The sequence below is a fragment of the Festucalex cinctus genome, chromosome 12, assembly GCF_051991245.1.
Source record: "Festucalex cinctus isolate MCC-2025b chromosome 12, RoL_Fcin_1.0, whole genome shotgun sequence".
Classification (NCBI taxonomy): Eukaryota; Metazoa; Chordata; class Actinopteri; order Syngnathiformes; family Syngnathidae; genus Festucalex; species Festucalex cinctus.
The window spans coordinates 4489336-4633514 of NC_135422.1; the positions used below are offsets into that span (position 1 = coordinate 4489336).

General features: G+C 40.3%; 2 protein-coding genes and 1 long non-coding RNA gene across 8 annotated transcripts in view; 2 read left to right on the plus strand and 1 right to left on the minus strand.

The window, feature by feature from the left end:
• Positions 1–1536: 1536 nt before the first annotated feature.
• Positions 1537–45179, plus strand: bmf1 (BCL2 modifying factor 1). 6 transcript variants are annotated; one of them, XM_077539160.1, is made up of 8 exons: positions 1537–1674; positions 11439–11494; positions 26519–26932; positions 27440–27504; positions 27982–28109; positions 30692–30888; positions 32306–32505; positions 39753–45179. In XM_077539160.1, exons 6-8 carry the CDS (start codon positions 30717–30719, stop codon positions 39870–39872), a joined length of 492 nt encoding a protein of 163 aa, XP_077395286.1. In that variant the 5' UTR covers positions 1537–1674; positions 11439–11494; positions 26519–26932; positions 27440–27504; positions 27982–28109; positions 30692–30716; the 3' UTR covers positions 39873–45179. The 6 variants fall into 6 exon arrangements, with proteins under 6 accessions (XP_077395286.1, XP_077395284.1, XP_077395285.1 ...); XM_077539158.1 differs by having other exon boundaries at positions 26519–27504; XM_077539159.1 differs by having other exon boundaries at positions 26519–26940; positions 27440–28109.
• Positions 45180–74643: 29464 nt separating this feature from the next.
• On the minus strand, positions 74644–80873 carry LOC144032172 (uncharacterized). The gene is made up of 3 exons (XR_013287706.1): positions 80698–80873; positions 78634–78782; positions 74644–75521 (listed from the first exon to the last, which is right to left on the minus strand). It is a non-coding gene; the product is annotated as an uncharacterized LOC144032172 (long non-coding RNA).
• A 34331-nt stretch (positions 80874–115204) lies between these two features.
• LOC144031242 (cysteine-rich motor neuron 1 protein) overlaps positions 115205–144179 on the plus strand; it is a 41623-nt gene continuing 12648 nt past the window's right edge. Inside the window, exons 1-10 of the mRNA XM_077538150.1 lie at positions 115205–115332; positions 115439–115736; positions 122312–122470; positions 122675–122845; positions 131151–131393; positions 134175–134354; positions 137220–137423; positions 138734–138862; positions 139270–139423; positions 142087–142208. Coding sequence (XP_077394276.1) covers positions 115273–115332; positions 115439–115736; positions 122312–122470; positions 122675–122845; positions 131151–131393; positions 134175–134354; positions 137220–137423; positions 138734–138862; positions 139270–139423; positions 142087–142208 — 1720 coding nt within the window. The 5' untranslated portion in view covers positions 115205–115272. The remainder of the gene's footprint in view (positions 115333–115438; positions 115737–122311; positions 122471–122674; positions 122846–131150; positions 131394–134174; positions 134355–137219; positions 137424–138733; positions 138863–139269; positions 139424–142086; positions 142209–144179) is intronic.

Consider the following 144179-nt stretch of genomic DNA (forward strand, 5'->3'; position numbering starts at 1 on the left):
CTAAATGTGCAGTGGCACAGTGCTTGGAAGTCACCGAGACATGTTAATTCAATTTCCCTTGAGGGATCAATTTAAAATAAAACGGCGCACCTGAGTCTGTCTAAATGTTGTTAGCTCAACTCAACTGAAAGTCAACTGAGGACGAAGGAAGATGGTTCTGGTTCTGCTGTGCATCACTCTGTTTTTGTTGCAAAGCCCCCTCTGACTTTTAGGACGCCGGCTGGTCATCTTCTCGTCTCCTCCTCGTCTTTTTTCACCTACGTCGGCCCTAATGTGGCATCGTGGGGCGGCCGCTGCATGACAACAAGACATGTCTGGGCCCCTGCGTGAGAAGGCCGGCTCGTTGTTGCCGGGCTTGTTTTCTTTGCGTGACCATGTCCCTCAGCTCTGTGTCCCTCAGCACCTCCCTGCAGGACCCCCCTCTGACCCTGTTCGTGCCCTCGTTAGCTGGCACGGTGCTGGTTTATTTGCTTTGGCCGCCCGCCCGTGTGAAAGGCACTTTCTGTGACAATGCTCCCAGAGGGGTCATCTCATAGAGACGGAGGTGTCGCGGAGGTAGCCGTGTGTGGAACGGAAAGAACGTTGTGCGCCGCAGCGTATTTGAGTGTGTGACCTTAGTGTCTGGTCAAAAGGAAACAAGGTCCACTCCATCTACTTTCGAGGCGTGACATGCACAAGCGGGTCACTCAGAGTTTACTGTCCCACTTGTCCCGTCTACCGATGAGGGGAAAAAAAGGGAACATGATGATCATTGGGAGGAACTTTCGCTTGTTCCCACTGATGTAATCCGCACAACGCTCACGCTAACATTCATGTCTGCTGCCAAATGTCCTGTATTGTATTCTGAGTGAAGATAGCGAAGGATAACGCGACCCAAGAGCTCACACGATCATTTCATGTCAATTGACACTTTGGTAAACGTACAAAAATACACTAATTGCATATTGGATGTTTTTCCATAGCATTATTATCAAAGCAAAATGGGGGGAAAAAAACTTACATGTTCTAATTTTTTGTTGTTGTTGTTTGTTTTTTGTAATGAGTCGCTCATGACTACTGCAAGATCACTACTTGGACAATTTAGGGTGGCCAGATGTCCAGACAGTCCTAATTTTGTTAATTCAGTGATGTGTCCTGCATCTTGCGCCTAAGCCGGCTGCTGGTTTGTCCTCCTTTTAAAGAAAATGAACCGCGGTTGTTTTTATGTGACCCAACGTCAGCCCCCACCCCACGTTTGTCACAACTGGTCTGTATTGCCAATAGTGCTGGGTGATAAGGCGAAAGGTGCCCTTTCTTACCTATCGTCTCTATCGTAATTTACCCTCTTTTTACACAAAGATATCCATACTATATGCAGTATTAGAACGCTACAGTATTGTTTTTGTCATTATGCATGCACTTGATGCATTTAAGTGCCAAACAAGTGGAAGAAATAACTTTTGCAGAACAATTTACGTCGCCGTAACATTTGCGTCATTTAGTTTTACTTTGCGGCATCATTGATAACAGCAGCTTGCCTGGATTTGCGACATCGCGCTGCTTTACATTAACACATGCGCAGTTACGCGCACAATCTCACACACACGGAAGTCAGACGATGGAGGAGGAAGACGACGAAAGAGAGCGGCCGCTGAAATGGGAGAAGTTGCATCTTCAACAACTCCACAGAAAGAGGTACTTTTTTTCTGGGAAAAATAAGCGATACATCTCGTTTGGTTGCATTTTGTTTTCACGAAGTCCGACGTAGAGCAGAAAACAGTACTGTAATATACAAGTTGTGTCACAGGAACATTCCAGCACCCGACGCAAACACAACAAACGTACTTTATCACCTTGAGAAGAAGCACGAAAAAGAGCTCATGACTATCCTACAGATGCGTGTCAACAAAGATAATAAGTGAATCCGGAACATAACGCAAGAAGAAAAACCAAAGTCAACCATCACATGCGCGTGTCACCCTGTATGACGGAAACACTTTACTGGGTAAAAAAAAAATAACAGAGGCGATAGCGCATTTGATTGCAGATTCTGTAAAACAGAATGCTTGTGTTTATTTTGATATAATTGCATTTGCCACGTACAAATAACGTTAGGTACTGTTGGTCTACTATTCTAGCTGCACTACAAAGCTACAGACAAAGTTGAAACTTTGCACTTTGAAAAATATTTTTTGTTGTTGTATTTCATTTATGACCGAAAATGTCTGAACTTTCTTTTTTATGCCTTATAAAAATGTGTTTATATTTATTATTTTATATTGCAGCACTACTGGATTCATTTGTGACATTCTGTTTAATGTTACTTACAAACAAAGTGTGAAAATGTAAGCAAAGTATGTTGTATAATATTTCATGGAAGAACTGCAAATATATCTATATCGTTATCGTGATATAAAATAGCCCATATCATGCTAGAATTTTTTTTCCCATATCGCCCAGCACTAATTGCCAAGAGTGGCTTCAGTTAAAAATCTCGTATATCATTGGCTCAATAAATGTAAACAAAGCTGACTACATGAAGGTCCACCCATCCATTTTCTGTACTGTTTGTCCTCATTAGGGTCACTAAAGCCTGCCCCTGCTGTCTTTGGGCGAAATTCGGGGTAGGCATGGCACTTAGAGACAAATTCACACTGACTGACATTCATTCACAATGACAAAGGGATAAAGAACTCCAATGCATCATACCGAGAGCCATTTCCAATATTTTGGTGACATCCTTTAGCAACTTAAAAATGGCAAAACAGAATTTAACCACAAGTTACTAATAAACATACCACAAAGCAAAATTCCCATAAGAGACAAAGAGAATCGCAAAGTATTCCTCACTTTTTGTCCATGCAAAAGCTTTGTGATTGTGATTAAAGATGTTCAAATGACTGCATGTGCACATGTGGTATTCATTCCCTGCTCGGAGACTTTAAACTGGCTGTGTTGATCAAACTCACCACAGTGTTTAATGTATGATCATTAGACTCAACACAACAACAATATGGACCTCCTACTAGCGAAGGTTTTGCGTGTATTATTATAACGGGGTATTGACACATGCAGTCATACAACCTTGATATAGTACGTTGACTCCTGGAGAAGCCAAGTTTATCCGCTAATCCTTTAAATCGGGGAAGGCAAGAGGCAATTACAGTATTTTGGGACAGCAGGATATGTTCCTGATTAACCTCTGCCACCGTTTCAGTCAAGGAACCTCAACTGGCTTTCCGCATTTCTCTCCTGGTTGATTGATGTTATTATTGATATAGTGTTGCAATATGTTCCGTTATTGCATGCTTGTAACAGAACCCCTCAATGTAAATCATTAGCATTTATTTGCTTCAAATTGGGAGCTCATCAAGCTCTAACTGTGCGGCTTACCATTGACCTGGCTGGCCACATATTTGGACGACGCGCGAATAGAAGAGCCGCAACTTTACGTGCCGACATGGCCGTAAATGACAAACAAGACATTAAAAATGAGCCACGGGAGAAGATGAAAAAAGCGAGCGTTGTCTTGCTGTTCCAGGAAACCAACTTCCTGGTGGTCTCCGCACGTTACAATGCCACTAACCCAAACACAAACAGATACAAACACAATTTGATTAGGACTGGCTCCAGCATGGAGGCTTTTTCAGTGCGTCTTCCCTGACTTCATTTGTTTACACGCAATATTAGTTTGTCACTGTTGGATGTGCATTAGGGTGATGGAGAGCTCCCTTGAGAGGTGTGGCTACAGCTGAGCAGCTTTGTTCATCCTTGCACACAATTTAGAGCAGTGCTTCCCAACCAGGGTGCCGTGACACATTAATATGAGGTAATGCGGATAAATATTAAATATCACGTACTTGTCCAAAATTATAGCTTTGTTTATCTATCTATGCCAGCGATGTATCATGCTGAACAAGTAAATGCTTGAAGGTACAATAAACTTCTGTATCCACCTGTTGCCATTCAGATGAATCAGATTACAGAATAAGTTATGACTTCCTTCCTGTATATCAGATTTGTGAGGCATGCATTGCAATCCATGCAGATTATTGGAGGTTTGCAAAGTGTGTTTATAAGGAACTACAAACAGACCTCCACTTGCTTATGATGGGCGTCGAGGGCCGAACTCCTGCAGGTTTTGGAGGTTTCCCTCTTCCAACACAAGCTGATTCCAATCAACAGGATCATTATCAGGCGTATGCAGAGCTTGCTTATAAGATGGTCAGATATCAGCTGTGTTGGAGAAGGGAAACACGCAAAACCTGTAGGACTCGGGCCCTCGAGGACCGAGATTGGCCCTGCTGTAGGTCAATCGGGTAACAACCAGTCACGGCACAGCTTCAAAAAACAGGTGAGCCGTGATTGATCATTAACTGAGCCCTGAGCAACTGTGATGTCATTTTCAGTCGACAGCAACTGGCAAAATGGCCGCCCTCTGAGATGGATAAAGACAGGTGGATTTCGCTGTTTAACTCATATTCCAGAAATGCGATATTAATCAGAATACCGCGTTTAGGCTACAGTGGGGTTGCATAGAACATATTGTAAAGAATTTATTTATTTATTTATTTTTTTGGGGGGGGGGGGGGGTGACTTCCCATTTAACTAAATATTTTTAACTCAGTCACTCCCTGCCATTTTCACTGAAGCAACCCCATTCGTTCCCGGTTGTTTGACTGCATTTTCACTGATTTTTCAAGGCCCACAGGATATTGTGTTCTATTGCTATGAAAACATGGAACCTACCAAAAGAAAGATTAGAGTCTGTTCTTCCATCAGGGAAAAAAAGGTATTTGTTTCTGTTTCCGTTTTGCAGCAATTAGAATTAGAAGAGAGCTTTGTTGCGACTGTTCTCTTATGCACTGCTGCCACCTGCTGGCCGTTTTTTTTTTTTTAATAACTACAATTGCTTTAAGCCACCTCTCATGTCAGAAGCTGCATCAAAGCCTTCTGTATGCTCTTGCATAAAGAAATCAAAAACGTGTAAACACGTTATTGGGCAAGAAGAGACAAAGTATTTAAAAACGTTTTTACACGTTATTGGGATTAAATGAGGTAAAAACAAAATATGAACTAGCTACAGACAATAAGGCTGAACTGACCTGGATTTGGCACGTTTCACTTTAAAATCCCAGCAAAGTGGAAATAAATGTTTTGTAAGTTTGAGACTGTTGGCTGATTTTAATGATTTAAAAGAAAAGAAAAAGTCAAGTATATAGAAAGAGACTTCAAAATAATATATATAATAACTATACTCACAAATGCAGCGGCTAAAGTACTGATCAAATGTCAAGTATCACCATGAAAATGTATCCCTCTGAAAAGTTATTGCAACTTAAAAACCGTATGGGGAGTCCGGATAAAAAATAATAAAATAAAAATGGGGGGGGGGGGGGGAGGACATTTTTACTGTTAAAAACATCCTTCCTACTACTGCCAGTTGTGTTTTTATTGTGGTTCTGTTGAATAAGAATACGATGGCAGGAAATCGTAAATCCCGTCATCTTTTTTCAATTAATATTTATCTTCTTTGCAAGATTCCTCCAGGATTGTATGTGACACCTCGCGTGCGGGAGACCTTCTCTGTGAACGTGACATGCCACGGTTGGAATAGAATTTATAGTCTCCTGCCTTATCCGCTTTTATCGGACCCTGGGCTCCACGCGGCGGGGAGTCTGTATTGAAGAGGGCGCTAAAGATGAGCCCATAACGTGACATAAGAGAGAATGAGCCTTCCTGCTGCTGCACATAACGTGCGAAGGGCAGACATGCAACTGCGGTGGAGGAGAAGCTTGAAATCCATAGGTCATGTTTTCCATGTGAGGGTTTAAGAAAGGTCGTAACCTCGGTCACCTCAACCCTCCCCTCTGTGAACCCTCCTCCATCTTTTTGCCACCTGATGAAAGATACCGATGAGCCGCAAAGATTTAACTGATCTGCAGCCATCTGGATCCAAATGTGAGCAAGTTGTTGTGATTTTGGGCTCCCAAAGTCAAGGTGAATAACATGAAAACACCTTTTTCAACATTCCTGGGTCACTCATTTCAGATTTGGAAATTGTAATTGATTATAGTTACCCTGTGACAAAACATAACGAGCTGTAGTTAGTATTATTTACTGTCCCTCCTTTCTGATGTCTAATTAGGATATCAAATACTTCATAGCAGATAACATATATTTTATATCTACATTTTGTTTTATAGTCCTTTTTAACTAGAGGAAGACAAAAACGTGAGCTAAATGACTCAGCAAAATGACATCATCAAGCTAATTGCACAGGCAATTCTTTTACAATTTCTTTTAATTCTTTCCACTGTAATGGAGTGTGTCACATAAACCAAAGCAGCTCACATTATTATTAGGGAATTAACGACGAACAGCAATATTGCGATTTTTACGATATCAAAAACTGCCACAATATCGTAGCCTTCATGTCACGATATTAAAAGCAGCACGTCGGTTAAAAAGGCTACATTGATTTCATTTTGTGCGGTTCCAAAGCTCCCTCTGGTGGTTAGTTTAATTTTAATTAGGCATGTTTTGGCCACCTACGTTCAAGACCCAGGCTAATGTGTTAGTGAATGTTTATGTGCATTAAGGTTGTTAATGCTCCCTGTATTATTTGAACTATGGTTTGACCTTAGCTTATTAGCATAGTATAGACAAGACATTTAAAATAAAATAACTGGGCACGACTATTCATTTGCCACTGCTGTTATGTACAAAAACACAATATTGTATTTTTTTGCCCATCTGAGCCTTTTTTTAAAAAAAATAAAACAAAACAAAACATCATCGTAAGTTTTCTTTTATAACATCGAATCGTGAGCTTTATTTTTTTTATATCTCCCACAATGCCGTGATAATTATCATATTGTGAGGTTCATATCGTGATAATATTGTTTTGTGACCTTTGCATAGCGTTACATCCCTAGTTATAATTAAAGTCGCTAAATTTGTTACTGACCAGTTAACCGAGAAGCACGAACTCGTAATATTAGCAGTGATTAGCAACTTGCTACTGTAATTAGCATAATACTAAAATTAAATGAGTATTCAAATAAAATGTAGCTTTCTGTGTTTAATTGTAAAGGATTCATTCAGAAATAGTTCAGAAATATGGTTTTCTTTTGCCTGAGTATCAGTAAGAGTTGGGCCAAAAACAGCAGAATATATGATGTGACAAAAAATATCTCATAAAAAGTGTGACTACCGTTGATGGTCGAGCTGAAGAAATTATGATGGTTTTAGGTTTATCACCTGGTTTTTTCTTGAAATCAATTTTTTAAAGATCTGCTTTTCCAAAAATGTTCATGCCTACATTGTCCTCGTGAAATGACCATCCTACTTGAATTTAGCGCTCCTGCAAAAGCATCAACGTTTGCCTGACACGCTTTGTCATAAATTTGCGCTTTAATTCCATCAGCTGCTGTGCTTCGAGTCCTTGCCCACGTGATCCCGTGCGAGGATTCGCGTTCTCACAGGTGCCCCCGTGCCGAAACTTACTGCGGGCCCCGCCGCCTCCCGCCCCCGACGCTCTGCAGTCACGCAAGCGCTGCCCCACGCCAGGACCTCAGACTGATTTTATTGCAGCCAGCAGGGAAACCAGACGCTCGAAAGGCCTCACGCTACATCACTTTCATGAGCAGAGTTACTAGGAAATAAATCATTTGGAGGATTTATGACATACGGAGACAGAGAGGAGGATGTGTGCTGCCTTGACGGGCAGATTTTTTCTTTAGATATTGTATAGTTGATTATTCACTGTTTAGTTGTGCTGTTTTTTTTTGGAGGGATGGGGCGGGGGGGGTCAATCACCAATGTTTACATTTGATAAGCCATTCAAAACAAAATATAAGAACTTTGTTTTTAATTTTTGCCATAATATGTAGTTTGTCTAATCTTTGAGTATTTCTTCCCTCCAGTTGTCGACAAACTAGTACAACTGACTCAAAATTTTAAAAAGCTTATTAAGGTTAAAAAGCTATTATTAATTGTTGATTGTGATCTTGAGAAACCAAAATTTAACAATAGCTACTGTCTTGAAAAAAAAGTCAGGTTGAACAGGAAGTGCCCCAAAATCAACAAGAAGTGCCCCCAAATTGAACAGGAAGTGACCCGGAATTGCCACTAAATCAATAGAAAGTGCCCCAAATTGAACAGGAAGTGACTTGGAAATGCCCCAATATCAACAGGAAGTGCCCCAAATTGAACAGGAAGTGACCCGGAAGTGCCCCTAAATGAATAGAAAGTGCCCCAGATTGAACAGGAAGTGACCTGAAAATGTCCCAAAATCAACAGGAAGTGCCCCAAATTGAACAGGAAGTGACCCTGAATAAGTAGAAAGTGCCCCAAATTCAAGAGGAAGTAACATGGAAATGCCTCAAAATCAACAGGAAGTGCCCCAAATTGAATAGGAAGTGACCCGGAATTCCCCCAAAATCAACAGGAAGTGCGCCAAATTGTTCAGGAAGTGACCCGGAAGTGCCCCAAAATCAACAGGACGTGCCGATTACCCTAATATTTCAGAGACATTCAACAATTGGGGCTTTGCTTGCTTTTCTTGGATAGGCTCGAATTTAAGTGAAAAAGCCAAAGAGGTTTTGTGCGACTTTAAGGGTAAAAATTTCTTGTTTGAACCTCAAGGGCATTTATTTGCTTTTTGAGGTTCCGTCGCTATTTTATTTGCCTAATCATATTTGGTGCCGACATGCGAGATTCCAGGAACAAGACCTCAAGCCTTTATAGGTCGCTTGAGATCAGCACTCTGGATTTTATAGGGCAGGCCTCCATCCAGACTGCGATTCATAAAACACATTCAAAGCCAACGTCTCTTCCTGCACCTGAAATACGCCACGCATAAAACTGAAGCCATTCACACGTTGGCTGTGATTAGAGACACCAATTATTCTTCATCCTGTCCCACTAAAACTAAGCAAACAAACCCTAAAGAAGCAGCTGACGGGGAATAATTCACTGAGCTCGATTAGATGACACACAATCCAACGACACTACGAAGATTTTGGTGGCGTTTTTAAAACGTTGGGAGATGCGCGCTGGTGCAGACCCAAGCCGCCGCTCCATCTGGTTTAAGGCTGAGAACCATTCAAAAGTGTTTTCTCCGTTCCCCTCCACTGACGGAAACACAACTTTGCATGTTTGGCTTTTTAATCAGTCGGCCGCATTTGACACTTTTACGAGATGGCGTGAAAGTTGAACATTCTTCATCCGTCTCATTATGAAATGATTTGATTGACACCGTGATTAAAATGTTCCCAGAGGCCTCGACACAAGAGCTTCCTTTTACGCATTCCTCCCAAAAGTCTGCTGCGTCTATACCCCCTCCCCCTGCACCCCAAACTGCTTTTCAGAGAAGTTATAAAACGACACGTTAAATCATTTATGTCTCGCGTGAGGATCTTTACAGACTTTTAAGTGTATTAATCAGATTAGCACATAAAAACGGTTGTGGTTTGTGAAGAAATCCCCGCAGGGCCGTTCAAGTATGTAGCGCTTTCATTTTTTTTTACATATCATATCAATGTGCTCATTTCAACAGAGCTGCACGGAATAGCACTCACACGCACACTCGCGTTTAAGCACACTCACCGGTACGCCGTGGAAACCTGCTGTGTGCGGCATGAAAGGTCTTTTTTGGGGAAACACAAATGAGATGTGTATGGCTGTAATTGCACCACTTTTCGCCTGGCAAAAAAATGCTCATTTAGAAGATTAATCAGTCATAGATAAATAAACGGCCGTCTTGTCACAGTCTTATGTCTGTCCACACGAGAGGTGGACTCCCCCCACAACCCCCCTAAATTCCCTCAGCAAACAGCTTCTTTCACAAAACTTGCAAGGTCATATAGCTGGAGGATTAAAGCTCGGGTCAGGAATTTTAAATAGCACCAAGAAAACTTTTCAATAAATGGAAAAGGTGTTCTTTTATCACTTTCTGATGCAATTTATTGAGCATATCCCACTTTGACTTCATTAAGTTGAGAGCAAAAATGGTATTGAAGAATATCTGAGACAGTCTTAATAACTCCTAGCTTCAAAGCTTTTTTTTTTTTTTTTTTTTTTTTTTTTTTTTAATGTTTGTTATATGTAGGTGCTAGGTTTAGTTTTGTGTATTTCATAATACTTTAGTTAATTTTTGTTTTGTTTTGACTTGTGTGTTTTTTTTTTTTAGTTTTAATTCATTTTCAAAGTGGGTGTGCTAATTTTCATTACTTTGTATTTTTTTCGGAAAATACTTCATTTTAGTTTTTTTTTTTTTTTGTATTAATTTTATTATTATTATTATTAGTAACCATAAAAAAAATGACAGACCTAAAAAATGAGAGAAAATGGTCTTGTTACTGCTGTTATAACGTGTGCTGTACTCCAAATGACCAAACCAGCACACTACTCATAAACATACAGTGGATATAAAAAGTCTACACACCCCTTCAAATGTGAGGTTTTCTTGCTGTAAAAAAATAAATAAATAAAAAAACGAGACCAAGAGAAATAATTTCAAAACTTTTCATACCATTATTGTGACCCTTTACGTTTGTATTTTATCATAATTTGAGTAGGTGTCTGTCAGTGAGGCATGAGATTCCTTAGAGATGGTGTGAAATAAAAAAAATAAAATAATAAATAAATAAATGAATAAAATACATGTAAAAAAAAAAGAAAAAAAATATTTTATAGTCTCCCCGGTCATATAGGTGACTTTGATCTGAACTTCTAAAGTGAGGCAAAATGCTCAATTTGGCCCATTGTTGGTACATGTGTACTACGCTTAACTTTTCAACATCCTACAGAACGTGACATTCAAGATTTCACAACATTTTCATGTTAAAAGTATTCATTGCATTCCTATGCATGACTAGAAGAAATAAAATGCCTAATCTCAGTGAGTCACTACATTTTTTGCACGTTTTTAAATGAGTAAGATAAGACTTATGTCGGAAACTGACTCATCAGTATAAATAAAGGTTCACAAATGTTCTCTTGGGCCTCAGTTGGATGTTTCCTTTGATGAAAACATCTGAATTATTCATTTCCAACCAATGCAGTCAGTCTTTAGTCATGAAAAGGAAATACCATTAATGTGTAAAATAAATAAATAAATACAAATTTTAAAAAAATGAGGATGATCCATGTTTTAGAACATCTGGTGGTTCTTAACTGTGTGCAATTAAATGTCGCCCTCTGGTGGCGCATCATCTTCTGGATTTTTTTTTAATTTTTTATCCCCCCTCAAAAGTCACAATACAATATCAAAAGGCCACTTGCCGTTTAGATAGTATTAATTGGGCTATTTAAAAAGGATGATGTTTTCATTGTAACTGTAATAAATCAGTATGTAATCTAATGCCTTTCCATGCACACATTTCCATTCTTTCATAGCTTGTGAGATGATTTACATGTTTCATCATATTTCAATTATCTTGCTGTAATTTCAGAACCAGATAATCAAGAAGAAGCTCTACAGGAAACATGAACATCGACTGAATGAAAGGTACTGTAAATCAACCCTTGGGTAAGTTAAACATGATGGGTCATTGTGAAGTCAATCTTGAAAAGTTTTCATGCATCATAGCAGGCCACTGTTGTCATGAGAAATGCATGTGAATATATACTTATTCTGCATATGTCAACACATGAAATGACACTGTTGAAAAAGTGATCAATTTGTTTTGTTTTGTTTTTGTTTTTTTTTTGGTGGCAACGGCGAAAGCAATGGACGCAAAGAACTGTTTCTAATGTGCACGTGTAATCGTGTTCATCCTTTAATCCAGAACGAGAGAGACAGAGACAGATTGGTAAATCGTTTTAACCAATAGATGGCAGTCTCTGCGTGTGATTGCATCATGGTTGTACGGGTTTCACTTCAATCAATTCCAACTTTTCACAGGTCTTAAATTTAAGGTTCTTGTCTCTTTTGGTAATTGGGGAGGCCTATTATGTTTGAAAATAATAATAGGAGGCAATAAAAACGGGGGCAAGAAACGTTTAAGGACTTGATTTTCAATTTAAAATGGAAGCACCAAATTTGAAATTCAGCCTGATTTTGTTGATTTTTATCACGACCGATTTATGGAAAGTCTAAAATCAGTTTCCTTTACAATTTGTATTTCTGAAACGAAAACAGAATATAGCATAATACACAAATGGACGGTCCCTAATTGCCCATTTGTTTTCAATTACCGGAAGTCGCTCCCGATACTGACCAGAAGATGGCGATAGCGTGACGCATACAGATACCATTACGCCACTGACATTTTTTTTTCGTCATACACACGCCAACCTGAACCGTCTGAAATGAAAACACGTAGAAGTGGCGAAATTTATTATGAGGCTTTATACAACCTTTAAGAAAATTAACTAATGTGAGTCAGTAGTTGCATTTGAATGGTGCTTTTTTTTTAATTTTATTTATACAACAGTTATTTTAAAAAACAAATTCATGAAACAGTCCTGAAAAAAATGATGCTAGCCTTACTTAACTTAATATTTTGGTGCACAACCTCTTGAGGCATTTACTGCAATCATAATAAATAATAATTACATGATAACAATTAGCAGTTAGGCTAACACACCCAACAAATACAGGTAGAGCTTAAAAAAGAAGCTCAAAATGGCTCCACATTTTCCAATGTAGTAAATAAAATGTTTTTTTATTATTATTATTATTATTATTATTATTATTATTATTATCATGCTCAGTATTGTATTAATAATAATAATGAATTTGTTCTTTCCTTATTTCCATCATATGTAAGTAGTTATGACTTGAACTAAAAGGCTTCCACAGAATTAGAAAGCTCTCATTTGATAAAAAGACGTTTCTAAACAAGACTCATGAAGACAAATGTGGCCTGAAAGCATGAGTGATTGAAACAAATAGCGGTGATAAGCAGAGTACGTTGATGGATGGTTGCGCCTTTGGAGACGCAAGTTGTGCTCGTCTTTTAACAGGTTGCTAACATCATTACAGGCAGCCTGCTAGCCCACTGAGGCAATTAGCGCTCCGGCAGCAGCAACGCTAAACGCGTTTAAGACTCAATCGCGGTCGCGCTAGACCCGGTTGGCTTCAATAATGCAGTTTTTATCGACAGTACGGGCTTAACTTAAAGGACTAAGATGTGGTCAGTCAGCTGAGGTCATTCTTATGTGCATTAATGTGGCTATACAGCATGTATGTTGCTAAAGAAGCAGTGAGGAGTACAGTGCAGCTCCATCAGTGGTGAGCGGTCAAGGCCAGCAAGATTGTCTAAAATAACTAACACATGAATTGCTTTGTATTGATTGTAGCCTTGCCAGCTTTTGCAAATGAATAAATCAGCATTGCTGGGTGGAGGTGAAGTCTCATTAAAGCTGCGTCTTGGCGCTTCACTGCGGGCGTCCTCACTTTGTTGTTGTTTTCACCATCACTTTTCTTGCTGGGTTTTCTTTTTTTAATGCCGCAGTGGGGGGACAGGCAAGCCTCAGCGCCGTATGGCAGATGAATATTTGATGGCCCTTAATGGACCCTTCGCCCTCGTGCCGCCGCTCTGTTTTTCCCACCCCCGCGCAGCCCAGCGCCACGTTTTGGCATCCGTTTTTGGTGCTTCCCCCCCGTGAATTCGGTTGTGTGGCTCAACAGCTGCGCAGATTTCATCATACCAGTTGGCGGCCTGGCTACAAAGTTGACAGACAACTGGTAGTGATGTGGAAGTCAATGGCGGAGCACAAAGTCCACCACAAAGTCACCCGTAGCACACAGCTGGTTGTTTTGTCCTGTGGATGAACTTGTCATCGCCGAAGCCACTGGAGGATCAACCGCCGTCTATAAAACGCAGGGACTGCGTCGCATTATAAGTCATTCCGCATACATCTGGACACACGTCAATATTTATGTCCACTGAGTATGAAACATTGTCCGCACCAATCTGGCTGAGGCGATTAAGATCTTCACTGAAGAGAGATATGACCCAGTCTGTCTTTCCAATTAAGAAAGTGACAGTGAGACAAAGCAACTATGCTTGGTGACCTCATCCTCCGCGCAACACACTCCGTAATCATGACAGAGGGGTCACCTCCAACAAAAGTGTCATTGTTGTATTGCTGGTGTAATGGAATTACTCGGCATTTAGGAGCCGCGCGGGTCTGAGATGAAGAGGAGCCTGCTTGGCCTGGTGCTGGAATGTGGCATATCTGTGGTTGCGTGCGCATGTGTGCGTGTGTGTTTTTGTGTGATGTGCACCTGTTTTATACTGTCCCTGCATGTTTAAGCCTGTTTATTATGCACAATCACAGCTGCCCCTCACATCACATTGCTATTTCGGAGCCACCCAGCAAGTGTGAGGAAAGGAAGGACAAAAGAGTCACTAAGTTGCACTTTCTCTTGAAAACACAACAACACAATTGGAATATTACTTCTTGATTTGGAGTGATACCAAACAAGAAGGTAAATATAAACAGTTATTTGTTGTGTATCCTTAAATAGAAAGTCAAAACTTTTCTTTGAAAGCCCCACTAGTCTAAAGATGCTTCTGATTAATATTGCGTTTGTGAAATATGATCTTGAAATATGAGCTTCAAAATCCACCTGTTTTTTATCCATTTAAGAGTGCGGCCATTTTGCCACTTGCTGTCGACTGAAAATTACATCACAGTTGCCCCAGGCTCAGGCAACGAGCAATCACAGCTCAGCTTGCGGACGTCACTTGACTGAAGTCAGAATACAGGTGAGCCGTGATTGGTCAAACCCTGAGTAACTGTGATGTCATCATCAGTCGACAGCAAGAGGCAAAATGGCCGTCCCCCAGATGGATGGATTTTTACTGCTTAATTCATATTCCACAAATGCAATATTAATCAGAATACCATGTTTAGAGTTGGGCTGTATAGAACATTTTATTGTAAAGAAAATGTTTGTGTTGACTTCCTTTTTATGTGCAATTTAAAGTCATGAAATGATGTGCCAGGAGCAGGAGAAACAATTTGAGAAAAAAATAAAAGTAAAAAAATGATTTGAAATGAATGAATGAAATGAATGAAAACTAATTAATTAAATGAAAGACAATAAGGTGAGCTGTTAGAAGAAAATAGTGACATATGGTTTTGCCTTTATGAGCATGATAGTTCATGTAAAGTAGCACTTGCCATAATCCATGTTTTCATTTAGATTTGCATTTGGTTCTATTTCGTTTATGACTGTCGTTATGATTCATGTTATGTCATGTTTTCTCGTGGTTCACGCCTTGTCCCGTTCGTTCGTTCATTCTTTTGTTTCCACCTGTGCTTATCTACCCGGTCCGTTTGTGTCTTCGTGTTGTGTCCAGGTGTTTCTCAATGTCTCATTAGTTTGCTTATTAGTTCCCTGCGTCTGTTGAGTTTCGCTTGGACCATTTGCTTTTGCTCTTTATTCTTTGTCAGTTGTCTTGTCTGGTGGGGTTAATGCGTTTGTTTGTTTCTTTGTATCTGCTTGTAGTTTTTTTTGCTTGAGGCTTTTTATGCATAAATTATTTTGAACATAAGTATGTGAAACTTTTAAAAACACCAGGGAAAAAGTTTATTGTTAATGTACACATGACTGGAAAAAGGTTTTATAGTGCAACACGTAAAAAAAAATAGAGTTTGGGGCAGCGTGGAAGGGAGGGGAGGTTTTAGTAATTAACCGACGCAACTCATGTTGGTGGGACCACCACACCGAGGTGTGAAGGGCTCAGGAGGGGGCCTGAAGGACTGAAGATCACAAACTTTGGACCCCCTTCACAATAGAGGTGTGAGTTAACAGAAGAGTGTGAAGACATTGGGAATAAAAGCAAAGGAATGTGGATGTGCAGGTGATGGCTGGGTGATGACGGCTCATCGGGGGGAGGTCAGGACATCTTTGGGGTAGCTTATGACCTTTTATTTAGATAATGACAGAGGTCACGAAGTGAACAGTGCTTCACATATACATGAAAATGTTGACTTCAGCTTTGGGATTTAGGTGCTAAAAACAGGTTTGGTCACAGCTCTACCTTCACCACAAATGCTAATTTTGTCACCAATTGCATCTCATGCAGACTCCTTGTCATTAGGAAGACTTTTGTTTTGTTTTTTTAAGGCACAAGATCACTATCTGAGACATTTACAGATCCGCTTATGTTGCAAAGTAATGATTTCATCACCCGGGTAGAGTTTCGTATATGCCAGACAGAATTGTTCAAGATATTTTGACTGAAATGATATATGTGACGCAAGACTTCTTTACTTCCTTTATTAGCGCCAGCAGTCTGTGGTTAGCCGTCGCTTCAGAAAAAAAGAAGGACCCCTTTTCAGACTGTTCCTTTGATTGGCGTAATATTGTTATGGAAGTGCCACTTGCTGCCAGGCATCAGACAGCATGACGTCATTCTCTTTGTGCTGCAGCATTGTGTTGGTAACTGTCTGCAATTTGTCTGAAGAGCTGCCAGCAACTTGATTTGTCTGTCTGCCCGGTGTCTGCCAGGAATCCCTGCCGGGCACTGTGCCCAAGGACATAATTTGTCTTTAAAGGATGAATGCAACTAAAACTGAAAGATGTTGTATTACAGTATATTATTGCTCATAAGTTATATGATCCCTGCAGATTCAGCGATACCTTAGCAAGGCCTATTGTAATACTTTTTGCACTATATTTAATACGCATGACTGAGGGGGAAATCATTTGGGAAAAGGCTGCAGTAAAAAAGTGATACAAAAACTTGGGTATTGGAGCACTTGGCCATCCACTCGACATTTCTTAAGATTTTTGATCTGGCTAGCTAGCTAACAAGATATCCAGCTAGATAGATAGCTAGTAGCTAGATTAGCTAGTAGCTAGATTAGCTAGATAGCTAGTAGCTAGATTAGCTAGTAGCTAGATTAGCTAGATAGCTAGTAGCTAGATTAGCTAGTAGCTAGATTAGCTAGATAGCTAATAGCTAATAGCTAATAGCTAGCTAGCTAGATGGATGTATATTAATGCTATAGGCTACAAACAAATCATAAAATACACAGCCTGAATGAAGCATTCAATTAACAGGATGTGTCTCAATAGTTTTGGTCAGCTAGTGTCTGGTGGTCACATCATAACTCGAGGCATTCTTGGAGAAGTAAACAATATGCTCCTACACTGTTGCAATGGAAGTCTTGTTAGTCTTGAGATTTGCTCACGTGATCGTCTTGTTTACAGTCGTCTGATTTTTTGTTTTTTTTTGCTTGCCGCCGCAGGGTTTATTGTAAACACGAGACACAACAGCTGTCCCTTTCTGGAGGTAATAGAGAGTGGGATGATGGATCCACTTTCCCGCCTGTTACTACTTTTCAGCTCGGTGGTGCAGATTTGAAAGCCCATTTATTCATTAGCTTCAATGTGACAACTGCCCCTGCTGTTGTTGGGATGTATTGATTGAAAGCAATCCCTCACCCCTCCTGACTTCTCGAAGGGAAACCTAAACAGCCGTCCTGCATGACCTCAAAGGCATCCCATTGTTGAGGACAATAGCGTGATCAGTCCTCTGTTGCAGGTGGCCAGGAGCCTCCTGCTGAGGCAGGGAGAATCCCAGAGTCAGCACATTAGCTTGTCAAAAGGGGCAGATTAGGCAACCGGGGATGGCTGGAGGGAAAGAAGCCCTACTGAGCCCCCCCCCCCCCCCCCCCCCCAGTGACTGCTTTCCAGTTGTAAATTTTGATAATTAACTAATATCAACTTGAATGTGAATGGTAATAAGATAACTCGCATGTCAAATTGTCCATCAGTTTCAATTTGGGTATGAGCAAGTATAGATGTTCTTTTCTACCTAACATTCACATAAACTGTCAATGAACCCTCAAATGAAAAGTTCTGTGAGCAAAAAAAAAAAAAAAAGTTAGATGGAAATAAAGAAAGATGACCTCCTGCATGTTCAGAGCAGCGAAGGTAGAGTTGCTTCGGAGGCTCGAGGTGGGAGTCGAGCGAAAACCTCACAGCACATTTGTTTGGTCTGAGAAATCAATAAATCTTTCTTCGTGTGAACTTCCCAGGAAAGAATGCCCTAGAAACACTCGCTCAGCTACTTCAGTGATTATGTTGAGTTTCTTCGCAGCAGGACTCAAACAGCCAGCAGTTGCCTATGGGCGAGTGAAAGGGCAGAAAGACAAAGAAATGTTTTTTTTTTTCACTTGCCATATGGGACAGCCTACATTAAATATGAATGTTAATCCATATGTTGAGTCTTTTCCCATGAATATTTAACATTCTAGCTATGCAGATATGTGAGCTGAACATAGAATCATAACCATGCATCACCTCTGTGCCTGTTTCCCCCCCCTCTTACTGCGATCAATAAATGATAGCGCTTGACAATCAAAAGCCTGCCAGGATGAAACCAAATCAAACATCTTTCACTGACCACCTGAATCCAAACATGAAAGAGCAACGCCACTCCAGGACGGAAATATTGATCAAGCGCCATGGCGCGGCGTGTTGAGTTCAAGTGCGTCGTGCGCCGATCTGTGCGCTCGTGCTGTGGCGAGACAGACGCCGGGGTTATGTGGAGGTAGAGGTTACAGGTTCAACCTCCTCGCAGCTGTGGAGTGAAGTCTGAAACTTTCACAGAGATTACATTCATCTTTTGTTGCTACAATTTCTCCACCGCAGCACGGCCTACATAAAACAACAGAAGTTTGCTTACATGCGGCTTAAAGTAGCATCAGTTTAAAAGGATTTTTTTTTTTTTTTAATGCCCCGAGGATGTTATTTGTGCTTGGATTATGTTTGATTTTCATTATCCAAATTCTCTCCCACATGAAAGGGGGACCCTTCCCCTCTATTAATAATTGACATTTTATGGCTTTCCCTCTCCTCGTGCCACGCGCGCGCTTTGATGCGAGCGCTGTTCTTTTATCAGCGTCGTGCCATGTATTGATCGCCTCGCAGATAAGCACAATCAAAGGGATTCCTCGTGGGGGAGTCAACGCGTGGTCACATCACGCTCGTGGAATGTGCTGGGACTCCTTCTTGTTTGGCTCATCCTGTCTGAGAGGCACTTTCTCTGGGTTAAATATTCACACACAATAACAAAGCTCCCAAAATGACATCATTTGCAGAGGAAAGGGAGGGATTCAGAGTTGTCTGAAAACAAAGTTGAAAAGTGGAATTCCTGTCCAGGTTGTCAACAGATGAGTTCCATTCATAACATACGCTAATGCCGTTGACAATCACAGTAAATATTTCCGTGAAAAACGATCCATTACATGAATGGTAACTATGTGACGCACCAAACTATCTAAATATAAATAGTTTTAGTTTGTTGCCTATTCTTTTGCTGCACTCCTTCCATCTAGGTCAACTGGCGTTTAACATCATAGACTATGTTTACATGCACTAAATACCCCTTTTTAAAACCCAAATATTGGCAATATTCAGGTTTTAAAAGGTCACGTAGACACGCACAAAGTCCCAAGTACGCTTATTCGGGTTTGAAAGAATAAGTAAATATTTATAATTTTAAAATATTTGGTCATATAAACGCAATTGGGTTATTCCTTTGAGCTGAACATTCTCTAATCATAAGGAAACTTTTTTTTATTAACTACTTGTATGTGCGACGGACGTATTACTTTGTCAATTGCAAAACGAACCTAACTCAAAAACACTAATTTCTCCATGTTATTTGCTATGTCTTCAGCGAAAGTATTAGTGTGCAGTGCTTTGCTGATGAATGACGAAACGTTAAAAAAAGTGTGTTTTTCTTCCGTTCGTATAATTGCCACTAATCGGGTCAAGCACCGATTAGCACCGAACAATCACAATAACAAAAAAAAAACAGTCTTAATGATAATAGGAACACATTAACAATCTAAACTGACAATATTTGTCATTTTATTATTTATTCAATATATTTTGCGTTTATATTCTTAGTTTTACTTACGTTTTTACAATTTCAGTCCGTACATTTTGTTATTTACATTATATCTTTAATATTTTATTTTTAATTTTGACGTCAACTGGATAATTTCTAGCCAATCCTGTAGCGGGACGTGTTCTTTAGGCGACCCCAATCACATCTGGTACCGACCCCGGAATCGTGGTTAAAATAAAATGACGAACTGACTATTACACTTTGCTTCGGCTTGAAAATATGACGGACTAACGCTGATGAATGACGAATGACGGACCAGCAAAATGCTGTAAAATGGCTATTGATATTTATCAGTTGTCAACTTCATACAGCACTGGAAAAAGTTTTTTTTCTTGTTTTCAGCCAAATATGAAACGATTAATTATGAAAGTCGAATGAGATAGCTACCACAATAGCATCTGCGTAACACAGCATAGCATCACATAAACAGGAAGTACTTAACTCCATAGCTATGCTAGACATGCCTTTTAAATCCTGGAGATTTACATAATCCATCTTTATCCGTGTAAATATATTTATAACTCTGTTTATGCCTCCCACATAAATGCTTTTCATACATTCACGCCTCATGCAGATTTGAAGGCCGAGCATCGATTGTTATTCGACACCCTGAGATCAATCGCCGAAAGCACTTAACAACAAAACGCAAGCACGCTCATAATGAGCACCTCCTAATAAATGAACATATAATGGCCACATATGAAAAGACACGGTCCATTTTCTGTGCTGAACACTTAAAGACCATTAGCAGTAATGTAAAAGCCGGCCGTCTTTCCATCATCAATATCAGGATAAGTGGGCCGCGGCGCGTATGGCGAGGGCCCGGCCCGTTACGATTCTCCCTGGCTGACACCGCCGCCGCCGCCGTTGTTGATTGACAGCACTTTTGTTTTCCGTGGATTAAGTAATCTGACTTCATGCCTGTCCACGAGGGGGTTCACGTAACACCGGCCCGAGGTCACTCCGCCCTTGTGACCCCTCCAAACCGAGCCCAGGCAATGGACGTGCTCCCACTCACACAGGTCCTATACGCATGACATATACTTTGACACACTCGTATGTCTTCGTGACCAGAGTGTAAATTTTTAATGCAATATACATTAAGGAGCATTCACGGGCTGATACGTGATGTTTTCCCCGCAGCTAATATTTCAGGAGCCTGAATATCACTTCAAGACTGAATGATTGATTTTCTATCAGGCTGCTTTTCTTAAATGAATAATTCATTGTCATAGCTACAGACGAAAGTATGATTGTGACACCGTCAGCATATTCCATTGCGCTCCTTTCACCACATCATTCTGTTTGTTCAAAGTTAGCGCCACAAATCGTGTAGTTGGCTCTATGAAATAATTCCATAGATCAGCTGGTTTTGTGAGTGAGGTCGACTTTCTCTCCTGGCCTCCTGTCTGCGCCTAGAAATGAGAGACGACAGCGTCTGAGGTCACACACTGATTACCTGTCCCCGCACGGGGTCAAATGACTCTTAAATGCTTTGTTTACACTTCTTCAACCACGTCCAGCCTCTAACCCAAGTAAAGTGAACCATTGAGGTTGCGTAAAGCTCATTACAAACAATGCGCTCGCTGTTAATAAATCTAATGTTACGCAACAGTCAAGGTGAAGCTGACAGTAATGACGCAAACGCCTTTAATTATTATACATGCCCTCATTTGCCGTTTCATTCATTTTCCTTTTTTTTCTTACACAGCATTTGTATTTGATCTCATTGTGCTTAATGCAAGGGTGTCCAAACTATTATTATTATTATTATTATTATTATTATTATTATTATTATTATTATTATTATATTTTACATTTACTTATATTAGAAGGATGCCAAGGCTCCTTTGAGATGCTTTATCGACACCATAAGGTAATGTATCTAAAAAGAATGAATGAATCAATACAAAAAAACAAAATACCATTTGAATAGCGTGTTCAGTTGGTGTAATACATCTCTTATCCACACCCATTAAATAAATTATATAATTGAAAATAATCTCATTTGAATTTTTGTTTGTGTTCCCAGAAATCAAATAATGATGTGTTTGGCTTTGTTGTTGTTGTGTTTTTAATAATAGCTTGTGAATGTTTCAGCAGCATCTCCCCTTTCAACGTTCTCATGTCCTCGACGTGGACGAACAAGCGCTGGCTAATTAGCCGTGCCAGTGTTGAGTACAAATTGCACAGAATGAATCTTAAAAGGATTTGCAAATCAGGCAAACACTATCCTGCCAATTAATTAAACTATCCTGAGGATTAAAAACCTCTTCTTTTTTCTCTATATGTACACTGTGTTTATTAGTGGTTATACTTTGGACCTTACTTTTGTGGTTCACTTCAAGTAGCCTCACTAATTACAGAGGGCTGCTCTTACGGTACCATTATGCTAATATGAAAGACCCCAAAGATATTAAACGCACATTAATGCCCAACTCAAAATTATTACGTTGTGCATATAAAAACTGAACATTATTATCCCATCCTCAGTTACTGCCTGGCATTTGTTTTTATAATATACCGCATCAGTTACAAAAACAACCTGAGGGCTATTTTCCCGGTAATGCATCACAGGATATCATTGTCCCTAAATATACTCCAGAGTAGCCTGATGTTATTAGAGGCATGATGTTGATTAATCCAACTGGATGTTTGCGATTTTCTATGAAAGTTAAACGCAACACGGGTTGGGGGAGGGAAATGCAATCGTATGTGCATCACATCATATTGAAAATATAACGGTGAATGCTTGTCACTTGTGCAGAGATGACAACCCGACACTTGTGTGAGCTTCAGGACACTTGAAGGGCATGAGTCACTATATTCAGTTTCACCTGCATGACAATAACAAAGGCAGCTGGTGGCTTGAGTCATATTTGACATCCAGCATCAGTTAAGTTACACCTGAGGCAGGTGATGTCACCGTGACCCCGAGCTGCTGACCCAAGCGGTTTTTGTGAGTCTAAAGGATTAGCGCCCGTTTGCTTTTCGCTGCCCTTTGAACCTGAAACAACGGAAAAGAAAATCTCTTGCATGAAAGGCCCATCTTGTTGAGCATTTTTCTTCATGGGTGACTTCATAATGATTTTCTGCTAACTGTATCTTTTGGCCTTTCTCAGCCTCCTCGATAACAAAGTGTGATTAAATATGAATGCTAAGTGTTTGGTGGCTGCAGCCCAAAGCTGAAACCGGATCCATTGTGGGCCACTGGCAACATAATTAGTAGCTGATAATAGATGTCATTAACTCTTTGACCGCCAAAAATGTTGAATAACGTTTAGTAAAATCACAATCTATGCATAAACGTTAAGTGACGCCAACTACTTATTTTTTTTATTTTTTTATTTTTTTCATATATCAGTGGTCAGTGCAACGTCTAAGTGCAGCGCAGCCAGGTCAATGAGTTGTGAAATCAAAAACACCCACTAACTATGGCCAGCAGATGGCAGCATTGTATCTCTTTTCAATGGGCTGCCGGTGTATGGAATTACTCAACTCACCTCAAGTTTATTTAACCTCGCAGCGGTAGCTGCTCGGGCCCTAACTAGAGCTGCGAATTACAATGAAACATGACACAATCTGATGAAATAGAACGTTTTCAAGGCTGACGTGAATGATCAAAGCCTTTGTAACATTAAACCTAATTTGATGGAGCGTCACTAGACAAAAAAATATTAGAATCAGTCACTGTTGTGGAGAAAATGTATCTTTTCTTTTAAATTTTTGCTCAATGTCACTAAAATTACCTATTTTCAAATGGTGATTACTAAAGAGCGGAATAAGGTAGAAACATTTTTTTTTTTTTCTAATGGAATGCGATCTTTCATGTGGTACCCATGTTGTATATGTAGCAAAAGAACACAATATTCTTTCTGTTTGCTTCGAAAAATGAGTTAAAATGCTCGAAATCCGCTGCCATTGGTGGTTGTTTTTTGATAACGTATGGCAGTAAAAGAGTTAATGGAACTCGCAAGCCTTGAAGCCGGACCTCCAATACTTTGAACCATCGAGTTAATTAAAGCTGCAAAGAAATAAACCTTACTACTTGGCGTCGTGAGTGCTGGTTCTGATTCTAATCAGCTTTAGTTGAATTGTTTAAGTGATTAAATATTAAGATATTTGTAACTTTGATTTGATCCGTAGTCTAACCTCTGGCTAGATGATGTTGAAAGCATGATGAAAATCCTGCAGAAAACCATATCACCATTTCAAAGCCTGACAGGCCAGTGTGGCGCCTTTAATGGCGGGGAGAAGCCCTTTTGTGCGCGCGCCGAAGGTTCCGAGGGCTCTTTGGATCGTCATAACCCCGGTGTGAGATTGACTCATTCGTGACGAGAGCTTCCCAAGTTTTCATCCAGCGCTTCTTTGGACACCGCTGTGCCTTCCACACTTCAGAGGGAGAAGCAGAGTCATGTCCACAGCTGTGAGGACATGCCCGCTTTGAGGCCGCGGGGCTTTTATGCGCCCGGCACATTAAACAGCCTGGCTTTGTTGAAGTGGTCAGCTCCCACGCAGTTATCCAATTCAAGTCCACGCATGTCGTGGCGCGATGGTTCGCGTTGTTTATCGCCCTCGTAGGCCAAAAAAAAGAGCGAGCAGAGCCGCTTGACAGCCAGTCGAGACTCATTAAGTTTCTCCAGGTGACTAATCTCCAATCTATGGAGGGAATTTAGGAGAAAGGAGTCGCCGTTTTGAATCGATTCTTCTCACTTAACATGAAAGCATCACCTGCAGTCTGTGAACTGCTAAACTAGAATGTATCCAATTCATGTTATCAAATAAGGCGGATCGTGTCGGGCTCGACAACGTGATGGCAGCCAGCAGAGAAGATCAAACGCTTGACCCCTTAAGCTAGGGTCAATGAATGCAGAGCAGTTCAAAGTACTTAAACAGTTGTGTTTTTTTGTTTTGTTTTTTTTCTTCTTCAAACACAGCGAAAGACGACCTTCATTAGTTGCTATTAATGAATACAACAATAATTTTCAGTCTACAGATTGTTCAACGTGATTAGCGGCCATTTGCACATTGTCAACACGCAAACACTTCAAATTGCCATTCGAATTTTTCCATGTATTATTATTCTTCAGTATTTCCCAACCTTTCTTGAGCCAAGGCAAACACAGTGGGTATCAAAAGTCTACACACCCCTGTTCTTATGCCAGGTATTTGTGATTTGAAGTTGAACCAGTCTAAAACTATTCCAAAACTAATATGACCTATGCAAATTAATTGAATAATAATTAAAAAAAAATAAAATCAAGAAGGAATGTATTAATTAACAACTGAGATCATGTGTTTGCACAAGTGTGCACATACTCTTCATAACTCGGGATGGGATGGGATAACTTAACCTATGGTGTCATTTTTTTTTAAAATATCACAAAAACCTGACATTTGAATAGGGGTGTGTAGACTTTTTATATTCACTGTCTCTACAAGAAAAATAAGTCACACCACACTAAAAAATAAAAATAAAAAAATAAAAATAAATTAATACACGCTGGTTAATTGTGTAGCTTTTGCCATCTAATGGAAGCACTTGATTTAATCGTTCTGCCTGTCATGATCTTGATAGCATCGATAAATGGTTTTCAACTTTTTACACTGAGTACCACCCAAAGAAAGGCTTGACTCTTAAAGTGTCAATATATTGACAATAGAATTCAAATATAGGCACGTAGTTGCCTAAATATTTCTTAAAATTGAGACAGAGGTTGTATTTCTAAAGTTACAATAAATTATTATCACAAAATATACGCCATTTTCCGAAAATATGGTTCAAGTTTTGTATAAAAATAAATAAAAATCTTAAAATTACATGAAAATAAAATTGTAATATTTTTGAAACCGTTATAGGAAACACAACCGTTTATATACCTTGAAATGGGCAGCTGGAGGTACACTTTTAAGATAATGAGCAAAGGATGTCAACCTCAGGAAACTAGCTGGGCACAAATGGACCTACTTCAAAGCAATATGGAATGACGTGATTGAGTTCCCACCCCGAAAAAGCTACTTGAGAGGGGCTCATTTGGCCATACAGGGATGGATGGTGACCAGGCACACACACACACACAGTTGGCCGGCTAGCCTTCTCAGTTACAAGGCTCAGATCAGGTGGCGTTGCTTCATAACTAGGCCGTGCTCCTCAACAAAAAGAAACCAAAAAGACTCAACTCCCCCGCGACTTTATTATTCACGCCGTCTTCACCTGAGAAGACCCGAGAGGGGGTGCAGACTACTCTTTTTAAGCTCCAATTTAGTCAGCAACCACTCCAGACTGTTGCTAAATACAAGTAATAAACACAGTATGTCACGCACGAGCCTTGCATGTCAAAGTCTTAAAGTTGCAGCAGTTAATAGGCTTAAAACAGCAGATCACTGATGACACAATAACAAACCAAATCCCGTAAGAGCTTTAACATTTATGCTTACTGTATATGGATCTTCGAGTCAGTGAGTGCAAACGTGGAAACAAAGATTAAGACATGGTCGCCTTCTTTGTTGCTAATTTCACTTGGTTCACCCTGATCGTGTGATATTCTTGAATATGTTGGAAAATAAACACAAGGAAATAGATTACCGCAGTGTTTTTTTTTTGTTTTACTCATAATGTCAAAACACCCCCCCCTTGTTGTTATCAGGTCACTGCTCCAGTGCGATCTCTGCCATTGGGTCAGTGTGCCACGCACGTCTCATCTAACAGACCCGCAGTCGGGATGCGGTTGCCATGGTCGCGGCAGAGCTCGCGCAATACCCGCAAATGAAATCCCCGCTTTCCAGTTTCCAGGCAGGATTGCCGCTTTGTTTTGGAATGGCGCACGTGTGCGATGCACGTGCCCGCATCGAGACGGAGATGTCGTGAGGGAGAATACGCTTTTGAGGTTACAGGGGAAGTAGGGCGTGTGATTGTGCAGCCATGTGTGTTTTGTGCAAGCGTAGCTGTTGGGAAACAACGCTCTGATGTAACATAAACTGCTCTCTCCCAGGGATCTCGGACGTCCACGTGAACCCGTTTGTGCGATGTGGCGCTCTCCCATAAAAGCACGTGTCAAAAAGTGTGTTGGTATGGTCACAGCTATTTATTATTAAATATGTGTTAGTAGATTTCAGTGTTTTCAAAGCGGTCGCTGTCAAAAACACAACAACTGAGTCTATTTATATCATGTTAAGAAGTGCAAGGACTTCATCTAGTGTATGTTTATTATTAATGGATGATGTATTGAGTTGCAGTTGCAGCCAATGCTCTTGGCAGCAACTGCCAAATGCTAAAGAGTCAAATGTGTGATGAATTAATCATGTTTGGTTTATTGTGATTTGTTTACTAACGTCAATGTATTGCGTGATTTGATTTGATTTGGTCTAATGTATCACGGAAGTCAAATGCTCACATTCTTAACTGTCATAAAACACTGAAAAGAAGGCGAGTGCTACGTAAATGCCCATCTTTTTATTTTCTTTACTGTAATGGCTAAGCTTGTCTGATGATGCCAATTTTATTCATTAACATGTGGTGCGACCAAAATGAAACAACCAATTTCAGACTTTTTTATTTATTTTGAAAGACATTTAAAGACAGGAGTTTGTATAATCCACAAGACAGTCAAGAAACCATGGAAGAAGCTATCAGGTTTGTACAGGCTCATAACTATGTAAACAATATAAAATAATAATAATAAAATAAACATTTGACCCTTTTAGTAGGTAGCAATCATATTTATACATGTGGTATGACCTGGAAAAAAATATTAATTTTGTCCAACAAATGTATATGTTAATTTTGTTTTGCTTGTTTGGCTAGCTAGCTAGCTTGTTTTGTTTAAATGGCTAATTGTTAGCCTCCAAACTAGGTTGACAATACTGTCTTAGCTTTTGCGACCATTGTGGAATGCTTTCGTAGATGATAATATTATAGAGAATTATAATTGTAGATGATAATAATAAAGAATATTTTATGTGTTTTATGATAAATTAACTGTGCTACTGAAAAGCCAAATTCACTCTAGTAAATTGACGTGTTTTCTTGACAGTCAGCTGTCCTTTGTTGTGCTCGAGCACAACAAAGGGAAGCTGCAACTCATGCTTGCACATCTTTTCTTGTTTACAGTGACCACTCAGGCAAGAAGTGATCATCTTTCCAATATCTCAGCGGACACGCGATCCAATCCTCTCTTCCCACATTGCATCCACCCATTCTGGCTGGACGGCAGGAGGATCAAAGTAACAAATCTCACGGTATGTCCAACACGAGAAACACAGAGGAAGAAGGGACCCATGACTTCTCACACAGCTCTGGTGGTGGGGGGGCGACATAGATGAAGGGCAGGGGAGTTGGGGGAAGGGTCTGTGGGAGAATGCTGAGGGTGAGAGGACCAGCTGGGCCACAGGGTTATTGATCAGTGCTCGTCCTGTGGGGAGGGGTGATCAGCAACACCTGATCTGCACAACAATACTTGACTGCACAGTGAGATTGTTGGTTAAATGTCAGAATGCAATTGTGGCCACATTAGGTAAACTTGCACAATCTTGTAGAATACAGAATAATGTGCATTTAACTATAAGATTATTATACTCAGTTAAGGCCAAAATATAAAACATGCAACTGCATAAAACTGCATTTTAATATTCAGTGCTTGCTATTACCATTACCATAAATGCAGGCTGGATTTGTATTTTTATTTTTTTTTCGTCCATTTTATTACTCCTTGATTTCATTTAGCTGCAAATGTTTTGTAAATATACCCGTTATTGTATTGCAGCAATAAGTGATCAATAATCCATAATATTGGCAGACATAGTAGACAAAAACGTCATGTTTTGCTTAGGGCACAATGGAGGCGTCGGCAACTAAAGCAGCAGCAGCAGCACACTCAAGTGCATGTTTGGGACCAGACGAGAAGAGCACTGCACAGTAGTAGAAGCGTGCAAGAGCTCGCGTGAGAGTGGGAATTTCCCGTCCACGTGTCTGAAGACGCGATGGAGGAGGCGGGATCACAACAAACTCGACGATTGGTTACGGCGAGGCACTCTTAAAGGGAAGGGCTGCGTCCCGGCTCGGGCCCACAGGAGATGACCGACGTAAATACGTGCGTCTTTAAGAGGGCTTATTTACCAAGTTGAAGAGCCACGCCCCGGCGGCGGAGTTTAGTTTTGCAGCTGACGTCGGCGAAATGAAATCGGCTTGTAGCAGTTTTCCCCACAGAATGGAACTTGTCGTGGCGGAGATACGGGCTAAACTTGGGTGACCTGGCAGGATATTAACGTCGGTTCATGTTTTTGTTTCCCCCATCTGCGCAATAACAAGGAAGCTTGTGTAACGGGTAAGTTCCGATTAATACACTTAAAGCGCCCCCCCCCCCCCCTTTTTTTTAACGGACCGCAAGCCGGCTTTTACGTAATTTAGCACCAAAATACTTGTACATTTATCCTGTTGAACTCAATTTACTCCTAAAATCGTGTCGAAACAGAAACCAAGATTACAATACACGTCACTTGATTTTCTGAATAAATAAGAACGTGCACAAACTATAACTACAAGTATATATAAATATAGTGTTTTATTTTTATCACATTTATTAGAATTGTATCATTGTTAAAAACGAAGTAGCATTTAACTGCCCAACGTTTACAACAAGGCTCTTTTCTTAAAAAGAGAGTTGTCGCTTGAAATGTGCACTTTAATTTTTGTGGGTTATTATTATTATTGTGTTCAGAATGTTTTACTTTAATATAATTATGTGTGTGTGATTATTTCTAATGTCATGCTATTTCTCACCCGAGTCGAGTTATAATTCCATAGCTTAATATATCTGTCAACTTAATAATTGTATTTTCATTTGATAATGACCGTCTTGATGTGATCGAGTCTCGAGAGTACAAATAAAGTGCACAACCCCCATCGCCTTCCTTTGGCTGCATTGTGTTACGGCAGGGGGAGCCATGACACAAATACTGCTCACTGCAGTGCAAAGAGCAACTCAGGTTATCTGGAAGTTTTTTTTCCTGGCTCATCCGAGTCCTCTATGGTCCTTGTAATATGTTTGTTTAACAAAGCCTGGAGTGGCTTTACTCAGTGTTGATTGTGAAGGCACACAGTATATACTGTAGAGTATATCAAAAGGTTTAGCATGTTAAGTCTGCTTGTGTGGGGTGAAGAAATTAAATCTTCATGTCAGAGAGTTGGCAAGCTGACAGGCCAGAGTAGAGAGATTGAACATTTTCCACCAAGACTGTCATTACTCTTTTTCTGTGAACCCTAATTTGGCGGTGTGGTAGTAGTCTAACCCTGTATTACAACTCCATGTTGACTGGGGGATTAGCTGGTGATGCAACTTGTATTTCACCCGTATTTTGATCTGACTCAGGGTTGAGTGCAATGAATCATAATGTTACTGGAGAATAGCATTTTGCCTTTTGGCGGCAGATTTTGTATCAGTGTTTGTGTGTGTTGTGTTAAATGTACACTGACTTATGTGCAGGAGTGTTAGAAGTTATGGCCAGGTTAGCATGAACACAAATAAACCTTAAATCATACATTTACCTCAGAAGCCAATCTTTGACCACAGTGAGCTGTGTGGTTTAAACAGTGAAAGGAACAAAACTATCATCTTGCCACAGAGGGAAGCCTCATCTCTTGCCCAGCTTGTCCATTGTGGTTTTATTGATTGGAGAACACACATTATAAACCAGACAGGTTGTCTAGTGTGCTTATGTGTATTAGGAAGACGTCTGATACAATCAGCAAATTGCTGTGTGTCCTCATTGTGGGCTCCGTCTCATCTCATATTTCCCTCTCTTTCCCCCATTTAACCTTCTAGTGTGCTCATCGTGTAGTGTCCCCGCATGGAGGATGAGGAGGATGATGTGTTTGAGCCAGATCCCCACTGCTGGCGCACCACATTCAAGGAGATAAAGTGTGAGGAGCGGGCTACACAGACACCTGGCCCCGTCCTGGCATCGAACAACGGCATGCTGCCCTGTGGAGTCGCAGAGGAGCCAAGACCACTCTTCTACGGTGAGTCGGAGCTAATCACTAGGTCGCTTTTTTTTTTTTTAAAGGGCCAGTAGCGATTATTAGTCTTCAAAGAGGCCGATCACCGATATTTCAAGCTCATATTTACTTTCACTAAAAGGAAAAATGTTGGCGTTAAAAAACAAAAAACAAAAAACAACAAATTTATCTGAAAAATTGTTCAGCAATAAGCAAAATATTGAAGGTTTTTTTTTTAATTTATTTATTTTTAAATCTTAGACAATACCATCCTTGTTTAAAATTAAAACAGTTTAAGGCGCTCCTTCCCAGGGTAATCAGCATTTCTTTAAAAAAAAAAAAAAAAAAACATGTGAAAAGCAACCTATTGTTTCCAAAGTAAATAGTTTTCAAAAATTACAAAATATTTCAAATATAAAATTTTAATTTATCTTGTTTCTAATTAAAACAGAAGTTGCAGAAAGGTTCAATGGTATAAGCATATAATAATAATAAATATAAATTTAAATGAGATTCCCTGAAATTAACAGTTTTATATTGAACTATTATCTGCCGCCAGTTTTTTTTTTTTCCGTGAACATGCAAAATATCGGCGCAGAGCTTTGCAGTCAGCAGCATCTAAAATTTAAATCACATAAAAATATCTATTAAAAAAAAAGTAAAATTAAATAAGAAGAAAAAGAGAAATAATAATAATAAAAATAATAAATAAACATTTAAATGAGTAGTTCCCTGAAGTTAGTTTTAAATTGATCTATTATCGTCAGTCTTATTTTTTTTTTTTTTTAAAGGCTGATGCCGATATTCGTCAAAATGTAGAATATCGTCACGGATAATCAGCTCGGCCGATAATCAGTCTATCCCTACTAATTACTAACGAGGAACTGCGAGGGGAACGTTCCCCCGTGCGTGTGAGACAGTTGTAAAAGCAAGCGTGATGCTTGAATGTGAGAAATGGGAAAGTGTGTTGTTGCGCTGACGTGACCTGCGGCGCCTGATAGTCGTGATCACGGCGAGCTTTTATGGCGCGCGTGGAGTGTACCCAGCTGCTTTGCTATTCAAAAGGCGCCAGGCTGTCATTGTGACTGAGCGGACATGACAGGGGCGACTGACTACCTGTGTGAGTAGGCTGTAACTGATTATCAGTGGCAGCGAAGTTTCAATGGCACCATATACTGTGTACATGTAATCATTGCTGGGTTGCTCCGTAGTGACGATAGATACCGACTTTACACCACATTAGGTGAGCGTGACTTTTAACACCGTAAAATGGCTCACTGTGATTGGCTCAGGAGAAAATACAGCAGCTGTGAAAGTTCCGTTTGAAGCCTTGCAGACTGACTTGCCGCCTGCTCTATCATCATCACACGCACACACAAAAGAAAAGGCCATCAGGTGTCACGTTAACACGTTCTAAGACCAAACCTCGGCTCTTCAACAGGTAACGCAGGTTTTCGATTGCACTTCCCGGCCCACTTTGAACTTGTCGGGGAGCCGGAGGACAGACTGCAAGAAAGCGAAGACGGGATGGAGAGGCAACGCCAGCAGCATCCGCAGCCGGCGGCACGCAGCATAGAGGCCTGCATCGGTCAGAAACTCCAGCTGATTGGAGACCAGTTTCATCGGGATCACTTACAGCTGGTGAGGAGGAGACAACACAAACACAGATAACACTGTGTTAAGCAGAGACCTTTGATTGAATTGAATGGATGAAAAAATATATATAGTACGTCAACTACTCTCTTTTGAGTGAACAAAAGCTAAGTTGGCAAAATACATAATGTTGGTGTCGGGCCAAAACCTTGTACGTCCTGACTTTTCACGAGAAACCAAAAACGGCATTTTTGTTCAGCCATTAATATTGCATCGTCAAAGAGAATAAGCTATCATTTTAGATAGGTCAATAATTTGTGAAATGGACACCCACACCTGTGTATTGACCAAAAGTATAGATTTTTGAAAAACATCAATTGTGACTTATGAGGTTTTGGCCTGTTTTGTCTCTACTCAACTCTTGAGTAGCCATCGATACCAAGTAACGATACCACTAGTTCTTTTAATACATAAAATCTCCCAAATGAAAATAAAAAGGAAAAGCTTTTAAAGCATTTTTTCCTTAAAATTGCATGAATTCTTCTAATTTCTCATTTCTTGCCAGGTATTGGTACTTACTCATCCCTACAAAATACACTCCCTTGCCTCTTCATTAGATACTTCTGCACATTTGAGTTAGAAGAAATACAAGAGCTGAGCAGTAAGAAATGTTAATATTCAAGCTCAGTTGAAATTTTAGATATTATTAGGTATTTAGAGCTTTTTATACTTCTTTAGTCTGATGCCATGTAATTTATCTGATGTTAGCTTACCTAGGGATGGGCGAATGCCGATACAAGATGTCGGGCTGATACCCAGCCTTATTACAAGGTGTCGGTACTTGCAATGGCGGGAAGTTGTTTTTTGTTTTTTTTTTTAAGGAAAAATACTATATTCTGATAGGTCTTTTAGGTTTTTCTTAAAAACTGTCATTATTTTTTTCTTTTCTTACAGTGTGTGTGGGGGATTTTATGCATCAAAAGTACTAGTATCGGTACTTGTTATTGGTATTGGGGACTACTTCAGAGTTGAGTACTTAACGTGGTATCAATCTGGAAAAAAAAAAAGTGGCATCAAACATCTCTAATCTTACATAACAACTATTAAGATGTACCCCGAGTAACTCAGAGTAAGTTATGGCATTGTAATGCTACCATCAGCAAGATGAAATATCTTTGGAAGTTTCTACCATTTAGGAGCACAGTTTATTTTTCAAAATCCAACACTTACTGTAAAGAATTACAGTATGTTGGGTCAAAAGTTTGCTCTCCTTTATTGTGTTAGCTCCATATTTGTTTTGGAGACGCTGCACATGCTTGTGTGCGTATGCTCCCCCCTCCCTCCCAAGCCAAAGACGAGCTGAACCAGGGCAACCCTTCCCCCACCTCACCAAGCCCTCCCCTGCCTCCTCTTCCTGTTTATCACTCTCCCCTCTCCTGTTTTCTCTGTCGGCAAGTCGTATAGAGGATGCTTGGCCTCAGCAAGCACACTGCGCTGTGGTCAGGGTGACACCGTCCACAGAGTCACAGAGCGCCGCACAACATCACTTTTTTTAATATATATTTTATGTGCTGGGTTGTAAAACTGTGCACAGGTTTCTTTTGCAAAGCGCGAGTGTTGTGTTGCACAACTGGTTAATGGTATGTTTGAACGCACAAAAAAAGCAGAAGTGGCGGGAGCGCGTAAACACGTAACCTGAAACCCAACGCGTGAGTCCGAGGGGAGCAGCTGCGGTTCCAGGGAGTCTCCAGTCAGCCCCTTTTACTGGGCGAGGAGTGGTCAGCTGAGAAACCATAATAAGACGTCTACACACATGTGGGCTGGGGTGAAGGGGTGGGGGAGGTTGTATTACAGTCACTGAGGTTGTGAGGTGGAGAAATTAACCTCAAATTACCAAGTACAGTGCTACCTTATAATTCAAACGCTCCAGAGCTTGTCAAATTTGACATCAGACCAACGGTTTTGAGAAAAATATAACCAAAAAGTCACACAAAAGCTTCTGTCAGCAATTCTCATGAGACCTCAGAAGGCTTTTTGTGCGTTTTGTTTGCATTTTAAACGATGGGACTGTGTCAATAGGGTACCGTAGTTTTCGGACTTGGGTACACCAAATTAGTAGGCTCAATATTACTGAACGGGTCTATTTTAAAATATTTTCATCCATAATTTGCTACACGTTAGTATTTTCAAAAAAATCTGACGTCCAATAAAATATCAATTTAAAACTACATTCACCTTATAGAACCATTTATTTCAATGCATGCTACAATATGGTGCGTTTATATGTATGAGTCCCATATCTTGTTCTTTAACATGCACTCTCCAGACTAAATAAATAAATAATGGGGGAAAAAAAGTCAGTTAACTTATAAGAGATGTTGCTGACCTTGGGAACTCTGCACCTTTTGTGTTTTGTTTAAAGTTAAAACTAGGACACGTCAAAGTTTTAAAGCTGCTTCATGGAGAAATTTGCCTTTAATTTGACAATTTATGACTCAAGCATCTTCTAATTAGCAGATTAACACCTTAGCTATTCACAATTGTCAGTCTGGATTCGAGTTCAAATTTCCAGCCCCCTGCAAATGTGACGTTATGCATGCATTGTGTATGTGAAGAAGGGAGCATGCAGTTTCATGTTTTGGCCACATGTGGCAGTAGTGGTTTGAAATGTCATTTTCTGCATTGAGCAGCTTTAAGGTCCGAAAAATGTAGCGAATGGATTGTGTTCAAATAGAGGTTACACAATATCAACCAATTTGAAACCTCTTCCTCTTTCCACATCCGATTTTTATGAGGTGTAAATCAGTTTGACATTTTCTTATGTGCGAATCAAGCAGCAGTTATTAACACCGCTGCAGCTCAGCAATGACTCACGCATTCTGACTAGGGCTTAGGCTAGGACTGGAGAAAAAAGTCGACCAAGTCGGATAAGTGGACTTTATGAATAGGTCGACTTCAATTTTCCATGTTTTATACACAGGCTTTTTTTCTTAGTGCACCGTCTAATGGCTGAATGGAAGATGTTATTTGTTTACTTTAAAACGCTTGCTGACTTAGTAGTTCATGGGTTTTTATTAACGACAATACACCACATTTAGCTTGCCCAAAACACAGGGAACATCCTAAAAATCACGTGGGCTGTAATTATTCCAAAATATAAACTGCTACTCAATGTTCATCTCTTAACCAATGGAGGGCAGTCATGCACTAAAACGTTCCCAGAAGAAGTCAGGAACAGGAAGTTATTGACCTAATGTAGCTAACAGCTAGCGCTCCCCTTGTTTAATCATGTAATAATGTTGAAGCATTGGTTGTAAGTTTATTTTAAGACACTATTACACGTGTAATGTAGATATAATGATCTGTGTGCAAACTAAATGGTCGTTGGATTTGTTTGCCTGAAGTGGTAATCGCTAGCGTGCTAATGCTAATCGCGATTGCTAACCGTTTAGCATGTGCTAATTTTGTTGGTGTTTATTAACAGATAAATTATGAGTACTTATACCACTCAAGTCAACTTTATTACTTGATGGAATAATCAATAGGATAATTGATTTTAAAAGGATTTGGTCGTGACAGGCTGACAGGACTAGGCCTTTTAAATGGGAATGTTGCTGCTCAGTGGGCAGAATGAGGGAATTAGTGTGATTAATTAGAGAAGAGAACCACATACCTCCAGGTTGTATGTGTATGTGTGTGGTTTTGAATGTGTGCAGCCTCAGTAATTGGTTTTCCAACTCTGTGGTGCAGTTGTGCAATTAGTTTCATTGAGCCTGCACGTGCTCGTACACGAACACAAGTTGTTTATCAGCTTTTTGCTATTTCTCACTTCTCACTATCTGCCCGTGAAAGAGGAAAAAAAAACTCACCTCACTCAATAATAGTGTTAGTGTTCATCCATTTTCATTCCTGTCAGTGGGTGATTGCAGTTATTCAGTACAGACACTTGTCCCTAAGCCGTCCAAGTGCTTGGACTGCCATCTGTTTGATGGATCGGGGAGCCTTGTGGCTGTGAGGGTCCTCCGTGGGAGTTGGCGGGCCCCTTGGCAAAAGCAGGGATTAGGTAGCCAAGGAGTGCCGGAGGATGCTGACAGATAAATTGCTCTTCTGTCAGAGAGGGCTAGAGGGGACACTCGAGTCCCCAGAGGATTGCCAACATTAGCCGCTCGGCCATTTGAGACATAGCGATAATGACAGTCACAATGGCAGGAAGACGGCTCCAGCTTGCACAGGGCAAGGAGCAGAGTCGGGTTTCATCCCGTATTTTTTTTTTTTTTAACACACCGATGACTCCTGTTGCTTTTGATAGGAGGTGTTGAAAGCTGGTTTGAATATTGCCTTGTGTGCGTGTGTGAGACTTTATCTGTGCTGTTTCAGCACTTTGCAAAAGCGAAGAAATAAAAACACACCAAGGTGACTTGGATATCTACTTGTGCTGCTTTTTTGTTGATAGTTAGCATCCGACGTCATGAAGTTTATTTTTCTTTGACTCACATCGTCTCCTCCCTGATGAGAGTTTGTTCTTGCTCGGAGGCGGGCCTGCTTTGCTGCAGAGATAAGGGCGAGCTTTTGAGCAGCTGGTCTGATCGACAGCCCACACGGGACACTGATAAAGTACATCAGTGCGGCGTTGGAGTGACGACACCGAGCATCTGGCTAAACTCTGGTGCGCTGTTGCCAGCTAAAATTAGAGCAGTTTTGACAGTTGGTGGCATGAGTTATTTGGAAGTTTTGACAAGCCTCTTCCATTCTGTCTGTCTCAGTGTCACTCTTTCAACTTGATGGAGTAAAGCGTAAAAGTCAAGATGAATTTCTACTCGTCTGGTTTTTAGTAAACACACTTTTGCAGTGTGATAAAGGTTTGACTCACCTATATCATTCATCTCAATACACTTATCTTTAAGATGGAAGTGTTCCTTTAGTTTTGCTTGATAGCTATTTGTGCTGGACTACAATTGCTCAGCACAAATCATGCAGTTAGTACGTTGACTCCCATCACTCAACTCTATATTTATAGAGCACTTTATAACAACCACCTTGTTTTCTTAAAATGGAAGCCAGGAGAAGCAGTTCCAATGAAAATAGCAGAGGCCCCAGAATTGAACCCTGTGGAACACCATACGTTCCGTTTATACATGTGCATTTAATTCATATTGCACATATTCGTCCGACTACTTTCTTTTTCATGCTCGAACCTCTGAGACAGACTCACCAAATCCCTTGGGTTCGATCAAACCCAGTTTAAGAACCATTGCTTTACGGTATTCCGCTCATTGTACTGTAAGTCTGGCTTTAATCTTGATTTTACACATGGACGTTTTATGCTGATTGATGCAACAAGTGAATCATTAATAGTTAACATGCTGAGTCATGTACAAGATGTTTTGATTCGGACGTAAGCAGGATTTAGCGCCCAATTGTTTTTTTATTGTCTGTTGCGCTAGCATGTGTTTATATTACTTCTGTACGTCAGTGCAGTCGATTTCTTCATTTTGTTCCCTCGGCTAAATAACTGCCGACTTTTGTTGCACGCTGTTATAAAAGCAAAACCAAAGTTTACCAAGCACAGACATGTTAGCACCGATGTGTCAGAGTGACCTCATCAACTGCAAGATTCTTGAAAGTACCCCCACACATGGCTACAGAGACACAGGGCAGAACTCACAACACTTCCAAAATTCTCTTCTTTTCATTTATTTCTTTTTTTACTTGAACAACAGGCGAGTAATAGTTTGCAATAAATGTAAACATCTTGGTTGCAAGTCAGCTAACCTTAACACTCCAATATATAAACAATGGAGATGACCTTAGTGCTACTTCTTGGCTGCTCACAGGTTTTGTTTTATACAGAAACCAGATAAACAATCAGGATAAATCAGATAAACAAACTGAAGATTATAAACAATAGTCAAGAGATGGCACTTTTGTGGAAAAGTAGTGGTGCAACGGATCAGCGTTGATCCTTGGTCGGTTCGGATCAGGCCCACAGTTCGACCCGCGAATTGTTTGGTGGGGGGGGAAACAACAACAAAGTGTGCATTCACAGTGGACACCATTTAGACATGTCAAGGAAGCTGAAACATACTCAACGTAACACACTGCTAATGTTCAGGCTAACTTCAAAATAAAGTTTGTTTACATTGATGGCATTGAAAATAGCCTTAGTAGACGTTTTACTTTGGAAGTGGCTCACGTTGTGGCATGATGGCTCGCTTCGACGTTGGTAGTTTTGATTGACATTTAAGTGGCGACCAACATCAACACAAAGCTATCCCGAACTCACATTGAATTGCTAATTTAGGACGCTAAGAAACCGCTAATTAATTACACCGTCGTATGATACGGCAGAAGTCTCTTAGTGGCTACTGGCTAGCATGCAGCTAACTGTTACCATTACCTATTTGTGGAATATGATTTTATCCATCTCAGGAGGTGGCCATTTTGTCACTTGCTATTGACTAAAAATGTCGTGACAGTTGCTTGAGTTCTGATTGGTTGTTACCTGAGCAACTGTGATGTCATTTTCTGTTGACAGCAAATGGCAGTACAGAAGGCAAAATGGCTGCCTCAGCGTTGAACATCCATCCACACATTATCTGAACCACTTATCATTTGCAGTTTAACGAACTTGTCCAACTTTAGAGGTAAATTTTATGACTTTTTGTTAGCAAAATCAAATTACGCCCAAGTGCTCTAAGAATCCCGCCACTTGAACTCTTGTTTACAACCCTTTTGAGTCTTAAACGGCCTTTGCATTATCAGACGTGGCGGCGTCTGCCTTTTGTCCAGAGATGAGCCGCCGGTCTGCTACTGTACCGCTCGCGTGCTGAGACGTCTTTCCCAGAGGCTCCCTGCCTCTCATCAAGAACTCCCTAATCCCATTTGGCGCAATTATCTTATCTCAGCTACTCAATGGCTGAGATAGTATTATGCCGCTAATCGCGCACAGTCCAATTGGCTCACAAAAACTGAGCGTCTCCCCCTCCCTCGTCACTGCTGCTTTTTTTGGCCAGAAAGATAACAAAAAAAAAAGTGTGGACGCATTTACAGCAGGACTGGGAATATCTGCTGAAGAAGGCCGTCTCGGGGAGGATTTGCAGTTTGGTAAAGAAGACCGCTGTGAAAATATCATCATCATTTCAGCATGTGCTTTCGTTTTTAGCCGCTGTAACCTTTTCATTGTGTTCATTCAGCAAACACAAATCTATGTTTATTACCCCCTGCCTATTTATAACGCTTTTTGATTGCGTTTCACTCGACGCCCCGCCAACGTTGGTCTCTGTTTGTTGTTGCAGTATCATCGAAACCAAAGGATCCGGGGGCTGCCGTGGTGGCGCCTGGCCACGGCCGTGCTGGGCCTGCTCTTCGACAGGGCCTTCTTCTTGGCCGGACGAGGCGGAGCGAGACGGAGGTGAGGCGGCCTTCCCCCCCTCGCGTCCGTTTTAATCATCTTCACGAGGAAGCGGACGCCCGAAGGCACTGTCAAATCTTAACACGGGTCTGTCGGCGGCGAGTGGTGGCACAGGAAGGGTTTCAAAAGGTCACCGCGGGACGGAGACACGCGACTTTTATACAAGGGTTTTTTTCTTTTCAAGAAGATGCCATGATGCCCAGAGATTCCTCAAACAGGACATTGTTCATATTTTGCGATAATCGTGGTGTAGTAGTTTTGTACAGTTCATTAGTTCCATTTTTTGCACTTGGCAATTTTTGATGACCTCCACAGACCCTGGGAATGCCTTATTCAATGTTTTCTGCCATAAAGAGTATTGAAAGAATTTTACACGATGGTTAGAAAACAAAAGGAAATGTGGCGTGTTTTTTTGTTTGATTGTTTGTTTGTTGTTGTTTTTTTAAACCTTTGTGAAGTTTTTCCAGGTAATCACTCAAGTTGATTTATAATTTCCAAAGAGGCTCCTTATCAGGAAAAAAATAGCGTTTTGCACCTCAGTTAATGGTTACATTTATCTTCTTTTAATATGTTTTTAGCTTGTCATTTCCCCCTCTTACACAATAAATTCAGTAAATTTGACATTTGATATTTAGATAGGGACCAAATAGACTCCGTTTTAGAGTAATATTTACACTTGGAAGCGAGTAAAATAAAGAATTGGAAAAAAATAAAAGTGACTCAAGGTAGGAACGAACTCGCAACCTTCAGGTTGGGAGACAGCCTGAGCCACGTAGCTCTTGCTTTCTGCTTAGTATATCGCTCATGTCGATTCCATGATTGCATGGAATCTTCCTAACTCCAACAGACCAAAAATGATGTATTTGGTCTCTTGGAGAAAAGCAAACAGTAGGAGGGGCATAGCTTAGGTGGTCGTGTGGTAGTCTCCCAAGCTGAAGGTCACGATTTCGAACCTCAACCCTTGAGTGAGTTTTGTTTTAGTTTTTCCATTTTTTTTTTAACTCTGTTCCTAGTGTAAATCTTAGTTTACGCTGTAACTGAGACTATTTGGTCCCTATGGAGAGTCAAATTTATTCTAAATAGAGTCAAATTTACACTACAGAATTTACTGTGTATTCAGTCATTTGCAATAACATTGACACTGTTTCTGTACATGATGTCTCCTCACCAAGACAAATATTTAGTTCAACTACGCTCATGCTACATAACTTAATATTGCTCACTCGTCAACCAAACCTCTCTCTCTCTAAAAAAAAAAAAAAAAGAACTTTTCAGATTGCAAGGAATACGAATTTTGGGCTCAATTTCTTGTGCACAGCACAGGTCTGGCACGAGGCGCAGTCTAAATCTATGCGAAGGCAGGTTAGACCAAGTTTTGGTATTTTCGCAGATGCACGCAGCTCGGCACAGTTAAACACGCAATCGACTTGATTTGGCTCCAATGGAAGTGTCTCCTCTCATTCCCTTACAAATTGACATGGCGGGAGCAGACACTGATGCCACAAAGTGCATTTAAAAGGAACTGAAAGCAAACCTCCACGATCAGGCAATAAAGATGATGATGATGAAGATAATAATAATGCGCTCAGTGAATTGATTTCTACAGTGATTCAAAGTGTTCAAATTTATACGACCTGCGCCAATATTTAGGCATGGTTCCAGCAGCCAAAAAGTCTACGCCGTCTAACCCTGTATGAACAAAAGTATTTGCCACATACAATAGATGTTTTCTTTCTAGACTTCTCTAAATTGTAATTCTCCATACTACTATTCCTCCAAATTCATGGGAAAAGTTTGGGAAGGTCCTTTACCCTAAGTGCACTAAATGACAACAGTGGTCAAGCCAATTGCGTATTCCGTGAGAGCATCAAATCCCTCCCCTCTATTTCTGCTTTGTTCTGTCCGTGTTACTTGCAGACCTCCATGCCCTTGAAGTGGAGCTGTGGATCCACTGTTTTTGCACTAGCACACCCTTTAAGACTTCCTCCCACCTAACCAAGCCCGGTCTTACTGTACGCGAAGCTTTCCACTTAGCCGATGATCGCAACATCCCCCTTTTCAATCGGTTGTCTGGGATGTGGGCTGATGAGAAAATGTCTCGTCGTTTTCCACACTAAACGGGGTGAAGCAAAATCCTCTCAGGCATCTTTCAAGGGTTTAATACCCCCTTTTGTATTGTCTTTGGTGCTCAGATCCAGATGTGAGGCAGTTTTATTCCGCACCACCACCATTCACGACTGTATAGTTAGTCACAATGTTTTGAAGACACTGTCGAAGATTTTTTATTTGTATTTTTCCCATTAATGAACACAGGCCAACTTTTGGACCCGCGGAGCATTTACGCATCAGGTGTCTGTAATTACTTGCTCCTAAACAATGTGTCAAGTTGATCACTGCATCATGAATCGATTCCTCTTGTAATCCGCACATTCTCAGGGACAAGGCTTTGTGGGCCACTGGTGACCTTGAGAATCGCTCACAAGGTCAGACAAAGAGCAGTGTTGCCACCCACGACGAAACCTGGTCTCTTGCGTCTCTCTTCCTCCGCGTTCGTCCACGCAAAGGTACATTTTTGACCAAGGAGTCGGAGGCCGACTGACTGTTTGGGAGGCGGTGACGGGGGGCTACCGAGCGTGTCGTTAGGAAAGGAGGCGTGTGACGTGCACTGAATGTGGTTGTAGTTTCCTGCGGATCCTCAATGCTGAGCCAGTCCACGTAGCGCCCCGTCCCACCTCTGGCTCTCACGTCCTCCTTTGTACTGCTCCTTTAAGACACACCTATTGTTCGTTCATGTAATTTATTTGTTCCTATTATTTATTTTCTTTTTTTTTCTGTTTGTATATTTGCCCTTTTCTACTGTATACACTCGCGCGTGCGATCACTTCTTGTTATCCTTGTAGCAGCCAATGTATTAATTTCCTGAAAATGTAATCACGCTTGAAAATGTCATACAATTTGCACTTAAATTCAATCAAAAATGTATTAAAACCCAATCATATATTTTAATTTAAAAAAAATCCTGACTGATACTGTAATAACATGTTTACGATCGTGTAATACCTCATTACATTATTATATCATATCAACTCAACTCAACTTTATGAAAAGATTAAATTTGACCAAATTTTGACTTAGGACGCCAGCCATATGTATTTTCATATCCTCGAAGTCTTTGTGGCAGAGCAATTAAGTGGGCGGAGCTTAATTGATTAATGCTCTGCAGATTTGGTATCACACTAAATGTCAAATAACTCCAACACTGACCTCCATTTAAATCCGACAGTGTTAAAAATACACTTTGGGTGTAGAAATCAACTCTGAAATATTTAGCACCAAACTTTTTCTACTCCAGTTTTTACTGTGAATGTTCAAAACACAAGATGTGAACTTTGGATGCAAATAAAAACATTATCTGCTTACTTTACATTATCAGTTTTGACGGAAAAATAAGACACCTGAAAATGTAATTAACCCCCAGTAATGTTATTACATAGTCATAAAAGTGTTATTACAATATCAGTATTTTTAATTGTATTTGGTAAAATTATTATTAAAATTATTGACACATCTAAAAATGTAACTAACCTCCCAGTAATGTGATGTTATTACATTATCATAAAAGTGTTATTAAAATATCAGTCAATATTTTAAATTGTATTTGGTAAAATTATTACATTACTTGGTTTTATTACATTTTTGATCGAGTTAAGTGAAAGCTTTAATACATTTTCAGGAAATTATTAGATTATAGGGTGCTACAAGTCTTTCACTAATTTCAAGTTGTGATAGTTGTAGTCTGTCATGAAGAGCAGTTTAGTTTAAAATTAGCTTTGTACAAAACGGACGAAAGTAACCGACTCTGTCACCCAAAAAAAATCACAGTTTCAATTAAAACCAGACTTGGACCTTGGCTCAAGTTGATTCGATTATACATCTTGCCTTTCAACTTGAATATCGTTTGCCTTATTGACGACAGCAGCTCCGCCTCCTCTGTAGGACAAAACCTCGTCCAATGGCCTTTCAATCCCGAGGAGCTTGTTTGATCCTCGAAAAATAGATCAAGGGCGGAATGTTAAAGCTGGTGATTTCCTAGGGATGGGCCCAGTTCAAACATTTTTCATTCCCGCTCAATTCAGCAGATTCTCCACGTGTGGTTGAGCAAAGCAGCGGCTTCGATGTAGTTATTAATTTGTGTAATAATTATAACGGCACGTCGCTGCCCCGAATGAAAGGTCATCCATCGCTAATGAAACATCAGAGCTTAAAAAAACGAGTTTGATTCATGTTCCGTGAAGACACAGGGTGTTGGTTTATGCGTTCAATTCCCGCAATCTTGATCAATGAGTTGTAATCAACATGCACTGGAAAGTACTTTTGTTTCTGTAGATCCCATGGGTCCCTTAACGTGTTGTGTGTTCATATATGATGTACAGTTTGCAATTGTTTGGATTGTTCATGTTGTGTCACGTCAGCTGTCTGGCTGCGCATTGGCCATGGTGGCCCAAACGTTTGATTCATTGGAAAGGGAAACAATCTGTTTTGTTGCGATGGCGTTCCCGCGCTGCACTCGAGAGTGGAGCGACCCAACCGCCCCCCCGTGTGAGGGGGGCCATTGTATTTTACGGAAACCGTCAGTGTCTTTCAATTTTGTAGTCCACTTTATATAAATTTGAAGTTTTCGAGGAAGTTTTTTGATTTTTTTTTTTTTTTATAAGATTCCTTCTTCACGTTCTTTCGTAACTTTTTAAAAATGTATTTTCTTAACAGAAAATTGTCAGTTTTTATGAGGATTTGATTTTGATAAAGTAGGATCCTTACTCCATGATATCAAGGGCTTTTTTTTTCTTTTTCTTTTTCTCAACATTCCTTGCACAGCTCTTTGCAGCGTGTAAAGCAAACCAAAACAATTGACTGTTGTTGATTTAGCGCGTTGCGTTGCCCTTCTTTTCGGACCCGATGGAGTGTACATGTGTTTGTAAAACCCTGGAATATGCCTTTAACTGCTCAGTTTCAAATGAAGTCTTGATTATCACACACTCTCTGTATACCAAGAAAGGAGACCCAGCGAAAATGTAGCATTTTTGTAAACATTGACTGTGTGTTTTCGAGACTCTACTGTGCACTCATTTTGTGTTTATATGTTTTGTTTTGTTTTTTTCTTGGTTGTTCATATATTATGGAAGTAAAGACAATGTGTTATGTAGTGCAATATGCTGTACATATGGAGCTTTGCTCTACAAATCTTTTTTTCTGGATTTCCTGTTGTTTATTGGTACTTTTTTTTTTTTCCAATAAAATTTTATTGAACGTGCCCAGTGGGGTTGAGTCTTTCTGTATTTCTGAATGTGAAATGTGTGCCTTTGCAAGATCATTGTTCTTCTTTAAAACGTGCAATCTGAAGTTCAGACATGCAAAAAAAAAAAAAAAAAAAAGCAATACAATATATAAAATAAACATATACATGAATTCAGAGAGAGGGTGAGAACTGATCATTCCTTTCTCGGTTGAGTTGAACTCCGTCGCGAGTGTTTGCCCTCGAGAAGGTGTCAACTCGAAAAACGAAATTGGATACCTGTAGCAAATGTCATATGTACTGTTATCCAAAAACTGAGCCCCAGATGGATGAACTCCGTGTTTGTAGGTAACAAGGCCTGTGAGGCTGGCCAAGCATTTGGCAGGGTCTGCCCTCATCACATCTCTCCCGCTGTTAGGTCGTTAATTTAGCGAGCGCAGCGGGGCTTCCAAACCTCTCCGATATCTGTTGCCCGCCCTTGCGCACGTACACAGGCAAGTGTTGCATGACAACAGAGTAAGCCCATGCATGGAGCCAATGAGCGTTACCTCACACTGCATTAAGGCAGAGAGGCTGCTGAGCTTATACAGATTAGTTACACCACAGCATGGATGCCCTCAAGGCATGAGTGTGATTGATTACTCCTGACACACATAAACATGAAACTCTACAGCTTATCACTGGTGAATGTCCACCCCAAGAGTGCACTCTTCTCCAAGTGTTTTAAGTCAATTAGTATAGAGATTTGACAAGACCGGCCACAACATTATGAGAGCCAATGTAGCCCATCAAAAATCTTCATAAATATTGGTCAGATTGAAGTGACAATGAGGTGTTAATATCTGATAATGTGTTGATCACCGTGGTTGGAGATTGCCGTTTCCCAAAAGTGTGGTTCTATGCTTCATGTTTTAAGTATGATTAAATAAAGTCAAATATAAAAGTTTATTTAAATTTGAGATAACTTCATGTGCAGTTAAAGAAACCCATTTGTATTATTTCACAGATTTTACTTAATGTTTTCCAATAAAACAAGTTTGGAACACTGAAGGTGAATGCTGCTTATGAAAAAAATCTGGATCGGCAAGTCAGACTTTTTTTTTTTTAAATTCTGGATCGGTGATAGGACGTAAAATTGTGATCAGCGCACCCCTCAAAGTGACCCAAGTCAGATTTGAAAACAAATCGGAATTGAGACAGAAATATCGTGAAAACGCTGCGGCAAAATCAATGTCCTCAAGTTAGGCTCACTTAGCGAGTGGCAACGTAAGATGGCTGCCGCGCAGACCAAGATTTCTTGCAAACACAAATCAGTGTTCCGTTCAAAAGGGGTACACCGATAGCGTTTATATGGCCAAACATCCAGGTTAGAAAAGGGGTAATCGAATAAGAGCATATTTCGGTTTTTGCGCGTTTACGTTGCCTTTCGAAACTCAACTGTTCTCAATATCTGGCTTTTCAAATGGTTATTGACTGCATGTAAACATAATGTCATTTAAAATGGAGCCACTTTAGATCTTTAATTGTGCTCAGTATTGTTATTTTTGTTTTGCTTTCAAGCATGCTGCTATATCTTCCAGTCCGTAACCTCAGGGCAGACACGTGGCACTCGCATTGTCATACATGCCAGGTACAGTTTCACGCTTCGCTGATACCTGACTCACCTGTTTGGCCACTTGCTAGGGGTGGAAGAAAAAACACTCTTGTCTGCAGCCCTTTAACACAAACATAAGCGCAGGATGTGGTTAGAGAAGAGAGAAAAACAGCTCATTTCCTCAGTCGTCCTTGGCTTAGTGTAAACCAGTGTTCCCCTCCTAATCCCGTCTTGGGTGTTTTAAGTGAAGGAATGTAGGACACGTGTCATATCTGCTTGATTTCGCTTGTATCAGAGACAAGATGTGACATGGTGCTAAGGATGTTCGCGGTCCGCCTGGCTGTTTACGGAGCTTCATGGCCCCAATGCGCCTCTCCTCCAGGCTGGGCTCTTTAATAGGGAGAGAATTGGCTTCCCCAGGCTCAAACAATGGCTCCTCTGTTCCACTGGACTGGCCTCCTGCTGAAAGAGACACCCATTAGAGAAGCTCTATCTCTGGGGTCAGGCTCAGGGGTCACACACAAGTGCGGCTCTTGTTTATGTCTGCAAAGTCAATCAAAACACGGCAGCTTAACTCCTACTTGCCTGACTCTGCTTGGCGGGTTTCTGTTGGGGCTAAAGAGCAACAAATCCAAGCACAGCTTCAACTTGCTGGAAGCTCAAGAGATACGGGATGCTAAGTGAACGAGGCGGCTGCGTGAGAGCGAGAGAATAACAGCAAAGTGGCGTTGACATGCACCTCAGCACCTGCTCTGCACCAGAAGTCGCTGAGTTGACACCCCCCATCTCATCACCAACCCCCTAGCCAGGAGAACTTCTCAAGTAGTTCCTAACACTACCACCTGCAGACAATCACGTAATGATCACTTGCAGGCTCAACTATTGAACTCAACTACTTCAAATGACAACTTATTGAAGAAGATCTGGCTCCTCTGAAAAAATGAAAATACTGCCAGTTACGTTTAATGTGTGAGGAATTACTGACTTTTAATTAAGTTCACCCTCTGTGACTGTCGAAGCAAGATGAGTCAAAGTGGGTTTGCCCGCGTTCCAGATGCTGGATGGCGCAGTCTCTCATTAGGTCAGTCCATTAAGATGGCATCTTCCATCGTGGAGCTGCCAACACAAGCAAAACCAAAACCATCCATGCTTTTCCTATATCGCTTGTGCTGTTCAGGGTCTGTTTTGGAGCTGAACTAAGGTGAAAGGTGGTCTATACCCGGGTTAGATTAAGATCTTAGTAATTGCCCAATGGATAGAGCTTGATGGATGGCTAGAGCAGAAATCTAATGGATCCATGAGTCCACAGACTCCACACACAGATGGACTCTGTTTGTATTATGTGACTAAAAGTTAATTGCAGCCAAAGCATGAATCATAGACATGTATTTGAACCTAAAGAAGCCTCAGAATTTTGTCAAACTAACAGCTCTTTGTACAGTACTTTGCAATCAATCAGTGACTTCAGAGCTAGACGTTCCTTCTGCGATGGTCTGCTTACGGCTTGACCTGTCCTGAGCTGAGGTCGCCCACGTGTTTACGATGATGTTGCACTTGTTTCAGAATGGCGTTCAGAAGATCCTTGTATCTTTTCTTCTGGCCTCCTCAACTGTGCTTCCTTTCTTTGAGCTGACCTTAGAATGTTTGTTTCGGTAGGTGTAAGTTTGGCATCCTGACGAAGTGGCTACTCCATCTCGACTGGTTCTTCATGATGATGGCTTCAAGGCTTGTGGTCTTTGCCTTGTGAACGATGCTGAGGTTGTTGCGATAGTCTCCCCAGAAGATTCCCAAGATCCTCCGCATGCAGTGTTGGTAGACCTTTTCCAGTGGCCATGTCTCTGAGGTGTAGAATAGCTTCAGAAGCACGACAGCCCTGTAGACTGCCATTTTTGTGTCCGTCCGGATGTCTGTCTTGAAGGACACGGGTTTCACGGCAACCTCTGGCATAATCCAGTTGGTACTGGACTCTATCTTGGATGTCAACATTGGATGAGAGGTGGCTTCCAATATATGGGAAGTGGTCCACGTTCTCCAGGACTTTGTCGTGGACTGTGAAGGTGGTAGATGCAGGTGCGACCCAGTCCCCAAACCTTAGCTGGTACAGGATCTGGGTCTTTTTTTTGGGTTAATGGGAGAAGGGTGTAGGCGTGGTTGAAGGTGTTCAGGATATCTGTTTTAGTCTTATAAGGTGGGTGCCACACAGTTGTCATCGGCATGCTGGAACTCCATCAGGGATGTCACAGATGTTTCGGTCTTAAACTTCTGGAGAGAGATTGAAAACTCATTTGTCTGTCCTGTAGACCAGTAATATTTAACCGCAGTCCTCAAGCACCCCTATCCAGCCTGTTTTCCATGTCTCCCAAAGCCGCACAGGTGTTTCAATCGATTAGCTAATCAGCAAGCTTGCATGAAGCCTGATAACGATCCTCAGGTGTGTTTTCTGAGAGAGGCATGGAAAGCAGGCTGGATAAGGATATTCGAGGACCGGAGCTGAGAAACAGTGCTTGAGACAATGCCTAATCCTGGAGGGAGGTATTTTTTGGCCATGTACAAGAGGTTAGTATGGGGTATATACCACGGAAGAGGCGGGAGTGTTTTTGCACATCAGCTTTGGTTCCGGTTCGGTTTGCGATGTGTAGACTGCGTCCCAATTGTTGTCCCACAGGATGGACAAACTCTAAAGCCAGCTTGGGTCAGTGCTATCATTGCTATTGTGAAAATGTCGTAACAAGAAGGTGGATAACACAGCTGGAGCTACCGAAGGCACTTAACCATAACTGTAACCGTAAGATTAGCGCCGTGGACAGTTTAGTCTAGTGGGTGTATGGATGGATCAACAGATGCCAATGTACTGATGCGTTGAGGGCTATACCCAGAGGTGGGCAATTTACAATATTTTGCTGGTCCGTCATTCGTCAACTGCCTCGGAACCCTTCTGTCATCATCAGTTTCATTTCTTTTTTTAGGATTAACAGACAAAGGTAGGCCTTCCGTCAATACTGATGGACTGATTGACTCGGTTCGTGGCGATTACACCGATGGATGAAAACACACGTACGTCAGTGCTTAGTCCGTCATTTAAAAAAAAAATCATTCTTCAGAAAAAACGAGCGTCCGTCATTGACGTACTGATTGACATTCAGTACTGATGGAATGCCTACCTCTGGTAATATCAAGATTCAATCACTAGACCAATGGATTGATCTAACGGGCAGTGTAGTGCCACTTTAGTAATGAGTTTTCTCCTCACTATGAAAACTTCATCTTAACTGCTTCTTGCTTTTTTAATCCTCTGCGCTCCACCGGCTCTTTTCCTTACTTGCTGTGCGAAGGGGAGGTTGGGCAATCACTATACACCACTGTGAGTTCCCCCTTTGTTTACCAAGAGTAGGCCGGCTTTGCTCGGTGCTTTGTTGAGCAGCAGTCACTCGCAGCCTCACAGCTGTGACACACACACGCAAACGCACGCACACATACAGAAATCTCTGACTCACAAACTCTTGTATCCTGTGGTCAAGGGGAGGGATTTAAATCCTCAGAGTACCGCTTATGAACCTGCTGAACTTGTCTTCTCTGTCTCCTGCTGGCTATTGTTCACCCCTCTTGTATTCCAGCTCTATCACTTTTCATACTCATACACAGCCATTTGGAGCCAATTAAGCCATACACCCTGTAAGCCTGCACACAGTGGGCAGCTGTCTCCCCACGCTGAAAAGAAAGAAAATCACGCACTTGGCATGTAGCTGCGAGAGACACAAGCCCGGCCTAATTATCAGGGAGATGTCACTCAGTAGAGACTACGTAAACAAGCGGGGTCATTGTCGAGAACTAATTGGCAGGGAAGGAAAAAAAAAAAAAAAGGTTCCTGTAGCGGAGATAAAAATACGCAGCCGGCGTGGTTTCCTGAGGACACATGAGAAGCCCTCAGCTCCGCCGAGGCCTGAGGTGTGCGGTAATGAGAGACGAGCTCACTTGGTGCCCGCTCTTCCTGACGCATTGTCCTCGCAGCGGCGGTGGCACGTACGAGGTACACAAGCGGGGCCCCGTTTGAGGCCGGCGGCCTGGCGGGACGCCAAAGGCACGAGGCGGGCTGTCTGTCAGGTTCGCGCGCCTCACCTCGATAACGGCGTAGGGGGATGAGGAAGAGGTAGAAAAACAAGCAGCGTTACCGGGGTGGGGCGCCGGGACAATTAGGTTGGTGCGTGTGTGTGTGTCTCACGCAATGGTCCGCCGAAGGAACACTAACAACTGCAAAAACATTGGGTAGAGTGTTAAACGCTGAGGGTTTTTTTTTTTTTTTTTTTTTTTTTTTTTTTCCGAGCTCATGTTTCACAACAGACCAGGTCCTTCCCTCCTTTTCTTTCTCTCTCTTGACGTTTTCTTCCATCCCCCAACTTTCAGCTACTCTTTCTCCCCCTCCTCTTTTTTTCTCTACTTGCTCACTATCTGTATGTCTATCACATACACAAACACACAGCAAAGTTTGGAAACAACCCACCACCATCACCACCATCCTTACATGATCTGCCCCCCCCCCCCCCCCCCCCCCCCCTTCTCGCAGGCTGTTGTTGCTGACTGACAGTGCTGATTTACTCCAGCGCTGGCAAGCAGCCAGCTCATCTCAAACAATTGCACATGCAACCGGGGCAGCCTGAGGACTCGAGTTTGCATGGCAGTAAACAAAGTCGGAGTTTGCCTCCCTTCCTCCCTCAGGCAAGCCCCAACTTTTATTTTGCTCTCCCTTTTAGATTTCACTGCTACTAAACGTGTTGAAACCCCTTAATGGGGTTCAATGTGTACTTTAGCCAAGTGGCTAGCAGCAGTATGAAGGGGGGGGGGGAAACAAACAGTTTCCTTCACTTTCTATTATATTTTTTATTCTTTTTTTTTTTCCCTCCCGAAGTTTGCTGACCACCTTTTTTTATACACTTGAGCCTCCAAAGCACAACTCAATTCACTCTGAAATGATTAGAATATGTTTCTTCGTAGGAAGTAATGCACATCATAAAAGCTTTTATAAACTTTATTGACTATAAACAGGCATAGTAATCAATTAATGAAGTGACTGTCATAATTCAGTCAATTGTGTTTAATTAATTCTTGATTCGTAATCAAATTGAAATACATTGCTGGCATTGAGCCAAAACCTGCTGTGTCACAATTGGTCACAAATTTATTTATTTTTTTAATTTTTTTTTTTTTTCTATTGATCAATTCACATGTATATGTGTTGTTTTTATTTAATTATTTTTTAATTACTGAACAATCTAAAGTGTTGAAAATGACTTGCTCTCTGTGATGACGCAAAATTAATAGTTGAATACATATCGGTACGCTGTTTTTGTGGTCTCCTAAAAAGTGAAGATTTTGGACGGAAAAAGATTTTGCCCATCAGGAAAATGAGGGAAAATTGCACTACATGACTGCAACCACTGGAGGTGCTGTTGATTCAGTTTCAGCTAGGTTATGGCCTGAAGAATAACAACAATCAGTATGTTTAGATAGTCAAAAGAAAAACTTCTAAAACACAAATATTAGCAATATTCGGGTCATGTAAACATGCGCAAAAACTTCTTCACTTAATTTAAAGGGATGCTTGACTCATTGAGCCATTTTCATCATTAAAAAGTAATTTTGTCCAGAATGAATTTGATAATGGCGGCACGGTGAATGACTGGTTAGCACGTCCGCCTCCCAGTTCTGAGGACTCGAGTTCGAGTCCAGGCTTCGGCCTTCCTGGGTGGAGTTTGCATGTTCTCCCCGTGCCTGTGTTGGTTCTCTCCGGGTACTCCGGTCTCCTCCCACATTCCAAAGACATGCATGGCAGGTTAATTGGGTGCTCCAAATTGTCCCAAGGTGTGCTTGTGTGTGTGGTTGGTTGTCCGTCTCTGTGTGCCCTGCGATTGGCTGGCAACCAGTTCAGGGTGTGCCCCGCCTACTGCCCATAGCCAACTGGGATAGGCTCCATCACCCCCCGCAACCCTTGTGAGGAGCAAGCGGTTCGGAAAATGGATGGATGAATTTGATAACTTCATTATTGTTCATGTACAATTAATACCTTTAAAAAAAAAAGTTTTTCTACTTGCTGTCGACTAATGATGACATCACTTGTGCTGAGGAAGTCGGTAACGTCCAATCATGGCTCACCTGTTTTCTGGGTTTGGTCAGTAAACTGAGCCATGATTGGTCGTTACCTACTTCCTCAGCACAGGTGATGTCATCATCAGTCAAAAGCAAGTACAAAAATAACTGAGCTAACTAACTTACCATATTAATTATAGACAAAATATTAACATTTTACTGCTGAAAATGGCTCAATGAATCAAGTATCCCTTTAATAAGGGGAGCCGCTTCAGTTGTCCAGGAGTCAGCTGCGTTCCCTCCCAAACTGGCACAGATTCCCACTTCCACCTGCGCTACTCTAGGTAAATAAAAGAAAGAAAACCCCGCCCATACGCACAGTTTGACAGCGATTGGCACTCGACTTGCTGGGCACGAAATTAGGGCCCTTAAACTCAAGTTAACCAATACATGCCAGGTTGCTGCTGATATTGAAAAGGAGTGCTCACGCGTGACTGAACAAACCGCACGAACAGAGGAATAAAACCATTTTTTTCCCCCCCCCCAACCTTACCAAAAGTGTGAACACTGCCTTTAGCCATTTTCTTGTCACTTTACTTCTTTCCTACTTTGCAAAGTAGAATTTCCGGTTCTAAAGTCATCATCACATTTTCCTCTATGAACCCTTCAGTTGATAACAAAGAAATCAAAACACTCAACATACTTGTGTGTTTGATGCCGCCAATATCTCAATACGCAGAAGTCTCATGAGATGTGCAGACATTCTGCTGTCTATTATTCCCCTTTTCGGTCAAGTTTTATGTCGTTTCCAGACGCTGCCAAAGCAGCTCACGATTATTATTTTTTCTACGCGCAGTCCAGCTATTAATATAGCTGCATAATAAGCTGCTAATGCTTTTCCCCAAAGGACTGGGAATAAACTCCTGAACCCGCTCTTCTCAATAGGAGAGAAGCAGACATCTGGAATCGGGAGCCACGAGGGACTAAAGCTCTGATATCCAAACACGTTTCAATCATCACATTTATGGCTGTTCATCATTAACCTGAAATCACCTCAATCCCTCTGCGGGATGACAAACTATCTGTCTAAAATAAACAAAACAACAGATAAACAAAGTCTCTCTAACAACTGTTGGGAAAAGGGATTAAAATAATATCCGCTAAGAAGATTTAATTATATTCTTTAAGCAAAAAATAGCATACTTTTTTGTATCTTTTGTTGTTTTTTGGTGCAGTGGTCCCATTAAAAGTGGATGATTCTGACAGACGGTCCCAGCAGAATGGCATCAGGGGAGCGCTGTGATGCAAAACAAGACTAAACCATTCCAGTGAGCAGAACCGCTCATGAATAATTCTCTTCCAAGGCAGATGAATTAATTTCAGATGCAGACAGAGGAGATGAGTGTGGGCTGGAAAACAATTTAACAAGGCATAAAGTACGATTGTGTGCTACAAGTGCCTTTGACAGGTCCAACCCGCCAGTTAAAAATCGCTCAAGTAGAAAGTGTAGACATACAGATAGGAGTTGCGCATACCTGCTCTAATGCCGTCTGTTAAATAAGAGCTTCCCCATAAATATTGTTGTGGCCTCAGGAGCTGACCTTAATTCCTTGACATTTCGCTCCGTGCGCCATGTAGAGATGAACTTGTACAATGTAACTCTCTGTGATTTGTTTGCGTCGACCCTGTGAACTATGTCACCTGCTATAGGATGTTAAAGGAAGATGTAACTTCTCAGGGTAAACCTTACACAAAAGTTCACTCCAAATTGTAAAAAAAAATTCTCCTGCATCATCCCTCTGATGATTATATAAAATGGGGGGGACTTATCAGTCATAGTCTTAACACCTTTTCACACTGCACTTGGTGTTCTTGGCGTTCACTGTGGGGCAGTGTGCAAGGTTGGCAGCGCACCAGTGCACTCTTGCCCATATTTGGAAGTGCTTGCCTACCAGGAAGTAATGAGGAGGTTCTCCCTGCTGGTTGGTCCCTTAATGTTAGCACTCTGAAATCACTTCGCCAGCCCTTCTCCTATTGGATGCGCTTTCTGATGTCACCATCCTGCCGCTCTATTATTTATTATTTGAAAGCCTACCATATGACGCACTCGCTAAGCGGCTAGCTGCTAACCACTAGTTGCTAACGCTTAGAACAAGCATCGCATAATTTCTACGATGTCAGCATAATTCTTTCTTTCTTTCTTTCTCTTTTTAACTCATTTACTCCCAAAGACGTAGAAATACGTTCTATTTAAAATGTTTTAAGTGTCCCAAAGACCTATGTATACGTTTGTTTGTTTTTTTATATACAAGCGGCTTTGATGCAGCCTCTCAACTGTAGAGAATAGGTGAGGCAATGGTAGTAATTACAAAAACGACCAGCAGGTGGTAGCAGAGTATAAGTGATCACGAGCTGATTTCCCCACAATTCAAAACAGATTTGCGAATAATGATGAAACCTAGCTATTAGCGTTTAATGCTAATTGCTGCAAAACGGAAACAGATGGAAATATATATTTTTTTTGCTGTGATGATGGAAGAGACTCTAATCATTCTTTTGGTAGGTTCCAAAAAAGTATTCACTTATACAACTTCCGAAAGAAATTCACAAATGGTGACCCTATCAGAACCCTCAACCATTTCACATCACTCTGTAAAACTTCTCTATTTACTAACCTGGTAATCACGTGTGCAAATCCAATCGCTTCAGCCTTAGCTTCACATCCTCTGCTGAAGCGGATGTGAAAACCAAGTCAAAGCGTTACATGTGTGCCACTCCGACGACGCCGCGCGTGCAAATGCAGAGAGGATCACGTGACTGCGGCTGCGTGCTGTCACTGCGTTGCGGTCCCGTGAAGTGCGGTGAGGTAAAAGCCGGGCCCTGCCGACGCTGGCGCGAGACGGCGGCGGGCCCTTGCGGTCCCTCGCAGACGACGCGCGGCCAGCGAAATTCACCGCATGGGGCGAAAAGCAAGGCACGGGCCCTCAGCTGTCTGACCGCTGCAGAAGCCGCCATCATACTATGTTATTACATCTGATTGAGCATTTGAACAGGGCTCATCGTTTGGGTTTGACATGCAAGGAGCTGCTCGACCGTCGAAGCTGCGTACGAACCGCAAGTTCCCTCCTATCTCGCTTGGAGACTGTTTACATAAATCCAACTTGTTTTGCCTCCTGATACTGTTTTCAAGGTTTTCTTGGTGAAAACACACAGTGGTCATCTGCCTCAGAGTAGATAACCGGGAGGTAAATACCAGCTTGTGATAGAAGGAGACGTAACTCCATTGTTTTTGGCACGCCCTGACCTCAGACACTTGTCTGTATTTGACAAGATCACAGTGCGTCTGATAAATACTCATACTTGAAAACGGCGACGGCTCTTTATCATCTTCGCCGTCTGCTCTTATCTTACCTCCAACATGTCCCCTAATGCGTTTACTCTGGAAATCAAGAAGATTAACAGCATTAGGCTTCATAAATCCAGTCGTGGGCGTGATAAAAATGGAGGCTGGGGGATTGTAAACTGCAGCCGGTCTCTCCCTGCTGGGCTCCGGCATGGCAGCGCTGCTCTAATCTGGTTACACGTGGCGGGATTTCACACTGGGCGAAATGACATCAGCTCTGCAAGGAAACGTGGAAAACAAACCAAACAACATGCGCGGGCATACCAAAGCAATACGCCGTCATACTTTTACAAGCTATTTTTGGCATGTTTGCAGCTATTGTATTCTTACAGTGAAGCGCCAGTGCTTTTAATACCCCGCACACCTGTAAGACTTTTCAACCTCTGTAAACAACTGAAGACTTTTTAGGTCATTTTGTTGTTGTCATATGTGACGTAAATTAAATGAGCTCATCCCAGAAAAGGCCCATCAAGACCATTCCATGACATCACCTCCAGCTCCCCGCAACACATAAGCGCTAAAGAAAATGAATGAATGAATGAATGGATGGACTTTCCCAGATGAGCTTGTGTGTTTAGGATCATGAGCTGATCCTTTCTTTCGACCAACTTTAGCCTTTACACCACTTGGGTAAAGATTCGTCTTTGTTTCATTAGTTTAGAAAGCTTACTCCCAGAGTTGTTGACGCAAATTTCAGTCTGGCTTTCTTGTTCTTATTGCTAATTAATTAATGATTTGCCATCTTCTGCTTGAGGTTGCAAGAGTTTTTGTTCATGAAGTCTTATGCAAACAGTAAATTATAGATATCAGTCCAAAGTGGACTTGATCACTCCAAGCCGAGAACTTAATTTCGCTGTTACATGTGCTAGCCATGTCTTAGGTTAGCTTAGCAATTAGCATGGATTAGCCGTCTTTCCACATCATCCCTTTGTGAGGTTGATACTTCTAAGATATGTAGCTTATTCGTCGCCATGGTGATTACTGACTCAGGAACAAGTCCGCAACATGTTTATCCACATTAATAACAAGCTAAACTTGTTACTAGCTAGCTGGTTGTGACGTAAGCTCGACCACTTGCGTCTCGTGAGTAGGTACCAGTAAGTAGAAAACCTTAACGCGCGTGCGTCAAGCCAGGGAACCTTTTTGGGAAAGTCTCCACAGTTCGGAAAAATGTGTGATTTTCAAAGATGAACCACTAATTTCGAGCTAATTTCAGTTGTGCGTTTCAAATGTACTTGCGTAAAGGCTTCCAGTTTGTGAGTGAACGGCCACAAAATATTACAATATCCGATAATGTTTGCATGGACATGGCCATTGACTGGTTACCTGGATGATTACATTACACTGACTGTGTTATGAAGCCTCATATGTTGTTCTCGCTTAAACACATTGGCTGTAAAAACGGTTCCACCCCAGCAAATAGAGGGCACCCGGGGATGAATGGCGACTGCTCTCCTGGTCCCGCCGACAATGCTGACTCCTACAATGCCTTTAGCTGGCATACAGATTTCAGTAATTAGGCTGTGACGACTGCTGGCAGGGAGCCAGCGTCAGATACACACATGCGCACACATGAACACGCATTCTCCCTTTCCTCCTATCAACCCCCCCTTCACCACCACCACCACCTCCCGACCCCTCCCCTATTCTCCCGTTTTGTGTTTTTTATAGGTCTGAGTCAGGGTGCCGGGGCTGCTCGGGTCTGTTTACCAGTGGGTACTTCTGGGTTTTAATGGGGGCAGGGCGATTATAATAGTGGGGGTGAAAACAAACAGAGGACAGAGCAAAATGGGATTTGGCCGCAGTCACATGAGAGCTATTTATTCATTATTGCTCCGATGGGAACCTTGCTTCGTTTTGCTTTAGGATGTTTCGAGTTTTGTGGAAGAGCAGAAAACAAATATACGTATTAGCGAGCGTTTAAACTGCTGAATCATGAGTGGGAAATTTACATGCGTTCTTCTTGACTCGTGAAATGGCAACTGCGAAGAACTGTGTAGTTTGTGCTTGTTATTTCAATGTTCTAAAAACACACCAGCGTGCAAAGTTAAATAGAACGGCTCCCTCTCTTACTCAAACAACTGCACCTCGATGAACTCCGGCTGAACCGCCCCTCACTGCTGAGGTTTTATGAGGCACGTATCATGGTCGGTCACCCCAAACCAGGTCTGGTTGGCAGAGTGGCGTCAAGTGGTTAGCAACACGAGACAAGCTATCCTGATACCATCTTCAACTCTTCAACTTCTATACCGCCAAAGTGTGCAATCAGTCTTGCTCCATCTCTTGACTTGATGTTTCGTTATTTCGCTTGTCCTTTCTGACTCATGGCGGCATGCATGCGCAAATTATATACAGAGGACAGTATTTGTGTGTTGTACACTATAAAAACAAAAAACAAAAATGTAAAAAAAAAAAATGGATCAAAAATAGATCGATCCACTTTATGGGTCAATTTGACCCAACTTTCTGGGTAGCTTCAAACAAAATGGCCCAATTTTTCACCCAAAGTTGGATTACATGAACACAAGTGGGGGATCTGGCCCAACCTTATGGGTTGTTTTATACAAAATAACCCCTTTTATTTATTTATTTTTATTTATTTATTTTATTTTTATGGGTACAAAAATCAAACGAAAAAAAAAAAAAAACAGAAAGTTGGGTGAGATCCTCTACTTTGGTCAATTTGACCCAACTTTTTTTTTTTCACCCATAAAAAATAATAAATAAATAAATAATACAAATAAAAAGGGGTCATTTTGTATAAAACACCCCATAAGGTTGGGTCAGATCTCCCACTTGGGTTAATGTAATCCAACTTTTGGGTCAAAAATGTAGCAATTTTTCTTAAAAATTGAGTTATATCCTCTACTTGGGTCAATTTGACCCAACTTTCTGAGTTGTTGTGCCAAAAGATAAAACGAAAAAAGAAAAAAGAAATTATGTATAAAAGCCCAGAAAGTTTTTTGTTTTTTTTCAAAATAGAAAAAAATATCCAATTTTTGTTTACCCAGAATGCCATGTTTAAACTAATGAGCTCACATATAACATATTATTGTCAAGAAATGTTTAACACATTCACTGCCAGCCCAGCAAAAATGCATCATTTGACGTCTTTTTCCGTCAATGGCAGTGAATGAGTTAAGGTGGACTTCCCCCTTTCACGGTTTAGTATGCACATCATGGTGTTTATCTGGATTTGACTCCTGGAGCAAGTTCAGCCATTTTGTGTGAGTTTCAGCACAAATCACGAGGTTGAGTCTAAATAGCTTGACAAGAAATCAAGTTAAAATTCTAACTTTTATTATTCCAGTAGCAGTAGTAATCAAATGCAGTGTAGTGACTAAATAACCATTTTTGCTAATTGTGGAAATTAGCTTGAATTACATTATCTGCCGCTTGTATTCACGTCTCACAACAGATCGTTTCATTCACTCGGTGGCGCAAGTTCAACTTTGTGTGTTTACCGTCGCTTCTTTAAAATCTGTGAAAGCTGCAGCAGCAGCCGGCCAACTTAAGAAGAACCGTCTTTAGCTCTCTTTATGTCCGATTTTGTCCTGTCAACAACATCTCCCGCATGGTTCTCACACCCGTGGAAGCTCACGCTTTTAATCACAAAATGAGGTTGGCGTCCGTTACAAAGCGCTCGGCAATTCTCTTAAGTGTTGGCACGGCCATGTTTTGCTTGCGTTGGTCCAAAAAGACAAGGGCGCTTGTGTTTTGTTTGATTGACGAGCTTACGGGGAAAAAAAAAGGGAAAAAAAACAAAGTGTGCTAACATGTTTAGTGCTGTTCGCCCACTGTGACCAGCTCAACAAGCTTTGGTACATGTACAATGTATGGTCTAAAAAGCCCCCGATTTGTTTGCATGTTACACATGGTTGATTCCACCACAGTAGTAAGCCTGTTTATTGGGAATGCATGTCTGTTTGGCCAAAGTGTTGACGCCCGAGGGATAAACTTCTCAGAATTATCAATAAAGGGTTAATGATTTGACCTTTCGGGGACTCTGTGGCTAAATCGCGCTTGGAAAACCCCCCGCGGAGGGTTGCGCTTCATCTGCCAGGCTTCCACTTCCCCCATTAACTTTCATTCAACCTCCAGCTATCCATGGACGCGCCCCTTGCACACGTCTCTCCTCTTGTCATGTGTGGCGATTCAAATAGCTCCATACTGGCTGGTCCAGTAAGTGACCTCAATCTGTCGATGCCCGCAGGCTTGCGTCAATGTGCCACCCATGAAGTGGTTCAAGTTTGTAAGCTGCGCAGGAGATTTGATCAAAAAGAACTGTATGTTGTGGATACCGTCCATCTTTGACTCATCCTGAAAATAATAATAATAATAATAATCAAGAAGTCGAACCTGACATATTGATCGTCTATAATTGCATCTAGAGGTTGAAGTGTAAAGTTGTGGACTGTTTGTGGAGGCTCGAGCTCACCTGTGTCACTGGAATGGAGAAGTGGAAGAAAATGAGCAAAAAACTTGTTATAGACTTTTACTTGAAATGAGAAAAGGCTACAACAGGGCCGTCCAAACTTTTTCATTTGAGGGCCACGTACAGAAAATCAGAAGGACGCAAGGGCCACATAATATTATGAAGAGAATTGTGTTTCGTCCTAAAAATTGTACAAATAATTTATTTGCACTTTTGCATATTTAGAAAAATTCTACAGTATATACAGCATTTTATTTGTAATATGGCGGTAGGGTTATTGTAGTTTTGGAATTTGGAATTTTAGTTCTTGAATAAATGCTTAGTTTTAGTAAGTTTCAGTATTAGTCTTTTTTTTCTTTCTTAAATGTGTATTACTTGTGCGCAATATTTAAAAACCACAGTGGGAGCGTTGACACCTTTTGGTGCTTTTCTAATGGCTGCTGCTAGATGACGTCACTTCTGTGTGACATACTTTCAAACGTCATTATTCCGGTTGACATCAAAATAAATCTACTAAAAATAAATAAATAAATAAAATAAATAAATCTACTAAAAATCACACCAAAGACTAAAACGAAGTACATTTTTGCTCTAAGTATTGAATTTTAGTTATTTCGTTAGTTTTAGTTAACTAAAATAAAATTTAATAGCACCTGTGTTTTTCGACAAATTAAGAAGGGAGTTCTTACTTTGACCATCACCAAACATTTTTATTTTTATTTTATTTGAACTGAGTCAAATGCCATTTTTAGCATATGTCGCGGGCCACTTAAAAATGGACGGCGGGCCGTAAATGGCCCCCGGGCCGTAGTTTGGACACCACTGGGCTACAACATCGTGTCAGCAACGTTGCCAACTTAACAGAATTTCACTACATTTGCTTGACTTTTCCAACTCACATGTATAGTGAATAATAATACATGCACATTGTAGATATTTTTTGAATGGTAACTGAATATTGATAGAATGTAAGAAAATGGATGGATGATTATCGAGTATTGTTATTGCAATTTTTTTTAACTGCTGATAATTGTGTTTAAAATATGTGTTTCCTAATTGTAACTATATATACAAGATTTCCGAACAAGACGATTTAAATGCTTTATTTTTAAGTACGTATATTAAATCAACATGGCACAAACTTGAGGTCAGCAAGTTGTCAACCAGTCCAGTTTCTCGAGTAATTTCCCACCATTAAGACAGTATTGATGCATACTTGTTAGGTACTTGAACAACAAAAAAATACAGTTGTGTATAGTATACCACAATATATACTATAGTATGCTATAGTATACTGTATAGTACGATATCACTACTGCAGCCAGAAAGAAACGTATGATGTCAAATTCTCCTTCCAGTGGCGGTATGGAAAACATTTGGTCAAAAACCATTAGTCGGTGAAAACCGAATTTGTGCTTTTGTGCCATTTTCTTACCTTTTCTAACACGAAATGTTGCATGTCATACCACTGGACCCTTTTGATCATATGTTGAAAATTGGCTTTTGGGTCAAACCTGAGAGGACAAACAGATGTTGCACGTGTTTAGTGACATCACCAACTCTCGACTTTCCATGCATATTTCAGTTATCACATGTTTTGCTTTTGACATCTACGTACATTATTTGTGAAACTTGAACATGGAAAATAGCTTCTAGCTAAATCTATTAAATATTTGCACGCATTAATGTGTGTATCCATATTTAATTATTAATTCTGCTATGGGTTGTTTGTCGTGACTCCCATTAGTAATGTTTGTTGTTTATGATGATTATCTTCTGGGGCAATGTTTAATTATCGTTATGTGTGGTGAAAAATACAAACAGTTAACATTCAAACATTAGCAGGTGTTGACTACTGACCTAACATCCATTGAGCTCTGCCCAAAGCCTTTCTTCGCCACCCCTCTTCTTTCTGAATCATTTCCTTATGAGAATGACAATAAAAGCAAATGCTTCAGCCTCTCTCTCTCTTTCGCCGTTATCCTCTCGTGCATCCGAGTTAATCTAAACAAGCTGCTGTCTTCCCGGCCAGGAAACCAGCAGAGGCTCCGGTCTGTGGTAATCACGCCACCAGGATAATTGCACTCTGTAAAATACTAACTCAATGTTTATGTCCCAGCCCGGAAGGAAGTCATTAATGCCGTCTTAATTAAAGGTAATAAAGTTTTTTTTTTGTCGTTTGTTGTTGTTGCCTTTTGGGATGAGGCAACCTTAAGTTGATCTCTGACAGGTCAATGAAGAAACTCTATCGCTCACGAGAGTTGTTTTCAGAGCTACACGCACACACGATTCACCTCGATGTATTGCTTTTAGTGTTGTTCCGATACCGATACTGGTATCGGCAGAGGTGCCGATACTGCATTAAAACAGTGGTATCGGTATCGGTGACTACTAGGGCCGGGTATTGCCGCCAACCTCACGATACGATACGTATCACGATACAGGGGCCACGATACGATACGTATTGCGATACATATGTATCCCACATAAGACACATTTTATTTTGTTTTTTTTAAACAAAATATAGGAAAATTGGCACACTGAGACACGTGCCATGTTAAGTTTATAAGTAAATAAATGTTGATATTCTTCCTCTGCTTTAATTTTTCTTAGTAAGACACAGTGTCCAATCACTGGTGAGCTGTTTTTGCATTAATTGAAGGCAATTAACTTCAAAGACGCTGCTGGTTTTTATTTTTAGGTACAATGCAAGCTGCAAAGGCAAACATTAACGACCTATTTAAAGTTAGCAAGCAATATCGATTCTGACGCATGAGTATCGATACGTGTATTGTGAATGAGGCCCGCAACGATATATTGACGTATCGATTTTTTGAGCACACCCCTAGTGACTACTCACAAGTAACATGCCGATACCGTTAATTCCAATGCTAATATAGGATTTTGGATGCAGCATCTTGTGTCTTGCTGGTGCACGACATTCACTGGTATGTGACATGTTCACTGCATGCCGAGCTAACTTATCCTATTGGCCCTTCAATGCTCTGAACCAATAGCAGGACAGCTTTTTCATGTTGAGGGAAAAAAACCTGAGTATCGGTATGGTATCGGTATCGGCCGATACTGCAAAGCTGGGTATCGGTATCGGGAGCCAAAAAACGGTATCGGAACAACACTAATTGATTTGTGCGTTCTCGTCTTGCGTAATCATTTCGGTGCACTGCACTTCTCCGTGCCGTTCTTTCATTTTCAGATCATCAACAAACAACACAGCAGACGCCAAACAATGAGTCGGTAACTGTAACTCCTTTCTCCCCCCCCACCAAACAAAAAAAAGGAATTAGCGAACAAAAATATTGGGACAACTGATTAAACCAGACAAGCGTTTTCAAATGAGTTGCTTTAAGCGCCGTGGCAGGAAAAACAAGCTGGCAGGGTTACGCCAACAGTCACACAAGCGAGCGGAGCTCCGGTGGCTCGCAAAGAATAACACCGGGTCAGAGAGTGAGAAGGAGTGCATGCTGATATGAGTAATGGCAAACAGCTGCTCCGCTTGTCAGCTAAAAATACGCGCGCGCGCGCGCCAGCACGCACGTGTGTAACAGGTGTGTGCATGTGTCAGTGGTGAACGACGCTGTGCCGCAAGTTCGGGTTATTAGATGAAAACCTAGATTCCATTAAAGAGCCATTAAAAAGGCCTCCGCCTTAATGGCTGCGGTCCAAGAAAGTGCGTTCAATGTGTGAACATAAGCTACAAATAAAAAAAATTGAAGATGAACCTAGCGTATAGCTGAGAAACTAGACTAAGTGCAATTCCTGGAGAAATTGTGTGGGAATGCTGAAAGCTGAATGCCAAGATTTGAATGCATGTGGAATGCTTATGAAGTAAATTGAGAGAGAGCATTAGTGGCTAAGTAGCTGTTAGCAAGTGCACAGCGCTATTTACAACCGCCACATGCAAGTGATTCTTGCAGCAGTAAATGTATGTTTTTATCACTATTGTTTTCATCTACAAAGTAAATATACATATTTAGATGCATGCAGATTGTGGAAATCTTGAGATTTCGGATTGCTCTTGGAAACATCCTCGGTCCCCGGTAAGAGGATCTGGTGAGTGTGAGGCTGGACCTCGGCAGCAAAAACAATCATCTGGTTTCTACTGGGAGTTAGGAGCAGGCCCCCTGCCAACCATAACAAGCCTCTCATCAGGCGAGAGAGAGAGGGCGAGCGAGAGCAGCGAAGGGGGAGGGAGGGCGGGGGGGGGTCAATGTGTTTATTTCTTGCGCGTTGCGTAGGTGGCTGCGCGCATTCTCAACAACGTCTCGGTCATGGAAGCGAAACGTCGCAGGGACCACAACTCTGCCTCGTGACCTTTTGTGCTGTCACGCGCGCAAACGCAAGCGCAAACTGTCAAACAATAAAAGCAGCGACAGGAGGTACTGTTCACTTGCTACCACAACTTCCCCCCCCCCCCCCCCCCCCCCCCCCATCGCACGCAGCACTCACACAACATCACAGCCTAGCGATAGCAAACTATTTAGCACCTTCTTTTTTCGGCGCGTCGAACTGCGCCATCACAATGACGCGCTTATGATGTCACTGAATGGCGAGTTCAACAAATCACTTACTAAATCGGTTTTTCACTGAAGCATGTCTTAGTGTATACAGCGGCACTATGAAAGTCAAATGCCTGATATTTCGCTATTCGTAACTCGGAAACAAGTAAGCAAAAGTGTGTTTCTGTAAAAGGTGTTAATTTGTGGAATCATTTGGGAATTGACTTGAAAAGATGTGACTCACTTGTTGAGTTTAAAAAATTGTTTAAAAAGCAAAGTTCAACAAAATTACGTACCGTATTTTTCGGATTATACGTTGCTCCGGATTATAAATCGAACCAGCCCAAAAAAAATGCATAATTAAGAAGGAAAAAACATATATAAGTCGCACTGGAGTACAAGTCGCATTTTTGGTAAAATCCACACACTTTAGTTCTTGGCTTTTAAATGAAGAGGATCAGTTAAAAGCAAGAGGATGATCATTTCCTCATAAGTGTTGGCTCACTCATGCACAATTTGTCCCGCCACTTCTGGCTATGAACCTTATCTTGATCAATTTTGAAAATGTGAGAAAGACCCCACACATGACAAGGGGAAGAAAATCATCAAGTGTGTCTTTGTTGCTCTTATAGTCCGAGAAGGGCCGGCAAAACCCAACCAATTTTTGCCCAGCCCCCAAGCTGGAGGGGCCCCCGAGGGACGGCTGACGTTGGCTCATATCAATGCTATATAACATTGCTTTAGACACTGCAACGGCATTGTGTCAGAATTTCACTCATCGGGCCCCTTTGCTGGCTGGGGCTCGTATGGGGCCCAGAGAGATGGCTAATACTGATCCATGTCAACTGGAAACCCCTGAACATGTTGCAATGATACGTCGGAATTCTGGATTCCCCCAAACGGGGCCCCTACCAACATGGCAAATGTTCATATTTGTCTCGATTATCTGTTGAGTGTACCCCACCATAGAGGTTCCACTGTACCAGGGGTCTGCAACCTGCGGCTCCGGAACCACATGTGGCTCTTTAGTTCTGTGGCTCCATGTGGATCTAAAAAAAGAGCTTTTTTTTTAGATTTTAACTGTACTCACTTTTGTTGCCAGGTGCTTCGCAATCAATGGCTGTATTTTGAGCTTCTTTTTTTTTTTTTTTAACATATTTATATTTATTTTTAAATAAAAATATTCTTTAAATGATTTTTTTAAACATATTTATATTTATTTTTAGATAAAATATTCTTTAAATGAATTAATGATTCAGATACATTTGTAAGTTTTCAGGAAAAAAAAAAGAGACGGAATGTAGAATAAGTTATAATTATTACCTAATACTATAACCTTATTACTTAAAAATGTTCAAAACGTGACCATAAAATGTCCAAAAAAAGGAAGAGTAAAAGTAGAAAAATACCATTAAATGTCCATGAAATTGCCCAAACCATCAGAAAATTTATTTTAGCAAAGCAAAAAAGAAAACGTTTCAAAAATAACTCAAATGTCCAAAAATAAAAGAAAACGTGAAAATCACCATAAAATGTCCACAAAATTGACAAAACAAAAGTCAGAAAATTGATTTAAGAAAATGCAGGAAAGAAAACTCTTCAAAAGTATCTTTCAAATGTCAAAAGAAGAAATGCGAAAAAAAAATCCATAAAATGTCCACAAAATCCTCCCAAACAAACAAAAGAAAAGTTTAGAAAAATTATTTACGAAAAGGCAGGAAAGAAAATGGTCAAAAAGTGACCATAAAATGCCCCAAAACAAGAAGAAATCCCGAAAAGTAACATAAATGTACACAAAATTCCCCCCAAAAAAGAAAAGAAAATTGAGGAAAAAAGGTAGTTAAAACTGTAAAAAAAAAAATAAAAATAGCCAGAAAATGTCCCAAAAAGGAAGAACGGAGGCAAAATCTTACTATATGTCGATATAATTGTCAAAAAATGTAAGAATTTTGACAGAAAGGCAGAAAAATTACACACAATTCCAAAAATGGAAGACAAAAGGTAGAAGAAAAATGAATCTCAAACTATTGGATGCTGCATATTTGTTTGCGATGGTATAGCTCTAATTAGCTCCTGGGTCCTCAATATATTATGCTAACACTAACACACTGTTTTGTTTGTAACATTATTCAAAAGTTTAGTGGCTCCATACAGATTTTGTTGTTGTTGTTATTTATTTGGCCTAAAATGTCTCTTTTGACAATAAAAGTAAAGGTTGCCGACCACTGAAAATATGAATAGCAATGAAAAGATGTGTGCTACATAAAGAAAAGCAGATGCAAGCAAGCAAACTTTTCTTTTTTCCTGGAGTCCTGTTGTGAATCGCCACCCTAAATATAGCCCGTGTGTGAGCTCGCGTGTGATTTGAGTCGAACGAAAGGGATTAGGGAGGCCGATCTTAAATGTTCTGTCTGCTCTCCCTTGAGGCCCACTGGTGAGGACAGAACCCTGCAGGAGACCGTCAACTCCGTCCACGAATCACCGCGTGTGCATAAGCGATGTATCGCACTTTGTCTGTCGTCCATCTTGGCAGATGTTCCCCTCACTGACTGCACTCTCAAGCAGATGTCTGTACATACATTTTGAGGCCGTTTAAAAAAAAAAAAAAAAAAAAAAAAAACCGCAAGACCGCTTTTTATTTGCGATTGGCTGACTCACATTGGAAACGGCTGTGAATCTCGCAACCGCAAACGCACACCTGTGACCACTCACGATCCGCCTACAGCGGCGTAACTTACGTGTCATTTAGTGATCAAGCACGGGTGAACATTCGCAGTCGTTTGGCACCGCGAACGCCGCAAGTGGCAGTGGTGATTTTGCGCAAGTACTTACAGGAGGCAGCTGCTTGAAAAGTAACCCCCCCCCCCAAAAAAAAAAAAATCAGTTAAGTCAACACAGCTTGTGCGAAATGCTCGTCCGTTAACAGCTGACTGGCTCGGAAACGTGCGCGGGGAAAACGTACATGAAACATGAAAAGTTTCTCTGAAGTCATCTTTGTCATTCTATTGTTGGCATCCAATTGTAATGTTAGCATCAATTGCCCCTAAATATTACAACAGATTTTTTTGAGTACAGAAGTTAATTTGCCTACATTTTGGCATTTTAAGTGACTACTGGAGGACCAAAAATGCCAAAACAAATATAAATAAATAAAAGTGAAAATAAAACCGGATATATAAAAATATATTTTAAAATAAATAAATAAATAAATAAATAAATAAATACAACAAATATAGATGGAAATAAAAGCAATTTACAAAAAATAAAACAAATGAAAAACGAGACTCAATAATTGAGACACACTTAGGACGTTTCATGACGCATTTCATGCTGACAGCGTCTGCAGCATGACCTAAATAAATATGAACAAAAAGTATTCTTTTGTTGATTGACATCTAATTCTATTTATATATTTATTCTTGTATTTATTTCCACATTTGTTTTATATTTATATTTATTTTTTGAATTTATTTTTCTATTTTTGTATTTATCTAAACATTGTGTGTATATATATATATATATATATATATATATATATATATATATATATATATATATATATAGTTTTTATTTCCATTTTAATTTTTTAATGATATTTTTTTTATATCCATTTTTAGTTTCACTTTTATTTACTGTTTATTTAATTTTGGTATTTTTAGTCCTCCATATTACACCCGTCGCATTTCTGCAGATATTCAATTATCTTTTTATGGTACAACACTGAAGAAATGACACTTGAACACAATAAAAAGTAATCATTGTTCATCTTACATAATAGTATAAATTTCTTTTCCCCTCAAAATAGCTCAAAATACAGCCATTAATTGCGAAACACCTGGCAACAAAAGTGAGTACACCCCTTAGTGAAAATCTCAAAATTGAGTGTCATGTGACTCATTATTGATCCAAGGTCTCAAGTGTGAATAGGGAGCAGGTTATTATTATTAGCATTATTATTATCATCATTATTGTCATTATTATTATTAAAAATATTATTATTACAGTTGGGGGGGGGGGGGGGGGGGGGGTTGAACGTTTCGCTGAACGAATCAATTAACTGATTTTAGTGATTCATTTCACCTCAAAGAACTGTAATGCCCATCACTAACCGGAAGCATGTCCTGCGGTCTGATGAGACCAAGATCAACTTATTTAGTTCAGATTGTGAAGTGAAAACAAAAACAGCACATGCATAATTTTGACATCAGTTCACCTGAAGGCGATCTCCTTGTGCAGATGTAAAAAAAAAAAAGCTGTCAAACAGAATGTGGTGAAACTTTGTGGTTGTCTGAAAGATCTTTGTGGCCATAATACGTGCTTACTTGCAAGCACCTTCTTAACTTCAACCGGCAAACATACAAACAACAATTAGCATCCAGGTCCAACGATGAACATGATGATGATGACATGATCACGATCAAGTGTCACGGCCGCACCGATCCGCTGGCCTCACTTCTAAGACAGTCTTGATGTTGAAGATCACTTGCTTGTAATGGCTCGTTGCCCTCTGGATCTTTGCAGATTGGGAGCGACCGCCATTCCCTAATCAGCACCATTTGTCTCAGTTCTACCGAATGATCGTGTACACTCGTATGTTTATTACGCTACAGGAACAGTATAACTTCGCCACATCTGCACAGTATCAAATGCGTATAAATACAAGGAAAGGGATTATTTTTGTCACAATAGTATGCAATGTTTTGGTCAATTATTAAAAACAGGGATTTGAAATAAGTACAAGGAAACTATGAGTGGATCAGCACTATCGCAGAACTCACAGGAATCATAAATCAAGGGAAGATTTCAGTGCAGTGCGGTGCAGTTAAACATTTATCTAGTTTGGATCATGGAATTTGGAATTATGTAGACCTTTCCTTACGACACATGTTGTCTGTTTCTGCTTATATGTCATGTTACATGATTTTCTTACTTAAATGAAGCCCAGTCATAGATTAAACCAATATTTTGCCAAATAGTTGTGCAATGTTGACACCAGGAATTATTGCAAGAGTGACACGTGTGCAGGAAAAGTCACATTATTTTATTTGTGCAAATTAATAGTGCACCAAATTGCATGTTATTTCTCATAGCAAGTAATAAAAAGTATCATGGGGAAATGAAGATACAATACACACACCCAAAAAAAGTTACAAATGAGCTGATATGGCCTCTGACAAATCAATAAATAGACATTTACACAACTAGATTCTATTCCACCGCTCGGACAGTTGTTACGAACACACCCAGCCGTCCTTTTCGTCTTTTCTTGCGCCTCGGCAGCGTTTGCAGGCATCTGCCGAGGCTGTTGTGATTTTGAAGCGGGTGATTGGCAGCCGTGACCCCAGCTGACCTCCAGCGCGGCTGTCGCTGATGTCAGCATCTCGCAGTAGATTGAAGCGTGCAATTTTTAAACAAGGTCCTCTTCTGGGGCCCCACGGCGGGGGGGGGGGGGGGGGTTGGGGGGGGCTTCATCCACTTTACTTTTTAAAGAAACCGTATGCCTAAATGAACTAGTGCCACTCAAGGTCTTACAAGGTATTCACTTCTGCTTTATTGTTACTACACTCACTCAGTTTCACCAGATGTTCCGTTGTAGAATGTACTTACGCTGCATGTTTTTTTTGTTTTGTTTGTTTTTTTAATCTACAGTACATGACTGGACCACACCAAATCATCGCAGTATAACCAAAGTAATAATAATTAGCTTTTTTTTTTTTTTTTTTTTTACCATAAGGGTAAAATTTACTTTAACCTTATTAAATACTTTAATTTTCTCAAAAATCGACAGTGCGCCTTTTGTAATGCAGTGCGCCTTATGAATGGGTGGATGTCGTTTTTTTTTTTTTTTTTTTTTAGCTTGTTGTCGTTAATTCTAATTCCTTCCTATTATGTTGTCATTTTCATGTAATCGCTAACAGGTTGTTTTCTAACATGTTTTCGTCATACCGGAACGAGAACTACTTCCTGCTTCTGTGTCTAAGAATCATGGGAAATGTAGTCCTAGCATATTGTGCATGAGGTAAGCGACAGCTTACAATAGTGGAGCAAATAGTTGGATAATTGTGAGTGCTTTGCATAATTTTCGTCTGTTGAACTGTCAACCAAGATAGCATTTAGCATTAGCCAAAGTAATAATACAACTACTAGTCACCAGCTTGACTATCGATGTTCAAACTCCCCACCAAAAGCAAGTGAGACACGGGACACTGATATTTTGTGTCTGGTATGAACCTAGCATAATAGCGCTAAACCTAGCAAATAGTAAAATTAGAATAAGCTAACATACAATGCTTCACAAAGATGCTCATTGATATTGTAAGTAATACGCTGTGCCTAAGGGTCTAAATACACGAATAACGCTCTTACAGGGTCGACTTATTTATACAATACTTGATAGCATTTAGCATTAGCCAAAGTAGTAGTAGCGATGTTCAAACTCCTCCCCCCCTCCCCTCACCACCACGGTTGAAGCAAGCCTTGTGTTGTTGCAAACAAAAAAAGAAAGTGAGACACTATCCGATATTTTGTGTCTGGTATATGAACCTAGCATAATAGCGCTAAACCTAGCAAATAGTAAAATTAGAATAAACTATTTGACATACAATGCTTCACAAAGATGCTCATTGATATTGTAAGTAATACGCTGTGCCTAAGGGTCTAAATACACTAATAACGCTCTTACAGGGTCGACTTATTTATACAATACTTGATAGCATTTAGCATTAGCCAAAGTAGTAGTAGCGATGTTAAACCGCATTTTGTGCAGCGTCTATAGTCACTACTTGTTGCATAAGCAGAGATACTACAAGTGAAGACAGCGTATGCTCAGCGCTGTGTCTGGTCAGGATATCCTGCCATGCCCTCGTTTTTGTCTCAATGAACTCTCTATGGAGGAGGAAGAGACATTATGAAACCAAGTCATTATTTAGCATCTTATCACTCTGTCCGTCTTCCCTTCCAATTTTGGTCACACTTACCCACACTTATTAGTTGTTAGATTTATTTGCTTTTAACACCCTAAGGAATTATGTCTTATGTGAAAGTTGCCATGCTTTAATTCCAAAATGCCTGCATCTATATTTGTGTTTTTGCAGTGTGTGTGTGTGTGTGTGTGTGACACATGACATGTTGCGCTAAGCTCAGAGGTTCATTTTGACATCCTGCGCAGGAGATGAGCCGGATTGGCTGAAAGTAAACACGGAATACAACAAATCCTTACATTCAAATACTCACAGTGGCACGCTGCCTGCACCTGATCCAACTTTATTGGCCCTGCGTGCCCTCCTCTGTGGCTCAATGTCTTGTCTGTGGAGGTTTTGTGTGAACAGCTGGCTTGAAGACTGCGGGCTCCGCAGTCCAGTCATCTAATATCTTCTGGTGGGCCCCAAGGCCTCCAGTGGTGGGGAAACACCATCCATAAAGAGCCTCTTATCTGGACAGGGCCTCTTTACATTGCTAATAAAACACCACAGAGTCTCTTTTGACTGTATTTGAAAATCTCTTGGATAATAACTTTGGATCAAAAGCATGACCCAAGAAGGGGTTTGCCACCCTCGGCTTTTTAAGTATTTGCTTCGGCCGCATTTTCACTTCGCTGAATAAATTACGCATGATGAATCAGTTGATTTACAGACCGTCTCTCTTCGATTTCCTAGCAGGCAACATTAACCTTATGAGCATGATTATTTTTGATGTATGTGTACAGATGCGCAAATAAAATGAACCTCCTCATTCTTGGCAATTTAAATAGACGCAATCAGTCACAGAGGACGATCGTGTTAATGTTCCAGAAGATGTTGGTGAATCCCACACAGATTTTTTTTTTTTAATCTAACAGTGAAACTACTGTCTGTGATGCCTTACAAAATTGCTGAGAATCTCATCATGAGATACCCGTTTGATTTTGATCTAACACTCCTTGCTCGGTGCACATGTATAATGTCAACAGGCAGCAATGGTGCTTAACTCTTTGACTGCCAAAAATGTTAAATAACGCTAAGTAAATTCACGATGTATGCCGCCATAAACGTTAAATGACGTCAACTACGTTTTTTTATTTTTTATTTTTTTTCCTCAGTGCAACATCTAAGTGCAGAGCTACCCGGTCAATGGGTTGTGGAATCAAAAAGACTCTTAACTATGGCCAGCAGATGGAAGCAATGTATTTCTTTTCGTGAATGATCAGAAGCATTTGTCATATCAAAGTTATTTATTTATTTTTATTCATTTATTTTGTTTGTAATAACGCGTGGCAGTAAAAGAGTTAAAAAAAAAAAAAAAAAAAAAACTACATCATTGTGGCTTGTGATTCAGTCACTTTTACTTGTTTCATTATCATCATTCTTCCGAACCCGGAATAGACAAAACTACAGAAGAGGATTAGGGCTAGTGAATAGAGAAAAAAAATAGGTTGACAGGATTCTGACTTTATTCTCAGAATTCTGACTTTAAAGTGAGAATTCTCACTTTAATCTCAGAAATCCGACTTTAAATTTTGGGTTGGGTCCTTCTGATGTTGTCGATTGCTGTACAGTTGCTGTGGTTCTATATTTATCAACCTTAGCCTATTTTGTCATATAGGCCTTTTTTCTGTCATAGTATTGAGCATGGCCTGAGCTGGAGTTGCTCAGTTTGTTATGTTTAGTCTTCTTTTGGGTCCAAATTCCGCACCTCACATGATACTGACAAATATCCATCCATCCATCCATCCATTTTCTTGACCGCTTACTCCTCACAAGGGTCGCGGGGGGTGCTGGAGCCTATCTCAGCTAGCTTTTGGGCAGTAGGCGGTACACCCTGAACTGGTTGCCAGCCAATCGCAGGGCACACAGAGACAAACAACCATCCATGCACACTCACACCTAGGGACAATTCGGAGCGCCCAAATTAACCTGCCATGCATGTCCCTGGAATGTGGGAGGAGACCGGAGTACCCGGAGAAGACCCACACGGGCACAGGGAGAACATGCAAACTCCAACCAGGAACCTGGACTCAAACCCGAGTCCTCAGAACTGGGAGGCGGACGAGCTAACCACTCATTCACCGTGCCGCCTGACAAACAAATATATTAACAAAAAACACATTTTATAGAGAATAACTAAATATAGTTTTAATAAGAAAAACGGTGTGGAATATACATGACAAATGATGTGGATAAATGAACATTTAACATCACATTAATTATTTTAGTAACAACTCAAGTCAAGAGCAAACCCCACGTATGCTCTGTCAGACTCATAAGTTGGGGCAACATCCGCACAACATCCTGTCAAAAGTGCAGCCTTCAAAATAAAAGCACACCAGCATAATAATTTCATTTTTCATTTTGTTCATTTATTTCAGGCAATAATTAACTTTAACAATATATCAATTTTTCTAAACAATTTTTTCTAAACTTAGCCCCACCCCCAATATCATTAATATCAAAAACAAATTTAGCTACTTTCCTACAAACTTGCACTAACCAACAGCGGTTGTCATAATGCTTTTGAAAAACTGTGTGTTTACAAACAATATGTTAATTAACTAACATGACATCAACAGCTCATACCAGCAATGGTAATAAAAAAAACAAAAACAATACCAGCTTAGGTAAAAGACAAACTAGAAACAAAACAAGTCCACAAATGGCACATATCAATAATTCTAAGACACAAGCATACCAGCAGTGGCGATAGATAGTATGTAAAATAAGAAGGCAGCAAGTATACTCTATCACAATAAGTAAAAAAGATTGATTGATTGATAGCTTCACCACACTTTGTTTTGTGGCTTATTTAGCAGTCACATTTAGAATTGTTATTGAGTGTGAGTGTTAAATAAGGCACCATGTGGCCCAAGAATGTGTGATGAATCTTTTATCATACTGGTTGTGTGTTTTGAAATTGAGGGGATGTCCACGAACCAGGACAACATTTACACCCCGCAAAAAAAAATCACTTGAAACCGAATCATGAGAACTAGAGCATACGCTTTCAAATTCGTAATTCATTTTACACATGCTTTGGCACATGAAGTGACCAAAAAAAAACAAAAAAAAAACAACTGAGGAGCCACTTGGGAGCTTAATGAGCTCTCGAAAAAGAGCCAAAATTCCCATCGCTAATACTTGACCTTGTCATCTCCAACTTGTTTTTCTAGCCTCCAGGCCACTGCTGCCTTGTACACAATGCGTAGCTCTTCTCCAGTCCGCCTCCTTTCCCCTCCTGGCGTCTGTCCAGTGCCTCAAGCCATCGCAATAGTCACACGTGAGTCTGTCAACCGGACGGCTGTCAGACTCGGGCCAGTTTAATCGTTTTAGGTCCTGATGAGCTGTTTGTAAAAGCAACCCTGTCGAGGGGGCAAGAATAAATCCACCTAACAAAAATAAAGAACTTTTTTTTTTTTTTGCATCTCACAAATGACTAATACTTCACGAGCAGAAGTAGAAGTCCAGATCTGTCCCTGAAGGTACAGGATCTACACTAGACTACACCACAGTCCTCAAGACAGACACAAATGATGACAATCAAGCATTTTTCTGTTTGAGCTGTGATTTTTTTTTTTTTTCTTACAGATGCGTGGCGCTGCTAATGTGGAGTAAACATTTTTGACCGGCAAATTCATTCAAATGCATTTTTATACACGTTTGAACGCGTTTGTAAATACTGTACATTTAAACGTATTTAGAAAATATGTTTAAATAAACATATTTGTCGGCACGTTTGACCGTAATTAAATACATTCAAACATATTTGGACTTATATTTAAACGAACATACAGACATGATTAATATGTTAAACTTGGCATTTTTTTCCCCATAATGCCATGCGTTTTTGACTTGCACATACGCATACCCAGTGGTATCATGGGGACAAATGCCAAATGGAAATCATGCAGTGGAAGCATAATAAAAAAAAAAAAATTTAAAATCTGAAAAATTACCAATCAACAATGTTTACTTAGTTATTTTTAATGTAATAATAATAATAATAATAATAATAATAATAATAATAATAATAATAATTTAAGCCAATTGCTAAAAAAAGTTTTCATTTTTTTTGTGTTCTTACTTGCACATGAGCAAGTCAATACTGCGTGGCATTATGGGGAAAAATTTTTTTTTTCTTTTTTCTTTTTTTTTTTTAGCAATTGGCCTACGTGTATGTTTGAACATACTTAAAAATACATTTCTATCTGCAAGTATGTGTTAAATGTATTGGCAAGTAAGTTTAAATGTATTTAAATATGTTTAGAAGTATTTGTATATATGTACAATCGTATTTGGCAGTCCACATTGGCGTTCCATGCTTCCTTGTTTTCTAAAACTAAATGGTATTTTTTTTATTTGTGAAGTATGAACTTCTGTTGAACATAATTCAAATGAGATATAAACAATATTTTATTGACATCATACACCAGTATGAGCAGCCTATCACCTGCAGCCTGAGCACAATTAACGTAATCAGCAGATAATACTGAGAGTCATGGGGGGGTATTAAATGGCAGAGGTGGCAACCGCAATGTGACTCAGCACACACGCACTCACAGAAGAGCAATTAAATCTGATCGCAGTATAGTGAACAGTCTTACGGGCTGGCTCCGTGTCCTGACATGTACCCTGACCTGAACCAGCCCAAGGCAAGAATCAACACTTTAATAAGATGTTACTCTGACATGCCGCATGGGCTACCAACTGCTGCTGCAGGCTGTCATGTGAGCGAGGGGAAACAAAAAACACTCGAAAAGCCCCCATTTTCAAAGCTATCTACCTTTTAATGAAGTTCCAAACAGACACAACAACTCACGGAGGAGGAGGCGGTGACTGACGCGAAGCGCTTTTGAAATAAGTTCGTATTTTGGACTTGAGCTGCCTCTGCAGCAGCTCCAGCAGAATGCGCAACATAAAAGCAAGCCGCTTCACAGAGCTTGTTGAGCTTTCAACTTGCGGCATGTCCCCCCTGAGACCTCCACTCACTGTCAGAGCGCTCACAACAAAGCACGGCCCCCTCACGGCGGCCGCTGGAAACGTTAAGCGTGTGAGGGATAGTGACGCGAGCCTGCTGCATTAATGCAAGAGGCGATTTTTTTATTTTATTTTATTTTTTTCCCCCCGCTCAGAATGTTACTGTTTGTACTTGTTTGCTTTCGAAGTTGACAGGCGCATATTTTGGTTTTCTGCATGCAGACCTGTTCACTTGAAACCACGTCAAATATGACGAGTGTCTGACATGGTGCTCAGAAAAAAAACAATTAGTGTACTTTTAGGGATTCGATGGCTTGACACTTTGGTGGTAACCTAAAAAGTGTTGATTTTTTTTTGGTACGAATAAACACTTACCTCTTGAAAGAAACTCGTACAATACAAATGTTGTTGTTGGAGCTTTTTTTTTGGTCAGCCGAAAGTTTATCGATCCGAAATCCACCAATTCTCTCTTTTGGTTTGGGGGCATTAATGATTGTGCTTGATAAATTCTGCCTAGCAACAAATGGATGTGAAATGTGTGACTTTGAAACGCTCTGAAACTTACCAACTTACCATATAAACTACCAACTAAAAAAAAGTTAGCTCCCCAACTACCCCTATAATGACCAATATCAAAATACTAAAGGTGTCAGTCAATTAAAATTTTTAATCGTTATTAATCGCAAGATTTCAATCATTAACTGACGATTAATCGCACATTAATCGCATGTTTTATACTTCAATTTATATCTAAATTTTCAATAAAATGTACATTTTCCCCTAATTTAATTGTGGTCATTGATACAGTAATTTCATAACAATTGAATAAAAAAAAAAAATACAATTTAATATAAATATTGAACGTTAAAAAAGACGAAACAAGTGTGACTGATTTGTGTTGATCATTTTTCGTTCACTACAACATGGCATAATTGCATTTGTAAGATATACAACGCAGCATAATTGCATTTCTGAGACAATGGTGACAGATCAGTGCATTTTTCTTTTCATATTAAGAGCGGACTAATTTTTAACATGCAGTAACTTGTAAGAAAAGATGTGTACAGAAGAATCCATGCCGCAGTCTAAAAATATATAATCTACATCGTCATATGCGAACAACAAACTTCAAGATGAAAGATTTTACTCTAGAGGAGATTTTATGGCTGTGGTCAAAATGAATGTGAGTGATCCACTGAAAGTTTTGTGACATTATGCCAAAGATGCACATCCTAGATTAGAAATTGTCTGCATATATATCCATAGATCAGTGAAATCATGGACTTTTTCAAGATCTTTCAATAAAGCAAATTAGATCAAGATGACTGTAAGTGCACCTAACCGGACTGTATTTTATGTTGATTTGCTCCAATTTGTCTTTTCCTTTCATGTTGTCCTTGGCTTGGGTGCAAACAGGTCTTCAAAGGGAGCGTTTGACCCGTGTTCTATCTCCCTCCGTCCAACACAGCCACCCACACGCACAAACACACACTGTACCCTTAGCCAGCACAATTTGGCTTGCAGACGTTCTCATCAAAGACATCGTTTGGCTTTCTTGAGCTCATCTGACCACCACGACTGGAACCCAGATTCTTGACACAAGCAGCACGGCTGGTCACTTATGGTCCGCTTGTGACTCGGGACATCTCCAGTGAGGTGCAAAAGTGGACAAATGTAAGAACAAATAGCACAATGTAGTCAATGTAAAAATGAATTTGCAATTGTGCTGTCCGCCAAACATATGCATTCTTGTAAACATCGTATGATTATACAGTACTGTACAAAGCAGAAAAGGCTATCGAAGCATTTAAGAACTATTGTCCAGCATCCACCAAGAGTTAGGGATGTAACGATAAGCGCAATATCGTGATATCGTGATATTAAAATTGCCACAATATCGTCGTCATCATGCTGACGATATTTAAATGCAACACATCTGTTAAAAATGTTAGGTTGATTTCCATTTGTGCAGTTCTAGCACCCTCTGGTGGCTAGTTTTTTAGTGCAATTTAATTTCATGAGGGATGTTTTGGCCCTTCTATGTTTAAAATCTACACATTTGTCAGATGAAGGTGAACATAATATGCCTGTGAAGCAAGTCAATATATGGAGGAACTCAATGTGTGCATGCATTAACAACATAACATATTAATAATAACATAATAATAAAACAATAATATGTAATATTGATGTTATGTACAAAAGGAAAATATTGTGTTTTTTTTGTATGAGCTCATTTTTTTTTTTACAATATTGTGACCTTTTTTTAAATATCGCCAACCTCCCCACAATATCGTGATAATTATATCGTGAGCTTCATATCGTGGGTAATATCGTATCGTGACATTTGGGTATCGTTACATCCCTACCAAAAGTCCCACAATATCATCACTATCCCGTGAAATACACGTATGTCCATGATTTACTTATTTACGTACAGTATTCATTTCATCCCGTAAACGTAAAAATGCAACAACAACAAAAAGAGAGCAAAAAAAAAAAAAAAAGTATAGCGATGATTCATCATCAAATGGAGATTTGCATATTAAATATGCAGAATTATTAAAGGTAAAAAATAAAAAAAATTTAAATGTGTGCATATGTATAAGTGAATTAAATGGATTCTGTTGGCTATCTTTGATTCAAAGGTCCTGTAGCCTCAAGTGTAAATAAATGTCTTCTAAATTGGTCGGCTCTTGCCAAATTTGAATGACTTAAAAAAAAAAATAAAAAAATTCTAATCTCAAACATGGCATGTTCGCTGATTCATCATACCACAGCCCACTGAAAAATGAATGCTATTTCGTCTTGCATCTTTCTTATGCCGACACATCCCTACATATTTGAACCATGAAAATATTGTATCCTATGGGATGCCAGAGAGGTGCTATATAGCCACCAGCTAGCTAGCTAGCTAGCTCATGAGCTAACAGGCTTCCAGGGCTCTTCTCTGCCAGTGTATGGACAGCAGCTCGTTCGTGCTGTTTGAGAATTTAAATAAAAACACTGGGCTGTTCTGGAGAGAAGATTCATTTTTGGAATGTAGTCATAGCGAGCTAGCTATGCCTACAACATTAACACGGCAGCTGACATGGTAAACGCGAGAAGCGTTGCCAATGGCAGCTAGCCAGCTAGCAAACGGCACACTTTAGTGCTATAAATGGGCTTCGTACCAATAACTAAGTAGCTTAAAATTGTGCGGGATAACTGCCTGAAACCCAGTTACGCAATTCTGTGTTGTCGTCACTCAGAATGAAAAGTGAAATGGGGAAAAATTGTTGCTTTAGCTCCGCAATTCACTACTGCATACTTCTCAGTCTTTAGTGTTTTTCACAGCACAGTGACGATCAGTTAATATAATATAGAACAAAATCCATATCTTTGTTTACAAACACTACAGGTCAAGTTAAATGTCATGCCGAAATTAGTTACACTAAACTAAAGAAGACTTGATCAAGTAGTTAGGAGCATCCCAATAAAGCACGGCACACCTGCAGCTGTGTCATTTCCTTCACACTCATCATGTTCCTGTCTCTTTTACTCATGTAGCCTTCCTCTCACCTCTTCTGTTCCTCCCATCTGTGCCTCATCTGGACAACATTAGCAGGGCAGCTGACATGGTAAACTCCACAAGTGTGCCAATGGAAAATTCGAGCCGCAATTTAAAGTCGCAGGACGAAGAAGGTCCGGCCTACAACAACAACAGTGGCACCTGGCTCCGGTTGAGCAGGCGAAGCACTCGTCCCGGAGGATATGGAGAGATATGAGACTTTGTCGGAAACAAAACGCACTGAGCGCTTACAGTGGGATTGGGGGGTCGACCTGTCACTTAGTTTGACGCATTAATCTGTTGACAAGCTCAGCTGCTCCCGCAGCTCCGACCTTCCCGCCGCTCACAGCAAATTGGCCGTCCTCTCCAGTCCGAAGTGCTTGACTCACATCTCGAGGCTTAGCTGTTACCTGAGGCAAGTCAGACCGAGACCTGCCTTCCAGCCTGCCCTTTTCTAAATTATAGCCTTCTACTGTCATGGGTGCCTGGGGCCATCTGTGTGTGGAAATGCATCGGCTAACTCATTGCTTTACTCAGAAACACACGCTGACTCACCACCACAGCCACCACACGCACAAATGCATCGAAAAGCGAGGAAGGGGCCCCCTTTCGCAGTGTTATCATTGAACATTGTGTTCTGGAGAAACAGATCCAGTAGCCTTGGTTCATCCCGCTCTAAAGATGTGTGGCTGTCATTTTGCCATGAATTGGCTTTAAGCAGGAACATTCTTGGCTCTCTTCTACTTGGCAATTTCCCATAGTGAAACAATGTCGTCCACTTTTACTTCAATCAATCAATGCATGCAGTTTGCAGCAAAGCTGAAGTTACATTGTGCAGAGCTGTTACGGAGCTTAAACGTAAAAGAAAACATTGTTTTCAACTATATTTGTGTTTCTGCAAGGAGTTTGCAGTTTGCAGTGTTGCCACAGTTACCGTAAAAAAAGTAACTTACCGGTAGTTACTCTTCTGATTACAGGTACTTGCTTTGAAAAGTAACTTAGTTACTTATCTGATTACTTGATTTTAAGCAACCAAGTTAGATTACAAGTTACTTGAATCGTTATATTTAGCAAATAACCGACAGCCCTGCTCTAACTCAGTCACCCCCTTGACTCCACCCTGTTTGACTGGATTTTGACTGATTTTGCAAGGCCCACAGTATATTGTGTTCTATTGCTGTAAAAACATGCAACCTACCAAAACAAAGATTAGTCTCTTCTTTCATCAGGAAAAAAAATGTATATTTATATCTGTTTCCGTTTTGCAGCAATTAGCATTAGAATATAGTTTCATCATTTTTCACAAATCTGTTTAAAACAGTGGGGAAAGGAGCTCTTTGCAACAAGATCCTGCTTGATCTTTTATACTCTGGTGCCACCTGCTGGCCGTTTTGGTAATAACTACCATTGCTTCAAACATTCTCTTCAGTTTAGAGGCTGCATCAAAGCCTTCTGTATGCTCCAGCTTTAAAAAAACGTATAAATACGTCTTTGGGAGCATGGGAGTATTTAAAATAGAACATATTTAGACGTTATTGGGAGCAATTCAGTTCACATGCATTCTGCTCTGCCATCCATGTTTGTTTGTTGTTGTTTTTTTAAACGTAATGTTATTGAAGCTTCATAACCAACACAGAGTGTGCAAACAAACCTTACCATTTTTGTTTTTAGCTGACACCAACTCAAAATCAGTGACTGAACTTCCATCTTGAAAACGTGAATCTCCACCTTCCTTCGTTGCCGTTTATGGACACATGAGTCACATGAGTGCGCTGAAACTGATGATGTCACTCCCCCTGCGAGAGAAACGAACGGACTCTGGCAATATTCTTAACTCATTTACTCCCAATAATGTTTAAATACGTTTTTTTTAAATGTTCTAGTGTCCCAAAGACATATTTATACGTTTTTTGTTGTTGTTTTTTTATGCTAGAGCATACAGAAGGCTTTGATGCAGCCTCTCAACTGCAAAGAACGGTTGCAGAAATGGTAGTTATTACACAAACGGCCAGCAGGTGGCAGCAGAGCAAAGGAGATCAACCAGGGCCGTGTAGAAAAAAAAGCTAAATTACTTACAATTTTAAATAGATTTGTGAAAACTGATGAAACTTAGCTCTCTTCTAATGCTAATTGCTGCAAAACGGAAACATATAGAAACATACATTTTTTTTCTGATGAAAGAAGAGACTTTAATCTTTCTTTTGATAGGTTCCATGCTTTTATGGCAATAGAACACAATATTCTGTGGGCCTTGCAAAATCAGTCAAAATCCAGTAAAACAGCCGGGAGCGAACGTCGACTGCTTCTGTGAAAATGGCTGGGAGTGAATGAGTTAAGATGGTAAAAACTGATCTTGGCTACATTTTTAATATGAGGATTAAAAGTAAGCTCAGAGTCAAAAATGACGCCCAAATTCTTCACACATTGCGAGGGTTTAAAATCTTGTAGTTGAGGTAGTTTAGTCACTGCCAATCTCACCCATGTTCAAATTACCAGAGTAAACACATGTAAAATATGCCTGTCAAATCAGTTATGGGAATTACAGCATTCAAGTGAAAACATATCCACCTGTAACATCCACAGCAACAACAACAACAACACATGAGGCAGTCTGCGCTTCTAGTAGGATTCCTTACTGTTTAACTCATTGCACCGTGTACTGATGACTGACAAGCGAAAATGAGCCAGAATGTTTATTCGGACTATTGATACTACAGTTTCTCCTCTCTCCACATGCTACTTAACAACCGAGCTACTCTCTTTTGTGCGCTAAAGTGCTTGTGCCATGTTCACATCTGCAGTTCGCTGATCTCTCGTCCAAACCGCAGCGCCGTGAGAGTTAGCCTGTTTCGTTTTACAGCTTTCACAAAAGGCCATATGAATCCATAAAAGCTTGAAAGTGACGGCGTTGCTACGTGATAAGGGACGGGGCCAGAGGGGAGAATTTAGAAGGGTAGTTTCTCAACTAGATAGATGTTATTTGTACAAAGTATTAATCTTCAGAGAAAGTAGAATCCCCAATTATGCCAACCATATTTTTAAACCACCAGTCTGTCCATCCATCCATCCATCCATCTGTTTTCTACTGCTAATCCTGTTCAGGGTCGCTGCTGAGCTGGAGGTGGGTTGCACCCTGGACTGGTGGCCAAGTCAATCACAAGGCACCCTTCAGCAGGCATGGAACCATATTTGGTAACTTCAAAAAAAAATAGCACCACTCGTTGATTTCACCACACCAATTAGTCGACTGCACCTTTTACAGTTTAAAAAAAAAAAAAAAAAAAAAAGTTTTGAGTATACAATACAATTCATGACAAATGAAACATCATCTGTTAAGATGTTTAGAATACGAAGGGGTATGTCATAGCATAGCATAATGTTATTGAATTTTAAGAATAAAGTTGTAATTATGAAAATGAAGTTTAAAAAAAATAGATGTTGAGAATGTCATAATTTAACGAGAATAAAGCTGTAGTATTGCAAGAAAAATGAGTCTCAAACTGTTAAATATAATTATTATCCTATATATATATATATATATATATATATATATATATATATATATATATATATATATATATATATATATATATATAATAATTATTATATTATTAATTATATAATTATATAATGATTAATATAGAATAGAATATAGCCCAATAAATAATAAAAAGGTTTCAATATTATCAGAATTAAGTAATAATAATAATAATAATATATATAATATATAATAATTATTATATTTCCGACACAACCAACAGTTTGAGACTCATTTTTTTGTAATATATATATATATTATTACTTAATTCTGATAATATTGCAACCTTTTTCCTTGATAAATGACTTTACACTTGCAATGTTGTCTTATTTCATAAAATGTTTTTCTTCCTCATAAAATTATAACTATTATTATAAAATAAGTAAGCTTTTTCAGATTTTAAGAGCCCAAGCTTAAAAAAATGAAAACATTTTATTTCATAAAATATTTTTCTTCCTCATAAAATTACAACTATTATTATAAAATAAGCAAGCTTTTTCAGTTTTTAAGAGCCCAAGCTTAAAAAAAAAAAAAAAATGTAAAAACAGCATCTCCAAATTTAATGGCTTAAGATGAAGAAATGCATGAGAGATTGTTGAGAGGAAGAAATAAGGCAAAGAAAGATGTCAAACACAAAAGGTTTGAGCGTGCCGTCACTTCTCCTTGAGCTTTACTTTGTTTGATGTAGCGAGCAGTGCCCACATGTCCAGCCGCTCTCTGCCAGGAAATTACAACTGCGTCCCCCTGGAGCCCCTCTGACTGCCGGGAGAAACTCTCTCTCTCTCCCTCCGTTTGATGTTCTAAAGAAGGCTCTTCGATGCAAGTTGGCCTTTCATCCACTCGTTTTTCTCTTTTTGTCTGTGATTCATCCAAATGCTGGCAAAAGTCAGCAAGATTTGCGAATTTCCCTTGCGGGCGACTTATCTATCGTTCGCGCTATCAATCAATTTCACAGGGCAAAGGTTAGAATAAGACGCTCTGAAATAAAGCAACTTGTGAGACAAAGAGCGTAATGTCGAGTTTAATCTCATCATTCGTCAGTCAACTCGGAGCCCGTGAACATATTTAACTCATTGACTGCCATCGACGGAAAAAGACGTCAAATAATGCATTTTTGCTGGGCTGGCAGTGAATGTGTTAAACACAATGTGCCAATATATTTTGTGATTATAATGCAGCATCCTTTTTTCCTTTTTTCTTTTTTTAAGGCAAATTTTGCTTAAAAATCAGTCAATTTTGGTTACATCTCATCTTAACTCATTGACTGCCATTGACGGAAAAAGACGTCTAATAATGCATTTTTGCTGGGCTGGCAGTGAATGTGTTAAGGTCAAAATTGAACATTAAATGCAACCAAAATGGCAGTTTTTACATTATGGACAGGAGCGTGCATGATAATAAGCTAGCGTAGGCCGAGTTCTGCTTTGCTGTAATGGAATGTGGGAATGTTGTACTTGTAGATGAAGAGGGAAATGATTCATTGTTGTGTCACTGTAGGTTTCTGTTGTTCTCAGGCCAACATAAGAGGATCAAGAGCTGTTAAAGAGGAGTTAGCCTTTTTTTTTTTATTTGTGGTGGTATCCATAAATAGATTTACAGTCAAATAGATTCCTATTCCAGATGACTAGTATGTATCTACCACGTGTCCCCCCCCCACCCACCCCCACCCCACCCATTCTCCCTCTCCAGTTGTGATGTGAATCTCACAAACTAGATTTTTAAAGCCATTTTTGGCAGTCAAACATTACAATTCTGCCTATAATAAATTTGATATTTTCATTATTTTTCCTGTACAATGAGTACCTTTTAAAAACACATTTCGCAACTTGCTGTCGACTGAAAATGACATCACAAGGGCTCAGGTAACCAATCGCAGCTCAGCTCGTGAATGTCACACCAAGCCTAGAAAACAGGTGAGTTGCGATTGGTTACCTGAGCCCTTGTGATGTCATTTTCAGTCGACAGCAAGTTGCGAAATGTGTTTTTAAAGGTACTAATTGTACGTGAAAAATAAATTAATTATAGACAAAATATTAACTTTTTATTTCTATAATGGGCTAAATAAGTGAAGTCAGCTTCATCACAGGAATGTGATGATTGCGTTTCTGATTTGAGTTGAGGCCTAAGTGTGAAAAAAAAAGAAAAAAGAAAGCAAGTTCAAACTGTGAAGTAATCTAGATAGCATGGATTGTAGAAACCACAATTCCAGTTAAAAATGTAAATAAAAACACAATACGACAATTTGCTTAGATTTTGCAACCTATTTTCAATTGAATGCATGACCAAGAGAATATATTTAATGCTCAAACTGATCAAAGCAAATTTTATTTATATGACACTTTTTTCATGTGATTAAATTTTTTAATCACAATTAATCGCATGACTTCAATAGTTAACTCATGATTAATCGTAAATTTTCTTTCTGTTCTTTTTTCTCCCGTTTTCATACTCTTGTTAACCGTAGGAAAAAAAATGTTGAATAGAAACATGGCTGCATCGTTTAGTAATTGATACAGTAATTTCATGATAATTCATAAAATTGAGTTCAAATTAAAAAGATGTACAAAAAAAACGAGTGATTTTGATTTGTGTTGAGGTCATTTTTCTGCCACTAGATGGCATCATTGCATTTGTAAGCCGTCGGTGAGTGCATTTTTCTTTTCATATTTAGAGCTATCTAATCTTTACAATGAACTAACTTGTGAAATTATTTTTTAAATTTTTTTAAATACAACTTGACCCCAGTCTCCATATATATATTAGGGGTGTGAATTGCCTAATACCTGACGATTCGATTCGTATCACGATTCATGGGTCTCGATTCGATACCGATTAATCCCGATAGTTGCGATTTTTTTTGCTCAAATTTAGAAAATACCATTCAGTAAACTTGTACATGTACACTGTCATATTTGTATAAAAATGTATTATTTATCTGAAACTTCTTATAAATGTATTTAACAAACAGGTTGCAATCTCTGTCATGTTTGAACAGCATTGAAATAAAAAAACATTCTTCCATGCTTAAGGTATAAAATCCTAACCTCTATGTCAGACGTTTTGTTGAATATTTTTCCATATAAAATCAATGTTTAAAAATAGATTCGGCTGCCTATTGAATCGATTGGAGAATTGCGAGCTGTAATATCGTGATATATTGCCCAATCGATTTTTTTTAACACCCCTAATATATGTGCATTATTATTATTAAATATATTAATGCTAAATTAGGACGTGGACACGTACAGGCTTTCCAAATAAAGGCCGTTGATTAATTATTAGTGGCATTAAAGGAACTTTAAATAATATCAAAATGAACACACCCATTTTGAAAGATGGATAAGATGAGCTTTTAAACTTGATTGCTTGTCAAAGAGGCGTTGAAAGATGGAATCATGCGAGCTTTCTGACTGAACGTGCATCTGATGACTGCATCCAAGCTTGCGATGTGAATAACTCGCCATGTTGACCTTGAGGTATAGCCAAATAAGTCAAAATATGGATCGCTCTCATCCTCGTCGTTTCCCACCTACACCAGCCCGGCCGCTGAATCTTCTGCTTGGAGCAAACAAAGTCAAGGACCAACATCTGTCTTATTTTGATCACGGAAAGAGCTTGGCACCGGCGTGTTTTGGACGGCATCCAGTTTCACATTTTTAACTCAAAAAACAAAACAAAACAAAAAGATTTTGGCTCCTCTGGATTCATAAACCATGCAAGGCACAAACAGCTGTTTTGTGTTGCCCTCCATTTGCACCGAGTCTTGGTAATCAGCTCTCGGTTCACGCCGGTGATTTATGCAACCATCCTGCATGGGATTGAAGGAGAAGAGAACGCAAATAGATTGCAGACGCCAGCTGGGGTGTGAGTAATGTCCAACAGGCGGCGGCGGTGTGCCGAAACGTGTCGCCGCCGCACCTCCACTTTCTATCAACACCCGATCCGCGGTGACATCCAGGTGAAGTGGCACGACACGACGTCTCTCCGTTTAATTCTGACTTACAGCCATCCATTTTCCATGGCTCATCCCGTTCAGGGTCACAGGTGACTTGGGGACGATCCCAGCTGAATTTACAGCACAAATTGGTCAATCAGTCATCAATCACAGTAAAAGTGGGAGACGACTATTAGAGTTTTTAATCAATCTGTAAAAGGTTCTCGCCAAGTTGTTTGATTCTAGCTTGTTTGTACTTTACAAAGTTCTACTTCTCTTCGTACTGCAGTATATAATAAATAAGTTAGAGTACGCCAGAGTCTTTTGCTAACTCAGCTAAGGCAGTAGTGAAAACAATATTTCAACCATCTGTTTTCTTCCTGTCATCATTCCCCTCTCAAATAAAGTTTTTCATTATCACACTGCAGTACATGTTAAAAAAAATTGAAGTAGAGCCTTGTTCCCCTCCATTAACTCATTTGCTCCCAATAACGTATAAATACGTTTTTTTTATGTTCTAAGTGTCCCAAAGACATATTTATACGTTTTTTTTGTTTTGTTTTTTTATGCTAGAGCATACAGAAGGCTTTGATGCAGCCTCTCAACTGCAAAGAATGGTTGCAGAAATGGTAGTTATTACACAAATGGTTGTTTGTCTCTGTTTGCCCTGCAATTGGCTGGCAACCAGTTCAGGGTGTACCCCGCCTACTGCCCAAAGCCAGCTGAGATAGGCTCCAGCACCCCCCGCGACCCTTGTGAGGAAAAGCAGCTCAGGAAATGGATGGATAATATACATACTGAGTTATGCCTCTTAATGTGTTATTTTTGGTTTTTATAGTTAGTATTATTGTTTCTATTCAGGGACTAAAGTTTTGCTACTTTTGGTATTCAATTATTGTGATTTTGTGACACCATTAGTAACAAAGTCAGTCTGAGCTACAACCCCTCGCAAAAAGTATGGAATCACCAGTCTTGGACGAGCACTCAGACGTTTTATTCTGTTGATCAAACTAAGATACAAAAGCATGAAAGAGTCTTAAGGTCATTCCAAAGTGCAACATCTTGGCCTTCAGAAACACTAAAAGAAATGAAGAAAAAACATTGTGCTCGTCAGTCAATGTTTCTTCTATAGAGCAAGTGCAGGGAAATAAATATCACTCAATTTTGAGGAAAAAAAAATATGGAATCAGGAAAAACAGACCAAAAAATGTATTTAGTTGCACCACCTTTGGCTTTTATGACACCTTGCATTCTCTGAGGCATGGACATGATGAGTGACAAACAGTATTTCTTCATCAATCTGGTGCCAATTCTCTTTGATTGCAGTTGCCAGATCATCTTTGCCGGTCGGAGCCTTGCTGTGTACAATGGGGTTTTTTTTTTTCATTTATTTTAGTGTTTCCGAAAGCCAAGATGTTGCACTTTGGAATGACCCTATGACTGTTTCATGCTTTTTATTTGAGTATGAGTTTGATCTACAGAATAAAACGTGAGTGCTCATTCAAGACTGGTGATTCCATACTTTTTGCTTAGATTTTTTTTTTTTTAACACATTCATTGCCAGACCAGCAAAAAAAAATGCATCATTTGACGTCTTTTTCCGTCATTCAGTGAATGAGTTAAACGTGGTAAAAATCAATGAAGCAATTATAAATTGTTGATATAATGTACGGCATGAGTGTCCAAACTTTTTCCTCTGAGGGCCACAGACAGAAAAATAGAAAGCTGCAAGGGCCACTTTGATTATTTTTTTTTAAAAGTTATTTATTAACACATTCATTGCCAGACCAGCAAAAAAATGCATCATTTGACGTCTTTTTCCGTCAATGGCAGTGAATGAGTTAATAGTTGTATGGCAATACGACAGTCACAATAATTCAGTTTCGATTATTTATACCGATTACAAAACAGTCAATCGTTGATTAGCAGTTGCACTAATTTCTCCCCTGTGCAGTTGATCTTGTGGTCTGAATTGAGGATATAGACGATTATATCATAATAGTGGTAAACGATATTATTCCCCTGGAGATAGGAGTAAAAGTCAGCGTGCCTGGGGTCAAGAGAAACAACAAAACAACGTTTTGTTCTGTTCAGTAGGTCAATCGCAACGCACAAGACTGATGTTGTGACTATGAATATATGACGGTGTACGTAACCTCAGCCAAATAATACCAATTCTCTCTGTATACAAGACAAACGTCTAATTAAGTATGATGGGGTTGTGCAGTCGGGGGGATTTGTTTTGGACTTTTTCCCTCAACCTGAAACATATGGAGCGCTATAATTTCTTGGCAGGCTTATGTGGCAAAGGCCTGACCTCTTCCTGTGGTTCTTTTGTTCTAAGAGGGGCCAGGGAGGTATCGAGGGATTATGCTTATCATTGACACAGGATGCCAGCAGGAGTTCACGGTGCAAGAGGGGAAGTGACAGTGTGGCATTTGCTTGTTTTCATAGAGAAATGAGGCGCTATTGTGACACACGGCTGCGCCAGACGGTGAAAACAGGAACACTAATGACGTCCCTGAAGATTGTCAGTTTATTCGCCATAGCTGCATAACATCAGACTTTTTTTTTTTTATTGTCTCTTTCACTCATTCTCATAGCTGGTCAAGACTTCGGGGAGAATCGTGTATCGCAGGGGTGTCCAAACTACGACCCGGGGGCCATTTGTGGCCCGCCATACATTTATTTGGCGGCCCGCGGCAAATACTAAAAATCATTTTTCAATGCTGTTAAAAAAAAGAGGATGGATTAAACATTTCTAGCTACGCAAAGACACAAATTTGCAGCTAATAATTCAGTTCCATCCACTTGTTTCTTCGTGTCAACGTCCAATTTGTGAAAACGTCACATTAATTAATGGTTAATTATTAATGGAAAAAAATGTGAAAACATCACATTAATGGTTGTTAAGTGTGGTCAGTTGACGAGCGATTGTTCTTGTGGTTCAGAATGTCAAGTTGGGATCAGCTGCTGCTCAGTGGAGAGGCGGATCTATTATAGTGGCACACAGGGGTCACTATTTGCCTTGTGACTGTTAGCAGTTTTCAATAAGTAACTGTACATTATGTCAATAATTTATAATTGCTTCATTGATCTTTACCATGTTTAACATATATTTGATGATACCCTGTTCCATTCACTTTCTGATGTCACCAACCTGCTGCCATGCATTTGGCTCCTATACCCAAATTAAAACCACATACATCGAATACAAGGAACAAACGAGCCAATAAGTACCCAGTGGTGAGGATGGGGGGGGGTCAATTTCATCACTTTCAATCGTGTGTATACAATTGAGCTCATGGTCATGTGCATCTGTATTGAAAAAGTAGCGTGACCGCAAATCACATGATCCCACATTGAACCTTACACATGTTGCACTCGCGCTCACAGCAGAGATCGACCAATGTTTGTGAACAGTAGTCGCTCATTTGCGCCGTTTTCATGTGATCGGGCCGCAGCGCGAGACACGCACACGGATACAACTCACACGTGCGCACGCACGCACGCACGCACGCACACAAACGCGCCACATGACCAGATGAAGAGGAAGCATTGTTCGCTATCACAGGACCTTTTTAGACAGATGCACACAATCCTCCTTCTGCAATTGGGAGGGTAAAGCAGCAGCGTTGGCCTTGTTTTGATATTCTGTGGCTTACATGCTTGCACTGATTACAAACGCACAGACGCCCCCTCTGTGTCCGCGTCTTATCACTGTGTCGTCTGTGTTCGCAGCATAAGACGAATCAGTGTCACGCCAATGCGGACGCACTCGCGGCGGCCACAGGCGGCCCGCTGGCTGTAATGAGGCTTCATGGAGCCGTCATTGTGGCAGGCAGTGACAGTGGCAGGCCATTAGGCTGCTGGGCCAGAGTGGGTGAGGTCAAACCCCTGACCCCTGTGACTGAGCATAGAGTGGGTGAGGGGGTGGGGGGGGCAGCCGGATCAAAGTTCAAAAGGTGACAGGGGTGGAGACGTTTGACCAGCTATGACCTCTGGTCCCCGTTTTGTGGAGACAAGTCATAAGACAAACATAATCAACTATGATTTATGAGCTAATAGACTTTTTTTTTTTTTTTAAGTGATGTAACACTATTATTCAAAGGCAACTTTCTAGCTGCTGGACGTTTACGACTTTCACCTTTGCGTCTCAAACTTGTAAACCTCTCGTATTCTGTCTGGACGTCAATAAAGAAGACAAAGCACCGACTTTTTCGGTTGTGTGTTCAGTGGGAGTCAAGTGGTGCAGATGCTTTTGCAGTACAAGTTGTACACAGGGTACTGAAAATTTGAATGTGGATAAATGTCAACAATTAAATACTGTTTATTATTGTGAATGTAGTTTGCTAGAACCTGAACTACTATCGTACTGCTTAACTCATTCCCTCCCAGCCATTTTCACTGAAGTAAACCCCTTCGTTACTGGATTTTGACTGATTTTGCAAGGCCCACAGAATATTGTGTTCTTTTGCTATAAAAACATGAACCACACCAAAACAAAGATTAGAGTCTCTTCTTTCATCAGGGAAAATATATATATTTTTTTTTTCTGTTTCCGTTTCGCAGCAATTAGCATTGGAAGATAGCTAAGTTTCATCGTTTTTCACAAGTCTGTTTAAAACTGCGGGGGAAACAGCCATGTTGCAACATGGCCATGGTTGATCTTCTGTACACTGCTGCCACTTGGTGGCCGTTTTTCTAATAACTACCATTGCCATTACCATTCTCTTCAGTTCAGAGGTTGCATCAAAGCCTTCTGTATGGTCTAGGCAAGGCAAGGCAAGTTTATTTGTATCGCACATTTCATACACAAGGCAACTCAATGTGCTTTACACAAGGAAAGACGACACATAAGCATCAAGGAACAGTAGTTAACATTCACAGGAAGAAAAATAAATAAAAATAGGTTACAAAATTTACTTTAAAAAAAAAACATATAATAACAATCTTAAAACATTATTCAACAAACTTTAAAACATTTAACATAAGAAAGTTTAAAATAATAATAAAAAAAAAAAACTTAATTAAAGCTGTTTAAAAGTCCCTAATCAAAGATATAAGAAAAAAGCAAAGTTTTTAACCTGGATTTAAAAGAATTTACACTCGGGGCTGACTTCACTTCTGTTGGTAGCCTATTCCATCTGTGTGCAGCATAATAGCTAAATGCAGCTTCACCATGTTTGCTTCGACCTCTGGCTTCCACTAGTTGGCCCAAGTCTGCACAGCTGACTGGGAGCCAGTGTAAATCCTTAAGTAGCATTAAAAAACATTTAAAAAAAATTCAAGGCACTTGTTGTTTGGAACATGAAGCAAACTCATAGACTCCAGGCCAGTTTGTTCGTTGTAAATTACAACTAGTAACCAGTCCCCACAAATAACAAGACAAAAAACCAGAATAAAAGCACATTTGGATATTTGTCACTTGTTTACATGACCGTACAAACCCAAATCGTGTCTATATTGGGTTTTAAAAGGATCATTTCCTGCATGTAAACATACTCACAGTAGACTTGGCCCACCCCCGGCACAAAAATCACACTCGCAGGAAGGCCAAAGCCGATGATTCAAACCCTTCAGCCTTAGGAGGCGGACTTGTTAAACTTTAATATGGAATACAGTAATCAAGTGAAATAATCAAATTGTTCAACTGCCTTCATTTGTCATCATGTGTTTTGACATTTTGGCCCAGATGAGTCTGATTTAGATTGTGTGATAGAAAAGTCCATATATAATATAGTCCCCACATGATGATGCAAGACCCATCGACATTATGTGAAGGGTTTTAATTGGTGGCTATACACTCACTGTATACATGTGCACACAAATACACGTTATACACACACCGGGATGTACAGACAGTCGAGGAGGCTTTATTGTGCCGGTTAGTAATCACTGTCCCATTAGGAGGTTTTGCCAATGGAGCTTATTTAAAAAGGCCTAATCCTTTCTCCCAGCGGGGCGCTATTGTTGGCCACTGCCCGGCGTCCAGGTGAATCATTACAGGAAGTGAAGTGGATGTTATTGGTGTGTCTGGCTCACAGTCTCTTATTGGAAAGATTCCAGCTGACAGCATTTGGCAGCGCCTGCCGAGTCTTTGTGTGAAAACTTTCTTTTAGCCACACAACCAAACACACAAGTTTCGCGTTTAACGTGCATTTACAGCAACCAGATGAAGACGGACGCCCGCATCGGAGTCATTTTGGGAAAACAAAAGCCTCTTGGCCCTTTTTTGTCTTGTTTGCTCCTCCACTGCCTAATTAGAGAGTTCCATTAAAGCCGCCGGCATGACTCAAGAGAAGCCGTCTTGTCCCCGGTGCCTTTTGATGGAGCGCCTTAAATTGCAAGGGCCTCGCCCAGTGATGTTTCACTCAAACTGCTCTGTGGTCACATGATGAGGATTAACGGTCACCGCTGGTCAGAGTTTGTCGTTTGAACATCACACAGGTTCAGACGCAAAAATAATATAAAAAAACAACAACACACGTTTAGCTTATTGAAACAGTTCAACAGCTGATGTGACAAAAAAAAATACTGTCCACACTTAAATGAACAACAAAAGCATGTTTTATGGTTCTTCTAACACAGTGGTGTTCAAACTATGGCTCGGGGGGCATTTATGGCCCTCCATCCATTTGTATGCGGTCCGCAGCATAAAAACACGTCCATTTCTTCAGTTTTTACATTTTTATATTTTTGGGATATCTGCATTCAGTTTCATCCTAAACACATAAAAATAAAAAAAATATATATCTAAAATTTAAAAAAAATGGACATAAGTGTTTTTCACATAGCAGCGATGAAATTCTACTGAAATTGAAAGAGTGTAGGTGTTATTCCACAAAAACGAACACCCTTGAAGTAATAGCAGAACACACAAGGTGCCACAATAAATCCTAACTGCCACAAAATGTAAAGAACACTCAACACAACCAGGTGCTTGTTTTGTTTTGCGACAATGGTCATTTTTCGGTAGCGCTAATGCTAACAAAAGCACAGACTGATCGTCTAACTCGGAGGAAGATGCAGTAGAAGCAGAAGATGACTCTAAGACTCCGACTTCTTTCTCTCACGTTGTCAAGAGCGCACGCAGCATTTGAATCGATCAAATTTTCGATCTTCTCGATCTTCTTTCGATTTTCGATCATATCTGCGTGACAGAGCAGCCTTCGCTCGAAAAGTCTTGATACGAAAGTTAGTGCGTGTGAAATGTGCACTCGAACCAAAACACAAAACAAGTGGATTAAATGAGGAGGGTGACGATCAAAGCCATATGTGGTTGGGAACGCGCCACGCTTAGCGGGTGCCAGAAAAGAAAACGTTTGCGAGACTTCATGTTGGTGAGTGCTTTTAATCAGAGAGAGAAGTGACAAAGAATTAAAGAAAATCCATTGGGATAGGCTAGCAGGGGGTCGGGGGGGGGGGGGGGGGGGGGGGAGTCTTGGCGAGCTTCGACTAATGCGGATGTGTAAATAAACTTTCACACCACAAGCTGTTTTATAGTGCTATTTAGTACAGAGCAGGTGCACAACAATGAAAATTTCTTTTTACTTTTTAGCGCAGCCACCCTGTCAATAATAGATAAACAGTTTTAGTGGCAGTCAACCTTAAACATTTCTTGACAGTAATATGTTATATGTAACCTCACTTGTCTAAACATGACATTCTAATTAATATTACATTTGTGGAATATCAGTTGTGAAGCAAAATCCAGCCATTTTCATCCATCTCAGGGGGAGGCCATTTTGTCACTTGCTGTCAACTGAAAATGACATCACAGTTGCTCAGGTAATGACCAATCACAGCTCACCTGTTTTCTGAAGCTGAGCTGTGATTAGCAGTTACCTGAGACCCAAGCAACATTTATGTGATCTTCAGTCGACAGCAAGCGGCAAAATGGCCGCCCCCTGAGATGGAGGAAAATGGCTGGATTTTGCTACTTAACTCATATTCCATTAATGCCCAAAATGCCATATTTAGACTAGTGGGGCTGCATAGAACATCCATCCATCCATCCATTTTCTTGACCGCTTATTCTTCACAAGGGTTGCGGGGGCTGCTGGCGCCTATCACAGCTGGCTCTGGGCAGTAGGCGGGGGACACCCTGGACTGGTTGCCAACCAATCGCAGAAGACAGAAGCATGAGTGGGTGCATAGAACATATTATTGTCAAAAGAAGAAGAAGAAGAAGAAGAAGAAGAAGAGAAAGAGGGAGAAGAAGAAGATGAAGATGAAGAAGAAGAAGAAGACACTTAATGCACTGCAATAGTAAGTCACGATTTGAAAATGGAGGGGGAAAAAACATGAATATAGGAAGAGATTGGATTGGCTTATAAATTTGTCTAGCTGTTTCTTTTATTATTATTATTATTACTACTATTATTATTATTATTATTATTAAACTCTGTATAGTCTCTGCCGAGTAACCTCCATTTCTGCAGTTCTTTATGTGCATATTGTTTACTAAATGTAAAGATAAGTCATTGAAAGGAAACGGATTGTCCCACAAAATGACATTGCTCAAAAATAAATAAATAAATGTTGTTGTTTTTTAAGTGTTTTAGAGTGGACGTAATATTAAAGTGATACTTCACTTATTTAGCCCATTATAGCAATAAAAAGTTAGTATTTTGGTCTATAATTAATTAAAAAGCTATGATTGGTTACCTGATCCCTTGTGATGTCATTTTCAGTCGACGGCAAGTTACAAAATGTGTTTTTAAAGCTACTAATTGTACATGAAAAATAATGAAAATATCAAATTTATTATAGGCAAAATATTCATGTTTGACTGCCAAAAATGGCTAAATAAGTAAAGTATCCCTTTAATTGTAATCCTTCAAGGCACGTCCTGCCAATAAGAAATGGGCTCCTTCACACATGCAAAGAAAAAAGAAAAAAAAAAAAAAAGGGGGGGGGGGGGGGGGTATTTGAGGTGGGAGAGAGGGGCCCACAGGTGCTGAGCCTTAAGACTTGGGGGGAGGAGTGTTTGAGGAAGGGAATGAAGGGAAGGCCCCGGGGGGTGCAAGATAGGGGGCGGGGGGGGGCTGCAGTGGATTTGCCTGTGTTGTGCTGAGGATGGTCAAGGCTTAATTTGCCATAATTATGCAATCACATCAGGTAACAATATGTATTTTCTGACAGGATGTTGGCCATAACACATGCTCGCTTTTCTGCACGTTTCAAAAATGTGTGTCAGCGCAATCAAAATCCGCATAAAAAAAAAACAAAAAAAAACTGAACGTTGCAGTAAACTCCACTTGAAGATGTATTCACCAACTCTTAAAAAAAAAAAAACAAGAGGGAGAGGGAGAGGGGGGCACATCAGCATATTGTATTTGCTCAGCAGAATTTAATATGCGCGAGCTGGAGGTGCTTTTCTTCTGGGGGCCAATTCCCTGGAGACACATCCATCTCTGGGAGATGGTTGGGAGGACAAAAAAAAAAAAAAAAAAAGAGTCGGGTGGGGGCGGGGATGTTGGCGGGGGAGTGTTTTGCCCCCGAGGCCCCGGTCCGGGCTCGCTTAAACACACACACACACAAGCATGATGGCGCAAAGCAGATATCAACAGTTGCAAACACACGCATGCACGTATTCACACATGCACGGTCCTCAGACAGAGACCGCCTTGTCTCACAACAAATACAGACTTGGTCAAACAGAGGGGGGAGGGGGGAAAAGGGGAGGAGGGTGAAAAGGATTTGAAGGGGGGGGGCACAGAGGGAAAAAGACATACTATAAAGTAAATGGTCTAAAGACAGAGAGGGAGAGGGGATATTTATTAAAAGAAACATGGTCGATAAAGGAGCTCCGGAGTGAGTAGAGGTGTGTGCTGGTGGAAGCGAGGGAAAAGTGAGAAGAGCGCTAATGTCCACTGACAGCTTTGTCAGAGTTAGGAAACAACACCAACTCTTGTTTATGCGCGCGACAGCTTGTGCCACTTTACTTGACCAGCTTGTTTGTCGCTGAGTCATTTCTCGGCTGCGATCAGGTGATCTTGTGTCGTCACGGTCTGAAAATGGCTCGTATGATAATGCATTCTAAATTAAGCCTGAAATAGCAGCACTTTCCATCGACTGAACCGTCATGTAGTTCTGGAACTATAACCCCAATTCCAATGAAGAACCTGAATTCAACTAAAGCCAAGAGCCAAGAACAAATGTGCAATTGAACAACATACAATCAAAACAATTAATGATGGGGTTCCCCAAGGGTCTGTTCTAGGCACCTAAACTATTTATATTGTATTGAAATGATATCTGCTGTGTCTCATAACTACTCAAAACTGTCTGATTTTGTGATGACACAACTCTCTACTGCTAACAGCTTCTGATTGCTATGGAAAATTAATTTAACTTTTTTTTTTTTTTTTTTTTTTTTTTTAATGGTTTGCCAAACACTGAGACAAAATTATGACAAATTCTACTGAAATAGAAAGTAAAATAAAGAAAATAAATTTCTTGGAGTCTTTATTGATGAAAAATTATGTATATTATGTACATATGGATAATGTTAAAAATCATAGGTATCCTTGACAATGGATGTCAGTCAATGTTTTTGAATTGCAATGAAGTGATATTATGACATACTTCTGCGTCTAATGGATAAAAATGTGTTCAGTGTTTCGCAAATCACTGATGTTATTGTTCTGCACAAAGTGTTTCGCCGACTTTGTGCTTGCAGTGGTGAAAATCTGCTCCATCGTTTTGCTCCTTCAGTGTAAAGGGTTGATAATTATGTAATTCTTTTGTTTATGCAATCGTAAAAAAAAACAAAAAACCTGCAGCTTCCTTTTGAATCCTCAAGAGGACGGGAAACTGACTTATCATACAAGTGTAATTACGGGAAACTGTGTTTTGGTTAGCTGCTATAAGAGGAGATGTCAACACTGTTGAGGCAATCCCGCAGAGAGTTGATGCAGCTAAACGGGCCCCGCTGAGTTCATTTCCGGTTCGGAGCGCAGGCGATGAGGGCTGAGAAGTTCCAATGCTATGCTTATTTCCTCTTTATGATGTGGTCACACAAGCCCTCTAATTGGGCAATCAGAGAGAGACGTGTACAGTCACACAATTCCAAACTGAAATGTTCGATTTAGTGTAAAAACGGCACTTCTTGAGTTCTGATGTTTGGCTTTCGAATCCTGGATTCAGCCTTCTGTTCCTGCGTTTGTATGTTCTCTCCATTCTTTCTTGGGTTTTCTCAGGGTACTTAACCACTTTCCAAAAACATGCATGTTCGATTTGGTGACGAATCTAAATTGTCCGTAAGTGTGAAGCTGACTGGGAGTTGGTGATTGGCCATATACATTATGCAACGAATCCATCTCAAATGGTCAAGAGGATAGAAGGAAATGCGATCCAAAAGAAACTTTATGACCATGTATTACTTTTATTTTATCCATTTTTTTTTTATTCCAGAATGTGATTCATTGTACATAAATTAAGTATTTAATTCATTTGATTCATGTGAAATAAATGCACTGACCGTGTGTTTATTGAATGACACGAAAGACATTTCAGAATGAAAAATAAAAAAAATATATATAAATACGACTGTTATTTATATTTATTTATATGTATTTATATTTATAGTAGTGCTGTCAAAGTTAAAGCATTAACTAATTAATTAATCACAAAAAATTATCGCATTAATCATTGTATTACCACAGATTAATCACACTATTAATTTTGACCTCAGATGATCCTTTTTAGCCAACAGCGGATGGTTACATTAAATGTAAAAGTTGTAGTTTGAGAAATAAACATAACTACATGCATTAAAGTAAAGCATTTAAGAAGTGTTTACATATGCCGTAGGTCATTTTTTCCCATTTTAAATTATGCAAATAATTTATTGATTAGAAAAAGCAGGATGAGCGTGTGCAGTGAATATAAATTTTTGAAGACGTCCTCATAACATTAAATGTCGAAAAAATTAACACATAACAGGTGCGCTTCAAATTTAGCGGGTAAAATATGCTGGGAAAAAAAGCATTTTTAAGTCGGTGATTAATCATGATTAATCAAAATTCTAAGATGTGATTAATCTGATTAAAAAATTTAATCGTTTGACATCTCTAATTTATAGTTAACCATTTCATACACATAAATAGACTCGGTAGTTTGTCCTATTGGCTGAATTCAAAAGCAGTTAAAATAATAAGCGTACGGTGTTTATGAATGAATGAGCATTATAGTCTTTGTGGGCATACAGATCTTGTATTAGATCTCACATGGGAAACTAAAATGATGGAGGGGGCCACAATTTTTCCACCCATGCTAATGGGGTGAGTCGGGACCACGCACTTCCTTACCAAACGACATTTTCAATTTGGACAAAATACGTGATGGCCCACGAACAGCGAAAAAGCCACATAAATTTGGCGTCCATTGAAATGCATTTGAAAATTTGACCTTTTTTTTTTTTCCCTAAACGCAAAAAAAAATCTTTAAAAAAAAAAATCCACAGATAAATATCCAATATGTTTTTTTTTCATTGAAAAAAAAAATGGAGAATAATTATTGAAAAAATCTATGTAAATAATTCCCCCCCTCTTTTTTTTTTTTTTAACTCATTCACTGCCAGCCCAGTAAAAAATGGATCTTTGACGTGTATAGCCGTCAATGGCACTGAATGAGTTAATAAAACAAGTGTTTTTTTTTTTTTTTTTTTTTTTTTTTTTTTTTTTTTTTTTTTTTTTAATTAATTGTTGGCCATCACAGTGTCGGCATGGGCCACATACCTGCTATAGCTTATTCCTTGTAGAGTTTTAAAGGGACTGGATAGTGGCCAGCACCATGTTAAATTAAAAAAAAAAAATCATAGAAACAAGACACATAATCAATTAATTTGGTGGTATCAGTAAATTATGTTAAAACTTTTCCAAACTACAAAAAAATTTGCTACTCACATTGTCCCTCCCACACATCGCTGGCCAAATCATAAACACAATCCTCAGTTCTTCTGCAAATTACTGCCTGTATCGCATTTGAAACCCATACTTGGTTGCAGATCCCCATGACCAATTTTATTATACACGTACCCAATTACTAGTATACTGTACGCACACGCGGTCCGGTTTATGAGAGAGGCAACAGGGGTCGTCAAGTGTGAAAGAAAGGATATTGACAAAGTGCGTCAAGTTTACATCCAGGCTTGGCTTCTGCCCAGCTGGCTTTTGGACCACGATGCAGGTGCCACATGAGATCACTGGCCAAACTCGTATCGCCCCCAGCGAACCCCGTATCGCTTGTCCGGCTACTGTGAGGCTCCACAACAGGTGCAAGTAAGGTTAGGCTGCAGGCATCAACAGGCGAGGAAACAGACTGTTATTGTCGACCTTCCTTCCATCATCTCCTCTTTTTTTTCAGCCCAGGACAGCCCCCCCCCCCTCCATCCCATCTCCCCCCACTTCTCTTCCAAACAGCCCCAGGGAGCAATCGAGAGGTCCAACCTGGACGTGTAACCTGAGTGCAGCTCTTGTGTATCGTGCAAGGATGTTGAAAAGAGGAGGGGAAAGTGGAGGATATGTTGCACGCGGGCAAGTTTGGCGGCTTGTGCGCGCGCGTGTTCCTGCATCTAGTGTATTATAAATTCCATCAATAAATTTTGACATGACAGATGATTGCAACACTGTTGAATGCGGAACACAACTGTTTTCACTACTTGCGACTCGTACAAAGCTTTACACATGCTCTCGTAATATGTTGTCATTTGAAGGTGGAGTCAAGTCAAGGTTTGTGGACTATAAATTAAATAGGAATATCCACCTGTTTTTTTTGTTTTGTTTTGGGGGGGTTTCAATCTCAGGGGGCGACCATTTTGCTGCTTGCTGTCGACTGAAAATGACATCACAGTTGGTAGCAGTCAGGTAATGACCAATCAGGGCTCAGCTTTCTCAGCTCTCCCTGTTATATTTATTTATTTTATTTATTTATTTTTTATTTGCCTTTTCTTTTGATTTTCACCAATATTCTACTAGGAATTGTTGTAATTTTCATTTGCCCTTTAGACTTAGACTTAGATTTAGACTTGACTTTATTGATCCCTTTGGGATGGCTCCCTCTGGAAAATTTACATGTCCAGCATCAATGAGAACAGATAATAAAATAAAATGAATTTTTTTTTTTTATCAATCAATAAATAAGGTTATTACACCAGAGATTGAATTAATAATAATAGGAATAAAAATAAAATAAAAAATAAAAATTAAATCAATCAATAAATAAGGTTATAATAATGTAATGTGCATGTGGGAAAGGAGAGCCACTGTAGCAAATCCACTACTTATTGAGCACTGGGAGAACAGTAAAGACCTTTTCACACTGCACTTAGTTGACAAGGCACCCAGGAAGTTGTATGACTGCTTTTCCCATTGGTTAATCCTAGATACAGTATTTTTATATTCACATTTGTTGTTGTTGTTGTTGTTGTTGTTGTAAAAAAAAAAAAAAAAAAAAAAAAAAAGGTCTGTTTTGATTATTTATTTTTTTTATTTTTATTTTTTTTATCATGCAGGAGAAGTAACCTTTATTTTTTTTTAATGTTTTTATATGGTCTCCATATATTACTTGGCCGGCTGCTAACAATATGCAATCCAGCCAGATGACACCATTTGAATACAACCGATAATATGCTGCATTCTGTATGCATGTTATTCCAACTTTTACATGCGCGGCAAGTTACAGATTGTGTTACAATTAAACGATCTTAACAAGACCTCGTCATAGTGTTTCTACTGTAACGTGCGCTCGGGAAAACTTTGCAGCCGACTGCATTTCATGATGAGAAATCCAGATGTGTGTGTTGGCTGCCAGTACGTGTTCACAATGAATGTCTTCAGCTGTGTATGACACCGTTCTTGGCCTCGGTGCACCCAGCTCAGACGCACAAATGATGCCTCGGGCAAGACTTCGTGTTTGCTCTCTTATTATTGTGTCTTTCTTCCATCTCGCTCCCTCGTGCGGTTTCCTCGCTCCTTTTGTCTTTCTCGCTCTGCTCCGCTTACTCTCACTTTTTTTTTTCACCTTCCTGCGTGTGTCACCTCTCAAACGTGTTTTTTGTCTGATCTTGTTTCAAACCCTCACTTATACTTTGCCCCTCCCGTCATGGCGTCGGCTCAAGGTGGGTCTGACCAGTGTCTAGTCATCAGAGGGTACGAGGGAGCCGGCTCCAGAAAGTCTGCCCCTATACCAACTTTGACACCGCCGGCTTGTACACACGCGCATGCGCACACATGCATGGCGAGACAGTGATGTTGACTGTCAACTTGGAAATTAGTCTACTTTGAGTTTGAAAGAGTCTGAGAGCATCAAATTTGTCGTAGTCATGTTAGGTATTGTTTGGAAGGTGCTTGTAATTGTGCGTGCAATTTTTGTGTTTTTGTTGTGTTTTACACCGAATTACGTAAGACACAGGTGCAAAGAGTTTTTGAGTCTGATTATTGAACATATTAATGCAATTTTGAATTTAAAAAAAAAAAAAAAAAAGATGAGTGGTGGCAATTCACAAGTCAAAATGGCGGTCAACTCAGTGGACTTGAATTGACTTGGCTTGACTTTGGATCCTTGTTTGATTTGTGATTATTGTTATTTTAATCTCAAAATGTGATGAAATGTCGTTTGACTGCTATCACAATCTTCCTTGTTTGTGTGCCACTCACAGGTAAAAGCCCGTTTGTTTTCACCTTTAAAAAAAAAAAAATGTATTTACATTGCCTTGCATCGCGCAAGTATCAGAAATCTCCGTCGTGACATTTAATATACAGTGTTCCCTCGTTTTCCGCTGGGGTTAGGTTCCAAAAAATACCCGCAATAAATGAAATCGGCGAAGTAGTTAGCTTTATGTTTTTCAACTCTTATAAATGTTTTAAGGCTAAAAAATCCCCGACCGCACAATTTATACACTTTTCTCATTGAGGCATTTACATGTTCTCCCATTTCTCTCTTGTTCAAACATTGATAATGTTCAAAACTTCATAAATTTTTATAAAAATTGTATATTACTGAAAAAAAATATGCAAAATTGCCCTTAAAAAAAAAATCCGTGATAAGGCGAGACCGCGAAAAGTGAACCGCGTTATAGCGAGGGAAGACTCTATTGCATTTGCTTTATAATTCTTTTGGAGTAGCGTTCATTTATGTGTAACGCTGCATTAATTGTGACCTGAGAGAAACTCTGGTAGTGTTCTCGTTGTGTCATTCTGCCCTCTATGTAACAAAACATGTCATTGCAGCCCGTAGCGCTCGCTTGGTGGTGTTATTTGCAGTCAATCATCTTTTAACATTTTTGTGGAGTTGTATGTAAAGTGGCTTTTCTTTGCGTATTATTCCCCCCTCAGGCTGAAAGCAAAAGAATCGTTTCCTGTTGTCAATGGAAAGCAGAGTAACGTGATCTCCACCAGATTAGATCATGTTTTTGTTTGGGGGTGGGTTTGAGGAGGAGAATCCATGCAAGTGTAAAGCAATCCAAGCTTCTTTCTTCAAAGTGACCTCAGCTAGACAGGTCAGTTGTCATGGCTGTTGGCTGGGCCGCGCTGAATCACATCAGACGCGGCTGATGGGCCGCCGTCTAGACAAAGAGCGAACCCCTTTCCTTGTATTGTTTGTTATTGGTTAGCGGGGAGAGGAAAAACAGGAAGCGAGTGTGACTAAAAGCCGGTAAAAAAAAAGAAGAAAAAAAAAAAAGCCTTGGCTCGACGGGAATGAAGGCTTCCTTCCTTCAAAATGTTGCTTGTCATGTGGTATGATTTGCAAGCACAGAGAATTGTCAGGGTTTTGTTTTGTTTTTTGTTTTTTTAACTGTGATGAAATGAGGCTGTACTCAAGCAAAGAATTCCTACTTAACTGCACTTTCTCTATTTAGCCACAAGAGGGCGGGAGTGTAACACAAAAACAAGGCTCCTCAGTATCTATCTAGCTAGCTAGCTAGCTAGCTATGTATTTATTTATTAAATGATGGAATAATGGAATTCTAAAAATACTGAATTCAATTCAAGAAATATTTAATTGCGGTTTTTGGGGATTAGACTCTCCGTTGTGGGGTTTGTATATTCTTTCTGTGCTAAGAGTATCCACAAAAGGATGACATTTACTACTTAGGCAAACTTTTACACCAAAAAATACGACGCTATTAATGACAAACATTAAAAAATAGTGCAGTGGATTCGAGTGTTCATCAAATACAAACGCGTTTTTGTTTGTTTGTTTGTTTGTTTGTTTGTTTGTTTGTTTGTTTTAGCCACCGTGACATTATGCAGATTCAAGGCTTCCCTTAAATAAAATAATCCAAAACTGTACTTATAGTTAATGATTTAAATTAAATGTGTTGCACATAAAAAGTAAATAAAGTCAACCTAAATATAAAGAAATGTTTCTCAATGATTCAACACAAATTGATAGCACTTATAAGTTAAATACAACTGAAATTCATTTAACAAATTTTAAAACACTATTTGAATATTTCATTCAGTAATTCTTTCACATACCACTAGAGGATGCCTGCTTGTTACTAGTGGTACTCGTACTAACACAAAATAAAAGGTTGCCATTTTCCGCTGTTCTGCCCAGTTCAAAACGAACCATACAATCAAATATGTTTATTTGCTGTGACATACAGTATTCCTCACTCTTAGTATTCCTCACTCAAGTCCATTCAAAATGGCATGTGGGAGAAACAATGGTTTATTTCCTTCATCATTTAACTTTGTTTTAAATGACCAGAAAGACATCCCCAGCAGCAAACACCTCACCTGTTCATTGATTGAGGGACAGCTCCGCACACCCCCAGCCCCAAATTTGTGACCTGCATCTACTTTCTTTTCGTTCCCCTACAAGCATACACACGCCGCTGACTATGATGTCAGCTCCCTGTTGGCCTTCATAAAGGTAAACGAGCTCAAACATTTCTGACATTCCTGCCGCTCACAAAGACAGGGGTGAATCCCCCCCACCCCGTCCCAGACATAACATTAAGCACTGATGATTTTCCCCTAGCAAGGTGGTTGTTTCGCCTCGACGCTTCAGTCAGTGGCACTTGTAATTATGTCAAGTTCACAGCTGAAACGCAGGTTGTGAAATTCCTCTGCCAGCTGGAGGTCCACCTGTAAATGTGGCACCTTTTTGCCTAAAGACAACAGAAACTGCCATTGAAGAAGACCAGAGAATATTTGTAAAATCATCATCTTAAAATTTGTAATCATCAGCCACTTTTTGAAACATGGGACTTTAAACGCGGCTGTTTCAGACATTTACACATAAAACCACAGTAGTACAAATATGGCAAAAATAATCATTAGTATTAATCAGTTGTATATATATTTTTCATGAAACAAACACAAACATAAAATAAACTACTGCAGAGACAAAAATAAACAGATAATATTAAAAAAATAAAATAAATAATAATAATAATAATAATAATAATAATAATAATAATAATAATAATAATAATAATAATAATAATGAACAGGTGAAATGGGATGTTGTGTGGGGGAGAGTTCCAGATTATAATTTTTACTGTTATTAATCAAATTATATATCCATCCATCCATCCATTTTCTTGACCGCTTATTCCTCACAAGGGTCGCGGGGGCTGCTGGCGCCTATCTCAGCTGGCTCTGGGCAGAAGGCGGGGGACACCCTGGACTGGTTGCCAACCAATCGCAGGGCACACAGAGACGAACAACCATCCACACTCACACGCACACCTAGGGACAATTCGGAGCGCCCAATTAACCTGCCATGCATGTCTTTGGAATGTGGGAGGAGACCGGAGTACCCGGAGAAGACCCACGCGGGCACGGGGAGAACATGCAAACTCCACCCAGGAAGGTCCGAGCCTGGACTCGAACCGGAGACTCAAATTATATATATATATATATATATATATATATATATATATATATATATATATATATATATATATATATATATATATATATATATATATATATATATATATATATATATATATATATATATACATATATATATATATATATATATATATATATATATATATCATACACTAGTCATGATTAGGGTTGCGGGTGAGCTGGAACCTATCCCAGTGTATTTTGGGAACACCTTGGACTCGTCAGGACATCTAGACTTACGATACAAACTTTTAGACTCATATTTACACAATTTAGAAATAAACTAGCATGCATATTTTTGGAATGTGGGAGGGGAGGAAGCAAGGCAAGTTGGTGCAAACTTCACTCGGGACGACCAAATTCAAACTTCCAGGAACTCGAGAATCTCTGGACTGGGTGACAGACATGCCAACTGCTACTTCCCCATGTTATCAAGAATTAATAATAATGAATGAAAATGCTTCCTTATGTGCATTCTATTCTTTGTCTATTTGCTACTTTTTGCATGTTATCCCATGGCAAACATGCTGTATGATATCTGGCTTTGTATATTTCGTATGTGTTTAATGATCTTGACTGCTTCACAGTAAACAATTCGGCCTTGTGGTTGTCAACACCTTTTTTCACGCTCAAGTTTGGATATTCTTTGTATACTTTTTTTGAGGTACCGAGACTGACTCATAATGACTCAGCGAGCCAGTCATTGCTAAAAATATGTGACATTACAGCAGCTGGTCAAAGTAGTGGTTGCCATACTGATGCTGATGCCCCATTTAGACTTTTATACACATTTTCCCACACTGGTGGAGACTACATGTGAAAAACTTCTCATTGAGAGAAAGAAAAAAAAAGAAGTTTGAGCACAAACCTCAAGATTACCACAATAAAGTCTGCAGGATGTTTTTTCCTGCATTTCGAGGGGGTGGGGGGGCACTTAAAGTACTCATACGGTATTAATTAGTAGTAAATATCAATTGTGTGCCATAAGATCTTTTTTGATCAGGGGGGAAAAAAAGTATATTTCTATCTGCTTCTGTTTTTGTAGCAATTAGCATTAGAATATAAGTTTCATCAATATTCACATTGCTGGTGAAAACACTGACAAACAGCTTATTGCAACATGGGCCTGGCAGATCTCTTATACTCTGCTGCTGCCTGCTGGCCGTGTTTTTCATAACCACGATTGCTTTAAGCCGCCTCTTCATGTCAGAAGCTGCAGCAACCTTCTGTATGCTCTTGCATTTAAAAAAAAAAAAAAAAAAAAAAAACGTGTAATCACGTTTCTGGGAGTGAATGACAAAGTATTGAAAACGTTTTTACACGTTTTTGAGCTTGAATGAGTTAAACATTTTTTTTTTTTTTTTTTTGCTAAGGTGTCAGACTAAATGTATAGAATGAGGTTTATTTTACAGGTTGTTTTGGAATGTCTCCGTTTAGTGGATTATGAAAATGATTCTGTGACCAAAGATCAGTTATTTTTGAAGCTGTGAGTTTATTAATGTATTTTAATTTAAAGTTGATTGGAGACTTAGAAATCATCACTGAGGCACATAGAGGGTTTATACGTTAGTAGTTTTCATCTCAAAGTTTGTGAGAATTAACACGGAGACGTTTCCAGTCCAATGACATGATTTATATGCAGTTATTTATGATGCAGGACTCGGGAGATGACCATCTTTACTGTTACATTAAAACGCCATCTCATTGTTGACAGAAACAATCAATCCAATTCACAGATCGCAAATCATCTGTTATGTCCTGCAGCCTCGGGCGTGCTTGAACGGGTTTTTTTGTTGTTGTTTTTCTTCTTCTTCTTCTGTAAGTGGTGAGAAGACAGCTGGAGACCTGATGTGGTCATAAAAGAAACACAATGTAATTTATGAATCGGCTGCTTTTGTAACACAAGCAGAGTTGCACAATATTTCCAGTGAGGTTTTCTGGAACATGTTTGTTTACCTCTGCCTTGATTTTCTGATTCAACGTTTTCTCACGGTCATTTTTATGTTAATATTTTTTTTTATTGTTATATTATTTGATGATAAACGTGACTTGAACAAATGTAAATATTAACAAATATATCAATAATATACAGTGTATTTTATATGTAAAAGAAGAAGAAGAAGAAAGTTGGGGGTCAGAGGTCAGGGAGTGCATATTAGCCTGACAGTCAAGACGTCCCCGGTTCAAATTTCACTTGTGTGGTTTTTCTCTGGGTACTCCTCAGAGGTGGGAATGGTCATTTGTTTATATAGTGGCTATAAAAAGTCTACACACCCCTGTACAAATGCCAAGATTTTCCACAATGTGTGACCTGTAACCTGTATAATTCTTTTTTTTTTTTCTTTTTTTTTTTTTAAATCTGTTCACACTGCTGCTGGACATGTAAATTTCCCAGAGGGAGCCATCACAAAGGCATCAATAAAGTCAAGTCTAAGTCTAAGTAATTGGCTGGCAACCAGTTCAGGGTGTAGCCCACCTACTGCCCGAAGCCAGCTGGGATAGGCTCCAGCACCCCCGCGACTCATGTAAGGAAAAGCAGCTCAGAAAATGGATGGATGGATAGATGTTCTCTTTAATTGGCTGACAACCAGTTGGATATGAATACAAGCGCTGTTTAAAAAAAAAAAAAAAAAAAAAAAAAAAGAGAGATAGATGGACATGGAAAGGGGTAAAGTGAGTTTTTTTTTTTTTTTTTTTTTTTTTTTTTATGTATTTCAGGGCTCCAAATCCATGCCTGCGCCCCTGATGCTTGTTGAGTCAACCCTGACAGATGTAATCAGGTGTGGTGCATACTCCCCACTTAACATGCCCTCAACACGTCATAGTCGACTCCACATTCAGCCAAGTGTCACCGCGCTGCTTCCAGTGAGTCCGACAACACCCCATCATCCACGCCCTGAAACACCTCCTCAGCACCAGCGTGTCGCTTCCGCGCCGTCGGGGTGAAAGTGACTCGGCGCTCACTTGCAACCGGACCGAATGGGGGCGGGGGGGGGGGGGCGTTTGTCTAATCTCCATCAGATGGAGCCATGAATGCGGACCACCTGAAGCTGTTTTCACAAGCCTGGATCGCATTCACCGCACAGGGGAGCTCATCGTTGGAGAGAGCGCGAACCCGGCGCCCTCGCACTGCTTTCGTTTTGCCAGAGTTGTGTGACTCACAACATCATTAGCACACGCACACTACAGTTATTCAGAACATGCTAACGCCCTGCTCGACCCCACCTTTCCCCTCTTCCAGCGCCTCTCTCCGGTCCGGGACCCCTCTGTGAGGACGAGGCGTGTTTTGGAGAGGCCTGTCCAACAGAGACTAAGCACGTTTCAGTCACCTTGTTGTATTGTTGACTTGAGTAACCAGATTTTTAAAACTAAAAAAACAAGACACTTTTGCTGACAATCAAATATACAGGGACCATTTATAACAAATGTAATTTATAGTCAATCTGTTATTACTTTAGCTAATGCTAAATGCTATCTTGGTAGTCAATACGGTCACCATAGCCTTTTTTTTTTTTTTTTCTCAGTCCTGGTGTTGTGGTAAATTGCAACCCCTTATTCTGATTTTGGTGCATCAAATAAATTATAAAATATTTCTATGTACTCCCTATAATGTGCTCACGTACTAGTCATGTTACTGTTTGGTGCATTGAATGAGTATTTTTATGCATAGTTCAGATGCCCTACTGTGTGAGTGGTTATTAACTCATTTGCTCCCAAAAACGTATAGATACGTTCTATTTTAAATGTTTTGAGTGTCCCAAAGACGTATTTATACGTTTTTATGTTTTGTTTGTTTTTGTTTTTTTTTATGCTAGAGCATACAGAAGCCTTTGATGAAGCCTCTCAACTGCAAAGAACAGTTGAAGAAATTGTAGTTATTACACAAACGGCCGGCAGGTGGCAGCAGAGTATAAGAGATCAACCATGGCCATGTTGAAAAAGAGAAAAGAAAAAATACTTCTGTGAAAATGGCTGGGAGTCAATGACGCACCTTGAATGTCGAACCTGAGTGAGTATGGCTTTTTTTGTTTGTTTGTTTCTTTGCAAGTGGGATTTTCGAGTTCAAAGGGGTGTTTCCGTACACACTTCCTGGTCGGAAAAGTCCAACTTTCCATTTGTTCCACAAGTGCAATATTAATCATAATGTTGTATTACAACTAGTGGGGGCACACAGAACATATTATGTAAAGAATATTTTGGGGTTTACGTCCCCTTTCAATGAACACAAATGAGCTTCCAGAAACGTTCAGCTGGCATTCGGTCTGACTACATTTCCCATGATTCTTAGACACAGAAGCAGGAAGTAGCTCTAATTCTGGTATGGCGTGAATGTGAAAGTAAATAAGAAGGAATCTAACTGTTAAAGTCCTTTTTAATTGGTTTATCGTATGAATTGCTATGACAACTGTGTGCTTGACATACACTTGGGCCAAACAATTGGCTTGCTGACTGGAAATACAGGACGAGATGTGTGTAAAATGGGACAAAAACAATGAGGCTGGCGAAATCTGCCCGAACTGGAGACACAAGGCTCAACAACGGGACGTCTGGTCACCCAATTTTACACCAAATTGGACAGTTAGTAAGAGGAAAAATGGGGAACAAGAGGTACCGTGACCTTTCTGTTGGCTAAACATAACCGCATGCCCCACGATAGCAGCATGAAGGGCCTCTTACATTAGCCAGCTGGCCCCTATCACCTAAGCAAATAGGTCAGCGTGGTTCGGCTGCAATCTCCACGTGTCACAGGAAACGGAGGCTCTCCAAAGTTCCACAAGCGATGTGTCGTCAACCATCATGAGGCTTTCTCGGCGAGGCGGCTGAAGTGACAAGGACTTTGAGGAGTGATGCAAGGGAGGAGAGGAGGAAGGGAGAGCCATTGGACAAGAGCGCGGTTGTGTAGCAAAGGAGCTGATTATACTCCCAGCTTTCCTGGATGTTATGTTTGTGTTGGCAGTTATGTGTTGACGCACTTATCCACAATGACATCAAATCAGGGATTAGCGATTGCATTAAAAAAAAAAAAAAAATCCATCTATTGCTTGAGTTTGTTATCAGTCACCATCACTGCTATTGCTCGTTTCCTGTCTACAATGTAGGTGGCACAATGACAACCAACGTCCAGATGTGCCCGCACGCAGACGCCATCCATCCGCCAACGTAAGCACACAAACGCAGCTTCGACAAACACCCGGCGACCTTTAACCGTGCCAAAGCCACCTGCATACACAATCGGACACCAACAAACGCAAATAAGCTCACGTTGGCGCCGCACAAAAGGCAACGCTGCGGAATGATAAGGTCCTGATAGTGTCTGCCATGTTTGACTGCGCAGCACTGACAGATTGATGGCTTTGTTGCGGGGTATGATAAAGGACAATTTGGTGGTTGGTGACAAGAGATGGAGGGTTGGATATGGTCAGTGCAGGTAATTCTGTGTCTGTACCTTTTCTTTAACTCTTTGACCGCCAAAAACGTTTAATGACGTATTCTAAAATCCTAACGAATGCCGCCAAAAACGTCAATTTACGTTTATAACTTTTTTTTTCTCTCAATGGGCAGCGCAACGTCTTGTGCAGCGCTGCCTTGTCACTAAACAAAAAACAGTGTCAAAGTCACTGTTGTACAATTAAAAAAAAAACTCTCTTTTCACAAATATCCTTTTTTTCTCTTAATATTTTTGTATTTGTACTTATGTCACTCAAATGATCTAATTTCAAATGGTGATTACTAAAGAACGGAATAAGGTAGAAACATACTTTTTTTTTTTTTCTCATGAAAAGAATGGAATCCAATCTTTCATATGGTATCCACCATATTTATGTTGTTATACCGCACAATATTCTGTTTGCTTTGAAAGATGAGTGAACATGCTCCAAATCGGCTGGCACCGTTGGGGTTTTTTGGATAATGTTTGGCAGTCAACGAGTTAACTCTTTGACTTCCAAAGACGTTTCATGATGATTAGTAAAATTCCAATGAATGGAATACGATCTTTCATTGAGTAGCCACATTGTATATGTAGTAAAGGCAAACAATATTCTTTTTGCCTTGAAAGATGAGTTAAAATGCTCAAAAGCGGCTGGCACTGTGGATTTTTTGTTTGTTTTTATAACGCCTGGCAGTCAAAGAGTTTAAGTAGAAGTATAGAGTAAAAAAAACTCTACTCCTTTACTCAACATTTACTCATGAGTAAAAGTAAAAAATAAAATAAAATAAAATAAATAAACACAAAAATGTACTTAAGTACTAGGGCTGCACAATATATAGAAAAAATATCGATATCGCGATATTGGCCCTTGCAATATGCATATCGCAAAGGCATGCAATAAGTTTTATATGGAATTTTATGATTTCATATGAATTTGACCAGTCAGATGCTAACTAAAATGTGCATCAGCATTCAATAGTAGAAAATTATCAAAACATAATTACAATTAATTAACTAAGATTACATTAAGGTTGCTTATTTTGCCACATGACAAATTTGTTTCTTTCATTAGGTAATAAAAACGTAATTTCTTTAGGTACATGTTTAAATATCGCAATAATATCGATATCGCTCTGTTCAGCAAGTATATCGCGTATCGCATGTTTTTCCAATATCATGCAGCCCTATTAAGTACTAAAGTAAAACGTAAAAATGATTCTTTAAATGTCTTTCACAATTGCTTGTTTTGAAAACGTAATGAATAAAAATACAGATGTCAAATGTAGGCTTGGTGTAAAAATATGTAGTCACCAAAATAAATATTCAAGCAAAGTAAATAGGCTACACCTAAAAAAAAAAAAAAAATCTTAAGGACAGCAACAAAGTATTTCTTCTTCTTTACTTCCCACCACTGCCAAGGAAAAAATTATCTATGCTTGAAATTGAACTAATAACAGATAGTAGAAGTTTTTGCGCTATAAAATATAAATACATACTGTCTGTATTTTTGTAGACACAAAAAAATCCACTGCCTATAAAATGTACAGAATAATTAGAGCTGTCACACGATTACATTCTTTAATCAGATTAATCACATTTTAGGATTTTGATTAATCACGATTAATCGCTTAATTAAAAAGGCTTTTTATCAACACTTTTTGCCCGCCAAATTTCAAATGCACCTGTTATGTGTTAATTTTTCGGGCATTTAATGTTGAGCAGCAATATCCATCTGTTTTTATCATCTCAGTGGGTGGCCATTTTGCAACCTGCTGTCGAGTAAAAATTACATCATAGGTCTCAGGTAACAGCCAATCACAGCTCAGCTTCAGAAATCAGGTGAGCTGTGATTGGTCGTTGCCTGAGCCCTGATCAACTGTGATGTCATCTTCAGTCGACAGCAAGTGGCAAAATGGCCGCCTCCTGAGATGGATAAAAATGGCTGTATTTTGGTTTATAACTCGTATTCCGCAAATGTAATATTAATCAGAATGCCATGTTGAGACTAGTGAGGTCACATATAACACATATTGTCAAGAAATGTTTAAGGTTGACTTCCACTTTAAAAAGGCTTTTTATCAACACTTTTTGCCCGCCAAATTTAAAATGCACCTGTTATGTGTTAATTTTTCCGGCATTTAATGTTGAGCAGCAATATCCATCTGTTTTTATCATCTCAGTGGGTGGCCATTTTGCCACCTGCTGTCGGGTAAAAAATGACATCATAGGTCTCAGGTAACAGCCAATCACAGCTCAGCTTCAGAAATCAGGTGAGCTGTGATTGGTCGTTGCCTGAGCCCTGAGCAACTGTGATGCCATCTTCAGTCGATGGCAAGTGGCAAAATGGCCCCCTCCTGAGATGGATAAAAATGGCTGTATTTTGGTTTATAACTCATATTCCGCAAATGTAATATTAATCGGAATGTCATGTTTCGACTAGTGAGGTCACATATAACACATATTGTCAAGAAATGTTTAAGGTTGACTTCTACTCTAAGTACCTCATGTGAGTACTTTTTCCCACTTCTGTTCATTTCTCACTTGATGGGTTCATTGAAAGTTCTTCTTTTCAGTGTATACTATCATTGCGCAATACACACGCGGTGCATGGGCCGTGGTCCTCCCTTCTCTTTTGGCTCGACGTGACTGGCCGGTACCGGTGTCAGTCAGGGGGGGGCGGGGGTGCACCGCTAATTTGTAAACGCATGCTGTGTCAATTTGGGTTTCAGTTGCGTCCTCGTGTAAGGCTGTCAGCAGGCAGCAGGTCTGAACCGAGTTTTGGGAGTCCTGCACGTATTTCATCACATGAGCGAGCAGTTGTTCGAACCTTTTCATTTGGATCGCAGTGCCACTAAAAGTGTGACGGTGAGGGAAGACGGAGGACTTTACAGTAACTTTTTCTTTTGGTGTGCGCCGTGGCTCACTTTTTCTTTGTTTTTGTTTTTGTTTGTTTGTTTTGTTTTTTTAAAAGATGTTCCTCAAGCGGTCCGTTTTGCTGTTGATTGTGTTTTGTTTGGTTCGGGCGCTCGAGGCACACGAGTGCACGTCGTGCCACCTCCGGACATGCCCCGCGAAGCCGACACATGGCTGCGATGGTGGCCGGACCTTGGCCAGGGATCCTTGCGGCTGCTGCGAGCACTGTGCCCGCCTGGAGTGGGAGCCGTGCGGGGGGGCGGACTGGAGCCTCGGCTACTGTTTCCTGGGGCTGACATGCGCTTCTGTCAACTCTACTGGACATGCCGTCATCCCTGAAATCGGGGTTTGTAAAAGTGAGTGGAACATGCATGTCATTTTAAGACAGTATTTAGTAGTAGATATAGAACAGGGGTACCCACCCTTGGGGGTACCCATGAACTGCCATTTGCTTTTGCACCAGCTTGCCACTTGACTGTAACAATGTGGGATAATACAATATACCAGTACCTTTTTTTTTTTTTTTTTTTTTTAACCTTTTCAAACGTTACCTTATAATAGGGGTCTTAAAAAAATCGATTCGGCAATATATCGTGATACTACATTGCGCAATTCTCGAATCGATTCAATCGGCGGCTGAATCGATTTTTAAACTTCCATTTTTAATGGAAAAATAGTCAACAAAATGTCTTACTTTGGGTTAGGGTTCACACCTTAAGCATGGAAGAATGTTTTATGAACGTAACATTAAGCCTTAATATTTTATTTCAATGCTGTTCAAGCATGAAACAGATTACAACCTGTATAAGACTGAAGTTTCAGATAAAAAAATAATACATTTTCATACAAATCTTACACTCTACAAGTTTACTGATTAGTATTTTCTAAATTTGAATGAAAAAAATCACAACAATCGACTTATAAATTCGTATCGGGATTAATCGGTATCGAATCGAATCCTGTGAATCGTGATACGAATCGAATTGTCAGGTACTAGGCAATTCACACCCCTAGATTAGTCGAATTGGATACATTATTGACACTGGTGCACACCCTTAGACAATGACATCATTGTACCTGCATGCTGCCTTTTCGAATTATACTGTAATAATTTCAACATATTAAATATTTAGGGATGTTAGTGTAGATTTGAAATGAAATGTGCACCCTCAGAAAAAGTTCATGATTACAATATTCCCAAATGTTGATAGTTTCACTTTACTTTGAAGTCCAATAGCATTTGTGTAATAGGGATGTAACGATATCCAAACATCACGATACGATATTATCACGATATGAAGGTCACGGTACGATAATTATCACGATATTTAAAAAAGATCACAATATTGCAAAAAAAAAAAAAAGACCTCGGACTAAAAAAAAAAGCACAATATTGTGCTTTTGTCCATAACAGCAATGCATATAAACCACCTACAATCTCTAATAAGAATATTGAGGCACTTACTTGCTGATGCAAGCACGCATTGATCGCTTCACAAGCAAATTAGGTTCCCCTTCATCTGACAATTAGCATAGATTTTAAACATAGAAGGCCAAAACATCCCTAATGAAAATTGAATCGCACTAATAAACTAACCACTAGAGGGTGCTAGAACTGCACAAATGGAAATCAACCTGACTTTTTTTTTTTTTTTTTTGACAGATGTGTTCCTTTTAAATGTTGTGAACATGACGACGACGATATTGTGGAAGTTCACGATATCACAATATTGCCCATATCGTTACACCCCTAATGTGTAATGGGAAGTGGATCTTGAAGGACAAAAAGGGGCTCAAAGTACATGATCTGTCATCATTGTACAGTATCTTATCACTGAGATACCTTTTTGCCTCTAAGAACGGTTTAAAGAAGCTGGAGTTAAATAATTAGGCAGATGATTGAGAATTTAACTCATCTTGTATCGATATTTTGTGACAGTTGTGCTCTACAATATTTACAACATCAGCCAGTCAAGTTGGCAGTAGTGACTACAATGAGTTGTGTGCCCCGCTGTCAGTTTGGAGCAGCTCTCAAGGGGTCTTCACTGCCAGCAAAACTTTCCAGGTTCCGTCGCTCTTTCTTTTCTTCGAGGCTTGAGTCGTCACTCCCGAGCGCAGAGCACGACAATATGTTTCGGCAAATTGAATTACATGCGCTCGAGCCCTGGCAAGTCTTGCTGTCGAAAAACTCACAAGGTTGTCAAATGTCGGTTGAGATGGGAGGAGATTAGAGGAACTGTGCAAGGGAGCGTTTTGAAAGTTGGAGCAGTTGTTCTATCGCCATGCTGCATTACTGTTACGATGTGAACTTCAACGTCAGGTTCCTCAACATCTACGATGAATCACGTAACGATGGATTTCCTTGAGGAACAAGCAACCCGACCCTCCAACCTGCACTCTGTCCATGCCCGTGTGGAAGATTGAAGTGGACTGACAGCTCTCAGGCTTCCCTTGACCCGGTCTTTCAACTGTCCCTCTGTAAGGGTGGTTGAAGTCAAGGTTTCACGATAATTAGCTTTTGATTGTGCCTCATGCTCATGTTGTTCGTCTTCAAACGCGGAGCTCTGATTGAGTTGTGTTCTCTGGTCATGTGGCTCCAGGCTTCTTTGGGAGTATGCCGCTGACCCTCGAGTCACACGCGCACGCACGCAGCCCAAGGGTCTAGGTGGGGGTAAATCAACACCTCCCGGCATGTTTTCAGGGGCCACAGTAGGTAGCCTGCTCAAGACTGATCCCAGATTTCCCTCCCCATGCTCCAAAGGTCTTAAAGTGATTAGACTTGCAATCAGCAGTGGTGGTGGGGTAAATGTTTCCACTTTCTGATCCGCTACTTTTCTGGTCTTCTGGGTGGTCACAATGTGTGTGTGTGTGTGGAACAGCAAGAGCGTTGTAGCGCAGGTGTGATGCCTTGATCAGGATGGCCTTTTAATCCTTTATCTTACATCATCTTGACATTTTCGAACACAAAACCCTGCTGTTAAGAGAGGATGCAGCTGCCATTGAAATATGTTAAAAATGACCGGGTAAGTGCTTAATTATGTGATTTCTGAAGGGATAATAAACAGAAATGATTACATTAGCCTGAGAAAAAAATGTTGCTTGTAAAAGAAAATAGTAGTTAAGATAAATTGTCTACATGGAGTGCAGACGAAATATGCAAAATATGTGGCAGAACTGTTAGCCCCTTCCGTTTGCATGCCGTGTCTTGAGTATACAAACGACATGCTTCGAAGGATAGTCATCAGGACCTCTTGACTTATCTGTGATCTGCCTGTCAGGCAGGTGAAAATCATCCAGTCTTCAGTGCTCAATGATTTGCTTGGATGTTCTCGAGTCAACGCGTTTGCCCTCCCACATTTCCTATCCCCGACTTTACATAGGTTGTAGCAGAATGCTAGCTCGGACGCTACGTCCACTGCGCCTCCGTCACATGCCTTTCTCCCTTCCTCTGGTATTATCTAATGTTTCAAAGACTTCCTTTTTAGCCCCCTATCAGCCAGAGGGCCTCTAGAGGTCGGCTTTCTCATCCCGACTGTGGATGCCAAGACAAGCAGACGGAGTGGCTGAGCGAGGGATCCCCCTGGGATGAAGCCACGGGCCTTGGCCAAGAGTCATGCCAGGCCAGATCCCAGATAACCGGGTCAGACTAGACTGTGGTCAGGCAGGCTTTGGATAAACAATGTCCAGTCTTTCATTGACTGTTTGACTGTTTCTCAGTGGCGTGGAACAACACCCGCCCAAACAGACGGGCACCTTTTGTACGTACCATTTCGTAAGAAAACACCTCGCCAGTGACGGGAAAATCTTGGGATGGAAAACTGTTGAGATGAGGATCATTTCAAGGTGAAGGAAATCAGAGGGAGCGTTTGGTGTTTAGTTTATTGAAAAGACTTGTTTTGCTGGCTGCCTGGGAGAGCTATTAACTCTTTAATAACGTTTAGTGAAATCACGACGTATGCCGCCATAAACGTTAAGTGTCAAGTACTTTTTTTTTTTTGTGACTATATCAGTGGTCAGTGCAACGTCCAGGTGCAGCGCAGCCGGGTCAATGAGTTGTGAAATAAAAAAAAAAACACCCACTAACTATGGCCAGCAGATGGCAGCGGTAGCTGCTCGGGCCCTAACTAGAGCTGCAAATTACAATGAAACATGACGCAATCTGATGAAATAGAACATTCTCAAGGCTGACGTGAATGATCAAAGCCTAAACCTATTGAACCTAATTTGACGGAGGGTCACTAAGCAAAAAATATTAGTATCAAAGTCACTGTTTTAGAGAAAATGCATCTTTTCTTTTCAATTTTCGCTCAATATCACTCAAATGACCTATTTTCAAATGGTGACTACTAAAGAACGGAATAAGGTAGAAACATACTTTTTTCTGAAGTCATTTCTGCTTTAAACGGTCAATAAAATACATTATACTCATGTCACTCACCACACTAATAAAGTAGCCGATTTCCTCTTCGCTCCAAAAGCGTGCTGCTGTGTTGCGTCACCATGTTTGTTTACCTCTGCCGGTGTTTTTCTGGTGCGTTGAGCGCCGGACGCACGTAAGCGTATCATCACACTGTGGCATTTTTTTGCTGCAGAGACAGAAAGTAACATGAAAACGCATCGGAGAAATCAATGTATTCTAGTTCGGCAACGTAAGATGGCCGCCGCGCACATAAATAGTTCCTGTACACACAAAAAAAAAACAAGATTCCTTCCTAATAGAATATGCGCAGAACAAAAAGGTACCATGATCACGTTTGTATGACCTGCAATCATTATTCAGGCTTTTAAAAACCCACATAAGAGCAAATTCCGGTTTTTGTGCGCGCTTACATGGCCTTTCAAAACCCAAATATTTGAAATAACGCCAACAGAACTAACTGAGAATAAATAGAATTCTTAGCATTTAAGTCTATTTAAAGAGAGAATTTCACAACGGTATTCATTCCAACTCTTGGGAGAAGAAAGCCAGAGAGTTAAAATAAGCTCAAATTGTGCTTCATCGTGGTTTTAATGAGGCATGGGAGCCACATGCTTGGGAAAGTGTCACACTTTGTCTCATCCTGTTTACTCAGTTGCCGTTCTTGCTGATCTTTGACAACTATGAAGAAGTGTAAATTGCAGTAGTCTTTAGTCATGCATTCATAAGAAAAGAACACTATGGCTAATGTGTTATGTGAGGGCCCTCGCTAATCCTGCCGTTTTTGGTGGGGGATATTCAGTAATGTGGCTCATCACTCAGTCAGTCCCTCCTGGTATTGTGAAGACTAGTCCAAGTGTGGCTTAGCATGAATGCGCCATCTCTGCGGAAGAGGCATGCCTGGCAAAAGAACGGTTAGCTGGTGTCATGAGTTTGGTGCAAGTGGCCTTGGTACAGAGGAGGCGTTTCTAGGAAGCAGAAAGGATTCACTCGCTGGGGGCGCACCATGCTGTGGAACAAAAGCAAGAGAATGGGTTCAATGGTTGGAGTAGCATGGCACAACAAGGGGGGAAGAGGAAGGGCGGCCCAGAATTATACTTGACACTTCACTAGCTGTTGAGTGGTTCAACTTTAAACTTTAAACTCCCAGAGTGAAATGACATGATTACCTTTACATGCAGTCAAGCTCTCTTTCAAAATATGATTTGAAACGCTCTTATTCAGGTTTTTAAAAACCCCAATAAGACCCTTAAGTTTACCTCTTTTAGAACCTGAATACTTGGTCATAGAAACGTGTATCAGGATCCTTTGGATGGAACTTTGACTTGTGTTCTGCGCATGCTCTATTCGCAAGGAATCTTGCGCTGCGCGGCGGCCATCTTGCGTTGCCAGTTGCCGAACGAGCCAACCTTGAATACAATGATTTCTCAGTGGCGTTTTCGCATTATTTTCTGTCTGCGGCGAAAACGCTAGCGTGTAAATATACACGCTTAGCGCGCGTTTGGAAATACGGTGTGAAGTCTTAAGTGTGAGAGTGAACATACGTTCAGCGAGGCAAAGTGCACTCTGCTACCATTAATTTGCCAACGCACCAGTCTGTTGTGCTAGCAAGACCACAACTTTGTGTTTTGTTTACAACACGACTCTGTAGTAGCCAATTCGCTAGCCCACACAGCTAGCTTACGTCAACGTTAGCCAACCTAACCACCGCCTTAAGAAAAGCCGCAGACTTGGCGCCACTAAACTGCAAACTTCCAAAAAAGCAGTTCATAACTTACCAACTTGAGAAATATTCACGGTCCACAACCGATATGAATATTTTATCTTAAAACACATCTATATTCTTTGGCTTTTGGCGCACCATGAGACTTGTTCTTGGTGTTTTGTGGTGTGTATGAGTTTGATGTTTGGTCTACTTATTTATGTATTTATTTATCTCTTTATTTGCTACTTCTTACTTATTTACTGATGTAAAATGTATTTACTTGTATAAAATAAAAATAAAAAAAAACCCTGTATTTGCACTTCAAAATGTTTGCTTTGTTCTTGTTTACTACAAAACTGATGTTTATGTACAGCACTTTGTATACAGCAACGCCTGTTCTTAAAGCGCTTTATGAATAAAGTTGAGTTGAGTTGAGAACCAAGTTAAAAGCGGAAATGACGTCTATTTGTGTAATGACGTTGTCCGTGTGTGCGTTGTGGATTAGATTGTTATATGTATATGGCTGTCCACTGACGTATGTGAACGGCTTATCCAGAATGTTTCAGAAACTAGAATTTTAACTAAATCCAAAATGTAAATGCATGTAAATGTAGCCAGTGACAACAGCTTGTCTTTTACCCTTCACGCTGGACTTTTATAGCATCATTACAAACCAGAACCTTTTTTTTTTTTTTTTGCTGCAAAGGAAGCCAATGCTTACCCTTATGAGATACAGTCGTGTGGATTATAGCTCGACAAATTAGCAATTAGCTCAAGTGATCCTTTTTCCACCCAACTTTCATGTGCAGTGCTTCCAGACCATCCAGAGGCCGGCCTGGAGGACGAGCGGTGCCCGCTGATGACGGGCTGCGACAGAGAAGAAGGTCAGTGTGTTTGTGATGCCAGACACACCTGCCTGGGCTCGTTCACCTATCCAGACCAGGAGACCTGCTTGAAGGCCCATTCAGGTGAGCGACCCCGTCCAGTTTCGCAGTAAATTCGTTTTCAGAACAGATCCGTAATAGTCGAAGAGGTCCTAATCCCCAACAGATGTTGCTCGGATGTGACTAACGCTACTTCGATATCGTGGTGATGACACACACGTTAAGACTTTTGCCTTCTTGTGACTCATCGATGACTGTTGCGCTGCTCCGTGGCTGGGGTCCATCCAGAGGGTCGGAAGCAAGAACAAGCAAGACACGGGCAGAAGTATGTGGGACCGTCCAACCCGGCCTGCATGTTCTCTGGATGTAACCTGACCACTGGCGGCTGCGTGTGCGAGTCGCAGAGCTGCAGCCACCACTTTGCCTACATCAACCGCAGCCAGTGCCAAGAAGCCGCAGGTAACCTTCAGCTTGACTTTCTGTCAAAATGGAAATGACGTCGCAGTTGCTCAGGTTTCAGCTAACGACCAATCACCTGTTTTCTGAGTTTGGTCATGTGACGTTCACAGATCTTCGGAACTGTGATGTCATTTGGAGTTGGCAGCAAATGGCAAAATGGCCGCCCGCTGAGATGGCTTAAAGCAGGTGGATTTTGCTGCTTAATTCATATTCCACAAAACCAAAGTCAACTTTGTCGTAGAGTCACTCAATTGGATAATTTTGCTGTGTGAATAGTAGTGTTAATTTTGCTAATGAAAATTAAAAAAAAAAATAATTTCGTCAACACACATTTTTCACCGGACTAAAACTAGACTAGACTAGAACCCTCATTAACATTCTTCTTCTGTTTTAATTCACATTGCCCCATCACTTGTGAACTATTTTTAGCACAGACCTATGAGCTACTCATGTTGTCCTTGGGGCTAACTAGTACCTGCTGGCAACATTAATTTTTAGGACAATGCACATTATTCAGACTAAAACGGCATCTGTGTTTGCTGTATTTTGTCTTGCTCCCTCCTTCCTCCTCCTCCTCCTCCATTATGTTCTGAGCAGGGGGAAAAATTAGTTGGAAGCAAGACGCATCTCATTTAAGCAACTCTGCAAGCAGCCAATCACATTGTGCTTTGAGGTGATGTCACCTCAAAAAGGAAAAGAAGAGCCATGACTTGACTTTTCAAAACCACGGTAAACCATCAAACCGGTAATTCGGCCAATGACTATTCACAACCTTTAATGAGCCAAGGCACATATTTTGCAATAGATAAATCTTGTGACATAACCACCCAAAAAAAAATCTCACAAAAAGCATATACGTACTGTAATAACGTAAAATTTGCGTCTGTTAAACACATACCTATTTATTCAATTGGCTGAATTGCAACAGGCGGATACATAGATTAATTGAACCGTCTGCCATCTAGTGGCAGAGCATTAAATTGTCATGTTACATCGCTGGCATAACTGAACAATTCAACAAACTTGCTTCAAACGACTGATTTCTGTCAAATACTGAAATCAAATGATCCAGACATTACTTCAAAGTGTTGCACACAAAATTGTATTAATAATACAAACAATAGATATCAGTGTTTTGACGCTTTCCCTCATTTCTTCCCGCCGTAGCGACCCGTCATAATATTGTAACTGAGCTGCCCGCCAGCGCTCAGTGACCTTGTTACCTCTTACGCCGTTTTTTTTTCACCGCAATCTTGTTCTCCGCTGGTTTACAAAATCGCTGATGTAACGTGGGTGCAAACGTTTGATCCGAGGCAACGTGGTGCGAAGACACTCCCGTGATAAGCGTAAAGGAGAGGGGGGGGGGTTGCAGGCAGGCAATTGAAGATATGAAATCACGGGTAAAGCCAAACAATTTTGATGAGGTTTTTCTGTCAGGCCTGTCGCTTAGAAGGGTGCTGTTGGCTCGTTTGACACTCAAGGAGAGTTGATGTGGAATTCCTGATAAGGCATTTTGGACTCCTATTTGGAAGGAATTCCCCTCCTTTTTCTTGCTGATATGACTAAGCACAAACAATGTTTACAGAAGTCATACAATTGGGCGGATTATAATAATAGAGTCTTATCAGCCTTTCACAGATAGCAGTATGAGCAAATATACACTTTAAAGAAACAACACACTGCTACAATCCCATGTGGATTTCCCAGTTTGTTGTTCAGATTTAATACCTTGACCATTATGTATTTTACATTATTAGCATGTTGAGCACAAGCCTTACACTTACTGGCCACAACATTCCGTACACCGGGGGTGTCCAAACTTTGTCATTTGAGGGCCACATCCAGAAAATCAGAAGGACGCAAGGGCCACAGAATGTTATGAAGAGAAATTGTGTTTAATCCTAAAAATTGTACAAATAATTTGTTTGTGCTTTTGCATATTTCGAAAAATGCTACAGTATATAAACCAATTTATTTGTAATATGGCAGTAGGGATATTATTGTTTTGGAATTTTTCATTTTAGTTTTTATTTTGTTTTGAGTTTAGTTTTTTTTTTAAATTTAGTTAGTTTTAATTAGTTTTCAGGGTGGTTGTTAGTTTCTTTATTAGTTTTAGTTCTTTAATAAATGCTTAGTTTTAGTTCAGTTAGTTTCAGTATTAGTTTTAGCTATTTTTTTTTTTTATTTTTTTTTTAATATGTATTACTTGTGCACAATATTTAAAAAACACCATAGGCTCAATGTCATTATTCCGGTTTATATCAAAATAAATCTACTAAAAATCACATTTAAAATCATCCCCAAAGGCTCATATATAAAATTAATTACCAAAGACTAAAACGAAGGACATCTTTCCTATAATTATAGTTACTGTAGTTTTATTTTAGTTAGTTTTGTAAACATAAAATGTAATTTCAATTAGTTTTCTTTTTTTTAAAAAGCATCTTCGTTTTTATTTTATTTTGTTAACGAAATTGTTGTTTTGAATTTTAGTTTTTTCGTTAGTTTTAGTTAACTAAAATAAACTTTAATAGCACCTGTTTTTCGACACCCTCCCTTCTTACTTTGACCATCTCCAAACATTTTTGTTTTTATTTTATTTGAACTGAGTCACATGGCATTTTTAACATATGTCGCGGGCCACTAGAAAATGGACGGCGGGCCGCAAATGGCCCCCGGGCAGTAGTTTGGACACTCCTGCCATACACCTTCCCATCCAAACAATGATATATAATAGTAATTCTAAATAATACTTGTCTTTTGTTGTCTTTGATTGACACACAAAAAGAGGTGTTAATTCAAATATACAGTATGTTTATTCTGAAGTGTTTCTAATTCATATATTGCTGCTATCCTGTAGCTTAATGAGGTACAGCCGTGCAAACTGTAACTACAATAAACATCCACTTTCAATACAGCTTGTCCTCATTACGTTCGCTGGCCACATACTGACAACCAGTCATTCACACTCACATTCGCACCCATTTAGAGTTCTTCAAATAACCTAACCTGCATGTTTTTGGAATGAGGGCGGAAGCCAGAATTAAGTGGAGAAAATCCGTTTAAGCGCAGGGAGAACATGCAAAAGTCCACACATGAAGGCCTAATTAAGCCGAGATTCAAAATTCAGAATCGCTCAACTGCTAGTTAGTTAGTTGGATAGTTAACTAATTTAAGTAGTAGGGGTGTGCTAAAAAAAACCGATACGGCAACATATCGTTGCGGGCCTCATTACAATACACGTATCGATACGCAGGCGTCAGAATCGATATTGCTCGTTAACTTTAAATAGGCAGTTAATGTTTGCCTTTGCAGCTTGCATTGTACCTAAAAAATAAAAACCAGCAGCGTCTTTGAAGTTAATTGCCTTCAATTAATGCAAAAATAGCTCACCTGTGATTGGGCACTGTGTCTTGCTAAGAAAAATGAAAGCAGAGGAGGAATATCAACATTTATTTACATATAAACTACATGGCACGTGTCTTAATGTACCAATTTTCGTATATTTTGTTTAAAAACGAAATAGAATGTGTTGCATGAAAAAAAAGCTGTTTTTATTTCCCCAAATATTTCAAATAAGCACATTTTAGAGCTGTATTTTTTTTTATTAATTATTATTAATAATAAAAAAAATAAAATAAAATAAAATAAATAATAAAAAAATAAAAATAAAAATAGAGCTGTAATTTTAATACTTTTGCTCATATCGGCTCATGCCTATTAATAAATTGTCCCGGTGTGTCTGTGAAAACTGTTCCTTGCTCTCCAGTGTGGACACATTTAGACCAGGTATGCCGCTTGGTGGTAAACCAGAAGAGCTGCTAACAAAAATATTTTTGTCAGTCAGCATAACAAGCATATCCTTTAGGTATACATATGACTGTTATTATAAAATGCAAGTAAATAAATGTAATATATCGGGATACGTATCGCCTTGAAGATCAAGTATTGGGATACATATGTATCGCGATACGTATCGTATCGTGACCCCTGTATCGTGATACGTATCGTGAGTTTGGCAGCAATACCCGGCCGTAGAAAACAGGGGAGCTGCGATTGGTTGTTTCCTGAGCAACTGTGATGTCATCTTCAGTCGACAACAAGTGTCAAAATGGCCGCCCCCTGAGATGGCTAAAAACGTCCGGATTTCGCCTCAGAAGCGAAACTCTCTTCAACGGAAACACCGACAATTCGAAATTGTACTTTATCGAAATGGTACAATATCGCTTTTATTTTTGCGAAAAAGGGGAATGGAAACGCACCTACTATCATATCCACAAGCTTCTGGCCATGGTCTCAATTTCCCCAAACTGCATCCTGCTTCGTGGGCCTCACGCTTGCGTGTACGAACATAGTCCAAACAATGCCAACTCTCCCAGCTGTAACCTCTTGTTGGGCATGATGCCAGACCCCCAAGAGTTTTACACCAGAGACGGCCTGATGTGTCCCCATTGTGGCGCAACTTTATAAAACCTTAGGATAGACCAGAAACCCACGGAGGGCAGCTGGACTGAGACAGCTTTGTTCTCTGCTGACTTGCTTCCAAAGTCAGTTGGTGAACAGAACTTGCATTGTGCACTTTTTTTTTTTCCATGAGTAAACGGAGGCTGTCAACACAAGTCTCCTCTGCCTGGCTGAAGCGCTCTGGTTTGGGGGAAAGACTGCTCGCCTTGTGCCCTTGGTTGGGGAGTGATGAAAAAAAAAAAAATTTAGAAAGGAGATGTTTTTCTTTCTTCAATGAGCTGCTGAGATGCCAGAAATACGCATTGTTGACAAAAGAGCTCATTCTGTGGTAATGGCGCAATTTTCTTATCCGAGCTCTCAAGACTAGCGTCAGATATCTTCGCGCATGCCTGTGAGTTAGGGACAGGCTTATTTTTAATTCTGGCAGATTAGGTTCTGGCCTAATGTTTTCTATTCTTTGCCACTATGGTTGCCCAAATGTGATTTCGGCTGAGACACTTAATCAAGCATACCAAATCAGGCTTTTTGTGTCTGTGCAAACTGGAGTATGACCACCATCATAACACAAAGATTGCTTCTAATTACACCCATCCATGCTCGGTGAGAAAACACAACTAGCACAAAATCCATTTGCTGTTGACTTTTCCCATCTTCTATTGTGTTCGCAAACGTGCCAGGCAGAAAATTATATTAATTAGTCGTGCAAGGGCCGGACGGTTTTGCAAATGGATTCTTTTTATTCTGTTCATTTGAATGACAATAGTGTGTCTGACAGCTGCTTTTCCCAGTGCCCTCTAACCTCGGCCATTATCGGCGTGAAAGAGTAATCAACGTTCTCTCAGAGACATACAATACATGGAAAGTGTTTTTCAGCGCATTTTCTATGACTTGGTGCCACATGAGGTTTTCATATGCAAAACCTTGAAATGATGTATGGCAGACGGAGTGAGAAGAACTCATTGTGGGTAATCCAATCACAGTGGCCGAGACGTTTATTCAACTCCACCGTAGGAATAAGGCCAAAAATCATTGAATACAGGGCTTTCCCCAGAATTTCTATGACTCCATTCGTTGAGTTTTGTGGCAGTCCTCACTATTCCCATGCTGCAGGAATAAATAGTGAAGATGCATCACGCTCCTGCTCTATTTCTCAAAGACAAAAACAAATAAATGTGTAGACCTTTAGGCTGAACCTTCTTAACTCGCTTCACCCCCAGCCATATTCACTGAAGCACAACCCCCTTCGCCACCGGCTGTTTTACTGGATTTTGACTGAATTTGCAAGGCCACAGAATATTCAGAGTGTTCTATTGCTGTAAACACATGGAACCTACCAAAATAAAGATTAGAGTCTCTTGTTTCATTAGGAAAAAAAAAGTATATTTGTATCTGTTTCCGTTTCTCAGCAATTAGCATTAGATTATTGCTATGTTTCATCGATATTCACAAACACTTTCAAAAAGAGCTTGTTGCAACATGGCCCTGGTTGATCTCATACTCTGCTGCCACCTGCTGGCCATTTTGTGTAATAACTACCATTGCTTATGATACCTCTTCATGTCAGAAGCTGTATCAAAGACTTCTGTATGCTCGTTCATAAAAAACAATAAAACGTATACATATGTTTTGTGGAGTGAATGACAAAGTATTTAAAAACATATTTCCAGGTTTTTGGGTTAGACTTTGGTTGTAGGTTCCAGTTTATCACTCTCCCATTCCGTTGTCCTATATCGTTGGCAAAGTTCGGAGGGCCTCTGATAGAGATAAATATGAAGGATGAGGCATATCATCAGATGGAGTCACGTTGCACCTTGGACCTAACAGTTGTGGCACGCTCCAGTCTGGGATGCTCATCAAGAACTGGAAATGCAACCAAAACACCCATCAAATATCGCACAATGTCAGTGTGTATGATTGAACCTAGTTCCCAAACCATATAGTTTACCGCGGGCAAATCTTGTCAAGTACGTCCCATCACTAAATCCGAATCCAGATTTTTATAACGCCATTGTCCATTGACACATTCCAGTTTTGATAAAGGCAGTAAGGATTTAAACTAGCAATTACTGGATTCTCCTTAACTATCATCTCGGCTCTAGCTGCTACTGCAGAAAGTGTTTATGTACCGTATGTTCGGGAACGGATCTGTGAAATTGATTCAAGAAGTGATTTACAATTAGTGGACATAATATGAGTCTGTGCTCCCAATCTCACTCTCTGCCAGTGCCGGATACATTACCGTAGTACTGAGAACCAGAATAGATGTGATGTCCCTTTTGGCTGGGGTAATCCAATCTTGGTAAGGTAGATTCTGTTCTCGAACAATGTTGGTACAGAGGGGCCTTCCACTTTTCTTTTCCTGAACAGCCTCCAAAATATACCCTTTCAGCCCCTTTGCCCAGATTTGCAGTGGCCCGGCATGCACCCGTCTCCCCCTTAACAAGGGGTATCAGAGCTATTATGTTGGCTCTGGTGAATGTATAGATCAAGACATGCCAAGTGAAGCGAAGTAGGGAGAAGAAGAAAAGCTCTGTTGAGGAGCTGTTTGGACTGTGATCCAGTCCAGTCATGCTGGGTGGGATCTGAGACCACTTTGATGAGGTTTGCAAGGGTCTTGTCATGTCTAGTAGCGCCGTCGTTTCCCTGACAGGATGCCGTAAAGCTGTCACAAAGTAAAGCGGTGATCTAATGACCGTGTGTCGGGTTTGTGTTGGATGGTGGTGTGAAGTTGGGTTTTTCGCCGTAATAGGAGTAGCGTCTGTAGAGTCACTCGACTGAGTATGAGGTGTGAGGTAAGAACACACCACATGTTTGTATTGATACATGTAAGCTCACAAGAAGCCTTGCACCTTTGTCATTTGATCAGAGTGGTTGTCTGTTCGTACGGTCATTATTTAGTCTCCAACTTGTTGTGTAGAGTGATGTGTAGGTCGTAGTCTACCTTTTCGGTGAAATCAGCTGGAATAGGCTTCGGCTGCCTTGGACCTGGACTGGTGGCCAGTCAGTCGTAGGGCACATAAAGAAACAAAGACCATTCACTCTCAGATTCACACTATCACCGAACCAAACACTGCCTGCACCAAATGCAGGTGAAGGCGAATGTACCATTACATCATCAGTGACTGGATGAAATACACCAAACGTTAATCTATTAAGAGCTTGAATTGTAACCAATCACGTATTTATGTTGCAGCAGACAGTCTCAACATGTTTTTTGTTGTTGTTTTTTTGTGACGCAGACTTGACTTGGGCTAGGATCTAGTGGACTTGGACTTGATTTGGGCTCGGACCTTTGTGACGCAGACTTGACTTGTGAATTTGGACTTGTGAATTTGGACTTGATTTGGACTCTGACCTTGTGAACTTGGATTTATTTTGGACTCTGAACTTGTAGACTTGGATTTGACGTGGACTCAGACCCTTGTGACTCAGACTTGTCTTGGACTCGGATGTTTGTGATGCGGACTTAACCGGACCTTTGTGACTCGGACTTCACTTGGACTCTGACCATTGTGACGCACACTTGACTTGGACTCGGATCTTGTGGACTTGGACTTGACTTGGACTCGGACCTTGTGGACTTGTACTTCACATGGACTCGGACCTTGTGGACTTGGATTTTACGTGGACTCAGACCCTTGTGACTCAAACTTGACTTGGACTCGGATCTTTGTGATCCGGACTTCACTTGGGCTCGGCCCTTTATGACTCAAACTTGACTTGGAGTCGATAAAGGTGGACTTGACTGCAGCCCTGTTTTACAGGAGACGAATATTTAAACTGTACGTGTGCTACATATTCATCCCGCATGCGCCTGTGTCTTTATGTGTGTCAATTTCAGAGGCGCTAAGGTGTTCCAGTGTTACCTGTCCCGCTCTCCAGGTGTCATCATGCCCAAAAGGCTCAGTCTTGACCAAGAGTTACACACCCCCTGCTGGTTGCTGCCCTTCTATCCCACCCCAGTGCACCTGTGACTTTGGTGCCTGCCGCCAGCCCGACTGCCCAAGTGGACAGCGTGCTGTGCCACTCAGCAAGGCCAGCGGTCAGCCTGGAGACTGCTGCGATGTCTTTGAGTGCCAGAAAGGTGATTCTACCCAACTGCACATTACACAAACTGTTCTGACTGCTTTCCTACTGGGGGTTGTGGTTATGGCGTAGGAGGTGAGAGATTCATCTCCTTCTTGGAGGCAATTATTCCCTCATGCTCCTTATCCCTCCTGCTGACCACAAGGACACACTGGTTACAGATAGAGGTTTATCCCCTTCAAAAGAAGTTAACCGTTATCAATAGATAAAAACTTACAGTATCTGTGATGACGAGTGACAACAAAGACTTGAAGGAAAGCTGGCAACCATGATAATCCATGACGATCGACTGGTACACATGTTCAATCCCACATCTTTAGTCCAATAAACCGATTGGAAAGCTTAGATTTTTAGACCAATGACGTGAGCCAAAACTTGAGCCAATGAATTCTTAAAAGTATTCCGCAAGGTCAACAAAAGAGCAAGAAAATGATCTCGAAACATGTGGAGAATAAATAAATATGCTGCAGCATTACTCTTATGATGTAAGTCTCTAAACTAAAAGTGCTGTAATCAGTCTTCGAGCCACCTAAACCAAACTGACAAAGATGAATGAGTCAAGCAATTCCCTGTGTAGACCATTAACATTTTTCATATAGTGCTCATCCAGGAAATACAATGAGTGTCTTGGGTAACTTCCTCAGAGACTTCCCTGCTGTTTGTGCAGCTTTTCCTTTTTTGTTTTGTTTTTGAAAGCCTTGTAGCGGCGCAGCATCACAACACTGCTGGAAACTGAACCGAAGTTCCAAAATCCTGCTTCATGTTTCAGGCCCCATAACAACCCGGTGACGCCGGGAGGGGACCTGTGCGAGTGCTCTGTTTACTCTGCACTCTCAACAAATATTCACTGTTTTACCAACAGAACAAATTCTCATTCTGGCCCTTCCACATGTATAAATGGATGCCATGTCCTGGAATTAATGGACTTAACAAGCCCGTTGACCAGAAAAGTGCTTAGGCTATGAATTTGTTCAACAGAAGTGCAGTGTCAAAGGGTTTCTGTCTGGTCACACGTCCAGAGGGAGAAGGTTCAACAGTTCATTGATGGGAATGCTTTTTATGTTCTCCATTCTGCCAGTCGGGAGGGTAATCGAGTCCGGCAGGCTGGCGGGGGCTGAATGGCAGCCGTGGGGGCCATGGGATCAGTGTTTTGATAACAAGTGTCTGCTGCTTTTTGGGTGTAAGGCTTGATGCCCTTTGTGCGGCCCCTACTGTCTGTTAGCCATGCATGCCTGAGCGTCATGACGCAAAGTTCAATAGACGGGGACATTGACGAGGACAGGCACCAAGACTTGCTGTCATTGCTCATCTCTGTTCAGATCTAGCGCAATAATAGCCTAATTTTTTTCCCCTTTATTGTTGCCTTTACGACAACCTCAGTGAACTCAGGAATCTTGGTTCATATGACTCAAAATGAAAAGAGGTTTTACTGTAAAAATTCTACAAAAGGTCCTGACAAAAAAACCTCTTAGGACCAAAGCTATGCCAGAGACTAGAATTACACACAACCGTGCTCTCATTGTCACATTGTATCCACTATTGGAATGACTCACATGTTTCCATTGCCCACTTGGCTCTGACTTTGTCCCACTTGGCTGTGGGTTGGTCCGGGTCTGCGGGCTGCAGTGGCACCATGTTCCACCTGTTTTCAGAGTCGTGCCATTGTTGGCTGCGTGTGATTAGATGGAAAAGAGCAAAAGCGGGCGGCGTACAGAAGTTACTAATGATTCTGTTTGTTTGTGGTAGGCCTGCTGAGGATTTGACAATTACGTTGGCACGTCTTGATGTTCTGGACAACACTTGTTTTCCGAAACTTTGTCAGTGTTGAGCAAGAAGGGTGAGCTCAGCGCACTAATTGATCTCATGGAGCTCAGCTTGAGTCTGCTGCAAACATGCACAACCGTGAGGTTAACATGACACTACTATGCTTCATCTTGGTGATTCTAACTATGACTCCCAAGGTTAAAACTCATGTTGTTTCCAACGAACTGCCAGCTTGTTAAATATAGTGATTCAGGTGGCAAATCCAGATCCAGAAAGTTAAAAACCCTGCCACAGTTTGGCTTTAGTCCAAGGTGCTAGCTAATTAGCTCCCTAGCTAGCTGCCCGGGTGCTTGTTTACCTGCTAGGGAGCTAGCTAGCTAGCTAGCTAGCATGAGGGGCTAAAGCCAAACTGTGGCAGGGTTTTTACTTTCTGGACCTGGATTTGCCATCTCTGATTTGGTGACATTAAAACAGCTTGACAACTCGTAGGATTTCTGTCGACCAATCAACAGACAGCAGTGTGTCTTGCGTCACCATTTAGGTGGTCGCTATCTAAATATAGGGTGCCAAAATGTGGTGGGTACAGGTCAGTTGTTAAGCCTATGATTCATATTTGAATGCTTAGTTTTCCGAACATGGTGTAACAAAGAAGAAATGTTATATTGTAGAAGAGAGGATTGATTGACTTCACCTGCCACAAGACCGCTTTCTGCCAAAACCTCAGAAACACTTCTGTTTTCTTTTTGCGCTGTACAGCAAGCGGCCGACACTCTTTCAATGCTTGGCAGATCCCGGTGAAAGTTCTCCCCGTCGCCTTGGCTTCATTGTCTAACACACACCACACACCAACCCACATGGTTAACCTCAGCCATCAGTATGTCTCAGTGCCAGAATGCCAACAGAGGACAATCATGGGAATGGCTTTTCACCAAGACAAACTCCAGGACTGCCTGCTTGTCGGCTTAGGGCTTTTTAAGGTTAATTACATTTTTCTTCTTTTTTTTTCTCTCTTTAGTCTCCCCTAAGTGTGTCCACAACGGGAAGGAGTTCTCCGATGGCGAAGTGTACCGCATGGACCCGTGCTGGTTGTGCCAGTGCCGGGGAGGAATCTCCTTCTGCTCCAAGGCAGAGTGCGCCGAGATCGACTGTGAGAACTTTTACATTCCCGAGGGCGAGTGCTGCCCTGTCTGCATCGGTAGGTTTTTATCGAGAATACAGAAAAATGACAATCAGAACCTACTATATGAACAAGTCTGTCAGCTCAGTAGCTGTGCTCTGTTGGTTGGATCAATTTGGTCAATGCTTCACTTCACCCTAATGCAAGTGGACTGTACACTAAAAACAGTTGGGTCAAAAATGACCCAAATTGGGTAAAAAAAAATAAATAAATTGACAACTTTTTGAGTTGTTTTACTTAAAATGTTGGCTGACGTTAAATTAATAATCCACAAAGCAACCTAATTTTATACAACTTTTTGTATTAACTTAGTAACCCAATTGAATTGGGACAAAAATGGCCTGACACAAATTAAGTTATTTAATAAATTTGCCGGTCAATTTGTTGGGCTGTTTTGTGAGTTATTCATTACACCCAACTTTTGGGGTTAACTAAATAACCCAATTGAATTGGGCCAAAAATGAACTGATACAACTTCTTCAGTTTTTTTTTTTTAAGCCAAAAAGATTCAAATTGTATTAATAACCAACAAAGCTGTTTTTTTGGGGGGTTGTTTTGTGAGTTATTCATTTGACCCAACTTTTTGGGTCAAGTGAATAACCCAAAAAGTTGGGTTGGTCCCTATTTGACCCAATTTGGGTTATTTTTGACCCAGGTTTTTAGAGTGTAATTTTAAATCAACCAATCCAGATTCAAAGCAAAACATGACGCATTTGCAGGCAAAATTGACAATATGAGTACATTATACTGATCGAAATCAATCAACTTTAGTGGACAGTGTCAAACTCATCGAATTTCACTTGCTATATGCTTGAATTACTCAAAGCTGCTAGACTGGCAGAGCTTTATAATAACCACATTTATCCAATTAACAGCCAAGCAATCAATGAAGCCGAATCTGGTTTAATGAACTATTCACAGTTTCACCGTACAGGTCCAAGTTTACTTGGATTTGCATGTCACTTTGTACCAAACAGGAAGTTGCAAACGGTAGCTCGGGTATAGTTACATACAGTCGTAGTGTGAGCGGTGTAAAAATGGAGCGCTACAGAGTGAACATGAAAGTTTCACATGCCAACTTCCAGCGGGTTCAACTTGAATGGCTTCCCCATTTACTGACCGTACTATTAAATTTCTTTCACACCTAGCTCAGTGACTCAAGCTGGAGCAGGTCGCACGTGGGGCAAAGTTGCCAACGAGGGAAATTAACTCTTTGACCGCCAAAAACGTTTAATGACGTCTGCTAAAACCCTAATGAATGCCGCCATAAACGTTAATTGACGTTTACTAAGTTTTTTTTTTGTTTTTTTCCCCCTCTCAATGGGCAGTGCAACATCTTGTGCAGCACCGCCTGCTCAATGGGTTGTGGAATCACAAAACACCCACTAACTATGGCCAGCAGATGGCAGCATTGTATCTTTTTTCAGTGGGCTCACAGTATATGAAATTCCAATGAAACATGACTGACATGATGAAATTGAACATTTTCAAGGATGACGTGAATGATCAAAGCCTTTGTCACATTAAATCTAATTTACAGAGCGTCAATGAACAAAAAAAATCTAAGTCACTGTTGTGCAAAAAAATTATCTTTTCAATGTCACTCAAATTACCTATTCTCAAATGGTGATTACTAACGGAATAAGGTAGAAACATACTTTTTTTATGTTTATGTAGTCGTAGCGCGCAATATTTGGTTTGCCTTGAAAGATGAGTGAAAATGTTGAAATCGGCTGGCACTGTTGGGGTTGTTTTTTTGCTAATGTTTGGCAGTCAAAGAGTTAACATACCAGAGTTAGTGTTGCACTACATGGCTAAAAGTGGAATGAAGAATTGAAGAATTTTGGTGGGAAAAAATGGAAGCAACTGAAATGTGAGAAAGCTTAATGGTTGTAACCTTTTTGTGGTGCCAAAACGTTGCATAACAAAAGCAACGACTTAATTTATAATAGGGCTGGGTATTGCCGCCAACTTCACGATACGATACGTATCACGATACAGGGGCCACGATACGATACGTATCGCGATACATATGTATCCCAAATAAGACACATTTTATTTTTATTTTTTTACACAAAATATAGGAAAATTGGTACACTGAGACACGTGCCATGTTAAGTTTAGAAATAAATAAATGTTGACATTCTTCCTCTGCTTTCATTTTTCTTAGCGAGACACAGTGTCCAATCACCGGTGAGCTATTTTTGCATTAATTGAAGGCAATTAACTTCAAAGATCCTGCTGGTTTTTATTTTTTAGGTACAATGCAAGCCGCAAAGGCAAACGTGAACTGCCGATTTAAAGTTAACGAGCAATATCGATTCTGACGCCTGCGTATCGATACGTGTATTGTAATGAGGCCCGCAACGATATATTGCCGTATCGATTTTTTGAGCACACCCCTAATTTATAATATGAAATAAATGCACCAAATGCAATACATTATTTCAGCCTTAGAGTTGAAAGGTCAAACTGTCACAAAACATCCTGATTGGACTATAGATCTTCGCTCCTCTTTGCTTTGTAGTCAAATTATGACTGACCTTGGCACAGCCGAGCGTTTATGACTGTTACCCCCACCGAGTTGAAACGATGTCGGGGACGCATGATGAAACAAACGGTCTCATTCCAAGCCCTCATTCAAGTTAAATCCATTCATAAGTCAGGAACCCAAGTCATCCAAATCCAACAGCGTCTTCGTCGTAGCTCTTGGTGTCTGGCCAGTTTCCTTTTCTTATTAGCTCCCCCTCAGGGTATCATATTCCGGGCTCCTACTTACAGTAGGGGCACACAACATACATTTCGACTCGTTCCGAGGTCGCCAAAGCAAACGACCACATAAATCTGAATGATTTTTTTTTTATTTTTTTTTTTTATTCCCAGATGTGGAGTTACTGTCCGTGGACAGCACAAAGGCCAGTTGCTGGGTGAACAACAAGCTGCGAGCCCACGAGGAGCAGTGGAAAGAGGACGACTGCACCTTCTGCCAGTGCGTGGACGGCGAGCCGCACTGCACCGCCATGGCCTGCAAGCAAAGCTGCCAACATCCCGTCAAGATACCCGGAGAGTGTTGCCCCTTCTGTGAAGGTATACGGACGGAGCGGTGCGATTTTTATCGTGATCCTGTGAACCTGCGGTTTTTACTCCAGAGGCAATGAGCTCATTAAAATGGGGGCCACGGAGCATTCTTCAAGCCGCGGGGTTCTTTGGGTCCCTCTTATTACGCTTGCCCGCCAAAATGAGACCCACCTGTGTGTGAGGCGCATCGTAGCGCACTCTTAAAAACAGGAGGGCTGCGTAACTGAAGTTGATCCCCCTTTTTTTTTTTGCGTGTGAGCGTAATTAGTTACAGGTCATTGCTCGGTTCCTCCTACTTGAGCGTGGCAGGAGATGTTTGACACGACTTGTGTTTTTGTCTTTTTTGCTCTTATCTCAACCCTGAGGTACCTCTTGCTGTGTGCACCTCAAGTGTAATTGCTCTATATTTATCTGCAATATTTTTTTTTCTTATACTTGAAAATAAGAGTAGTCTGAATAGATGGTGATTGAAGTTGATACTGAAAAAAGGTACTACGGGCTATAGCAGAATTAATACAACTAACACTCTAAAACCAGGGGGGTCAAAAATCAGCCAAATTTGGGTCAAAAAGGGGCCGAGCCAACTTTTTGGGTTATTCATTTAACCCAAAAAGTTAAACGAGTTATTCATTTAACCCAAAAAGTTGGGTTAAGTGAAAACAACACAACAACCAAAATTTTGGGGTTGTTTTGTGGGTTATTCATTTGGCCCAAAAAGTTGGTTCAACACAAACATATTTTTGTTGTTGTTGTTGTTTTGTACAACAAACAAATAAATAAAGGTTTTGTACAAATCAACCAAAAAAATGTTTTCTATAAGCCATAAAACAACCCCCCCTAAACTGGGTTGTTTTGTACAAAACAAACTGTAAAACAAAAACATGTTTATAAACAAAGCAAAACAAAAAGCAAATGAAAAATATATTAAAAAAAATACATACAACAATTTAAAAAAAAATTAATTAATAAATACAGATTAAAAATATATAAATAACTTTTTGTACAAAACAGCCCCAAAAAATTGTACAAATCAAACCGAAAAAATGGCCTATATAACTCACAAAACAGAATTGTTTTGTACAAAATGGGTTACGTTTCAGGTTATACATTTAACTCAACTTTTTAGATTAAATGATTAACCCAAAAAGTTGGTTCGGTCCCTTTTTGACTCCATTTGGGTTACTCTTGACCCAACTGTTTTTTTTTTGTTTTTGTTTTTTTGTTTTTTTGTTTTTTGTATTAATGGCAGTCTGAAAACATATTTGTTTTGCTTTCAAATTTGCCGTCTTCTTCCACCGATCTCAATTTTCTTTCTCCAGAACCTTCCTATGAAACGGTCAGCCCCATGCTGTGTCCTCCTCTGGAAAACTGCACGCTTTCTGCCAACGACTGCCCTTATGGCTTCTATCAAGACAGCAATGGATGTCTGCTCTGCCAGTGTCTCAAAAGTAAGTTCGCTTGACTCGCTTATCTTGGTCGGTATTTTATTTTATTTTTAAGTATCATGGAATTTCTTAAACATGTCGATTTTATGTAATAACAGATTAAGGGAGTGACAGTAAGAGTAAGTGGCCTTTTGGGGCATGAAATTGTTTTCAACACTTTCCATGTGTCTTAACATCTTAAGTGAAGTTACAGACGAATTAGGATTGTTTGACAACATTGTCAAAAACCTTTTTTCGCTAGATTCTTGTCATACAGATGCATATTTACATGCAGGATAATATAACAAAGTACAATTGCGTCCATGGCGACGAGCCCTGTCCCGAGAATGTAGCGTGCGAGCTTCCCCATACTAACTGTTGATGGACGACTTGTGCCTGTAATCAGCTGACGTCCCTCTCAACACTTTCAGATGACTCCTGCCCCGACCTGGGAAAATATTGTTCCCTGCAGTGCCCCATGGGATACGAGAGGGACGACTTTGGCTGCGAGGTGTGCGAGTGTAGCTTCCCCGTGCCCAGGTGCCGACCTTTGACCTGCACCAAGACCTGCCCTTATGGATTCGTGTGAGTGCACACAATGCAGTACACATCCGCGCTAGCTCAACTCATTTGTCATATTTGTTTTTGATAGGAGGGGGCAAGTACTGATACCAGTTGTTTTATGTAACAATTTGGCTGTTCTAAAAGTCTAAAAAAAAAATTGTTTAATAAACATGTTCTAAGACATTACAACAAAGTCAAGATCTAAAAAAAAAAAAAAATTACGGCAATAATTTTTGCCCCCTTTACGCAGAAATATTGGCTCAAAATATCAGTTAGCGCTGTCATGCAAGGGTCATGCAAAGGGTTATGCTTTCTGTCATGACTAGGGTCATGCAAGGGTTATGTTTGGATCATGACTATGAGGTCAAGTGTCTGTTTTGAACTGATGTAATCGCCATCTAGTTTCAACTGGTAATACGCTATGTGATGTCAGGAATCTTTAATGTCTTTATCTAGTCAACAGCCAATCAGATAATTCCATGTCAGTCCTGTTACCCACATGTCTAGCCACAACCAATCAGATCGATTCACTGTCTATATAAGCTGTCTGAGAAGTGTGTGGTTTTGTCGGATTATTACCTCTGTTCCTCTGTGCACCTCCACAGCCCAAGTTAGCTTAGGGTCTAGATGTTATGCGAATAAAGAGTTAAAATCTTATTTGTGTCCGCGTTTTTGGGATCCAACTCCAGAGCGTAACAATCCTTGACTATTAATAATTGGCATTGGTATCAGCCCTGAAAAAAAAAAAAAAAAACATATCTGTCTATTTCTAGTTTACAGTAGTGTTGTGGGATTATTGTATTATCAAACAACAGATGCTAAATATGAGCTCATGAATTATTTGCCTGTATTCCAGCAAAATATGGCCTTTTTAGCAGCGTATCGCGCTACATATATAGCGCAACAGTGCGAGTACAGAGTGACGCGTCTTCGTGAACAAAGTACTTCATTCAAGCGGCAAAACGTGAGGTTCGGCAGTCTTTACAAGGGTTAAGTTCTCACAAGTGCATCAACATCCGCAAACCACAGCTTATGTGTAAACTGCTGGAGTTAAAAGAAAAATTCTTATCTTGGTAAAGAATGCCATAAGCAGTCTATTTCTGCATTGCTTTGCGCTACAACTAAAAACGTCGACCCTGGTGGTCAATGCAGGTTTCTAAATCTGTGTAAGCGATTCACTGTGAGATCCATCTTGTCCATCAAATATCTGGAAGCTGTCTCACTTCCTTGATAATAGCCCTATTTTACAAACTGTCAACCCGTTGCAACACCGCAATTAATAACACGCCAGGATAAAAGCGTCCTATTGTGCAATGTATACACATTGGGATTGTTTTTGTATCCCAAACACGCCCGCGCAGGCCCAGTGGTCAAATAAGGGCCTGATTCATATCTGCACATGGTGCTGGAGAGGTGAAAGGGCGAGTTGGAATAACAGCAGCAGTTAGTTCCCATCGTTCAAAAGCAGCTGTTAAGGGTTTGGTCCATTATCCTCAGTCTGAAAAACTATTTGTAATCACTTTCTGTACTGTACTGTATTTACTGTACATATCGACAAGGCATTGTGCTTAACTCATTTGCTCCTAATAACATATAAATAAGTTTTTTTTTAATGTTTTAAGTGTCCCAAAGACATATTTATACGTTTTTTTTGTTTGTTTTTTTAATGCAAGAGCATACATTAGGCTTTGATACAGCCTCTCAATTGCAAAGAACGGTTGCAGAAATGGTAGTTATTACACAAACGGCCCGCATTTTCACAGAAGCAATCCCGTTCGCTCCCGGCTGTTTTACTGGATTTTGACTGATTTTGCAAGGCCCACAGAATATTGTGTTCGATTGCTATAAAAACATGGAAGCTATCAAAAGAAAGATTAAAGTCTCTTCTTTCATCAGGAAAAAAAGTTTGTTTCTATCTGTTTCCGTTTTGCAGCAATTAGCATTAGAAGAGAGCTAAGTTTCATCAGTTTTCACAAATCTATTTAAAATTCTCAGTAATTTTGCTTTTTTTCAAGATGGCCCTGGTTGATCTCCTTTGCTCTGCTGCCACCTGCTGGCCGTTTGTGTAATAACTACCATTTCTGCAACCGTTCTTTGCAGAAAGCATCAAAGCTTTCTGTATGCTCTAGCATAAAAAAAATAAAAATAAAAAAAAACCTTATAAATACGTCTTTGGGACACTTACAACATAAAAAAAAACAAACGTATTTATACGTTATTGGGAGCAAACGAGTTAAAGTTAGATCCATTTCAACTCTCCCGAACAATTGGATTCATACTTTCATCCCTTGTCAGCCAATCAAGAAATTTACCTCAATTTGACAAGAAAGCTCACATTTTACTGTTTCTCTGTATAATACTAATCCAATTGCCTTCTTTATTGGCTGCTTCTCAGGGTTCTTCTAAGGAGCAATAATGATGCAACAGGTTAAACTGAAAGCATCTGAATTGGATTTAAGAATGCGTCTTGGGTTTGTATGATGTGCAACCCACAAAGACCTCTAATGTTGCTCTTTTTTTTTTTTTTTAATTTGGCCTCCTTCAAAGACAGCCAATACGGAGACGAGGAAAAGCAGGTCCAGATGTCGACGGTACCGGTCAAACCTCGGCATCTGGACTTCACTGTGTGTCACAACGTTCAAACCTTTTACATGTATTGATGTTTCATGGCTGTCACCCCGCAGTCGCAACAAGCACGGCTGCGAGATGTGTCGCTGTGTCAAGTGCCCCCCGTTTACCTGCGACAAGCGCTGCGGCGACGGCTACAGGCAGAACAAGAAGGGCTGCTCCATCTGCATGTGTAAAGGTAGCTCACACTCAAAAACGCGCACAAACTGTGTTCAAAGCACTTTGATATGAAAGGGATCGTTCGGATTTTTTGACATGAATCTCTATTTCATCCTCACCTTCAGTGTGTGCGATCAGCACCGACTTACCCCTGACAGCGTTCTGTGACACGAGTTCTGGTCCGGTGTTGGACGAGAGGAAAATAGTCCAGCAAGCTGGCTGGGGTGACGGAAATAAAAGCGTTTTTTCTTCTAAAAACAATTTGTGTTCAAAAGAGTGATACATTTGCATCACAATACTCTTTTCTGGGAAAAAAAAAAGTCAGACGCCAGGCACTAGTTGATGTGTCGGTCACGAACGAATCGAGTCTTTTGAACGGCTCTTCAACGTGAACGATGGGAACCGAGTCTTTATTTATCGAGAGCCGTTCATCCTCCTCGCTGGTGCTTCGAGGAAATGGAAAAGAAAACACAACGGCGTCGCTCGCATTTTGCGCGGCACTAATGGTGCGTTCACTGACCGCCAACAGAGTAGGAAATTTTAAAGATAAACGAAAACTTTACCAATGCACATCAAACACTAACCATTACTAATAATTAGGGATGGGCGAGTACCGATACCAGGTATCGGTATCGGGCCGATACCAGCCTTTTTTCAAGTACTCGAGTACTCGTGACGCAGACGAGTACAAGCGAGCGATGGCAGAGGGGGAAGACGTTAAGTGAGTCCTCCTTGCCTGTAAGTGGCGCTAGCTTGCAGCAGTTTTTCACCAAAACTTCACCGGTTTGGAAATACTTCAAAATTGTGAATCTTAAACTAAAAGAGCATTTTTGTGTTTTGTTTTGAGCGTTAAGACTATTGAAGAGTGACTGTGCTGTTTTTTTTGGTCAAAATTAAGGGAAATATATTTGTTTAAAAATGTCTTTTTAGTGATTTTTTTTTTATTTGTCAAAATGTACTACTGGTATCGGCAGTTGGTATCGGTATCGGTGAGTACTGAGGGTCTGAGTATCGGTATCGGTCTGAAAAAAAGTGGTATCGAACATCCTTACTAATAATTATTTAAAAAATGTGGGCTTTCTAACAGTTTGTCATGTTTATCCTCCCATTAAAACCAAAAATATATATATATTTCTCTCTCTTTTTCAATTTTCAAACCTTTTTGAAAAATCTCCAGGGAGCCATTAGGGTGGCGTTAAAGAGCCACATGCGGCTCTTGAGCCGCGGGTTGCCAACCCCTGTTCTAAGAGAATAAAACTTCATTGAATGTTATTTTTTAGACTATTCCATATCTAATTTTTTGCCATTTTCAAAAAATGCTTTAAAAAAAAACAAACATAAAAGAGACAGTCTTTTGAACAGTTCTTTTACGTGAACGGCTCCCCTGAAAGAGCCAAAAGTCCCATCACTACCAGGCACTACTTTTCTGTTCGTTCGTATCACTGCGGGTCGCCCTGTAGACGGCTAATCGACGCGCTGCAGACAGCTGATCCTTCCGCCTTCGAAAAGACAAACAACTTGTAGATTAGTGCGCGTCTATCAGCTGCATGCGGGGCGCCGCGCAGTGATACAAACAAACAGAAAATTAGTACCGGCGGTAATGGCGTCTGACTTTTTTTCAGAAAAGGACTTTGTGATGCAAATGTATCACTCTTTTGAACACAAATTGTTTTTAGAAGAAAAACGCTTTTATTTCCGTGACCCCAGCCAGCTTGCTGGACTATTTTCCTCTCGTCCAACACCGGACCAGAACTCGCGTCACAGAACGCTGTCACGGGTAAGTCGGTGCTGATCGCACACGCTGGAGGTGAGGATGAAATAGAGATTCATGTCAAAAAAATCCGAGCGATCGCTTTAATAATTGGACGGCTTTGGCAGAGGTTTGCGGTCTCTGTTAGCTGTTTAAGCAATAAAGTGTCAAATTGCTCTGTAGGAGAGCTTGATAATTACATACATTAAGTCTTATTGCTCCATTGTGTCAGTTTCACAT

Excerpts from the sequence above, each read along its gene's own strand:
- bmf1 (XM_077539158.1), top strand. The coding sequence starts at position 30,717 with ATGGAGGATGAGGAGGATGATGTGTTTGAGCCAGATCCCCACTGCTGG. Across the intron at positions 30,889-32,305 it reads GCCAAGACCACTCTTCTACG|GTAACGCAGGTTTTCGATTG; the intron begins GTGAGTCGGAGC and ends GCTCTTCAACAG. Across the intron at positions 32,506-39,752 it reads ATCGGGATCACTTACAGCTG|TATCATCGAAACCAAAGGAT; the intron begins GTGAGGAGGAGA and ends TTGTTGTTGCAG.